Here is a 133024-nt window from a genome sequence, read left to right on the forward strand (position 1 = left end):
GAAATTGGGAGTAAGAAGTTAGTTCTAGAATAAATGTGACCATGCATTAATTCATCTCACTCACAAAAAACAGATTCAGTATTCCTCAAAATGAATAAAAACGGTAAAATTCAACTCAGAATATGACGCATATACTGATAATTAAATATGTTAAATAATACAAATATCCTTTATGCATTTAATATAATTTTATCAGCTAATGTTTTTGCTGCCGACCTTTAGTGATCCAATTCAACCATACTAATAATCACTTACTTTTTGATTACTATAAGATAATCTAACATTTGTTTTCCTTTTTTATTGCTGAAGAGTTAACATTTTTTTCTTCTGGGTCTACTGTACAGACGTGAATTTACTTTTCTCAAAGCCTGAGGCTTTTGGTGTGAAAAGGCTTTTACATTTGCCAAACATAGAACTTTTTATATTAAAAACAAACAGCAAGCCCTGCCCAGATTTTAAAAGTAAAGCAAAAGTAGCGTAACGCATTACTTTACATAGTAAGTAACTAAGTAACGCAATTTGTTAGTTTTTAGGGAGTAACTCAATTTTGTAATGCATTACTTTTAAAAGTAACTTGTGCCAAAAACACTTTTGAACATCACAAGGTTAGTCAGTTTTTAATGCTGAACGGTGAATGATTTTTGTATGTGCGAAAAAAGTGCACAAACACCTGCAGGTTTTTTAGAAAATGTTCACACATTAGAAAGGCATTAATGAAACCTTCTGCTGTTCAAAATGTCAAATCATCAAGTCCTCAATTTCCTTTATTTCTCTTTTTTCCTCCTTCCCAAACTAACTCAATAACATGTAACCTATAGCAGTTATACATACAAATCCTGATCATATGTGCACAAAGGTTGAACCAAATAAATAGAGAAAAATAAATGAGAAAACATGAAAATAAAAGCAGTTTCACACAATATTCCAAAATGATTTAATACAATTTTGTTGTCATTTCCAAGTCCGTGCTGTTACTCATTCTGTACATGTAATTTGATATTAATATACGTCATAGCCGTGTTCGTTTATTATTAAGCATATTTTTTTCTTTAGGCACTAAACGTTTGTGTATTTTAGATAGCATTGCTATGCTGAATATGTAAATTTACACAGTTAAACAATGTCTGGAGTAGTTCATTCTCTGAGAAGAAAGAAAATACTGGCAGCCTATAACGAAATCGATGCTGCCATTAATCATATTGCCTAAAAATATATATAACTCTAATTCTGTTAGTTTGGTACGTTTTAAATAAAGCAGACCAAAAAGAAAAGTCCCAGAAAAATCGGATTACACCGCCACCTGCTGTCGTTAAAATGCCAGTACAAAATTTGAGACGGTTGCTTGAAAGTGTTTGCTTATTGCACCAGTGAGTACACCTGAAATCTCACTCAGCACTGATGAAAAATAAGTGTAGTATTTTTTTAATTAAATTAGATGGATGCAAAAAAAAAAAGTCTTTGTTTTTCCACAAAAATGAATCTGAAGACGACTATTTTTGGCAGCACAGTTTATTAGTTTTCCATAGCATGTCACATTAGAATAAATGCCAGAATATGTATTTATATGCCTCTGAATTTGCTGTCAAACATAGATTTGTTTCTTTCAAGAACAATGATTCAAAATTCAAAAAAGCAGGCCAGCTGAAGGACTACAATGTGACCTGGTCAGTAAAATGATCTTCATGCTCATGTCTTTAATGTAACAAACATTTTTAATCCAAGCAAAAAAAAGATGAAATCTATTACGCATATTTTCTGGTTAATCTACTCTGATGCCCATACAGAACTGGATTATTCTTTTTCAATTCTGTGCCAAAGTCCCACCAGGAGAACCAAAGAAAAAAATAATTCTGAGTTTCCATCTCCCATCATATTTTCACAGTGTCCTCTTACACAGTCCTGCATTTTTCCTGGAGGAAAACTAAAGGGTTCCAGGCTGTCAGGTTCTTTCTAGAGACACTAACACACCGCATATACACACACACACTCATGTGCTATGACTCAGATAACAGAGCACTTAGTAGAAAGGCGTCGTCCAATACAGATCCTGCAGAGAGAGAGATTAAAATAGTCAAACTGTGAACAAAAGAGTAGCAAACATAAAGTCAGACTTTGAAAAAGTGAAAAAGTTTCTCACCCCAACCCAAGCATAAGGATGTGTGTCAAAACTAGGGAGGGCAGCAGTAACTTCAGCAAGTTTGTGTTAATATCCTTGTCATTTTTGTCTGTGTTTTTGCTGCACATTCTGTTCCGTTTTGGCCGTTTAATAATAAATGCTGTGGGTGGTACATTCTCTGGTCGGCTGGACCAGTTGCAGATCCTTGCAACAGCTTCAGCTTCCTGTTTGCTTTCTGCTACAACTTCCCCCTGGAACAGAAAGAGCAAAGATTCCAAATAAAATCTAAAGTTTTAGCTATCTAAGATGTAGATAAGTTTGTTGAGATTTAGAGAAATTCAGCATTACATCATTTGCTGTCCAATTGATCCTTTGCAGTGAATGGGTGCCATCAAAATGAGAGTCCAAACAGCTAATAAAAACATCACAATAATCCACAAACAATTCACACAACTCCAGTCCATCAAATAATGTGTTGTGAAGTGAAAAGCTGTGTGTTTGTAAGAAACAAATCTATCACTAAGGCATTTTAACTTTAGTTGATCACTTCTGGCCAAAATATGACTCAATAATAACACTTCCTTCAGTGAAAACATCCATCCTCAGTTGCTCAAATGCATTGTCATATTTGTTTTCGACTGTTTTCGCTTGTAAACAGTGCTTAAATTACACATATGTTTCTCCTGATTCAGACAAGATTGATAGAGGACTCACTTTTAGTCGAGAGCAACGTTTCTTACAAACACACAGGCTTTTGCTCTACAAGATGTTAAACGATGGATTACTTGTGGATTATTGTGATGTTTTAATTATATATTTGATATTCTCATTCTGACAGCACCCATTCACTGTACAAGGTGTAATGCTAAATTTCTCCAAATGTGTTTCTGATGAAGAAAATACAATACAAAATACAATATTTGTACTACTTAAAACCATTGTTCCTTCCTATCAGTGTTGTGGAAAGGTATTTTTATTTTAATAAATGCAAGCCTATGCAAGAAAAACATTTTTTATACCTGTGCAATGATGTGTGTGCTGAAGGAGGCTGCACTAATGAGTGGAGGTGTCTGGACACGTCGAGGACTAGGAGAAAATAAATCACAACAGGCATTATGATTAGAATGATCATACTCTCCCTTGTAAATGTCACGTAGTACACGTAGATCTTTCAAAGCGGTTTGTACACACCTGCTACAGTGAGAACTTGTCCGTGAACTACTGCTAGATTCCCGTTGTGCTTCCAGAAGCATTTTTTCCAGGTCTGTGATATCAGACAGAGCTGGTGTGTCTTCATTATGTTCACTACATGAATCAAAGTGGAGCTCTACCCATGAGTCTGGTGGGGAAAGGTACATCAGAGTATTTATAAACGCAGTTTAAGACTGTTGTAAGTGGTGAATGCTTGATTTGGTCTTTCAGATAAAACCCTACAACATCCACAAAAGCTTTATTAAACTTGGTGTAACAGAATCTGAACCAAAAAAAGAGTCCAAACTATAAATAAGTAGATGTTAGTCTATTAATCATAAAATATTGCTTTTTTTTAAAAAATGGGTTCGTTATAAATGTCTCTTGTCCTTTAACAAATATTTGTACCAACAAAAATAGAACAAATGTTTGTTTTAGCAAACAATTTGTTGACTTGGCAGTACGACCAGATTTGAATACAAAGTTCTGCTTTGTAGAGATTTATAAAAAAGAAAACTTGGTGTACATTGGTATAAAAACCTAGGAATGTGAATAAATAGTTGATTGTTACTATTAATGCTCTTATTGTTTTCGTTAGTTGTCGACGTTATTTAATCGAGAAAAGCGGATTGTATAACTCACCGTGCAGACTTTCTTCCGGAGATATAAGTTTTTGCGTTGACATCGCTGTTCCTTGGAATATCAATTACTTTTACAAATGTACTACGTCCTAAATTTAGTTTGTTTGTAAACAAAAGACAAAAAACTAAATGTTGCTCGCCCTGAGAAACACACGGGACAATAATCGCACTCCTGGAAAACACTGACGAAATCTTTTGTTTACAGACAGATACTGAGCTCTTATTGGTCAGTCCGTGGACCAATCATCTCAACCTACGTCGATCGATAGAACTCTGGCGCGAACACGGAGCTCTAGAATGTGTTTTTGAATAATGATACATTACACTAAAAGACAATATAATATACTGATGTTGTTGTACTTTCTCCCTCTCAAGATTCAAGTGGCTTTATTGGCATATTAATAAAAATTCTGATAGTAATAATAACAATGAAAAGAAAAAATAGTACACAATGATCTCTGTTATTTAAATGTGTAGTATTGATGGTCAGATTACTCACATCTGTAGCGGAGGTGTGTTTGTTTTTGTGAGGTCAGTGTGATTTTCTAGTGTAGGTGTCTTGAGGAAGTGTGTGTCTTGAGATTTCATTTGCAAACAGACATTCACAACAATTTTAAATCGCTTTTGTTGGACTATAAAATATATATAATTGTAAAATATACACTGCCGTTCAAAAGTTTAGGGTCAGAAAGATTTTTAAAGAAGACTTTTCTGCGTTAATTTGATTAAAAACACAGAAAAACAGTAATATTATGAAATATTATTGCAATTTAAAATAGTGGTTTTCTATTTTAATATACGCTGAATGTGCAGCATTCATTACTCTAGTCATTACCATAAAACGTTAAAAAGAACAGCATTTTTTAAAATAAATATCTATTTTGAATAAATGCTGTTCTTTTTAGTTTTTTATTCATCAAAGAATCCTGGCGAAAGTTCCATAGGTTCCAAAAAATAGTAAGCAGCACAACTGTTTTCAACATTGATAACAAATCAGCATATTAGAATGATTTCTGAAGGATCATGTGACACTGAAGACTGGAGTAATGATGCTGAAAATTCAGGGTTGTCATCACATGAATAAATTTAATTTGAAAGTGTATTAAAATAGAAAACCACTATTTTAAATTGCAATAATATTTCACAGTATTATTGTTTTTTCTGTATTTTTAATCAAATAAACGCAGCCTTGATGAGCAGAAATCTTACTGATCCCAGACTTTTGAATGACAGTGTATATTTAAGATTTATATTCTATTTTATAATCCAATAAAAATGATTCAAAGTTGCTGTAAATGGCTGTTTCCAACATTGATAATAAATCAGCACATTAAAATGATTTCTGAAGGATTGTGTGACACTGAAGACTGGAGTAATGATGCTGAAAATTCAGCTTTGCATCACAGAAACAAAATTACATTTTAAAGTATTTTTAATTAGAAAACTGTTTTTAATTAGAAAACTTATTGCATTAATATCTTGTAATATTACTTTTTTTCTATCAAACTTAAGAGACTTAAAAAAAAAAAAAAACATTCAAAACCTTACTGATCCCAAACTTTTGAACCGCAGTGTAAAATATAATGTTACTGGATGTTACAGTATACTGGACTGTAGTGACTTAGGTTTACTTGATTATTCGTGTATGTTTTTTCTTTTTATATAATAAAAATTACGTTAAAATGTAAGTGTCGAATATTATCAGACTTTTAAGAAACGTTTTACATCTATCAGTCATTATTGTTTTGCATTGCATAAACACATAGCCTGCTTTTTTAATTATTTAAATACTGTTTTAAAGTAGATTTCAATCAATAAAATTGATTTTTTTTCGGACTATTATTTCCATATGTCCATATTTCCACACGTCAGGCTTTACAGTCTTAATAAATAAAGTAACTATCATTAGTAATAATTGCCTTGAATGCCTTCGCCTGACAAATTCACATTTATTTTATTTTATTTTATATTTTTAATTCAGCTTATGCCATTTCTCTGCAAGAGTACGGCAGCGTCAACACCGCGACAACTTTAATCACGCGAGACTGTGGCGTCACATCCGGGAAAAGGTCGAAACGACGAGAGCTAGAGAGGCTACAAACGTAATAGCAACGGCGTTCTTTTCGCGAAAATAAACACGTTAATGGGATACTTAAACATCGTAATTCATCTGTTTTTCATATAAATATTATACTAGGAATATTTAAAGGTAAGACGCATGTTAAAAGATGATGCGGTTGTCTAGTGTTTGTAAATATAAACATGTCTTCTGTCGAGCGAGAGGCCTTGTGCTCCATTTATACATTACTCGCTGATGTTTAACTTGGTTCTAAACAAAGCTTTGTGAGACTCAGTGCTAATGCTGTATTAAATAAAGTAAACATATAATTACAATTAACAAACAAATAAATAAATGCATATGATTATAATAAAGTTAACATTGTTGCATCTAAGGGAGCATATTAAAACATAATTTAGCACCGATTCAATCTTTTTGTGGGGATCCTGTTTTGGAGAACTATAGGTTATGAATTTTGTAGTTGTGCAGTATAATTTATTAATGTTTATATATGATAAGAAAAGCTGGGTGTTTTGAGGTCTGCTTGTAATTGTCACCTGAAAAGTGTTGTTTGATTTTTCAGATGTCTGAAGAATTGGTAAAGCAGTTGAACAATTATAAAGCTCAGCTGCAGCAGGTGGAAGCAGCACTCTCTACAGATCCAGATAATGAAGATCTGCTTAAACTCCAGAAGGACCTCCAGGTTTGGGGCACAGTTATCTACTGCTTTTTATGAGGGTTTGCTATAGCCAAAGGATATGAATGTCTCTTTATACCTTTGCTGCTATAATGTTTTTAGTATTTGTTTGCATTGTTAAAACTTTCAGTGGTGTGCCGTGTTTTTCAGGGGTCCAGTTTTGTCACTTAGGTTGATGCCTGATAGCCTTTGACAAGATGAAAAGTACATTTCTAAGTAAGTATAATCATCATATCATTGCTGTTATGTGTCACTATAGGAGGTGATTGAGTTGACAAAAGACCTGTTGACATCACAGCCGGTGGAGGGTGCAACCAGCACCAAAACCTCAGAGACAGTCCCTCCCACTCGCAGCTGGAGGGTCGGAGACCATTGCATGGCCACCTGGACCCAGGATGGACAGTGAGTATCACACACAAACACACAGTGCTGGAGGTATATTGATTGATGGGATTGTGGTCGGCTGCATTTGGAGGAGGGATTTGTTAGTATATCCTTACTCACCTGCTTACAGTGCTGTGTGATTGGCAGGTTGTATGAAGCGGAAATTGAAGAGATTGACACTGAGAACGGAACGGCAGCCATCACCTTCGCGGGCTACGGCAATGCAGAGGTGTTGCCGCTTCATGTGCTCAAACCAGTGGAGGAGGGCAGGAGCAGAGAGGAGAAGGATGGAAAGCCCAAATCGAAGTAAGTAGATGTTAAGATGACTTTTAGATCTGTTTTGATGTAAAATCTATACAGTTGAACCCATCTTTATAGTGTATTGTATGAGTAAATAAGCACAGTCATTACAAAATTAAGATGTCAGTAAAGAAATAATTTTAATATGTATTCTATTTGATGGTTATGGTGTTTTTATTTATGTATGTTTTAGACATAGTTGTTCTGAGTTCCTTGTTTGTCCTGATCAGTTAAACTGCTCACTGTTCTTCAGAAAAATCCTTCAGGTCCCACAAATTCTTTGTTTTTTTTTTTTTTTTTAGCATTTTTGTGAATTTAAACCCTTTCGAGCAATGACTGTATGATTTAGAGATCCATCTTTTCACACTGAAGATGACTGAGGCACTCATATTCAACTATTACAAAAGGTTTGAATGCTCACTGATGCTGCAGAAGGAGAAACAACGCATCCAGGGGTGAAAACTTTTGAACAAGAGTGTACATTTTTCTCATTTTGCCGAGGTATCTTATTTTTTTTTTAAATGTAGTACTGCCCTTCAGAAGCTACAGAAGATACTTGCATGTTTCCCAGAGGACAAATAACTTAAGTTTATTCAAAATCAAAAAGGTTTCACCCCCTGGCTTAATGCATTGTTTCCTTCGGGAGCATCAGTGAGCGTTTGAACCTTCTGTAATAGTTGCATATGAGTAATAGTTGTACTTGGTGCAAAAAGATGGATCTCAAAATCATACAGTCATTGTTGGAAAGGGTTCAAATACACAAAAATGATGAAAAACCAAAGAATTTGTGGTATCTGAAGGATTTTTCTGAAAAACAGCAGGCAGTTTAACTGTTCAGGACAAACAAGGACTTAATGAACAAATATCACTAAACAAAAAAACAGCTGTGGATAATTCAGGTAACAACACAGTGTTAAGAATAAAGTTTATGTAAACTTTTGAACGGGGTCATTTTTATAAATTCAATTTTTTTTTTCTTGTGGACTATATGTAAATGTCTTTAATGTGAAATATTTTATTCAGGTCAGTACTAAGTAAAAAATAACATGCATTTTGTATGATCCTTCTTATTTTGGTAAAATAATTAACATTTTCTGAAAGGTGTATGTAAACTTTCGACTTAAACTGTATCCGTTTCAAAAGAAACACAAAACCTGTGCTAATTGAAAGAAAACAAGTTGAATCCAAGATTTGGTGGTAATGTAGCTAAATGAGAGATTTACTAACTATTTGTAAGAGGCCAGTCCCATAGACATGAACACATTTTAAGAGTTTGTGTTTGCATACGTCTAAATAATTGTTTTTTTTTTTTAAGTTTTTCTGCTGTGTGTTTTCTTTTAGGAAAGAGATGCTGGCAGAGCAGAGGGAATATAAGAAGAAAAAGGCCCAGAAAAAGGTGCAACGCATGAAGGAGCTGGAGCAGGAGAGAGAAGATCAGAAATCCAAATGGCAGCAGTTTAACAATAAAGCCTATTCAAAGAATAAAAAAGGACAGGTATGTATGAGAGAAGAAAAGCTGACTAATCCTGGTATGGTTTTCTTTCCTAACACTGCCATCATACTCATCTCGTATGATCATGTTCTCTAGGTGAAAAGGAGTATATTTGCATCTCCAGAGAGTGTGAATGGAAAGGTCGGCGTTGGCACGTGTGGTATCGCAGATAAACCCATGACCCAGTACAACGACACTTCAAAATATAACGTCAGGCACCTAATGCCCCAGTGATCTCCCTTGTCTGTGCCCATCTGTAATTACCCAACAAAAAAATGAATCGAACTGAAACCCACTTAGAAATCATAAACAAATCTAATTGGACATGAAATAACTATAGTAACATATTTCCCCTTCTGTTTTATTTCCAATAATAGTGGGTGTTTAGTCTGGATTTTGGAGCTGTTCTGTACAGAACGAGTCTCTGGATGTTGTAACTAATAAAACATCAGTTGTCAGTGAAGCACAGCTCCTGGTTAGTTTTATAGGTTTTCCTCATGCTCTCAGGACCAAGTCTCTGCATGAGGTGCTGAGGATGGGAACGCCGCTCTAGTTTTTATAATGTGTTGAACAAACATAAATGGAAAGCGCTGGCTTCCTTCATACAGTCGAGTTATGGAAGGTGTCGTTTATTAAGCAGTTTTTTGTTTCGCTCTCCACCTCTGTGTTTAATAAGCATTTGCTGCAGTCCATTTGTTGTTACATTTGCTTTTCAGTTTTGTATATTTACATATTTGAGAGAAATAAATGTTGATTTGTTGACATTTCTATAACAATTTGTGATTTATTGGCATATTTCTTCTTTATTCAAATAGATTGAATCTGTATTATTACTTTTTTTTTCTTTGTAAACTTAGCACATTTTTATTTCAGAAAGGTTACATTTACACATGACCATGAAACTGCAAACTACAAAAAGCAGTATTTGACCATGGAAGACACAAACGCCTGGTTAAGAACATGAAAACATCACTATTAACATAATTACAGCACACGTTTTTTGATTTAATTAACATATAGTGGTTATAGCCTTTTATATAATCGGTAAAACTATCAGTATAATAACAATCTGTTATCAACCACATTTCCATTTACAAACCAAGCAAATCAACATAGCATAATATCACACTGAATGGCTGTTTCCCATTTTAAAATGATTTTAATACTTTATATTCATATTACGCAGGAATTCAGTTGCACAGTCTTTCATACAATTCACTGTCACCTCATTAATTCAGCACACAACATCAATTCATCTACAAAACACCATGTAGAGCCATCAAAATATTTCTGATACTTCTCATATTCACTTTATTTAGTCTGCTGATATTGAGTGTGCATTTATGTACAGTTTATAAAAGTGTAGGAGGATATTCTTAGGCTATTTAGTTGTTGATATAGCTGTAGGAAAATGTGTTGTAATATTATATATTTAATATATGTTTAACAACGACACAGATCATTGCTTTGATGATAATATCCCTGTCTCTCCTAGTCATCGCATTTAACATTGGGCACTCCTGAAACTACATTACCCACAAGCCCCTGCACAGTCAAGTGTCTAACAGGAGTGTTTACTCAGTCCTTCTTAGATTCCTTTTCTTCTTCTATCTCCTTTTCTTCTTGCTCCTTCTCTTTTTCATTTTCTTTCTCCTTCTCCTTTTCCTTTTCTTTCTCCTTCTCTTTCTCCTCCTTCTCCTTTTCTTTTCTTTCTCTTTGTCTTTTCCTTTCTCTTTGTCTCTTTTCTCTTTCTTTTTCGTCATCCGCAGGAAGGAAGGTGTACGAAATTTCTTTTTTTTCTTTTTGGGTGACTGTGGCTGACTTTCAGAAGAACTGGTGACTGAAATGTTGTTGGCAACAGTGGTTGTTATGGAGACCTGCATCTCTTTCGTGATGCTGAGCTCTGTGACCTGTAGAGTGAGGTCATCATCCTGTGTCAGGTCATCGCCATCACTGCTCTGTAGCAGAGCTGAAAGACAATCTGAGAATGAGAGGAAGAGACCGTTCAGCATGAATAAATACGCTTTCCATTATTAGGATAGGGCAATATTTGGCCGCTATAAAGCTATTTGAAAAACTAGAACCTGAGGATGCAAAAAAAAATCTAAAATATTGAGAAAATTGTCCAAATGAAGTTCTTAGCAATGCATGTTACTAATCAAAAATTTTGATATATTCATGGTAGGAAATTTACAAAATATCTTCATGGAACATGATCTTTGCTTAATATCCTAATGATTTTTTGGATAAAAGAAAAATCGTTCATTTTGACCCATACAATGTATTTTTGGCTGTTGCTACAAATATACCTATGCTACGTAAGACTGGTTTTCTGGTCCAGGATCACATATACAGATTATATGAGAGAATCTATACCTCCTCTTTCAGGGCTCATGAGAGGTGAGATCGACAGTGACACAGTGGAGCCGTCATATGTAGTCATTTCACCATCTGTGAATTCCTCATCAGCTTCTGATTGAAGAGCTTATATGTCAAGAAAACATTTTTTAAGGAGGCAAAAAAAAAAAAAAAAAACTGGTTAAACTTGGAGGTAACGAAGTATTAACATCTCCCTGAGGTGCAATGTACTGGAAATACACTGGAGCTTACAGGAAACCGAATGGAATGGCAAACTAAATAATTATAAACACTACTGTTCAAGAGTTTGTGGATTTAACAAATCCAAATCGTTTTACACATATTTTGGACTATGGGGGGCGCCATTATTTTGATGATGTGAAATTGCACTTGATGAGCTACTGGCGCTACCTGTTGCTATTTTTTACGCAACACAACTTGGAATCTAAGATACTGATACGATGCCACATTGTGTGGCTTTTGGTTGTTATTTTTAGTCGAAGCATTACAAGAGAAGCGAAGCAAGTCCTCACTGCTTTCCTAGCAATTAGAAAAGGAGAAAAGAATGGGAAGATGCCTGTGGATGAATAAAACTTCCTAAAGACCTGCGTCTTTGTACTCTCCACTTTAGCTCTGATGCCTCTAAGGCTTTTAGTAGATCACAGCTACTGAAAGAGCTTACAAACAGTAGAGACAAGAAACACTAGATGACATCCTGGCAGGATGTAAACATGTTGACGCTTGTCATGACACCACAGCCACCGAAGGAGTTTCTCAGCGTGGATTTCACATAATATCCGAGAGCGTTTAGACTCCTTGTAGGGAACATTGATGGCATTTGGTTTAAGCCTATTTTCTTATATCCATCTCCACCTGTAAGCTCTTTCAGTAGCTGTAATATTAGTATTTTATTTGTGTTTGCGGTAAAATAGCAACAGGTGGCGCCAGTAGCTCACAGAGTGGAAACATTTTACATCATTGAAATAATGCTGGCCTCCACAGTAGTGTTGCATGATATACCGGTACTTAAGAAGTATCGGAATACCCTGCTTTTAAAAACGGTACGATTCCGCATTTTACTAGTACCGGTACTTTAAGAATACATTTTAATAAGAGCCATATTTCTGCGTGTCTGTGTTCAATAAATGAGTACATGAACACATGAACATAATCTCTAGAAATGCTCTGAGAGTCACTTCATGAGCATTTTACAGTTTCTTTTGAGGAAAACTATCGACATATAATGAAGACCCTAAAGGTCTTCACAGTAACTCGTCAAAATAAAAGTTCGGTTTACTTTACAGACAGAAATATATTAATATATTACTTAATGTAAAGACAGTACTACTACTAACAATAAAAATATTATTAAACAATGTTTAAGGAATATTTACTAGAATTTATTTACCAGAAAATTGTAAATACACAACACAAAAAAAAGGAAAATAAATAAATAGCCTATCATAAATGTATGCTTTATCAAATTATCCTTTATAAATTCATTAGACATGCTTTTGATTATTAAAATGTAATGAAACGATTGAAATAGAATACAGAAAATTAATGGAAAACAGAGATTCACAAACAAAACTGAATTTGAGAAAAATGATTAAATGAATTTTATAGGGCCTTGTAATTTCTGTTTCATGATTTCAATTAATTAGACATGCTTTTTGATAAATATATATTTTTAATGAAACCATTAAAATAGTATCAGTTCAGTAGTAGTATTGTGATAGTTTAGTCAGGTATCGTATTAAAGTGAACATATGGTATCGTGACAACACTACTCCATAGTGCAAAATATGTATAAACTGATACAAGTGCCATTCTGTGTCCTTGTATGTAAAATGTGCAAATACCTGACTGGCTGTTCTTATTCTCCACAGTTTGTGTGTATTCCTGTATCTCTGCCTCTGATTGGTCAAAAGGATTAGGTGGCAGAGCAGCTGTCTGCTCCTCATCCTCATAGATGAATGCCTGAAAACAATAGCAAAGGGACTGACTGACAATTGCATCTTAGTAATGTAATTGTTATGTTTTGCTATAACAGTGGTTTTCGACTTCAAACTGACCTGTTTCTGCCTCAGAGTAAAAGAATCAAAAAGGTAATGGTGAGGTAAAGTTTAAAATATAAAATAAAGTCACACTGTGAGATATAAAGTTAGTTTTACTCTGAAGAAGAAACAAAAAAGTGAGTAGAATTTAGCTTGTCGTGTGATTTCACCATCAAATCGCATGACATGAGACACTCCACAGAGATTATCCACTTTTTTTTCTTCAATGTGGAAGTAAGCCTATGGTTGAGACTTCCGGTTCATTATCCACTATTGGGAAATAATGAGAAGAATAACAACGTCCTGTAAATGGTAAAAATGTTTGCACTACAAACCTGAAACTGTGTTCATAATTAAGATAATACATTAAAATAACACAGTAACACACACCAATTTTCAATATCAAGCAGCAAAAAATGAGCTGTTTTGTACAGCTAAAAATAGCTGGATGTGGATGAGACCGGAAGCCACACACGTAAAAAATGTACAAATGGCCGCGCCCGCTCGAACGGGTAAAATAGGTGGATAGTACAGCTTTTTCTAAGCTGCTGATGTTTCATCTCATGTGAGTTTCCTCATTTTAAACATACCTTTCAAAAGTACTATTACACTAGGAAAGTTATGTCGTGTACTTAAAAGTATTTGATTGGTACATGAGTTTGTGTTGGATTTATTGGTGCAGTTACATACTGGTCCAGGAGTCTTGTCAATAACAATGTCTGCCAGCAGCTGAGACTTGGGTCCAGCTGTCATCAGATCTACTCTGTTCTGCTCCCGAATCTAAACCAGCACAAACAAAGCAGTGCTTTAGTGTACAGAACACAATCTGTGGACACAGGCTGTTCAGTCTGTATTTTCCTTCTCTCAGTTAAATATACCTTATTTCTTTTTTCCAGTACTTCACTGGGGTTAGTATTCAGTGGAACAAACTGGTTGGGGTCCTCAATCCTAATTGGGGTGTCCTTGCAGCTTCCTGACTCTTCTGACTTCATCCACTAAAAAGTAAGAGAATCATGAATTTCAGAAATATTAGTGAATATTAAACATTTACATAAAATGGGAGAAGTTCACTTCCAGAACAAAAATGTACAGATAATTTACTCGCTCCCTTGTCACCCAAGTTGTTCATGTCTTTCTTTCTTCAGTCATAAAGAAATTATGTTGTTATTAATTTCTCTCCATATAGTGGACTTTTATGGTGCCTGCAAGTTTAAACTTACAAAAGGCAGTTTAAATGCAGCTTCAAAGGGCTCTAAACGATCCCAGCTGAAGAAGAAGGGTCTTATCTAGTGAAACAATCAGTCATTTTCTAAAAAAAAGTACAATTTATATACTTTTTAATCTCAAAAGCTCATCTTGTAAAGCTCTGTGTGAACTCTGTGACAGTTAGGGTATGTCAAGCCCTTTGAAGCTGCATTTAAACTGCATTCTGGAAGTTCAAACTCACGGGCACCATAGAAGTCCACTATATGGACAGAAATCCTAAAACGTTTTCCCAAAATATAATTTCTTTAGGACTGAAGAAAGAAAGACTGACTTTATGGTTAAGTTAATAAGGTGAATTTATAGATAACATAAATGATCATATGCAAGGATACCATGGTTTTGGTCCGGGGGCTGCAGGTCCCGTTGATGGATTCTTCAGGTACGTTGACCTTTAAGTAGCTGTTTGGTGAGTTCAGCCATCGTATCCTCTCTCTGTCCCGCTTCTGTGCCAGAAAGTGCAACGGACTCTGTGGAAAGGTGTCCTTTTCCTCTAGTCCCACCCCTGTGACGGTCGCTGGGATCTCCACATCGTTGTGGTGTCGAGGTTTCTCTTTAACTACGGGATGCCGGTAAGTATAACCTGTTCTGTAACCCTAAAAACACAAGAGGTGGCATGTTAGCTAGCGCTATTGTTTTTTACTGCTAAATATTTAATAATACATGGTTAATGCTGTCAAAGAAATGCAGACACATCTGGTACGGATTAGCTCACAGGCCACTCACTAAGTTATCTAACATCCTCATAAGCGACTCGAATTCTGCCTCTCCAACCCTCCATCTGATCTGTCCGTCTGGCATTTGTCCACTGGGATTTTTTTTCGTAGGAGCGGTTTTAAGACTAGCTCTGTCTAACACGCACAGGTTGTCAACTCCACCCGCACATAACAGAGCGCTAACCTGAAAACAAACAAAGACAGAAAGACGAGATGATGTTGGATAACAGTTTAACCACTGGATAAACATACTGGCGGAGTTTAAAGGGATAGTCTCCCAAAAATGAAAATTGCCCCATGATTTACTCACCATCAAGCCTTCCTAGGTGTATATGACTTGATTCTTTCAGACGAACGCAATTTGAGCTATATTAAAAAAACAGTCCTGGCTCTTCCAAGCTTTATAATGGCAGTGGGTAGCGGTCAAGATTTTGGGGATTTGGGGGAGTTAATAAAGGCCTTCTGAATTGAAGCACTGCTTTTGTCTAAGACAAATATCCATATTTAAACTTTATAAACCATTTTAGCTTCCGCTAACTGTCCTACATGTGTTCATGTGATATTGGCGATTGAGATCGATTCACTTCAGAAGGCCTTTATTAAAGGGGTCATCAGATGCCCATTTTCCACAAGTTGATATGATTCTTTAGGGTCTTAATAAAAAGTCTATAATATGCAAATGAGCTCTGCTTGCCCCACCCCTCTCTTCTCTCTTCTGCTCTGAGAGATTGTTTACTTTAGCCACATTTAGCACGTTTAACTGCGGAAATTGCTAACTAGCACTAGTTATTAGGAAAGGTGATTGCAGAGACTCATAAAAAACAACCCTTATACTCACTTCTGCTGTAGGTGAAGCATAGACGCGTTTATGTAGATCGGGAGTCGCAATCCCTTCACAAACAAACGTAGTTCACTGCATCTTCAGCAGCTCAGATGTCGGGAGTAAATGACGACCACTATGTTCATTATTACATCCAGCAACACAACACCTCAATCACTCAATCTGAGATATTCTTGTCTAACTTACATCCCTGCTCCGGCATCGAAACAATGGAGGTTGGACTGTTATAGGTGATCTGAGGTAAGACACTCATGTCAATCAACTATCGTGGGAGCGGCCTCTGTGGGTGTGACGCCACACCGGCTCAGTTTGAAAAAGGGGATATTATTTTTACAGATTAATTAAAAACCACTGCATGGATTTTTACCATTACAGGGTACCACTACCCACTGCCATTATAAAGCTCATAAGAGCCAGGACATTTTTTTATTGTATTCGTCTGAAAGAAAAAAGTCATATACACCTAGGGTTGGCTTGAGGGTGAGTAAATAATGTGGTAATTATAATTTTTGGGTGAACTATCCCTTTAAACTGAGCTGGGATTATCTTTGATTCAAAAAAGAAAAAATTATTGACAGCTTGGCTGTCAACCCATTCCATTTTCTGTGTATTCCAGATTTAGTTTAATCCAGTACATTTATTCTGTTTTCATTTAGTGTATGTATTTGTAGTATTTTATTTATTCTCATACATGTGTATTCCAGTTGTAAATGTGTGTGTACCTGTATCTCACAAGCTTGATGGCTGTGATACAAATAATGAAAAGCTTCCTCTGTCGTCTCTCCAAATGCCAGTAAACCTTGATTCCTCAGTACCAAAACCTAAAAACAAGCAGAATTATTACATCAGCGTTGCGGATCCGCTGTAATGCATCAAAATATTACAATGAATATGATACTAAACGATATTATAACGACTGTAACTATACACATTTACAATACAAAAAACAACAAATATTAACACACGCACATTTTAACTTGGCAACCGTTAGGACCTGCTATTTTCCCTGCTTAAGCTCTGCCATGCTGTACTATAGTTAACTCCTAATGGTTGTCATGCCAACTGATAGCAGAATTCACAGACTGTCACCTTGGCAGTGGGACCAAGAGCTTTCTGAAGTTCCATCCTCTCCTGCTCGTTGGCTAAATCACCATGGTAGCTAAAATAAGACACCTCCCCCAGCAGCAAAGCTTCATGGGAAATGGGTAAGATGCCACATTTCATAGAAGAGACCTGCAGGATATACAGAAAGTTGCAACATGTGAATACTGCGTCTATGCCAATGGTTTTTCGGGGTCTTGGGACCACATATAAATATATATGTGACCCTGGACCACAAAGAGAGATTTATACATCTTACAAAGCTGAATAATTAAGCTTTCTATTGATGTATGGTTTGTTAGAACAGGACAATATTTGGCCAAGATACAACTATTTGAAAATCTGGAATCTGAGGGTGCAAAAAAATCTAAATATTGAGAAAATCGCCTTTAAAGTTGTTCAAATGAAGTTTTTAGCAATGCATATTACTAATCAAAAATTAAGTTTTAATATATTTACAGTAGGAAATTTACTAAAAAGTCTTCATGAAACATGATCTTTACTTAATATCCTAATGATTATTGGCATAAAAGAAAAATCGACAATTTTGATCCATACAATGTATTTTTGACTATTGCTACAAATGAAGAGTTCATTTGCAAAAAGAGTTTTTAACAATTTTCAAAAATCATGTTTTTTCATTGTGTATTCCAGTTAATCTCAAACTGCAGTTGTGTTATTTTGATATAAAGTAAAAATAACAAAAAAATTCAGCTAACTGACACAATAAAACACAATAAAAATATAATAAAATAACATAATAACATAATGTTTGTGTGTGTGTTTGTTTGTGTGTTGACACTCACGGCAGCTGTATTTGGTGTGTATGTATGTATAACACATTTGGCATCTGGTCGGGCAGAATACACTGCAGAATGTGGTTTGAATCCTAAAACATCCACAGGTAGTGTAGTGACTCCCTGATCAACGACCTCACCAATCAGATTCACCTTCACCTTTAAAAAACACACATTACAAGAAAAAATTGACATTTTTATATTCCCCTATTCTTCCACAGCATATATAATGATGTCATTATATTCAGTTTTAAATGTACAGGGTTTCCAACTTCATAATTCATGCTCAGGATGTGTGTGGGTGTGTGTACCAGACTAGCTGCTGTGGCCTCTGAGAACGCCAGTCCTTTAGGAAGAATGAGAATATGATCCTGTTCTTTGTTGATACGCAGCTGGAGAAAAAATAACAGAGAAAGAGTAAAAGGGAGCGAACGAAAGACAGGGAGAGAGTTTATCATAATACATTTTGGTATTAAACACTGGAAATTGGAAATGACTAGTTCTAAATATGTTGATTGCTTTTGTGCAACTGGTAGAAAGTAGAAAGAGTAGAAAGTAAGCTATTCATGTGAATGGTTTTTTGAGTTATGTTTGTAAAATTATATATAACACTTATTTCTTTTGAATATGTAACCCCGGACCACAAAACCAGTTGTAAGTAGCATGTGTATATTTGTAGCAATAGCCAACAATACATTGTATGGGTCAAAATTATTGATTTTTCTTTTATTAAAAATTATAAGGATATTAAGTAAAGATCATGTTCCATGAAGATATTTTGTATATTTCCTACTGTAAATATATCAAAATGTAATTTTTTATTATTTTCACCAAATATTGTCCTATCCAAATGGAAAGCTTATTTATTCAGCTTTTAGATGCTGTGTAAATCTCAATTTAAAAAACTGACCCTTATGACTGGTTTTGTGGTCCAGGGTTACATATAGAGAAGGTCTCTACACATAGACAAAGACTGTCACACCACTTTTTGAATTAATTTCTCCATGCTGGTCTAGTATTGTGGCATAATCTATTTAAGATAAATCCACAATTAAACCGCATCTTCCTTTTTAAGTGGGCGGCATTTGGCCAGAATAAGCTGAAATGAGGACCAAACTGTTATATGCCTTTCTAAACAGCCAAAAACAAAACATAAGAGTTTATTTTTACAAACTTGATGCAAACCATATTTATATGCATTTTTTTAAATGTAATATTTGAAAATGCATTTCAATCTGAATGGTAGATAACATTTCAAGATTTTTCATCAATCAGGATGCAAAATAAGTCTGAGGTCCTACATCAGGCATGTCCAAATTTGTTCCTGGAACAGAATTTAGCTCCAACCTTAATTAAACACACCTAAACTCGCTAATCAAGGTCTTTAGACTCGCTAGAGTCTTCCAGGCAAGTAAGTTTGATCTGGTTGGAACTAAAGTCTGTAGGACATTGGCCCTCCGACAGTGAATGTATTAGAATATACACTTTTAGAAAAAAGGTACAAAAGCTGTCACTGAGGTGGTACCTTTTTTATTAAAGGTATATATCAGTACCTCAGGTGTACATATTAGGAGAAGTTCACTTCCAGAACAAATATTTACAGATAATGCACTCACCCTGTTGTCATCCAAGATGTTCATGCCTTCGTAAAGAAATTATGTTTTTTGAGGAAAACATTTTAGGAATTATCTCCATATAGTGGACTTCAATGGTGCCTGCGAGTTTAAACGTCCAAAATGTAGTTTAAATGCAGCTTCAAAGTGCTCTGAACGATCCCAGACGAGAAATTAGGGTCTTATTTAGCGAAACAATCAGTTATTTTCAAAAAAAAAAAAAAAATTATATACTTTTTAACCTCAAATGCTTGTCTTGTCTAGCTCTGCGATGTGCATGCGAACTATGTGTAATCCAGGTCAATATAAGAGTTAAGAGTATGTTGAAAAACTCATTTTCTCCTCAAACTTTAAAATTGTCCTACATCGCTGTAGAAGTACCAAGAGTTTAAAAAGTGAAAATGCAAAAAAGGTCAAACTCCCTTTACAAAAAAAGTTGGAGGAGAAAATGAGATGGGAGTTTTTCGACCTACCCTAACTGTATTGACCCGGATTACACAGAGTTTGCATGTGCATCGCAGAGCTAGATAAGATGAGCATTTAAGGTTAAAACGTATATGCATTTTTATTTTTTTTTAGAAAATGACAGATTGTTTTGCTAGACAAGACCCTTCTTCCTCGGCTGGGATCATTTAGAGCCCTTTAAAGCTGCATTGAAACTGCATTTTGGACGTTTAAAACTCACCATTGACGTCCATTATATGGAGATAATTCCTGAAATGTTTTCCTCAATAAAAACATAATTTCTTTACAATTGAAGAAAGAAAGGCATTAACACTTTGGATGACAAGGGGGTGAGTACATTATCTGTAATTTTTTGTTCTGGAAGTGAACTTCTCCTTTAATACTGTTTAAAAGGGTAGAAGAATACTGCCCCAGTGACAGCTTTTGTACCTTTATTTCTGCAAATGTATGCATGAATGTGTAAAACAGTAATCCATTTGATGCTGCTGTAATTTGATGAGCATCATGGTAAGATGTCACTTTACAGTTTTCTGTCTATTCTTTCCACACTGGCAGCTATTCTCTTGTCTCTCTGCATTGTTCTGTCACTTAAGCCATTACTATGGTAACCAGTTTTGTTTGAACAAAAACATCTGATTTTATTACATGCAAAATGACAGTGAGCACAGTTAGTCCTAGTTCGGATTTGAAAAACAATTAGTGCAGCATGGCAAAAAGCTAAAGTGTGCAATAAATGCGAGTACTCACAGTTATATACGTATTTGGCAAGTGGGTATGTCCGTATAGGTCGAGCAGCCGGTACAAGCAGGCGAGTTTACAGCGGCCCTGCCTTTCAGCTTTAGAACAGTTGAACCACTCCACACCACACAGATCATTCACTGGACTAATTGACCCTGCACCTGGAAACACACACACAGCCAAAGAACAAAAATAAATATCTGCCTTTATCTGAGCTACTAGCTGATAACCATACAAAATTACATGCCTGCCATCTGTTGACTATGGTAACAACAAATAATCTTCAATGGGAATGTATAGTGTCAATAAAAAAGTGTTTGTGTGCACTCACTGCTGGGACTGTACACTCCAGTGTTGCTAATAGTATTGCTGATGATGAGGTTTGCAATCTGACCGAGAAGACCACTGGAGTTACTGCCTTTGGAGCACTGCTCCTTTACCATACACTCTAGCTCCTCCTTAAAGTCCTGCAACAAACACACACACACACACAAACACACTTTAACATGCTATTTTTCACTAAAATATACAGTTATAAAAAAATATTTAGACAGTTAGGCCACACTTCCCTGTTGAAAAAAACAGCATATGCTGGTTAGGTATGTTTTAGCTGGTTTAAGCTGGTCCTGAGCATCTAGCTCCTGCTCAGGACCAGCTTAAACCAGCTCAAACCAGCTGTCATGCTTCAAAACATACCTAACCAGCATATGCTGTTTTTTTCAACAGGGTTAAGAATGTGTTTCCAAACAAAACATTTCACAAAAAGACATTTGTTAAGGTTTTAAATTCTATAATAATAAATATACTGTTAATGTATTACATAAACTGACTTTTGCAGTCACTAAAAAGACTGGTTGGTGAAATGTAATTACAAGAAATACAAGAAAAGTAGTACTGAGAAAAGGTTTTGCATGAGCTGTTTGTACTATATTTTGGTGATTTATTAATATTTTATTTTATCTACACTACCATTCAAAAGTTTAGGGTCAGTAATATTTGTTCAGCAAAAAAATAGATTCAAATATATCAATGTTCTGATGCATCAAAGAATCATAATATAAAATGTAAAATATTAAACAGCACTGTTTTCAACATAGACGATAATAAGATATGTATCTTGAGGAATAAAATCATTATGTAATGAATAACTGACGATGGGCCGTTGAATTATTAGAAAATAATGCATGCCCGAGGTGGTGATTATTTTCTAATAATTCAACAGACCGGTGTCAATTATTCTGCATATACAATAGTTACCACACCAGACATTTCCCTGCAGAAAAAAAACAACAGAAATCATCACAGAAATTCTAATGTTTTCCACAACAAATACTATTACAAACATTACAAACAATCAACTTTTAACCATTAAAACCATTAAAAAATTTTGTGTTTTGGGACACATTTCTACTAATCAATTACTACTAATTTAAACTAGCACGTTCTCGCTATAACCAATAACGTTTTACAATCAGGGCGGTCTCGTCCTGAAACAACTTCATTCATCTGCATTCGCTCAAATAGAAAATATAACGGCCATAAAAATTGGTACAGTAAAAGATATTTAAAATTGGATTTCATTAGAATGTGTAGTAAGCCAAGCCACAGTATTAAATTTAAAATAAAATATCAGAAAAACAACGCTTTAAATCACTGCTATGGGAACAACGAAATTCTACCTTGCTTTACATTTTAAACACTTCAACATATTATAACAGAAAACTAAATGATTTTAAATAGCAATAATATGTCACAATATTACATTTTAGAGCAAATAAATGCAGCATCTGTGAGCATAAGAAACATCTTTTACATAAAAAAATATACCAAACCTAAACTTTTGAACAGTACTGTATATCCAGTAAAAATGTATTTTGTAAATTGTGTGACTTGTATTTTTCTCAAATATAGGACATTTCTGATTTGTTCATAGCCTGTTCTTTCATGGTACTAAATAATCACTGACAACAAAACAGGCTTTAAGAGAAAAGTTCAGCAAACAGAGCATCCAGTCATATGTTTCTTCGGTGTAAAATAGTTCAGAGAAGTTGACATGCCCTGTGGTAAGACAAGCTATACTTAATCTAATAATATTTTAAACAGCATTTTATGCTTTTTATAATTCCAATGCATGCTGCATGGCCTCAAGCATGAATATTTGTGACCCTGGACCGCAAAACCAGTCTTAAGTAGCATGGTTATATTTGTAGCAATAGCCCAAAATACATTATATGGGTCAAAATGATCGATATTAAGTAAAGATCATGTTCCATGAAGATATTTTGTAAAGTTCTTATCGTAAATATATCAAAACTTCATTTTTGATTAGTAATATGCATTGCTAAGAACTTCATTTGGACAACTTTAAAGGCAATTTTCTCAATATTTAGATTTCTTTGCATCCTCAGAATTCAGATTTTGAAATAGATGTATCTCGGCCAAATATTATCATATCCTAACAAACCATACATCAATGGAAAGCTTATTTAGTCTTTCAGATGTATAAATCTTATGACTGGTTTTGTGGTACAGAGTCACATTGGTACTTTAACATCACCAAAGGACCATTTGATATAATCCACTTTTGAAGAAAAAATTATTAAAATGATGAAAAAAAACATGCTGACCAGTTACAAAATAAGACGACATATGCTTTATGTACATTTTAAGTTGAACCTATGAACTTCAACCTCAAAGACACAGGGCTGCAAACCGTAAAAGATTTTTGCTGTGTATTTAGCCAAAACCAGAGCATGAACATTATGCAGTTTTGCCGATTATACAGTTTCAAATTTTGCATATTATTTGGATATGAAAAATAGATGACGCTATAATCAGATAAGAGACTGAGTTTCATCTAAGGCATCAGAAAATAAAAATCCATACAACATGATACGCAGAAATAACTTTGGGTTTTTTATTCATTTCACCCACTCCCAGCATTTCTGATGATCTGTGCATGGTTACTAATGGCAACGGATCTCCACTTGTTGGTTGTTATGCAATCAAACAAGCGTGGGCTCCTTTTAAAATGCAAAGGGAGGGAGAGAGAGAAAGAGCATGCGAATTCTCACTTTGGTGCGAGTGTGTGTGGGAGTGACGTCTTACTGGACTCTGCAGAATCTGTGTGACTCTCTTTCTCTGCTCCATCATGTTGAAGTCCTGCCTTAGGTCAGGTGACAGAGCGCTGCTCCTCAGGGCCTCGGGGGACTGGAGTTCTTCGGCGCTCTCGCTGTAGACCTTCTTCACATTTAGACTGGAGGGGGGGCGGATGCGTAAACCGCCCTCTTCATCGCCCGCACTCATCTCAACACGCTCACCCTCGCTCATACATAAACACAACACACAACCTTCTGCTTCAGAGAGAAAGAGAGAGAAATAGAGAGGGTGGGCTGAGTGTTTTTCTGATCCACTTCAAGCTGAGTTCACAATTGGTGCATGAATACAAAAAGGTCAGGGCACTTTGGATTACAAATGAATTGTCTAAACACACACATACAAATAAACACTCACACACCTGCATGTCTGCTCTCCAGCTGACATCCTATACAAGTCATGCATATCTGCACGCACCCCACAGAGAACAATTCACACCTTTAACACCCCTCTTTCCACCCTGATAGCCTGAAATCACCCCAGCACCCCCACCAGAAGTTTTATTTTGCACCTAAATTCATTTTGTACGTGTACAATTGTATTGACTCTGCCTTGAACCTATGTCTATGACCTATCTAAGCATATATAAGCAAACTAAAGCAACAGAACCCTCCCTTTTACGTCAGAAAAAAGTGTTTTTTACATAAAAATTCGCCTTGCGAATCTCCCCCATCGTTTTCTGCGCGTCAAAGCAATTTGCTGTGTCTCAAAACTTATTGAGCTGCCTACCTAGACAGTATTTACAGGTATTATTGGTGCGTGTGGCAATTTACGTCGTCACAGAAATTTTCGGGCATCAACAGAAGTACGCAAGCATTTAATGCTCAAAAACGCTGTTTAGGCAGGTAAGGTTTTAATGCACTAATAATGTTGTGTAGCTGATGCATTACATAACTAAACATGAAATTTAAGCTGAATACTAACTAACTTTGAATGCATTTAAAGCTCATTTATAATTTAAAAAGTCGCACAGTTCCTGCATTTTGCGTTCATCCATCTAAACAAGTCTATTAATAACATAAAGGAATGTATACTCACCTTTCTCGGTCTCAGCTTAAGTTTAATCCCAGAATTGCTGCAGGAAACATAATAACTAAAGAAATAAATCAGCTTCAGCCTGGATAACTAACAGCTGCACATCAGGCACATCCGAGTCTATTTTCCCTCAAGTCTCAGTTTCTTCTATCTAGAGCCGTAGGACTCTGTTGCGTATTACAGTCGTGAACGCGCGTGGATGTGTGAGGAGTGTTTTGCGTGGGAACTTTGTGAGAGGATCACATGACCAGTCCTGTCCGCCCACTATTCCCTTCGCCTTGGCAGGACCACCACGACCTCCCCGAGCCTTATCTTTCAAATACACTGATTTAGTTTATACAAACGCGAAGATACGAGCCAGATGTTACACATCAAACACACATTCATACAGCCCTGCTGAGGCTGGGTTGTTTGGCCACTTTATAGCAGTTTTACTCTTAAACATCTATAAATAATGAACAAGTATATATAATATAACTTAAGTGTATTTATGTCGCACATATAAACTGACCCTGAGGCTTTCGGTTTTATTTGTGGGTCTGTTTGAGTGTAAGCTTTTATTAAATGTTTAATTCGCCAACTATTGAATGGCCCACGTTATTACTTTTTTAAATAACAAATCATAAAAAGCACTAGGATTTTATCCTCCAACACACAAGTTGATTTAGCTCCAAACTCTCAGCGAGCACACTGACCTAACTCCCAAGACGGAATAAGAAAACAGTGAAGTTGTAAAGTTGTGTCTTTTTCATGATGTTACACTTTCAGCTACACACAAACACACTTTTTATAACACAGGGCAAACCTTATCTGTCAAAACGGCTCTGAACTTGAGTTTAGCCTCCTGGATCTGAAATCTCCCATGACTGGTTCTGTTCTTTTTCATCCACCATGCATTGTTCTCTCAGTGAATCATTTAACCCTGTACATGCCAACCCTCTGTTACCAACCTTCACCTTTATGAATGCAGATAATTACACTAATTACATCAGTACCTGAGCAAACAAATGATTAACAATGAGTCATTATTCTTCACATTATCCTGCACATGAGCACCTGCTTTTGTTTGATATATCCTAAGAGAATTTCCTCAGTTGCTACATTAAATTAGAATTTTGCATTAGTAAATTTAGAGTCCAGAGTCTCTGAAGATAATATTAGGTGTTAGAGAAGATATAAAAAAAACATATATAAGTTATTTTTCGTGACATTTTATTTTTTTATTCTGGGAATTATTTTTTAATTAGTGTTCAAATTCAATTATTCCATACATAAAAGTTTTTTTTTTTTGTCTAAGGGGATATGTTTACGGACAAAAATGTATGTGAAAAATGGGATTTTGCTTTTGTTATTGTTTTGAAAGAGTAGGCACTAATGTGATAGTTACATGTAAACTGAAGAGAATGTAATATGATTATACTTGTTTGAATTGCAAGAATACAATATAGCTGCAAGCCGTGATTATTGGGGTTAAAGCACTTTAATGCACTTAAGCACAAATGAAAAAAGACATTACACATTATTTAGCAAGCCTGTAACCACCTAAATTAATGATTAAAAATCATGTTTGGCAAATCCAGGAAATATATCATGGAAATATGATTTTTAATGTATTTTTAACATTTGAGACTGTTATAGCACCACATATAGTCTGATCTCCATAAAACTTTGCATGCTTGTTTAGAATCACCTCTTGCATGTGCTCACGTAGTTTAGTGAAGTTTTGAGTTTTTGTTTAGGATTTATAGGCCTTTGTTATAGCAAGAAGAAGAAGCAGTTATAGCTACCCAAAGGGTAAAGTTCAAGATTTTTTTTTATAATTATTTACCTAGAGAGTCCAGAGAATTGTACTGCAGTGTTTTTTTTTTTTTGAGATTTTTGAGATTATTTTGCAAACATACATATTATTTGGAATGAGGAGGTCTATAATCTGATATGAATATTGTGTGTATGTGTAAAAAAATCGTACAATATGCAATCGTTTACATTCTTGAAAAATGTGATATCAACCCCCCAATTGGCCAATTTCTTTAAAATTTCTCACAGACCTTTAGGGCCATAAATCAAACAGGCCCAGTAAGTTTTGTTCCGAACGACCTCTGTTAGCCTTGTTTAATAGGTGCTCAAACTTCATTGGCCAATGGCGGCCACGTTTTGACATACGCAAATGTCCTTGTAGACACTTAGGGCACTTTGGACACTGCATACCAATTTTCATGTTGATTAGACAAATGGTTGCGTAGTTATAGCCATGTTTTTTCCCTCTTAAAGTGCCACCAAGTTGCCAATTTTTTAGTGTGACCTCAGATTGAGCTCTTACATGATAAGTGTTGTGAGTTTGGTGAAGATGTCTTATACTGTTCTACAGTTATAGCCATTTTAGTAAAAGTGGCCCTGCCCCTTACAAATGTTTTGGCGTCCCTTTGTGACGGTGAGTCAAAAGTTCTATTTTTTTTTTGATAATTATTGGTTTCAGTCTGATTGGGCAAATCTAAAAATCCAAAGTAAAAATTTTGCAAGGGTGATGATCGAATTCCATTTTGTCCGTCGTGATCCAAGGATTCTAACGATATAAAACTTCTGAGTCTGCGACTAATGGTTTAGGAGTCATGAGTGATTTTGTACTTTTGATCGCTGTAGCGCCACCATCAGGCTGATTGGGACGAGCCTTGGCGATGTTATAGATGGTGTGAGTCTGTCCAAGTTTCAAGTCTCTACAACTTGTATTCTACAGCATCTTGCATTCTACAACAGCTCCTTTGGGATGATGTTGGAAAGAAAGATTAAGCTGACATTAAAGTCAGTCCCATGTGCATATCGTTCCACCTCTGACCTTGTGAAAATGGCGAATACAATTTAAGCACAACTATGTTGTGTTCCATTACACTCATGACATCTGTCCTAAGCTCTTGTTATCAGATTGGGATGCAGGTTCGTATACTTTGTGTTTATCATTTGTTAAACAGACCTGGAGGAGGGAGGCTTCTATGTCTCCGATTTTCCAAATATCACAGAACAGTATAAATAACTGAAGTGTACATTTAAAAAAAACAGAAAAAAGCAAGTAGAAAGTCTCATGTCTCAAGTTAGGCACATCTGGCCAATTTCCCACGAGGATCTTGCATAACTGCAGGGCTGTTTATTCTTGAGACATACACTCACATACACACAAACTGTTGACTCTAGTCTTCCCATTCAGCTCTGTTCAATTCAGATGATCTGTTTTGGAGATGGTTTTAATGTCATCGTCATATCTTATGACTGTAATTAAGCTCTGTTGGAACTGAAAATGACACTTTTTAATGTTGTTTTTGTGCTGTGGTTGAATAAATTGAATAAAGTCATGCATTACAAATCTTTGCATTTCAGTCTGTGGTGTGTTAGCTAATGCTTTTTTGGCAGGCGACATGATTGCTGGCATTTTAGTGGTTATTTGTATTGGTAGTTTCACCAGTTGTTTTTGTGTTGCTGCAGGCTTGCAGCTGACATGTTTGGTTGTAAAATGTTTTTTTTTCTTGGCATGTGATTCTGCACATGAGCAGCCTGTGACACATTTTAAGGCCGTGTGAAATCAAAATGGGTTTTGTGGCTCACATAAAATTGAGTTTCTGCATGCATCTTTGAGGTTTCGGCACTGCTGTAGTAATAACCATGCTGTATTGTTAGTGAATATTATGTGTGCATGTTGCTGCATACAGTGCAGTGAGCTTCTGCAGTGTCTCTCCCTTTACAATCTGCTCTCACCTCCGCCTACACTCACTCCATACAGCCTGACTCACTGTTCATGTATCAGAGATACAGAACAAGGGAGAGACAAAATACTAGAAAGAGAAATTTTGATGTATTTTGAAATCATATGGAGTGCAAGAGATCACCATATCTGCTTCTAATCTGTTTGCGTGTAAAAAAAGTAATGCTTTGTTCTTGCTCTCTTTTCCTCTATTGTCCATAGTCAAGTAATTCTCTTTCTTCTGAGAGTTATTAAAAATTCACACTGAGAATAAAAATTCTGACCTATAATCAGCTCCCGCTGCTTGCTGAATTGTTTTTATTGGCATATAAAATGAGTCTCCTCTCAGCATGTAGTCATGCTGTTCTCTGGTGGATGTTTGTTGAACTACAGAGAAATGAGAGACTGTTAATGTCTTAGAACTGTTGGACAAACTTAAAGGGGTAGTTCACAAAAAAAAAAAAAAAAAAGAAAATCTCTTGATGATTTTATTCGCGCTTCAGATCTGTACGTCTTTCTTCTACACTCTCAGAAAAAAGGTACAAAAGCTGTGCTTTAAGGTACCGCTGCAGTGACAGCTTTGGTAACTTTTTGCACCTTTTGTACCTGAGTTTGTGTATGCCAAAAAAAAATTAATGAATTAAAAAGACATATAAAATAAAATTAAATAAATAAACTTTGCTGTTTGAATCAGACATTCTGTATTTTTTTTTCTTAAAAATAAATAAATAATCAAAACACCAGTTTCTCAGTATGGAAGCATATGATAATTAGTATCCAATATTTCAAGTTGAATATTGCTACTCATACCATTTTTACCAGTCTATGGACCCCTAGGGGTCTGTAAAGGTACTGCAATGATACAAAACTTTTTAAGATATAAAGATGTATATCATTTTAATATTTTTATATTTTAACATACTTATATATAAAGATATGTAACAAAATTAACAAATAATTTAACAAAGAATTCATCATTTTATTACTTTATGAATTGAACCTAATTCTAAGTTTCTCTAAATTTGTTAATTTTATGTTTTCTAGATTAGCTAACATGCATTATGAAGGAAATTAACAGAGAACAACAATATAGTGAAAAATTTAAATTAACCACAATGTAATAAATACTGTAAAAAGTGTCTTTCATAGTTTATGGTACATAATAACACATAATAACAATTGTTTATGAATTAAACCTTATTGTAAAGTGTTACCACAAAAGTTTGAATAAACATTAACTCATGATCTGATAAGAAATTATAGCCTATAATGTAACAATGGTTTACTGAAAGTTATTAGAGAAAGAGAAAATAGCTTTTGTATTTTAGCAGTCCCTCTGGATCTGAAGCCCCAGGTCTGAGATAATCAATAGTAGAAGTTTGGTAAGTTCACTGAAAACAGTGTTATGGTAAAAATATGTTTTTGGAGAAAACATTATTCATGTAAGTCATATTCGAGACACTAGGTGGCAGTAGAGACTAAATCAATGCCGCAAGCTTTAATAAGGCCGTTATCGCTGGAGTGTTACAACATCTTCACTAATGAATACTATCTATTAATTATACTAGTCTGAATCGACGCTCATGAATATAATCATGTTTTTTCATGTCATATTATTACCATTTCAATGCTCAAACCTAAAACCCGGGCAGAATTAGAATAGTAAAGATTTAAAGATAATCACTTAGTGAGGTGTGAGAGTTCAGCTTGTTCAATTACCTCATGCCGTTGGCCTGCTCTTGAATCATCTGAACCCTGAAACCAACAAATGAAAGGAGGACACCGCCCGGGGCATCAAATCAATCTCTCCCGCTCTCTCTCCCTCTGTCCTGTTGTGAGTTACCTGAATAATATTAGTTACAGACAGCACCTTTGTCTATACTGCACAAACACACACACACACACACACACACACACACACAATCTGTATCCTACGATTAGCAGAAACCATTTAGCATATTTACATATTCATTAATACATCAATTAGCATAATGGAGGTTTTACTATCTTTGTGGTGACATTTGGCCCCCACAGTGTAGTCAAAACCAGACACACACAAACAATTATATTCACATACGCTATTTTATATCAAATGTGGAGTGTATGTGTGTGTGCATACTTTTAAGCATGTATTTGTGTGTCTGTGCTCATATCTCATAATAATTCAAGGCCGCTCTCCAACACTAGAACAAAAAGAATAAAACATCCTCCATCCACAGGAGGATCCGTCTCGCCCGATTCCCGTTCAGATTAATGTGACAGATGCCCTCCAATTGTTTGGAGCAGATTATTTACACCGTCCTTTTCAACTCCAAGTCCAAGTATAAATGTGTTTCGCTTGCCTGTGATGCTTTGACACATGCGATTAAATAGAGAGGGGTCAGAGGTCAAGGCTTGGGATTCATATACCTATCCACCTCAGCTCTTCGTTACAATAAATGATGGCTAATATAGGCTACATTCACACCAGTTACGTGGAATTTTCTCATCTCCAGCTTAAAAGTGACAACTGGAACAGTGCTCTAAAGGCCTGTTCAAGGAAGATAACTATAAGTATGAACTTTTAATAATCATTTTAATTTTATGAGAATGTTTTACACTGTAGTTATCATTATGGTTATTTTATGGGGGGAACAATCAACCCCAACATCAATGAAACGCATCATTTGATGTCATAAAATCAAAAAAAGAAAAGAAAAAGCATAATAGGTGGTTATTAACCAGGCATTTGCATAACAACTGTTACTTGTAGGCCTATTGTGGCTTTGTCTATTCATTACCCAAATTACACAGATTCATTTTGGCATTAGTGAAGTTGCTACAGAAACACATAATACCTAATTCAAACACATGAACAGTGCTGGGTTGTCATCTGTTAATTATGGTAATTACGACATGGGTGAATGCACCGTAAGTTTGCAAGTTATTATTACACGGCTTTCTGAAATGCTTGATTCTGACCGGTCAGTCGTGAAAATCTGATAAGGTCAGTATTCCCTAGCAATGACTCTTTTTCAATCCACCTTTTTCCTGAGCAACCGATGAGTGTCCCCATGATGGATTCTAACTTAGTTTGGGTGCTCTTGCATTTAGGTCTCCATAGAAATCCATGTTAAAATAGGAAAAAGATTGACTGTATTAATTAAACAGAAACTTCTTAAATATAACTTATTATAAAAATGTGCGCAGAGTTAAGCTGTCCCAGATAGCACACGTATGTCTGCAAGATGTCTGTTAAAGATCACTTGATCTGGAAAGCATCTGCTGTGTACAAACATCTGACAGACGTCTGTAAGATGTAAGTTTTACAGACATTCTAAATCATAAACACCTTAAAGACATCTAATAGACTTCTATGTTATTTGTTAAAACACCCCTCTTATCACACCGCAAACAACGTGCAGTAACCCAGCAGGCACACGACGTCATAAGACGCTGATATTTGGTTAAATTTCGGTTGTGACATCGGCTGACCAAAATTCTATGTAAATTCAACGTTTAATGTCAACGTTAAATTGATGTCCAATACCAGTGTCAGCTGACGTTGATATTTTGTTGTTTTTAGGTTGTGTAACCAAAATCCAACATTAAGTCAGCGTCAAATACTGATGTCAACACGATTTTCATTCTCAACCAAAATTCAACGTCTGTCCGACATCATGTCCAATGTCAACCTGACGTTATATAGACGTCCAGTGCCTGCTGGGAAGCAATAAAACTGTTTGCACTTCAAACCAGTGTGTTCATAATCAAGATAATACATTAAAATACGGTAAGACACACCAATTTGGACCTTTCTCACATTTCCGGGTTTCTCATAGCGGAAATCGTCATAGTTGAAATCCGCAGGGAATGGGAGAGTACCACAAATATATTTTTGCATTCCCATTTGCTTAAATATCAAAAGAAAAACTACACAATAGTGTTTTCACGACTTTCGGCATTAGAAACACCCTCGCATAGCGTTAACTAGGTTTTTTTTATAACTTGATTAAAAGGTGATATAATACAAAGTATAGTATTATAAATGTGCAAACCTATTTTTAAAAATCAAAATATAAAAAACTTTAAAGGATTTATGATGATGATGACCGTTGAAACGCGTCATCACAGGCTTGTGAAAAGCAAAACGAGCTGTACAGAAAATAGATGCGGATGAGTTAGACCGGAAGCCACACCCATAAAATTTACAAACAGCCACGCCTGCGTGAACGGCAAAATAAGGTGGATATGACCGTTTGTACGCTGTAATTGATTATAAAATAAAAAAAAACAGGTAAGATATTAAAAAGGTCTCTTCTCAAATCAATATTTATGTCACCGTCATTATTTCTGTCGTGAAAATACAGTGGGTACGGAAAGTATTCAGACCCCCTTAAATTTTTCACTCTTTGTTATATTGCAGCCATTTGCTAAACCATTTACATTCATTTTTTTTCCTCATTAATGTACACACAGCACCCCATATTGACAGAAAAACACGGAATTGTTGACATTTTTGCAGATTTATTAAAAAAGAAAAACTGAAATATCACATGGTCCTAAGTATTCAGACCCTTTGCTGTGACACTCATATATTTAACTCAGGTGCTGTCCATTTCTTCTGATCATCCTTGAGATGGTTCTACACCTTCATTTGAGTCCAGCTGTGGTCTCCATAATCCTTAAATGGAAGACGTTTGGGACGACCAGAACCCTTCCTAGAGCTGGCCGTCCGGCCAAACTGAGCTATCGGGGGAGAAGAGCCTTGGTGAGAGAGGTAAAGAAGAACCCAAGAGATGCAGTCAGGGGATGGGAGAAAGTTGTAGAAAGTCAACCACCACTGCAACCCTCCACCAGTCAGACTGGGCCGAAGGTTTACCTTCCAACAAGACAATGACCCTAAGCACACAGCTAAAATAACGAAGGAGTGGCTTCACAACAACTCCGTGACTGTTCTTGAATGGCCCAGCCAGAGCCCTGACCTAAACCCAATTGAGCATCTCTGGAGAGACCTAAAAATGGCTGTCTATCAAAGTTTACCATCCAACCTGACAGAACTGGAGAGGATCTGCAAGGAGGAATGGCAAGAGGATCCCCAAATCCAGGTGTGAAAAACTTGTTGCATCTTTCCCAAAAAGACTCATGGCTGTATTAGATCAAAAGGGTGCTTCTACTAAATACTGAGCAAAGGGTCTGAATACTTAGGACCATGTGATATTTCAGTTTTTCTTTTTTAATAAATCTGCAAAAATGTCAACAATTTTGTGTTTTTCTGTCAATATGGGGTGCTGTGTGTACATTAATGAGGAAAAAAAAATGAACTTAAATGATTTTAGCAAATGGCTGCAATATAACAAAGAGTGAAAAATTTAAGGGGGTCTGAATACTTTTCTGTACCCACTGTATGTATAATAGATGGTACTACTGTGTGTTATTTACTTAACGTCTGTTTGAACTTGTTAGGAAGGGCTTTTCTTTGCTGAGTCTTGGCTTTTGTGTTCAAAAGAAGAAGAATGATTTGGAACACGTGCAGGGTAAGTGATGCAATAATTTTAATTCGGGATAACAGTTATCTTTTAATAAGCTTTTATAATTGTTTACTTACGAGGCAAGTAGCTGTTTAAGTAGCAGGATAATGTACATTCAGCTGTTTGTTTTAGCAAAATAAACCCAGGATGATTTAAAGGGTTACTCCACCCCAAAATGAAAATTTTGCACGATAATGTTTTGGAGAGTATCCGCTGGACGCAAACTGCGTACGCCGGATACGCTATTTTCGTTCAAATCAAAACGTAAACATACGAAGAAAACATATACGTGTAGCGCGGCTGACACAGAACGGCGTACGTTGTTTGCGTTCAGCGGATACTCTCCAAAATGGCGCTAAACTGACGCAGAGGAGACGAACAGTTGAATAAAAAAGTTTTTTTTCTTTGCGTACAAAAAGAATTCTCGTCGTTTCCTAAAATTCAGATTGAACCACTGATGGCAGATGGAGTATTTTGACGATGCCTTTCATACTTTTCTGGGTCTTGACAGTAGTATTTACCTGGCAGTCAAGGGAACAGTCAAGAGCCTATCGGTTTTCATCCAAAATGTCTTAAATTGTGTTTCAAAGACGAACGAAGCTTTTATGCGTTTGGAACGACATGGGGGTAAGTGATTAATGACAAAATTTTCATTTTGGGGTGGAGTAACCCTTTAAGTGCTGGTCATCCTGTCGTTGTTTGTTTGCGATAACATCTGGCTGGATGTACATTAATCGCTTACATATACTTTTTGCCATATTTAGAAAAAAAGAACGCAAGTTCTAGTTGAGTCGTGGCGCCAACTTGTGGTCTGCGTGTATCTGTGACGTGTGATAGACGGGAAAGCATTCAGGTTGGTGACACAACTCACCTGTGCACATTTCAGCAGCAGAGCAACGAACGTAGCATATATGAAATTGATTATAAATGTTAAATAATGCTTGAATGATATTTTTCGACGTTAATAACTCAACATCTGCACTGAAAGAGTCATGTTTTGCTTGTTGTCTGGACTAGCCTGGTGTCTGCAACCTGGTTACTTTGCTGTAATACATCAAGCGTTCCGATTTAAATGGGTTAGTAGTTTATTCGAGCTCTAGGCACATTACGACTTCCACGACCTTACTGTAATTCTTGTTCTCTAGAAAACCGCAATTTTTTCATGCCCGCTCACTATATCCGCTGCCCTCAGCTGCACTGCCTTTAAACTAACATGTTTTCGTTTGTGAGTGTTTATGGATAACACAGTCTACTGGGGTTGGCAGCTCATTACTTCACATTGCAGTCATGACCCATAGCGTATTAGTCATATACGAATTGCAGCCGTTCAGAATGAGGGGGAAAGTGCCCTAAAGCGATGGAATGAGTAAATAGTGGTGTTGCTGACAACATGTGTACCAAACCGCTATTATAGTTTGACATCAGAAGAGGTGAATGACCTTACCGATGGCTATGATTGTGAATATGCAAGGGGAGGATGAGTGCATTGTTAACGAAGCTGGCAGGTTTGAATCAGTGCAGTACCTAAACACAGTTCGGATTCTGGCTTTGTCGCATGTGAACTGTGACCTGTTGGGAATATAGCGATTTTTTTATTGTTTACTTGGTTTTAATAAAAGAAATAGCCCAACTGCATAGTCCTGACGCCGTGTCCGTTTCTCACTTTTAGAGAAATCAGGATAAATTTTTGTTGGTGTCACTAGATGTCACTGCATGTTCATTTAACACCCCAAGTTTGATAGCACACAGTCAAACATAATTAAATGAGATTAAGTTGTAAACATGCTGCCCAACTCTATTAAAATTCCATTAGTTCTAACCATTAAAGAAAATACAAGCTTTTGGCCACTGGACAACACTGGCAAAAAGGATTGACTTTAGAAACTAGAAAATGATTTTCATACAACATATTTTCTGATGTAAAAAAAAAAGTTTAATTTTAGTTTGAATTAAAAAAAAAAAGACATTTAAAAATCTGGCTCATACATTTCTCAGACTAGATTTATATTACAAGCGATTCTTAATAGAAAACCTAAAATATTTTTAATTAGAGGTAGACGAAAGCAAAGCAATTACACTAGACAAATACACTACTGTTCAAAATTTTGGACTCAGTAAGATTAATACTTTCATTATGCATTAAATTCCTCAAAATGGACAGTAAAGACACTTATATTGATAAAAAAAGATTCCTGTTTCAAATAAGTGCTGTTCTTCTAAACTTCTGTATTCGAATGTATCACCATTTTCAAAAAAATATTTAGCAGCACGACTGTTTTCACCATTGATAATAATATGAAATGGTTTTCGAGCACAAAATCAGCATGTGTGACCCTGGACCACAAAACCAGACAATTGAAATTGAAATACATCATCTGTCGGATAAATAAGCTTTCCATTGATGTATGGTTTGTTAGGATAGGACAATATTTGGCTGAGATATACAACTATTTGAAAATCTGGAATCTGAAGGTGCAAAAAAATACAAATATTGAGAAAATCGCCTTTAAAGTTGTGCAAATGAAGTTCTTAGCAATGCGCATTACTAATCAAAAATTAGGTTTTGATATATTTATGGTAGGAAATTTATAAAATATCTGCATTGAACATGATCTTTACTTTGGCATAAAAGAAAAATGTAGAATTTTGACCCATACAATGTATTTTTGGTTATTGCTACAAATATACCCATGCTACTTATGACTGGTTTTGTGGTCCAGGGTCACATATTACAATATTTGAATGATCATGTGACACTAAAGATTGGAGAAATAGATGCTGAAAATTAATCTTTGGCATCAGAGGAATTTATTTATTTTAAATAAAAAAACAAATTGATATAGATGTGTCAAATACAATAAATTAATTTAGGAAAACTAGCCTTGAACGATCAGCCTCCTTTGCAAAAAGCTAGTGTAATCTGTCCTCCTTCTTCATAGATCCACTGATATTTTCCAGTTAATGATTTTTCAATGGGTCACTGAATCGGAACTGCAAAATTATTTCTTTTTGACAATTATTTCTTAAGTTCAAATAATAGTTTAATATAATATGTGGTTTCTTTTTTTAGGCATCAGTTATACAGTGGAGAGAATTCCGGTTGGATGCATCGTCTGCTGTCTGTAAGTAACTCAGTATTGTTATGCTATTGAAACTAATAATTATGCAGTGGAAAAAAAAGTAGCAGTTTGATTTTCACGCTTGCGTAGATGAAATTCGTCTAAATGAACACATGAAATGTACATCATTTTTCAGCACTAATTAAAGATGATTTATAGCAGCAGAATAAACAATGAGCAGATGTTAGTTTTACAGTTTGATGGCACTGAAGTGATTTAGGTTGGTAGTTAGTTGTCATTATTATTCAGTATAATTCCATCATAAGTCCACACTGTGGTGTGGGAGTCTGAAAGGTCTCAGTGGAGCGTTAACACACACATACACACGCACATGCAATCTCACTCATAGTATGTGTAATATATCAGTGGTGACAGGCTGAGAGAGATGTGTCTGCTTCTTTATTAGAATGTGTAATTGATTTACTGACCCTTGTATGGGCCATAAGACACCATCATTAGTCACAGAGTAGGAGTTAACACGCGTGCGTGAGGATATGCATCCGCAGTGATGCTCTGAACGCGTCTGTGTGTGAGTGGAACGGGTCCCTGTATAGGACGTTAGAGACAGTCATTAGTCAGGCCGGACTCCTCCTCAGCAGTGACACACTGGGGAGTCGGTAGAGAAATTCTGCACTAGCGAGGATGGATTCACCCCTCTGTGTCCCTGTGTACTGCACTTCTGTGTGTGAACCCGATCTGAGAACAGTGCTTTACTGCATTAATCACTGAGCCTTTTCACTTAGCGGACACTCAACATTAACCGCAGACTTAATAAAAACACTGGCGATAACGAGCTGCTTGATGTAATGGAAATGATGATAAAAGAGCACAAAGGGCGGCTGTTTATTTCCCAGGGTTCCTGGTCGGCCCTGATCGTTCTGAAGCACCTGTACCCAGAGGTGCTGATTTAAGTCTTTAAACTGTTTCCGGGTCAATAAACACACCCTGACTCACTTGACATCATTAGTAGTGCTTGCTAAAGAAGCACTGTTACAATTACTCAGATATTTTAGTTTCTAATATAAGTATGACTGTAATGAATGTAAACAAGTACTCATATCATCAGATGCAGCTTGTTGACAAGAGCATTTATTTATAATAGAAATCTTTTGTATTAACAAGCGTCTTTACTGTCACTTTTGATCAGTTTAAAGGGATAGTTCGCCCAAAAATGAAAATTACCTCATGATTTACTCACCCTCATGCCATGCTAGGTGTATATGACTTTCTTCTTTCAGACAAACACAATCAGAGTTATATTAAAAAATGTTCTGGCTCTTCCAAGCTTTGTAATGGCAGTGAATGGGTGTTGAGATTTCGAAGCAAAATAAAGTGCATCCATCCATCCTAAAAAGTACTCCACACGGCTCCGGGGTGTTAATAAAGGCCTTCTCAAGTGAATCGATGCGTTTGTAGGGCCCTTATTTTTTCCCAATTCTTTTTTTTTTTTTTTACAAATTCAATTCTGTTATAATGGATTCTGTTTTTTTCTGTTTTAATTTATCTCGACTCCTTGTTAATGGTTCAATTAAATTTTATTAATCATATATTTTATTATTATAAAATTCTGTTTTTTAGCATGTCTAAATATTTGACTGCATACTTAATTTAAGTTTATTTTTAAAATAGCCTTATGAAATGTTTTTTTTCCCCCTCAGAAATTCTGTGTTGTGTATTCTGTTGTGATTCTTAATAGAATGTGTTGTGTTTTTTCCCCACTTAATTCGACACTAAAAGTTTATTAAAAAATTAAAAGCTAAGAAAGTAGGAAGTTTAGGGTCTGTGGTATCTTTATTTTATCTTATTTGCAAAAGATTTTAATGCACTGCATTGCTGGCGCTTAAACTGACAGTAATCAAAAAAGCCCACAGACAGGTTATTGCTGACAGCATACCACATTCGGTAAGAGAAATGCAAAAATTACCATGATATTATCTGTCATAAATGTTATCAACGCTGTCAAAAACAGTAGCATTTAACACCAGTACACAGATCTGTAGAACATGTAGGTTACAGAATGAAATGAAATATGCAAACACTAGCCATGAAAAAGTCTATGTCAGTATAGCTGTTAAAATTTCACAAATCATGCTATAAAAAAAATCATAAGAGCACTAGACAAAGTTATAAGCTATATAGCATTAGCTATTAATAAAAACTTTAACTATAATATGTATTGTTGCATGCGCAATAAACAACTGATACAGTTATCCACCCCTAGCTATGGTAAAGTATTAACACATTTTAATGCAATAAATACAGTATGATTTAAAAATGATCATCCCTCCAAAACAGAGGAAACATCTTTCAGATCTACATGTCTGCCCCCCACCCTTCCCCGGACCTCACTAATTTTCAAAACCTGACTACGGCCATGTATGCTATAGTCTCACAAGAACACGTTTTGTTTACACCGTCTCCTCTTGGCTTATATTAAAATCCTCTGACATTTTTCTTTACAAATCCTTGTTTTGTGCTTCTAATTCATAACTGGTGTTTTATTTCACTTTCACCTCTGTGCTACCACGTTTGCTACCACACCTATGGCCTATGTCATCTGCTGTAACGCCACTCTCTTGTAGATGAGAGTTAGCAGAAGCTCGAGATTTTGGCTTTAAAAGTTTTTTAAGTTTTAAATATGGCTATTTTTCTTTAATGCATCACTTCACTTCAGAATGCCTTTATTAATGCTGCTGAGCTGTCTGGAGTACTTTTTATGATGGATGGATGCACTTTATTGAACTTGAATGGGTGAATCTCAACACCCATTCACTGCCATTATAACGCTCTGAAGAGCCAGGACATTTTTTAATGCAACTCCAAATGGTTTCGTCTGAAAGAAGAGTCATATACACCAAGACTGGCTTGTGGGTGAGTAAATCATGGGGTAATTTTCATTTTTGGGTGAACTATCCCTTTAATGCATCGTTGCTAAATAAAAGTAATTTATTTAAAAAAATGAATGTTAGTATACACTGATCTAGTTTTTCCTGCATTAATGCTTCACTTAAAAGATCCTAAAAAGTTATTAGTTATTTCTTTAGGACATACTGCAGTAAATTACATTAAGGATGTATTACAAAAAGTCATAACAAAATCACTGTTGGTCAGCTACTCTCATCCATTTTTCTTTATCTTTAACTTCACCTGGGAGTGTTTATAGATAACAGACTCTACAGGAGTTGGTAGCTATTTTTATTTATTTATTTTTTTTGCATTTCAGCAAATTACAAATGTAATATGACAGTATTACAAAACCACACTGGCCTTTTCACTGATGAGATTGCGTCTCTGTGAAAATGTGTTTGTGTGCATTTGAAAACTTGCTAAGCACAGTGACTTTTTTCCTTTGATGTGGCTGGCTATCATGTTCAAACATAATGCATAATCCAATGCATAATTTACAATGATGGCAAATACAATCACAATATATATTTTATTATTAACAACACTGATACACAGTGATTGGAAGATCAAACCAGTGCAGCATGAATATCAAATACAAAATGTGCACAGGGAACTGAAGCTGAATTATAGGCTGTTTGCACACACATTACACATTATGGCATCTCTTAGTATCTCTTAGTCAATATTTTTAATCTCTCCATTATAAATTCCAGATGAGAATCAAGCAAATCTCTAAACTCACAGGGATTATGCAAGTGAATATTAAGAGGAGCGTAAAGCAGATGAAATGATCTCAGGTATATGCTGTGTGAAAGTGTTACGGACGCATTTTCACTTTAATTGAAGATGTACTTGCTAATTTTGTTCTCATGAAAACAGTTTTAAACATAAGGAAATAAATAGCATGCTCTTGCAGTTAAAAACTTGCATGCTTTCTCACTTACATAGTCTAGAATCTCTCATAACAGTAAAATCTCTTAGGGATTTAACTGCATAAAATGTAAAAATGTAAATTACGCTTCATTGTCCATTAAAAATGGACATTAATGGAGATTAGTAATCTTGACACTGCACTAGATGCCTGGTAGTAAAAATTAGGATATGAATTCTGTAAGAACATGGAATCTCTAGATACGCAGATTAACAGCAATAAACGTGAAACATGGTCACATTAGCACAAAACAAATAAAATGTCATTCAGTAATGTCTGAGGGGAGAGGAGGTTCCTGCAAATATAAGCATAATCATTAGTTTGATATCACTAAGGACAACCATCTCGTTTAATATCCTTTAATGAAGCTCATAAAACAGAATGGCATTTCATAAAGTCTCACTATTGGAAGGTCACCATGGAAAAGGATATTTCCTATATCAGTCTCTGGCTTGGATTTTATCCAGATGGAAGGGGAGTTGGCATCTAAATTTGAAGCCTGGCAGTTATATTTGGTGTAAGTGAAGCGACTATATTTTACTTTATATATTTATGCTTAATATGTTAGATATATATAGTCAAAATTTCAGGCAACGCAAAGTCTCCTGCTGCTCTAATGATATGTTTTGACAACTCGGTGACAACATCTCATTTAATTTTTTTTATAAAGGTCATGAATAATGATTGTGCATGAAAAAAAAAACCTGAACACGATTGTTTTTCTAACAATTGCGCCAGTCAGAATGGCATTGAAGTGAAACGAGCCTGATGAATGTGTCATGTGTGAGGTGAACTCCATAAGTAATGACAGACGGAGGAGACGGAAGTACTCAAACCAAAACAGGCCTTTTTAATAATTCATCAGACATTAAATAATCCCTCTGACTTTATCAATGTTTCTCCATCTCTGAAAGCTCAGGATGACCTTTGGAAAATGTTAAATCTTTTTCGCACACGCCGATGATGAGTCTGGCAGGAAAGGTTGAAACCTAAACAGTCCGTCAGCTACAGGAAGTACACACAAGAAGTACTCACGCGCGTGCACACACATACTCGTACACTGACAGCCGAAGCTCAATCACTCTGACAAAGATTCATTTTTCAGACTTTATAACGTGACAGCTGTCTGTCTTTTCCCAGAAGTTATACGGAAGTTGAAATACATTAACTGCGGAAAGTCTGAAAATGGAATTTTATAGCAACGCTCCCTAGCTTGACGGTAGTAAAATAATAGCTTATTAATTTTTAGCTATCAATGTTCACACAGATCCATTAATGCACAAATAATTCTGGCAAAATGCGTTATTTATTTTTAGTTGAAGTTGAGCAGAGCGGGACATTTTTAATCAAACATTGCAAAACAAGTTTGCACAATAATGTGAAGTACAGTGTCATGGGACATGTAGTTTTACAATTTGCGTATGGTCTCATTAACTTGCAATTATGCCGGTCACATGCGAATATCGACTGAATTTAAAGTAGGCCCATCATAACAAAATGCAAAACACTTAGTGTAGGACGTGTGGTGAGACATCTGACTATTTTCTTTGCTTTACATTTAATTAGCAAATGAGATTCTAAAGAAAGCGTAACAGTCCTTGGAGGAAAAGCTCTGTGTGCTTTACCATAAAATCACTCAAGCTCTCATCCTACCCTACTCTCCCTTATCACATAAATATGACCACTAGGGCTCCCTGGAAGAGATAAAGCTAACTTTGTTTCATGCAGAGTGCTCTTTTGTCCATGTTACTCAACTTTAATCTTCAAATGCAACCATAGAAACTTTGAAAAATGCTTAGAGTCGTCTGCGGTTGTACATGTGTGCGAGAGAGACTGAGCGAGAGAGCTAAAATGATGAAAAATATGACATTCTAAAGGCTACTGTGGTGCAGGATATTTAGACAGCCTTTGTGCAGACCAGCAGCCTGCACATTTACTGCTGGATATTGAATAGATGCCTGTTTGCATTTCCTTTGTGTACCGAGTCTTTGAACAGCTTCAGCAGATCCTGGAGTCATAAAACCGTAACATACTGAAGACTTTTATTTATTTCCTGTTTTGTTCACCAGATGCACTCTCTGTGTCCTTCTCAAAGTACTGAAACATTTCGATTTGGTGTTTTCTGTCAAAGCTGGTGATTAATGAATTTGCTCCATGAATTATTTGTCTTGTCTTGTTAACTCTGGGTACACAACCATTCAAAAGTTTGGGAAACCATTCAATTTTTGTAAATAAGTATCTTATGCTCACCAAGACTGCATTTATCACTCTAAAAAATGCTGGGTTAAAAACAACCCAGCGCTGGGTGAAATATGGACAGACCCAGCAACTGGGTTGTTTTGACACTGCCGTTGAGTTTGAATGTTTAAACCAACCTTCTGGGTAGTTTTATTTAACTGAACTATTGTTTAAAAATGAATATATTTCTTGACTAAAACCTAGAATAGGTTGGAAATGAATGTTTATTAACAGGTTAAATAAAAGGTTGAATAAGTTATATATACCCAGCATTTTTAAAAGTGTAATAAGCAATTTAAAACATTTTTTTTTTTTTAAGATGCATTTTTTGGCATTTTTGCCTTTATTGTATAGGACAGATCAGATGGATGAGAGAGAGGGGGGCGGGATCGGGAAAGGTCCTTGAGTCGGGATTCGAACACGGGACGCCCGTAGCGCAAAGGTGCTATATGTTGGTGCACTGCCCACAAGGCTTTTGGCGCCGACTTATTGGGTTATTTTGAATATTTTTTACCCAGATGCTGGGTAGTTTTTCTATAACTAAGCTGCTGGGCCATTTTTAATGCTGGGTTATTTTTTCTATCCAATCGCTGGGTTGAGCTCGTCTCTGAGGAAACAACACAGCTGCTGAGTTGCAGTCAGAGTGTGGGCTTTTTACGTCCTCTACAGGAAAGAGCGGTTCTTGGCGCTGCTGATTTGGTGCACTTCTTCAGAGAAATAAAGGTTCATATACATTTTATTTCATTCATAAAGTCTTAACAGTGCTGTAAATTATATTATTTTATGCAAGGCAACATCATATTATTTTATGCAAGGCGACAAGGCTGCATCAGCATGATGGAAACGCCTTTTGCCTTGCATAACATAAAAAGACTTTATTCCTTATAATACTGAATTTAATTTAATTTGATGTTAAAATATGTTTTTTAATCACAGTTTGTTTATGGGCAGGTTATGGAGTCAGTCACAGCAACTTTCAGCTATGAGTGAAACGCAGCGTCTGAGGTTCGTAGTTCCTCCAGTGAACAGCAGCCCACCACCGGCTCAGATTTTGGCGACACACCAGCACAAGCATTAGCATTATTTTGGTAAAAAAACTACAGTGAATGGTTGAATACACTTAAATTAAATGCTATTTTTAAATGTTCTATTTTTTATTTCTATAATGCTTGTTAAATGAGTTTAAATGTATGTAATATTGTAAATTATGCTGTATTCACCCAAATAAATTCAATTTGTCTTATATTCAGTTTTGTCCATGGGTGTTCTTGCATAATAATAAATGTTAATCTTTTGAGTATTGATTGCTGTTGCCTCTATAATTCTCTGTGTGAGCCAATTTTAATCCAGCAATAATTTTTAAACAATAGTTGACTTAAATAAAACAACCCATGTTGGGTAAAAACATTTAACCAAACCAGCTGGGGCAAAATAACCAAGCATGTGTTCTATCCAATAGTTACTCAGAGCTGGGTTGCCAAATAACCCAAGTTGGGTTGTTTTTAAAGGGGTCCTATTATGCTTTTTCACTTTTTGAATTTTAGTCAGTGTATGTTTGGGCATAAAAAAGATCTACAAAGTTATTAATCTCAAAGTCCACTCTAAAAGGAGATATTTCGTTTTTAAAAAATTTCTTTTCAAGAACTACAACGAACGACTCCTTTGGACTACAGCGTTTGTTTTCCGTTTGTTATGATGTCACAACGCGGCCCATCCTGTAGCGAATCAAGGTGTTTTTATAAGAAAAATATCCATATTTAAAACATAAGAATCACTTTAATCTAGCTTGCACTAACTGCTTTGACTAGGGGCGTGGCAGTACTGAAACACTCTAAGCTGTTTGCCAATCACAACTTAGTAGGACAGCTAACCAATCACAACACATTTTCCTTTTTTGCTCTGACTGGCTGTTTCACAGTGTGGCTCATTTCAGTAGCTCACACAGCAGGAAGGAAACACAGGGAGGAAAATATATATTTAATCAGGGAGCCGCATTATATGCGTGAACGCATTTTATTTTCACTTTCGAGATTTGAAAATAAATCTGTATACTACAGTGGCAGTGCTTACCATCCATTTTACAAGATCAGATGTATGTCAGTGGTGCTCAGTATCTGTAAATCATTCGGCATCATCCTCAGTCATCTCTCCTTACACTCTTTATGTGGTAAGCGAAATCTTATGTACTGTAATGTAACAGGCTACCACTAGCAAGCTACTAACCACGCTTTAGTGGCTTGCGCTATTTTATTAGAACACGTTATTTGTTTTCCATGCCTTTCTGAATACAGACACCCATCCATCCCTGCACATCACATCCCCTGCACAGCCCGGAACATAATATTTATTTCCATGATCTGCCATTTTCATTATTGTCCTCACTTGTTTTTGGTATATGCAAATGTTGGGGACATAACTATTAATGATCCTGACTATAACGTCACAGTCGGTTATATTGGGATTGGCCTCTTTTTCAGTGGTCTTTTGCATGCATAAGGTTTACATAAGAAGGAGGAAACAGTGGTGTTTGAGCCTCACGGTATGTCATTTACATGTACAGAACTGTTATTATTCAACTATGCCACGGTAAATAGTTTTCCATTCTATGGCACCTTTAACCCAGCATTTTTTAGAGTGTAATAAATGTTGACTTATTGATTATTGCTGATGATTCTAGTAATTATGTGTCTGATTTTTAATTTACAACCTTATTTGGGTTCATTTTAAACCAGCCATTGTAATTTTTAAACAATAGTTGAAGGTTGGGTTAAACATTTAACCCGACCGCTAGGTCAAAACAACCCAGTCGCTTGGTTTTTCCATATTTCACAGCACTAGGTTGTATTTATTATGTATTATAGTGTATGACAAAAAACTGACACTAACAGTCATTTAAAATTGTAATAATATTTGAGAGTATTACTGTTTTTGGTAATACTTTACAATAAGGTTTATTAGTTAACATTAGTTAACTACCTTAGTTAACGTGAACTAAGAATGAACAATACTTCTACAGCATTTATTAATCTTAGTTAATGTTAATTTCAGCATTTACTAATGCAATATTAAAATAAAAATGATTGTAATAATGTAAGAAATAATTAAGAAATAACTGTAACACGCTTATTTGGCGCAGATGAAACATTTATTATTTTTGATCAATATCAAAACCAGTTGTGCTGCTTAATATTTTTGTGAAAACCTTTTTTTCAGAATTATTGGATGAATACGAAAGAACAAACAAAAACAGCATTTATTTGGGGGAAAAATAAACTTTTGATCAATTTAATTGCTGAACAAAAGTACTAATTTCTTATTAATATCGTTCTGTGTATTTCAAAAACGGACTAAATTAACCTTTTGCAGATATGCATATTTATAATTTTCACTGTTCGCTTCTAAAAACAATGGACCAAAATATGATGATTGATCTCTTCAGGTTTTTCTTCAATCAGATGCTTTCTAGAATAAGAATGATGCTCCCACTCATGCAAGCTGACAGTGACTGGCAAGTAGCAAATAATTCAACACAGGAAAGCAACTGAGAGAAAAAAGAAAATAGACCTGGAATGGTGCAAAATGCAGATTATGCTGAATCACACTGTTTACTTCCATTTCAGCAGAGAATCTTTTTTGTATCCTTTCATTTAACGTGATCCTATTAAAGATTTTTCAGTGTCACAGGTCATCTGCTGTGGGCTATTTACTGGAGGAATGAAAAGATGATAGGTGTTTGGAAATTGGCTTGAGAAACTGGGATACACAGGCCATTCAATTGTTACAGAAATGTCACACAAATCCATTGTAAAAAATCAGTGGGCAGTCACTAATGTAAAAATACATTTATTCAGATTAAAGTGACTTTCGGTTCACAGTCGAATATAAAACTGGCTGTCGGCTATTAGTAGCGATGAAACATGCGCTCCAAATGAGTATACTTGTAGGTATATAGTATCGTGAATACTAACCAAATTAAGAATATGTTGCCAACTTACAATAGTAATACACATTGCCAAGGCACAAATGGACACGTTCAGCAGATGAGACTTCTACACAGATGAAGGTACCAACCTCTATTTGTGCCATGTACATCTACTCGATCCTAAAACCATGCTCTGTATGACCTCTTAACATTGAGTCAGATGAGGTAAGCATCAATATAAACATACATAAAGCTATAAGCATATTTCAAATGATTAAATATTGATTTTTCTGTATGAAAGCGTAACATATATGATTTGGCAACTCTAAAAGTGAGCTGTTTTACAAATGTGAGGCAGTTAATCTTAATATATCTACAAGTTAACATGCAGAGAATGATCTCTTAGTTTTACAAAAGGAATTTGGTGCCCCTGCTTAGGAAGATTAGATCAGTGTCTCTAATCATCGTTTTAAGAAAGAACTGTATTGGGGTGAAAGAAACTACTCCTTGAGTGCTGATATAATATATAATTCTAGTTTTCAATAGAGATTTTGATTTCATTTACATTCTGTGATTAAAAATATCCTGATTACCACTTAAGGAATTGTTCATTTATAGAGCTCAAATGTAAAACACCACAATAATAAAAAGGCATAAGCACCACAATAACAGGAAAAGTTAAGGGAATAAAAGTATAATTATACATCTAATACAATTGATATCATAATCAAACCTTCCTTCATTATTTCAGACATTGGTGCAGTTGGGAATCTGTCTGGTCCTTTGTCGCTCTCCAACACCAAGGCCTCCTAAACACACACACACAGAAAAAGCAGAAAATCACTGTAATTGCAACCAACAGGCAAGGGCAACTCTGTGATCAATGCTTTCCACTTCAGTGTCATGGGATCAGTCCTTGATTACTGTGAATCAAAAAGTCCTGGGACACACAGAAGACAATCACCTTCTCTGACAGCAGAGTAATAAAAGTAGAATGAATGAATTGGGGTCCATCCACTGACCTCACGCTTACAAACATCAGATACACACAAAAACAAGCACATCTCTCTTCATGCTCCTTGAGCTCAAATTGCATCTTTATGAACATTAAAGATGACAGAAAAGGACTCCCCTTGTGAAAAAGAAGTGGGCTTAATTATAGTGAATGTGCAGTTCAAATCTTAAAATTATCATTTTCTTAAACTACTTGTAGGTAGTACATTAATAATGATATAAAAGGCCACTAAAGTGTACTTAAAGGGATAGTTCAACAAAAAATGAAAATTACCCCATGATTCAGTCACCCTTAAGCCATTCTAGGTGTTTATGACTTTCTTCTTTCAGATGAATACAATAGGAGTTATATTAAAAAAAATGTTTTGGCTCTTCCAAGCTTTATAATGACAGTGAATGGCTGTTGAGATTTTTAAGTCCAATTAAATGCATCCGTCCATCATAAAAAGTGCTTCACATGGCTCTGGGGGGTTAAAAAAAAGGCTTTCTGAAGCAAAGCGATGCATTTGTGTAAGAAAACTATCCTACATCATCTGCTGGAACGCCACTTTCAAGCTAGAGATTACGGTTTTTAAAGTTTTAAAAATGGAAATTTCTTACAAAAATGCATTGATTAGCTTCAGAAGGCCTTTATTAACGCTCTGGAGCCATGTGGAGTACTTTTTATAATGGGTGGTTGCACTCATTATGCTTCAAAATCTCAACACCCATTCACTTCCATTTTAAAGCTTGGAAGAGCCATCATTTTTAAATATAACTCCAGTTGTATTCGTCTGAAAGAAGAAAGTCATATACACCCAGGATGGCTTGAGGGTGAGTAAACCATGGGGTAATTTTCATTTCTGAGTGAACTATTCCTTTAAAGAGGCTACGTACATTTTAAATGTGACCCTAGACCACAAAACCAGTCATAAGTAGCACAGGGGTATTTGTAGAAATAGCCAAAAATACATTGTATGGGTCAAAATTATCGATTTTTCTTTTATGCCAAAAATCAATAAGGATGTTAAGTTAAGATCATGTTCCATTAAAATATTTTGTACATTTCCTACCGTAAATATATTAAAACTTAATTTTTTCAATATTTAGATTTTTTTGCACTCTCAAATCGGCCAAATATTGTCTTATCCTAACAAACCATACATCAGTGGAAATTTTATTTATTCAAATGATGTATTAATCTCAATTTTGAAAAACTGACCCTTCTAACTGGTTTTGTGTCCAAGGTCATAAATGGTTGTTTTAATCTTTTGTTATACTTTAAAGATGTAAACTTATTTTAGATAACTTATTAAAGCACATGTAACTATAATTTTACTGTAGTGTGGTATTTGATATTACATTTAAAGGTTAATATATTTGAAAGACAATTGCAATTTCATTTTCATTAAATGGGTCAAAAAAGCACTCTTAGGATTAACTAACTGCATTTAATGTACATTTAATCTAGATTTTCATGTAATAAACAACATGCAGTTAAGTGTTCAAGAACATTACATTATGTTCGTTTTAAAATACTGTGTTTCCATAAAAAGTATGCTTTTAGAAGTATAATAAAGTGTCCACAGCAGTTGTTAAGAAACTCACCAAGCAGACAGATTCAACACTCACACAAGAAAACCTAGCATAAATATTGTGTCTGGGTTAATCACTTTTCTCACCTGTGTTGTGAGCCTCCAGCTCTTTCTCCATCAGATCTCTGGGAGGTGGCAGATGGCTGAAGCTGTTGTGTGTTCCGGTGTTAGAGGGAAACGGTGTGTGTGTTGTGTGTGTGCTGCATGTTGTGAATGAAGTGGCTGTTGTACGCGTGCCGTTCTTCTCCTGTCCGACAGCGCTGATCATCTCAGGCTCCTTCTCATGGGTGTCCTCTGTCTCCACATGGATCCATGGGATTTTACTAGTGTTGTGAGAAAACAAAGGATAGATTTCTAGTTCAAGTAAACCAGATCAAGTTAAAACAGTCGCTAATGCCACTAAAAAGAAAGTGAGCATCATTTGTCAGCACTGGATGGTATTTCCAGGGCATATCAAAATGACAGTGTATAATTAGCCCAGATTTGTTGAACAGAACTGGGAAATTTGCAGAGGCAAGGCTTACCGTTTGAACTTGTAGATGAAGAGAATGGCCAATCCCACCAGACCCAGAGAAACTAGTAACAGCATGGCAGAGCCACTGGGGAGAACACTGGAGTCCACCAAAGGTGCTGCAGACAATGTTACACGGCATAATTCAATGTCTCGTCTCACAGTCTGTATATAAATAGTGTGCATGTATGCATCTGGCAGATGAGCCAAAGTGACTTACAGTGCATTCAAGGTAAACATTTTTTATCACTTGCTGTCCCTGGGAACCAAACCCATGACCTTGGCTTTCCTAGTGCCAAGCTTTTTTTTTTCCAGCTATAGGAAGGCAAATGCATTCAAAATGCTTTCTATGTGCTTTATAATCAATTGTATGTTCTTATAATAAATATAAAAAATAGTTATATGTTTTGAACAGGTATGAAGCCTATAATTCTGTATGCATATTTGACTGATAAAGCCTCATTATCATGGTCAGTACTTATTAAAAAAAAAACTGTATATAACTTTCAGTATAATTTCCAAAAATGACTGCCTTTGTGTCACAATGCACATATTAATTTGCTGGGAAAACTTTGCTAATTTTAATGAAATAACAGCAAGAACATCTTAGTTATTGATATAGTTATTGATATAGTAAAATTAATAATTACGATGCTTTATATTTCACATATTGTTTTTAAAGACTAATCATATTAAAAATGTATTAAACATGATACAGGTATATTTATTTCAATCATGAATGATTGTATTATGCTCATTAAAATAATTAATCTATCAATCTATAAAATAAGGTAAATATCAAGTTTAGAAATTTACCTGCTCTATCATTATTAAAATCTAAGCGATTTTTACTATAACTCTTAGTAACATAATTTTATTTATGAATAATAAAAAACTTCATGAATAAAAAGAATCATGAGCAAAATAAAAATGCTTCAATTATTATATCCTATAAACAAATTATTCTAAATCTTGTTCTTTTGTCAGAATGATCATTGATGAATAGAAATAAAGAAAAAAAGATATTACAGTAACATATAGTACTTTATATTACCAGATTATGTTATTTGTGTAACAACAGCTAACTGCAAAAACCAAAAGTCTGTCGACCACAAATGCCTTTGCTGTCTCTCAGAGCGTGTCTGATGTGTGAAAGGCATATCCATTTCAGTAATTCTAAAAACTGTCTCACTTGTTCACTGCACAGACACCCGCACAGACACCCACACACACACACACACACACACACTGCAGTCCATCCTTCAGCCCTTTGAGGGTTGACACATGATGATTGTGACCTTTCGGCAGAATGCAGGAGGCAATCTGAACCTTTTCCTGTTTGGAGCAATGAAGACAAATGGCTGTGTCTGAAAAGGGTAGAATTATATGTGGCAGAGAGACACTCTTTATGATCCTGTAATGTCATTTCCAACTCACTATATTGGTCATGCTCAGACAGGCTCCACATTATCAATATTAATCTCAAGTCCATGGTGGAGTATCTGTTCTCTAGGATTTCTAGCACCAAGAGAAGGTTGAGGGATTTGATGCAATGGATCGTCAGCAGAGTAATCATGTAGTGTACCTTACATAATCACAGAAGCATGAAGTCAACTCACATAACCACAGAGAGCACTGTAATTTACTACAACGATCTGGCAATTAAATGCAGAACAGAATGCGGTAGACAGTTAATGTAACTCAACCACAGACAACAGTGCCAAACAAGCCCAATAACCACAGACAGAAGCAGTGGAATGCATTTTGTGGTTGCATTTTGGGTCATCAGAGAACATGGACTGTCCTATTAAAATCAGAAATGAGTGTTCAGGTCTTACCCAGTGTGAGCTGAGACACAGAAACTGTGACCCGTGTGTCAGGCTTCAGATCAAACTGGATCAGGTTCTGATTTAAAGCGTTCATGAAGACCTCCGACATCTGAAACGGGAGAATGATAATGTTGAAAGTGATGATGAGAGATAGGAGAACTAACATAGTAAAGAGCTAAGGGGAAAAGCCTAGTTTTAGTCTATCGTATTATTATTAGGACTGTCAGTCGATTACATTTTTTAATGCAATTAATTACATGATGTGTTAATTAATTAATTTAATCGCAAAATAAATTTGACTGTGAAAATACCCACAAAAGATTATTTAAAGCTATTTTTGTGTTAAATGAGAAAGTAGCAAGTAGACATTACAAATTGTAGTTTTAGAAAGAAAATATTTTGTATGATTCAACATAAAATTTATTACACATAAACATTTAGGTTGCAACGGCCTAATGTAAACTATGGAACATAAAAGAAGATCATTTGAGAAACACCTTAGTATATTTTGTTCATATAATAAAAGTCATAGTAACCAAAGCAGCCTTGTTACCAACAGTCTTCAAAATCTTTCTTTTATGTTCCACAAAAGAAAGGTTTGAAACGAATTGTAATTACTGAATGAAGTAAATGACTCTCTTTATAAATGGGCCTTTGAATCACTGATTCACATGATTTGTTCAAAATGCTGATTCATTCAGAAACTAAACACTGCTGTGTTGCTCTGAGACGTGCAACAATTCTGTTATGGCTTCAAAAGTAATATGTTCTCTGCAAAATTGAGCAAAAACACATAATATTGTGTTTAAAATATTACACAATATCAACTTCTTATTTACTGAACTGTTGTATAAATTCACATGGTGATAGATCGGTACAAATTTAGCACTGGTGTCATATTGCTCTTGCTGCCTGTGTGATATTGTGGGATATGTGATATATATAAATATGAGACAAAACACATACAGGGGCATTTTTGCACCAATATCTTGAATTTTAGGGCATAACTGCAATTATGGAGTTGTTGCCCTGTATCATATCAGTCAGCTATATGAAATATAAGATGACATACAGGTCTGGGGGTAGGGCCAATGCGTGAACTGCATTAAAATATTTTAATCCCGTTATTTTTTTAAGAAATGATGGTTTTTGAGGAAAGCATTTCAGGATTTTTTTCCATATAATGGACTTCATTGGTGTCCCGATTTTGAACTTCCAAATGTAGTTTAAATGCAGCTTCAAAGGGCTCTAAATGATCCTAACCGCCTGTGCTACACAAACTTTTGTGCTTAAAAAGTATACAAATTTTATTTTTGGAAAAAAATGACTGCTCGTTTCGCTAGATGAGACCCTTCTTCCTCGGCTGGTGCTTTAAAGCTGCATTTAAACGACATTTTGGTAGTTCAAAATCGGGGCAAGTCCATTATATGGAGAAAAATCCTGAAATGGTTTCCTCAAAAACCATAATTTCTTTACGACTGAAGACAGAAAGACATGAACATCTTGGATGACAAGGGGGTCAGTAAATTATTTGTAAATTGTTGTTCTGGAAATGGACTTCTCCTTTAAAGGATCCGCCCCTTTAAAAAAGGTAGTTTTAGACAGAGGGTCAGAATGTGAGTTGAAAATAATATTTTTTCACATATTTATTTTTTGTGTAATAAATGTGTTAGAACATTATAGGTAAACCTCAAGGAACATATTTAAATAATAAAAAAAACATGTCATGACCCCTTTAATAAGTGTAAAAAAAATTCAGTTACTGAAATCATTTCAACATGTGGACATGCACTAACATTCAAGCATGCACTAACACTAACGAATTGAATGTTCAAAAGAGCAGCATTTATTTAAAACAAAAATGTTTTGTAACTTTATAAATTTTGCTACTGTCACTTTTAAGCAATTGAATGCGTCCTAACCTAAATTGTTAATAACAAATCACACTGACCCCAAACATTTCAACGGTAATCTATTAAATATTTATAAAGGCTGCAAAAAAGCTTTATTTGCATAACATTTGTGAATATGAATCTTTTGTAAGCCATTTACTTACTTCATTTTTCATTTCAGAAAGCTGTAGGTCATAATCCTACATAAACTGAGAATGCAATAAAAAAAATACTGGCAGTTTTAGCATAAATTTGAATTATTGTTGAGAACAAATTTAACTGGAGTTTTTATTTCTCTTTGTGGTTGCTGGGCATTACAATTCAGCCCATGACATTTTAAAAGTAAGTGCATGTATTTTTCAGCAGGTTTATTCGCTAGTAATAAAGCCTATTTTTATTGCCACTGTAATTTATTTAGCCATCAAAAAATCATAATAGGTTATTTTAACAAATTGTATCGATCATCAGACCTTGTCATTTGGGGGATCATAACAAAGCATTTTGTTTTAGTTTATGTGTGTGTGTGTGTGTGGTTCTCGCCTTGTCAAGCTGTTCTTCTGTGTGTGATCTGAATGCCGACCGGTTTGTCTCTGGTAGGATAAAGAGCTCAGCGGCAGTCGGAGATCCAGGAAACACAGAGACCAACAACTGGTCCTCAGGGAACCCGCAAACCTGGAGAAAAACACACACAGATCAACATGCATTTCTCATACGCTGCTAAACATTAAATGCAACAAATTTTATCAGCATGCAACATTCATGACGGAATCTAATTCATGCGTAAAAGCTAGTCAATCATTTCACGCCCGTTTGCACATTAATAATATCTCGGTTAATGTTTGCAAATCATAATAAGTCATTCCAGCAAATCTCAAGACGGTTGTAATATTTATGATATGATGTTGCGTAACCGCATCGAAAGCACTCTGTTCGAGTCGAAAATCCAGAGGTATTGGGAGACCATTATATTTGTGCTTCAGCGACTCATTGTAATAGAGTTCTGCAGAGCAGTTCTTTGTCTCTGTTCTTTAATTGGCTGACTGGCTTTAGAGTCTCTCCGTTGCCGCATCAATATTCACTCTGAACTCCTGTGATTCACTCTCGCCAGTAGCGCTACATTACCCTATCTCTCGCTCTCAGACTGAGGGGAAATCAGATGGATGCGCGAGAGCACGTAAAGCCTCTCAGCCAAACACGAACCTCGCCGGAGAGCCCAGAAAGAGCCATCAGGCTTTAAACCAGCAGCGTTTGAGAGAGAGGAAAGAGAATAGCTGAAGAGAGAGGAAGCGTGGTGAGCTATCAGCAGCCTTTCAAGAAATTTCATGAGTTCCTTTCAGCAGTTCACTGACATGAACAGAGCACTCCAACAGGAACTGATGATGGACTTTTAAGGTTGTATACCTGAGAGAGCGTTGCCCTGACAACACGCCCCACGTCCTGTCTCCATTCGGCAACGGACGGGTTGTGCTCTTCCAGGTTAGGAGAGAACGACAGCAGTAAAGAACGGAAGAAGTCTGGGAACCAGAGCATAAAGTTGCATTGCCAAAAATCCCTCTTAATTCCAAATATGTCTCTGCCAAACTAAAAATACCACATTCTGTATCTCAAAGAACACCACAGTGTTCGTAACAACAGGAGGTCTTCACCTTTGACAGTGATGATTTTCACATCCTGTAGGACTGTGCCTCCTGCCGACACCTGAACGGTGACAGAGTTCGGTCCTTCTCGTGTGAACGTGTGCGAAACACTTCCTTCCAGTGTGATCAGTGGCTGAAAACACACACATACGAGACGTTGGGTTCAGGATTAACTGCACAGGGAAACAGGAAAGCAAATCACAGCTCTGACTGATGTGTGAGTGGCAGAATCATTTATAGCAGAAACCAGTTACAGCCCTATATGGCCAAACTCCCGCTGTGTTTCACGGTTCACTTGTCATGTTTTTGATCTTAGGGCTTTTCGTAGATATATTGGTCTTAAGGATCTTCATGCTTTTTCCTGGTATTTCTTAACAAGCCGCTCTGTTCGTGAGATTCACTTGCAATTTACGCAGGGCTTGCTGATCTAATTTTTGTGGTGCTTTTGTTTTGTTCCTAGCACATGATGGGCATGTTGGGCAGGGGCACTAAAACAGCATTTGTAAATGACATTTTAGCATTAATATTCATTCAAAACAGTCATGCAGTTACATTTTGCTGCCTTGTTTTTCATAGAAATTTAAGTAGTGAATACAAAAAACGTTGTACTTTTAGTGTATAATGGGTTAAGCTCATGCATTTACTTCACTTAAATTATTTACGAGCATATTTTTTAATATTGCTAACACACTGGAGGGGTTGCTTTTTGCCTGGTCGTGCTCTTTGTTGTATATTATTACTTTATTAAACATTAAAAGCAACCACGGCTGGCTTATAAACAAACCTGGACTGCAAAACTGGGCAACATTTTAGTTGCTTTCAATGGGATTGTGTTGTTTGCATCACCCTAAAATAAAGTCAGAGTTGGAAATGTCTTGGAAAAAAAAAAAAAAAAAGTGTCTTTTTCTACAAATTTTGTTTGTATGTAGGCAAATTATTAAGAAGGGTCATATTAACATCTTCCTTGTAAATATATATATTTTTCTATTTTGTTAAAAAGTTTTCAGAGGTAAGTCAATAATAATTAAAATTTTAACAAAATTTCAAGTGTGATTTATGAGATTTGTTGTATTCTGAATCAAATTTTTCTTTGTAAAAGGCAAAATGTTGATCATACTGATTTCAAAGTTAAGGATTCATTATTTTGAATATACACTGGAGCAAACACTATTATAATATCTTAGTTGATGATTCAATATACTTTATTTTTGACAAAACATCCCATGTTTCGGTAGTGACTGCACATTTTTGGTAGTGACAGTAATGTTTTGGTACAGCGACCACATCACATTTTAACTCACATACTAAAACACTACTAAAACATACTAAAGTACTAAAAATTGGCATAACTACTAATATTTTGTTTATTCCCCTCAGATAAAGAATTATTTGTTTCCTTTTGTCACTACAGAAACAATGATGACATTTTTTGGTTGTGACTGTTTTGGTAGTGACAATTTTAGATATTTTTGAAGCTAGCTCAAAGATGCTAATCAGCACATGGGTAGCTAGCACAGTTCTGAACAGTTGTACACATAGAAACTAAATGTTATGGAATAACTCCCAAAAAAGTGTGCTTAATTGCAGAAAAAAAGTGTTTTTTTAGTGATGTTTTTTAGTGATTTACCTCAAAATAATGAGACCTATCTACTCATACCTTGTAGCTATGAGAGAGGGACACATGAATATTTCCTGATCATAAATTTAGGGATGTAGTTGAAACTGGTCTCAGCCAATGGACTAAAACATACACTGTTTCGGGAGTGACATGAAAAATGCGGAACACATTTTTCACATAAAGTTTCATGATTTACAAAGAAAATATAAATATATACTAAATATTTTTTGTAACTTCACTTTTTTTTTAAAAAAAAAATATAAAATAAATATATTGTTTAAGTTGAAAGTTTAGGGTTACACTGTAAAAAACAATTTGTTGAGTCAACTTAAAATAGTGTGTAACCTGGCTGCCTTAAAATTTTAAGTTCAGTCAACTCAAAAAAAGTTTATTCAACTTGAAATGTTAAATTATACTAAGTGACAACTTAGATATTTGAGTTGAATCAACACCTTACCCATCTGTTAAGTTTAGCAAACACAAATATCTAAGTTGTTACTTAGTACAACTTAACATTTCAAGTTGACTAAACTTATTTTAGTTGACTGAACTTAAAATTTTAAGGCAGCAGGGTAACCAATTATTTTAAGCTGACTCAGCAAATTGTGTTTTTTATTTTTTACAGTGTAGAGTTTGGGACAGCCACCTCCCAATTGAAAGTACCCAATAAATGATGATTTTATATATATTAAGCTTACTGATATTTTTAATATTATTGTGGGTTTCAACAGATAATAGAATGATCTTAGTAAACATCTACTGAATTCTTAAATGCTTTTTAAATTTGTTTTTTGGTTGTGGGACAGTTTGCACCAATTCTATATAATGGCCCATATATAGGAGGAAGGCACATAGGGTGAAAAGAGCAGATAATAATATTACAGTTATTTTACAGAGAGAATCTAAACAGGAAATTCGATTAGAAAACAAAGCTTCTATTCAAGTGAGTTTTTAAATGCCTTTAAACAGCTCAACCCTGTGGCAGGTTTCCAGCAGAAAAACGCTCTAGAACTTAGATGCATAGTCATTAAAAACTGCTCTGCCGCTTTTATGTGTTTCACCTCAGAAATGTTAAACAGACCAGAACTGAATGATCTCATAGTGTGATTAGGGACATAATTCAGTGATGTTTAAAAGCATCATAAAATAGTGATTCATACGCTGATAATAACGGTAGCTTAAATTCATCGTAATCCTGCATGACATGAAAGATCAGTATTATGATGTCAAAATGAAGTCTGATGATTGAGTTGAAACAAATGTAAAAACAAAATATGTTAGCAATATCAACAACATAGTTCGAAAGTGTGGGGTTGGTTAGATTTTGTAATGTTTTTGAAAAAAGTTTCCTATGCTTAACACTGCTGCATTTATTTGATCGAAAAAAGTATAATTGATAAATATTAAAAGATGTTTTTTTTTTATTTGAATATTTTTAAGAAATCATTTATATGATGCAAAGCTGAATTACTCCAGCAGCCATTACTCCAGTCCTCCATGTCACATGATCCTTTAGAAATTAATATAATATGCCGATTTGCTACATTTATTACTATTTTCATAGTTGAAAAAGCTTGTGTAGCTTAATTCAGTATGGAAACCACAATACATGATTATTTTATTCTTTCTTTGATTAACAAGTTAGAAATAACTGCACTTATTTGAAACATCTTGTAGCATTATTTGAAGAGTTCAGATGCAATAGCAGCTAAAAGCCATTTCGGTCAAAAATGAGATACTGAATGATACTGAGTGAATGCTCCTGACATGTCCATAAAATACTTTTACTTCAAATTTACTAAATTCCAGCCTCAGCCCAATCAGAAGTACCAGTAATTACATAGAAACCTATACAAAGTGGCCAGAAAGAAATGCTCATTTTAAAGAAATACGTCAGATTGATTTGGAGGCTTTTGCATCTGAACTCTTCATTTACAAAATATTTGTCCTTGTAGACTAAGTATCATTTGCTTTGAAAAATAAAACAATCATAGTGACCCCAAACATTTGAACGGCCCAATAAAATTCTACCTTATGACAAGCTATCTATAATTAAAATTCTATCTGGGCTTTTTGGCCAAATTGAGCTGGCAGCATTTTCCCCTTGTGTTTTCCCAGCTATGCCTATCATTCATCAAAAACTGTTTTGACAGAGTTAGAATTCATTTATTCTTTTTCTTTTGGAAGCAGGTGTTCATACTCCAAAGGGGAAAAACACACAATGTGTCAGTACACTCCCAACCAAAACGTGGCTTTGCTTTTTACTTATTTGACTATCTGAATCCATCCTAATAACAGGTTTACCAATCTGACCCTGGCAAACACAATATCTTTGGCAGAGCCCTTGAGGTCAAAAGTAATACTAGAATAGCTGCCTAACTGATCTGGGCCTTTGGGTCACATGTATAGATACTCAGCGTTTGAACCTCTGTGCTGTTATTGAACCACCAGTAGAAGGTAGCGGTCCTGGGTTGACTGGGCCACAGCACTGCTGTCAAGTTGGCCTCTTTTCCTCTGTTGACGACCACCGGTGCCGAAAGAAAGATACGCTCCACGGGACCTAACATGACACATCGGACGTGATATCTCATCAGACACAATATGAAGTCAATAACGATCACATTTAGTACTGAACACAACAGCAATTTCTTCTTCAACACATCCTTCATCGAGAACTGGTTCTGAAATAGATTGTCTAGATGTGCAGTCAGTGGCATAGAGGTAATTTAGCCTGACAGGAAAAGTTTTTTATACTGGTGACAGTGACTTCTTATAGAGAATTCAAATTCTTTGTAATATATGTGTGTGCTCATGTACATACTGGTGATGTGCAGATAGAGCGAGCTGCTGTCAGACCCCTGACTGTTCTGAGCACGTGCGGTGACCCTGAATATCCCAGCGACCCTGTACGTGTGTGTGATGCTGTCACCAAGGCGACTTATGTTGGAGTATGACACCGAGATGCCATCTCCAAAGTCCACATGGAGACTTGTAGACAGTGAGTCACCCTACAGAAAAAAGGCAAAAAAGACAGATATATTCTATGGTTTTGCATGTAAAGGCTTTGAGATAGAAAGAAAAACTGGTTCTCAAACTTTGGTTTACAGATGGCTAAATACATAAAATGATCATTTTAACAATGAATTACTGTTAACATCAATTTTCTACCTGATCTTATGATGAAAACGTACCTGTGGGAACTTTATCACAAGATGCGAAATACGTACCAATAAGTACATATCGCTGCAGTTTCCAACAGAAATGAACACTAGAGGTGATAAAACAACGAGCACTTGTAATCGTTTTCGTACACAGTTTTGATTACAGCTCCATATGTTTCGCTTTCCGGACATAACAAGCTTTCTCGGTAGCTCAACCGGCACGGAATTGGAAGCGGAATCCTTGGGTACAAATCCCGTGAAAAACATGACTCATGATGAAAGAGTGGAAAGGTGAGAGATCGAAAAATAAGCTGAAAAAGCATGCTTTTGATTGCGTTTTTACATCACATTGATACAGGTGGGACGTTATTTTAAAATATCATGGAGCATTATGATATTTATGATATTTATGATATTATAGTGTCACTCAATGGACATTTCAAATCAGAACTGCGGTGACACGTACAAAACAAACGTCACATAAAACATACCATATGTACGTTCCGGGGGGAAAAAAACGAACACTCTTTTAGCAACAGACATATAAATATATATATATATATAAACAAGTAATAAAGAAATACTTAATAAATTAACCCAAGTACTCTAATCAAAATTGTTGTCAACAACAATTTTGTCAGTTGTCAATAACAATAGACTGTTTCAAATTTTATCTAAATTATGCATATAAAAACAGGAGCTCATAGAGCTTGAATATTATGACAAAAACCATTATTGTAGATTATTGATCTTTATATTGTAATAATGATTACTAATCGATTTAGAAAATAATATTAAACGTTTTTGTTTCGTTTTGGGCACATCACATTCTGGCTTCACAGATGAACATGTCAGACCATGATGTTAGCCAAGTCTAGCACAAAACTTTATGCAAAAACTTCTGCTATAATCACTGAAGCTATGAAATTGACATTTTATTTACACCGTATCTGCACTGTGTTGTTTATGATGAGGGAATTTGCAAGCGTACGCATTCAACAACATCTCCGGTGTTTTTAGCGCTGACTAATCTCAGCACCTCTGATTGGCCAATGGATTCCTAAGTTCAACAGAAACGCGTTTGATTGGTTATGAGGCTCAACTCTGCACAAAACAGTGCGAATCTGATGCAAAGCCCTCATTTATTTTCAACCCTGACATGCATTCATTGTGGTACTCTTGTGAACATGCGTCAAAGACTGACACGGAAGAGAAGAAATTGCTGAAAAAAGTCATTATTTTTGTTTTCTTTGCGCACACCAAGTATTCTCGTAGCTTCATAAAATTAAGGTTGAACCACTGATGTCATATGGACGATTTTATCAATATTCTTACTACCTTTCTGGGCCTTAAATGTGGTAGTTGCGTTGCTGTCTATTCAGGGTCAGAAAGCTCTTGGATTTCATTAAAAATATCTTAAAAGTCTTGCGGGTTTCGGAATGGCACGAGAGTAAGTAAATAATGACCGAATTTTCATTTTTGGGAGAACTATCCCTTTAATGCATTCTTGTTGTATTCACTAAATAAAAATCTTACTGACCCCAAACTTCTGAAGGGTAGTATATGCAAGTGAGTTAGAAAGAAAGCAGCAGCCTAGCAAAATTATGGATTGGTGGCACAAGGCAAGATTTTCTTTGACAAGGACAAAGAATAAGCCCCTCTTATGAGATTTAGGGTTTTGGTGGTTTACTTTCAGTGTTGGTCTGCCATCTTGAAAAGTTTGAGAACCACAAATCTAAAGCACAACACCTTGTTATATGAATGAATTTGTATGTGTCTCTGCACCTGCTGACTCACATTTTGCAATGCTACTCTGAAGGTGATGTTGGTTCCCAGTACAGCAGTGAGCTGAGAGTTGACGGTGCTCAGCTGTAGGCCACTGGGTGCTATGGGTTTACACTGTTGCATTCTGGGACTCAGTGTATCCTTCAGACCCTCTCTACAGTTATTCAACAGCACTTTCCTGTACCTGCACCAACATGCACAAAGACTTTAGAAAACACCTTCTATTACCAGCAGAGACACAAAAATAGATATGTATTTAATACACAAACAGTCAAAAACTCTTATGAAGGCTGTCACAAAGAGTCTCATATGGATCTGTGTACCCATGAGCGTGTGTTACCCTGTGCTGTTGCGGTAGCGCTGTCCATGGCTGCAGGTGTGTGCTGGTAAACTGACATCATACCAAAATGCAGGTGCACATTTTCCACTAGCCTGTCTCTCAAATCCATAATCACTGCAGGGAAAATGATAAAAACACATCAATTATTCAGTTTGGTTAAGCTCCCTTCTATGATGCAATAGCAGTCTATTGAGAGAGCTGGCTTTGGATATATGCTGCATAGACTGCACTTTACATACACTATAAAATAAAGGTTTTTCAGTGGTTTTCTCACATACCTTAGGATCAGCTAAAACCACTTTTTATATTTTCACTGTATTGTTCTTGTGCTGGCTACATGAAATGTTCCCACGCTTTCTGACAAATATATTTCTATGCTTTTTCCTTGACCTTTCCAGTCGTTTGCTGTAAGGACTCGCTGAAAAAAATAGTTTTACAGAGATTGCACTTACATAAGTAACTTACAGCCTACAAAATATTTTAGAACCAAGCATTTATTTAAATTATTTGAAAATACATTAAAAGTGCAACACATCTATTGCCATATATCTATTGAGTACGTCAGCAGTTAAAAATCACCACAGTGTTATTTTAGTATTATTTATATAACATGTATTAATATTTTGCTTCTGTTTGTATATTTTCAATTTTCACTTCAATTTTAGTTTTAGTTATGTGCTTTTGTCATTCTTTTTTTTAGTATTTCAGTTTAAGTTCTAATTTATTTTATTTCAGTTTTTGTAATTTTGTAGTCATTTTTATACTTAAAACTCAACTTTTATTTCAGTAACATTTCTAATTTCAGTTCTGTTTTACATTAAATTTATTTTTATTTACATTTATTTAAATTTATTTCAATTAACGAAAATTATTTTTAATAGTTTTTGTCACCAAAAACAACTAGGACTTGCAATCAGACTGCCAAGTCTTTGGTTTTAACTGAAGCTATTAAAGTAAATGAAGTGTAGAAAATGGGAAAAGTTTTACGATCAAAGGCGAAGCAGTTTTCAACAGCAAAAGTCTTATTCATACCTGAAAAGGAACCCTGATGAGCAAACATTTTAGCAGCACAGTAGCCTTAAGTTGTGATTGGTTAGTGCATTTACAAGGTATAAACTGCTGAAGGGGATCAGATCAGGGCTAAACTCAGTAACACCAGCTCCTTTAGGCTAATCAGATCACTGCCACATTTATCATCCATTTAAATATTCATTACTTATTCATTTGGAGATAATTAATCATTTGACATTATGCTAATTTTGCGCGCCTCTCATTCATACGTGTAATTTGCCTAAGAGCAGACGACTCTAATGGAGCCTGTGTGGGGTACAAGGGAGATTTATGTCGTCGTTATGATCAGCGCAGGAGTGTGTCTCCGTGTGCATCGGGGTGGGCTTGTAAAGACGTCTCCATCAGTACAGCGCTATGATTACGACAGACTGATGTAAAACCAGGTTTTTACCTTGCCACCTCAAGAGGAAGCTAATTTAATGTAGCGACTGCCACAGTATCATAAACTGTGCTGAAAAAAAATGGAAGGGAAAAACCTTGTTTTTTACATTCAAATGCCGCTTAATTAATCTGTATAATTGGTTGGATCCCTGCAGCTTTTGTTCTCTGCATGCAACGCTGAGTCCTTTGATCCACAAGAGTTACTGTCACTCATTTCCTCCATTGGAAAAGCAGCTGCTCTGCGTTTCCGTGTGTGTGCACGTATGCGTATGCGTGCGTGTGACTCACCACTCAAAGTCGTAGAGGGTGCAGATGCAGGGCTCAGCTGAAACAACTCGAGAATATTCCCGACCCAGAGTGCAGTGTGTGCCAGGCTTTCTCTTCATATACACCTGTCTCTCTCCCATCACACACACCTCGCCCTGCAATGCACATAAAAACCTAGTTAACTAACTATACTGTAAAAAAAAACACAATTTGTTGAGTCAACTTAAAATAATTTGTTACCCTGCTGCCTTTAAATTTTACGTTCAGTCAACTCCAATAAGTTAGTCAACTTGAAATGTTAAGTTGTACTAAGTGACAATTTAGATATTTGAGTGGACTAAATTAAAAATTTAGTTGGTTAAACTTAAAAGCTGCCTTTGTTACCCAGCTGCCTTAGAATTTTAAGTTGAATCAACTCAAATATCTAAAGTTGTCACTTAGTACAACTTAACATTTCAAGTTGACTAAAATTTTTACAGTGTAGCAGTCAAAGTCACCAAACATTTCTAGTTTCCATTAGGGCTTTTAGGTTTACTACTTTCAGGTTTACGTTATAATGCAACTATTTCAGTTAACAAAAATGATTTTTAAAGAGCAGGTCATGTGGGTTTTTGAAAAATACCTTGTTTACAGTTTGTAATGTAGCTATCCTTCAATGTAAACAGTCTGCAAAGTTGTTAATCAAAAACGTGCATTATACATAAAGATATTGTCCTTTAAAAGAATGAGTCGACTCAGAATCGCCTTAACGAGCCATCATATTTTCGAATCTTCTGCCTGTTACCGATCTACATCATGTTCAGAAGACGCTGCGTTTCCATGATACCACAGCAATACAATTCAAACCTTTTGTTGTTGTGCTCGTGTGCTACTTCTGTAAACTTGGCTTTTATCTTCTTTGGCTTCTAATCTTCTTTATTTGGACTAACAAGCATTTCCGAGCCCAGGGTTGCCAGGTTTTCACAAGAGAACCCACCCAATTGCTACTCACCAGCCCAATTGCATTTCGAGGGGTTCCCCAGTAAAAATTGTGTTCCGGAGGGTAAAATACACGTTTTTTGGCGGGGTTCCCCTGGTACAGTTCACATTCCTGGGTATAAATATAGCATTGTTGGGGTCGCTTCAACCCCCATTAAAAATCAAGTTTAAAAAAAAACTTTTTGTTGGCATTCCAGGGGCTAAATATGACGTTATTGGGGTCGCTTCAACCTGCGACATCAAAAACAACCATGGACTTGGCAACACAGATAGTAGCACTCGCTAACTTGCTCAAGTACTCCTCTCTGTGCCAATCACAACAGGCTTGGCCAGCTGACCAATCAGAGCAGAGTATGCTTATGGAAGGGAGGGGTGTACAGACATTCGCTCAGAACTGCTTGAACAAATCATTTCGAAATCATTGACAAATGACTATGTATAAATGTATATTCTGAGAAAATTACAATGTTTTCTGACCTTAGATGCATTTAAACCTGTTGTAGGGGACTCCAAAACAATATTAGGACACTTTAAAAAGCATATGACCTGTTCTTTAATAGTTTTATTTAGCAATAACAATGCTTGATTGGAATCTGGTGGTCAAACTTTTTTTTTTTTTTTTAATTAAAGCGTTTTTTAAATATAATGTAGAAAATTGTCTCTGTGTGAATGAATGACAGACACGCAGTTTCATTCACTACACACATACTGAAGCAAGCGTGACTTGAGAGTCACTTCATGTGCATTTTTAAGTTTTAAAACTATAATATCTTAAACAAACAGAAACTAAAAGGTCTTCACAGCAACCCGTCAAAATAAATGTTTGGTTTAACTTGAAGAAACTGTGGCAAAATTACTTAACGTAATGATCGCACTACTACTAATAAAATTATTATTAAAACATTTTTTTTGTGTGGAATATTTACTAGAAGAAAATATTTACCAGAATTTATTTACCACAAAAAATGTAATTACACAACACAGTGAAAAAAACAAAAATATATATATATATATATATATATATATATATATATATACACATAATACATGATTAAATTAATACTTAATAAATAAATAAATAAAATAATAATAATACTTAATATTATCAATCTTTATAAAATCAATTAATTAGATATGCTTGATTATTTAAATTTAAAGAAACCATTAAAATGGACTCCAGAAATTAATGTAAAACACAGAATTTTGTAAAAATAAAACTGAATTTGAGAAAAAATGAATTTGAGACTTCATAGACTCTTAAAATTTTAACTTTTGTTAAACTTTTAACAAATTGTTGTTAAATTGTATACATTTCATGATTTCAATTAATTAGACATGCTTTTTGATTTTTTATTTTACCATTAAAACAGAGTCTAGAAAAGTTCAAATGAAAAAAATGGAAATGTTATTTGGAAAACAAAAGTTGGGAAAAAATAAAACACATTTCATAGGGCTCTAGAAGTTCAAATATATACCTATATATGTATATATATTTACAAATGCACAGGAAGCAGGGTTCCCAGGTCTGTGAAACAAAAACCAGCCCAATAGCTATTCAGAACTAGCCCAATCACATTTTTCCTACAGTTTTCTCGCTCCGTTGGGGGTCTCTGAAATAGCTTTTGCTTTAACCAGCGGAATAAAAAAACAACCCATGGCAACAGTGTAAAAGTAGCCCAATTCTGCAGAAGCAGTGACAAGAAGTCAAGCATGGACATGTTACCCCCCGAAAAAAAACGCAGTTTTCTAGTTACTTCTGCTTAGCTGAGGATAGCTACAGTAGTTAGTACGAATTTTTAGAAAACATATTGTGCTTCCCAGGAAATAGATTTGACATGCAATAGATGCTGACTCTGAAACTCCGTAAAACCACAAGTGAGAGTCAAGGCTGATGGACAACATGTCACCAATATTATGCGCCGGTATCTGTTGCAAAAATCCATTACGACTCCATTAATTTCCATTCTGCTTGGGCATGTTACCCCAGAGGTGAAAATAATCTCCCGTGCCACCCTAATTACTAGCGAATTCAGTGCCAAAAGAAACTCACGTTGAATGTTGAGTGAGTGAATTAGTGCTTTGCTGTTGAGACCGAACAGTAAGGCGTGCTGATAAATGTGAGGTGACAACCTTGTTATGCAGGTGCCACGTCTGAAAGTCTCCGTCTGTGCATTTCCGCCCAAACAGGGAGCTGTAGTCAATCTTTATCAGCTGCCAGTCAGAGTGGTAACTAAAGTGCCCGAAGAATCTACGAGGAAAGAGATGCTTAAGCACAACAGGGTCCGTTTACTTTTACATTCTTTACAATTGCTAATGAATCAGAGAGAACACATTTTCCTATGGCAAATCCGTAAAGGGCTAATGAGAAGGAAGTGTCAGTGCTATCAGTACAAGCAAGTGTGAGGATCATAGTCCAGGCATGCAGACATGCGAATGAAAAGATTTAATCTGATAATAATGATCCCAGTACGTGAAGGTTCATTACTGACACCTCCTGGACCATTTGGATTAGTGTGGCTGAGAAGACGAGGTGAAATAATTCTTACGTAATGATGCGATTCTCGGTCTCTGGAGTCATCAAAACCCCGTCGACAAACAGGGGCGTAGACGAAAAGCTGAGTTTGTCCCACTGCCGGCCTTCATCCAAACTAATCCTAGACACACATACATTTCACAAATCATTTCACTGGCAGAGCACATTAGGTTCAGATTCTGATTAATACACTGCACGGTGCACATTTGACAAAGACATAAAAATAGAAGATGCATTTGTTCAGTCATCTGAGAATATTTAGCGGATCCACAAAAACAAGTCATTGTGGAGTCTCTGCATTAACATTTAATGTGGGCTACATCTGCATAATTACATTAAAATCAAATCTAATATATGCTCATTGAGAAATATCAAGACAAAATTATTCACCATACCCCACTTGTGTTTACGTTGTTCTCTAATCATTATTAGCATGTAAAATGCATATTATGTCTCATTACACATGCAGTCTATTTTGCATTTCATTGTTCTTTTTATGCTGCATCTCTTTATTCTACTTTATTTCTGTCCTTTGCATTATTTTTATTGGTAAGTGGTTCGTCAGTTTTGTTTTTTAGATCTTGTTCTTTCTATGAACATCTTATATTTTAAAGCACTTGTGTTCTTGTGTATTTGGAGTCCTCCTGTTTGCCTTGTTCTGTGAGCTTTGAATGTTTAACCTGAACTTGCTGGATAGTCATAGTCGTGTTTTTTGGGAATCTTCATTTATATTAAGCTAATTTCAGCATAATTTGGTTATTTTGTCTTAATTGCTTTATGTAACCAACTGCAAGTCTGCAGAATTCTGCATAAATCCCATTAAATCAGCACACATTAAGTACACAGATTCTGTCTGGATATTGGTATGCTTATAATACTATACAAAATCTATCGTATATCTAAAGTATGTTGTTGTTTTTTAAGAAATTAATACTTATTCAGCAAGAATGCAATAAATTGATCAACAGTGACAGTAAAGTCATTTATTATGTTACAGAAGATTTTTTTTTCCCAAATAAATGCTGTTTATTCTATTCTATACTATTTTGTTCTATTCTATTAGTTATTTAATTTAGGTATTTATTCTATTATATTAGTTGTTTAATCCTAAAAATGGTTCAGAAAAATGTACACAAAAAACAGTATAATTTAACATCAATTTATTAAAAGTAAATTTTTAATTAATTTTCTGGATTCCATTTTAATGGTTTCACTAAATTTTAATATTCAAAAGCATATTTTTTTATAAAGAATTAATTTATTGTTATTGAATTTATTATTTCTTCTTTTTTCTCAGAAATACTGTGTTATGCATTTACATTTTTGGTAAATAAATTCTGGCAAATATTTTTTTCTCTGTTAAATATTTCTTTAAAAAAATTCTTAAATCAAGAAGGATTTTCTAGAGAAGCAGAAATCATTTCCTTTTTTTCAGAAAAAAGAAGTCAAAATTAATTATCTGCCAGTGGGGTAAGCAAAATAATCTTGCTTTCTGCTTGAAAATATTTTATTTTGCTAATAAGCAAAAAAAATGTTGACTACTTTTTTCTGAAAACAGGATAATAATTTTTGCTTGTCTAGAAAATCCTTCTTGATTTAAGAATTTTTAAGACAGCGTGCTGTGAAGACCTTTATGTTTCTGTTTGTAGGCCTATATGATATGACAACAGTCCTTCTCAAAAGAAACATGCAGGATTCATATTTAAATTGTATTTTTGCGACTTAATATTCACAGACACTAGTCCATATCACATTTTTGTACAGACCTACTTTTGATTTATTCATCCAAAATTTGGCAAATTTTGTGATATTATGTTTTATATAGTAAATTACATTTTTATGACTGGAATCTACAATTCTGCCCACGTTTTACGCATCGCTGAAATCATAGGACCTTTATTAGAATATTTCTGAAGGATCGTGTGTGTTTTCTGAGGTTTCACATTTACAATTTAAAATATGTTAAAACAGAAAACTCTTATTTTACACAGTATATTTTACAATATTACTGTTTTTACTTTATTTTGATCAAATAAAGGCAGCCTTGGTGAGCATATGAGACTTCTTTTAAAAACATTAAAAATCTATAAACCAACCACAAACTTCTGAATGGTAGTGTACATCTTCACAATGCTTTTAAACGCTTACTGTTCTCTATATTATTGTTTCTAACAGACAGAACAGTCTCTTCATGGCGTCTTTTCATGTAGAAAGGAAAGATTTTCTGGTTTGGTGTTTCTGTTGTTGTAGATATGGGTCAAAGTCACCCGAGCTGACGGCTGAACACCCGCACACACATCTGACTTCTGTTCTAACAGCAACCCACAGGAGGATACAAATTATCTTCCGCAGCCTAATTGATCCTGACAACGTTTCAGAGCTTAGCACATCAAAGCCGCGAGTGTGACGTGGCAGGAACAACATGTGAACGGAAGCCCACCGAATCCCACCTCTGCTTCAAACCTTAACCCCCCCAACATGAGCATAAAAGCCCTGGCAAACACAGCCACCTGCACTACAAAGCTATGACAGACACTTTCGCTGAAAGGATTCCAAATGTTTGATATGATAAGACCTATTGCCTGCTGTTTATATCTGCCAGTCCTCATATCAAAGCTGACGCTTAAGCATGAGGGAACTTCAAAAACTTAGGCTGAATAAAAAATATCCAAAAAGTTAGAGATATACTGCAATGAACTTAAACATACATAATCTCTCTAGTGTTCGGTCTTACCTTTATTTTTATAGCACTTTATACAACAGAGATTGCTTCAAAGCAGCTTCATAATATTAAAAAGGAAAGTAAGCAAATCCATGATGCAAAAATGAGGTCAATCCAAATTCTGCTATAAAGCAGCTGTAAAAAGACAAATGTCATTATTCAGCTCCATTAATTTTAGTGTTAATTCAGTTCAGATCAATAACTGTGTAAAAGTTCAATTTAAGTGTAGTGTACTGCAGTAATGTAGCTATTCAGCTTGAGTCTGTAAATATTGATTTACTTAAATTCAGTAACTGTCGCCGTTGCAAGATGCATCAATTATGAACATCAGTTCCATCAAATCTACACTGACCAAAATGATAAACGCAACACTTTTGTTTTTGCCCCCATTTTTCATGAGCTGAACTCAAAGATCTAAGACTTTTTCTATGTACACAAAAGGCCTATTTCTCTCAATTATTGTTCACAAATCTGTCTAAATCTGTGTTAGTGAGCATTTCTCCTTTGCTGAGTTAATCCATCCACCTCACAGGGTGGCATATCAAGATGCTGATTAGGCGGCATGATTATTGCACAGGTGTGCCTTAGGCTGGTCACAATAAAAGGCCACTCTAAAATGTGCAGTTTTATCACACAGCACAACGCCACAAATGTCGCAAGTTTTGAGGGAGCATGCAGTTGGCATGCTGACTGCAGAAATGTCCACCAGAGCTGTTGCCTGTGAATGGAATGCTCATTTCTCTACCATAAGCCGTCTCCAAAGGCGTTTCAGAGAATTTGTCAGTACATCCAACCGGCCTCACAACCGCAGACCACGTGTAACCACACCAGCCAGGACCTCCACATCCAGCATCTTCACCACCAAGATCGCCTGAGACCAGCCACCAGGACAGCTGCTGCAACAATCGGTTTGCATAACCAAAGAATTTCTGCATAAACTGTCAGAAACCATCTCAGGGAAGCTCATCTGCATGTTTGTCATCCTCATCGGGATCTCGACCTGACTGCAGTTTGTCGTCGTAACAGACTTGAGTGGGCAAATGCTCACATTCGATGGCGTCTGGCACTTTGGAGAGGTGTTCTCTTCACGGATGAATCCCGGTTTTCACTGTACAGGGCAGATGGCAGACAGCGTGTATGGCATCGTGTGGGTGAGCGGTTTGCTGATGTCAACGTTGTGGATCAGGTGGCCCATGGTGGCTGTGGGGTTATGGTATGGGCAGACATATGTTATAGACAACGAACACAGGTGCATTTTATTGATGGCATTTTAAATGCACAGCGATACCGTGACGAGATCCTGAGGCCCATTGTTGTGCCATTCATCCACGACCATCACCTCATGTTGCAGCATGATAATGCGCAGCCCCGTGTTGCAAGGATCTGTACACAATTCCTAGAAGCTGAAAACATCCCAGTTCTTGCATGGCCAGCATACTCACCAGACATGTCACTCATTGAACATGTTTGGGATGCTCTGGATCGGCGTATACGACAGCGTGTTCCAGTTCCTGCAAATATCCAGCAGCTTCGCACAGCCATTGAAGAGGAGTGGACCAACATTCTACAGGCCACAATCAACAACCTGATCAACTCTATGCAAAGGAGATGTCTTGCACTGCGTGAGGCAAATGGTGGTCACACCAGCAGATTTGTGAACAATATTTGAGAGAAATAAGCCTTTTGTGTATATATAAAAAGTCTTAGTTTTTGAGTTCAGCTTATGAAAAATAGGGGCAGAAACAAAAATGTTGTGGTAATAATTTTGGTCAGTGTATACTATGTTTGTATATGAAGAGTTCAGATGCAAAAGCCTCTAAATCCATCTGATGTATTTCTTTAAAATTAGCATTTCTTTTTGGCTACTTTGTATAGGTTTCTATGCAAGTACTGGTACTTCTGATTGGGTTGAGGCTGGAATTTAGCGAGTTTGAAGTAAAAGTATTTGATAGATGTATACTATGTATCAGGAGCATTCACTCAGTATTACTATCTCATTTTTGACTGAGATGGCTTTTAGCTGGTTTTTGCATCTTTTAAACCACAAGAAAACAAGCCAAAGGGAACACAAATGGCAAAGTGACAGAAATGATGAAAAAAATCTTGGAATAAACCAGGCTTAGTCAGGGGACTAATTCTTCTCTGGCCTAAATGAATGAACACTATGTAATATTGATTACAAGCTGCATCACAAATCAGATTTGCAGATTGATGTTATTCAATAAAATTTGTAAGACATTTATGAATATGTTTTAGGGGAAACTGTATTTTGTCTTACCATAAATGACGTGTTGGTACAGCAGATTGCGTAACAGCTAATAAAGCCCCTCCATGGTCCAAAAACCAGACGCTGTGCTCCTCCTCAAAAATCTAAAGACAGGTTTACAGAGTCAAAAAACCTACAAGGTACTTAGGTATTCTGTCTCTTTGTATTTAGTTTCAGTTTGTTTGAGTGGTAATCAGGGATAGGGTGCTTGTAATCTTAAGACTACACTACAGTCTATAATTAAAGGGATAGTTCACCCAAAATTCTTTTGTTAATTACTCACCCTCATGTCATTTCAAACCCGTAATACCTTAGTTCATCTTCAGAACACGAATTAAGATATTTTTGGTGAAATCCAAGAGCTTTCTCACCCCACAACTACCACAATCAAGGCCCAGAAAGGTAGTAAGGAGATGTAAAGTTGTTATTTTTTAATGATGTCCTTACTAACTTTGTGGGCCTTGAATGTGTCAGTTGTGTTGCTGTCTATACAAGGTCAGAAAGCTTTCGGATTTCATCAAAAATATCTTAATTTGTGTTCTAAAGATGAACAAATGTCTTTCAAGTTTTAGAACATCATGAATGTGAATAATTATTGAGAGAATTTTAATTTTTGGGTGAACTATCCATTTAAGGAGATGACTGTGAACAGTTAAGTGGTTTACCTGTCTCCATGTGTTGCCGGCATCAGAGGAGATGAACATCCCTGTATTAGCAAAGGAAAGCTCTGGCCCAACGTTACCTGACAGAGAAAATACTGGTGGATGAGATTTGATTCTATTGCAGTTTATTACAATACAGTAAAACAGAAAATAGAAAAAAAAATGGACAAAACAAAACAAAAAACTATGAAAAAGAGATTTGTGCTACTAAGAATATTTGGATAATTGCTTATGCACACACAAGCAAGAACATAAACACATTTATAGATCTATAATGCACTACAAAGGCAAAACTATTGAATTTTGATCGTTGAACTGTAAGATTTTTAATGTTTTTTAAAGTCAGTTCTGCTCACCAAGCCTGCATTTATTTGATCCAAAGTACAGCAAAAATGGTAACATTTTGAAATATTTTTACTATTTAAAGCAACTGTTTTCTATTTAAATACATTTTAAAATATAATTTATTCCTGTGATCAAAGCTACATTTTTAGCATCATTACTCCAGTTTTCTGTGACATGATCCTTCAGAATTCATTCTAATATGTTGATTTGCTTTTCAATAAACATTTTATTATTAATATTATTATTATTATTAGCAGCAGCAGCAGCAGCAATATATAAACAAGTTGAGCACATTTTTTCTTTTTTTTGAGCAGCAAATCAGAATATTAGAACGATTTCTGAAGGATCATGTGACTGAATTAATGATGCTAAAAATTCATCTTAGAAATCACAGGAATAAATTACATTTCAAAATATTTTAAAATAACAAACAGTTATTTTAAATAGTAAAAATATTTCAAAATGTTACTGTTTTTGCTGTACTTTGGATCAAATAAATGCAGGCTTGGTGAGCAGAAGAGACTTCTTTAAAAAACAATAAAAATCTTACTGTTCAAAAACTTTTGACTGGTAGTGTAGATGATTCAAATCTGTCTTTCTCAATGCATCACATTAAGTGTGACATTGTAAAAAATAGTTTTCTTTAGTAGCTGTTTAAATCATTTTCTTTTATACCGTCACAGATTTTAATATTAAAACTATAGTAAAAAAAGAACAGTTCACAAGTCCTTTAATACAAAATTATAAAACAATCATTATAATCTTTCATAATACCCCTTATAATGATTTTGGACCATTCTTTAGACAGCAAAATTAAATGATAAAATTTGGAACTTTGTATAATAAGAAATTAAAATAAGAAATTTTGCAGCCCCCATATAGGGTCCTTGGAATAATTAAGGATGTCCAGTTTAAAAACACCTGGTCAGCAAGACCTGATTTTAGTCATTTAGGTTAACACAATAATTTAGCTACATTTGCCACTGCACAGCAGTGTGATTTTAAATCTATAATTTCCTGCTAAATTCCTGGTGCATATTGTCTGGTGGTTGTGAGTGCCCTCAAAGACCACAGTCATCATGGCGCCTGATGAGGAACGTTTGGTAAAGTGGCTGTCAGTGACAAAAAAACATATTTTTCAAATCCTATATTTATACACTCTGAGCATGGGAAAGTGATTGCGGAACAGCTGTCGGACATGACAGGCAATTATGAATGTGGAAGACACCGGTCATATTTTCTGCGTGCTCTGCATGGCTAACTTTTTGAGCGAGCATCTATCTAGTCACATGCAGGAAGCTATTTGGGCTTGAGTTTTGAAGATAACTTTATAATGAATCTGACAAGCAGAAGAACAGAGTGAAATGAGTTTTTGTTCCAATCATGCCAAACTCTGCTGCTGAAAAACAAAGATGTAACAACTTGAAAGCCATGATTTGGCCACTCAAACTCCATCTGCATTTAAAAGCATGCACATTTATACCCATTTTTCATTCTAATTTAGCAGAAGCTCCTGAGGGACTCGAGATGCCACAAGCATAAAACAATAAAAGAAGTGGCACAGTTACACACACACACACACCTGTGGCCACTATAATCCCCGGAGCAGAGTGTTTGGTGGAGATGGTGTCAGGTGTGTAGGGGTTTTCAGACATCTGCAGGTGAAGGTGCAGGGAGCACGACGGCTGAAAATTAGAACATTACACAGTAATAAATTATATTTCACTACATTTCCATCTATCTACATAATCTCCCCTGCATCAACCGACTGTAGCATCAGCTTTCAAAAACCGTGAAAATGAATCCGCTTCGGCTCTCTGCGCTTTTGTCCGTATTTTTAGTATCCCTTACAATTAGTGTGACCCAGTTTTTTGTAAACGCAAAATCAAATCTTTGATTTCCAAGCTTTAGAAAATCATAATTACGCCAATTAGAATTCAGTGTCAATACAGTGTCAAAAATCAGTACAGTTAAATGCAATCAACCACCTAGTGATTCAAAACATATTTTATATGCAAGCAGCAAACTTTTGTTTTTTGTGCACAAGCGTCTGAATTCTCATACCTGCGGTTGTTTAAAGTTGGTAATAAGTCCCAAAATACCCAATGCACAGGGACTAGAAATAAAAACTTGTTTCATCTTGTCTTTCTAAAGAATGACAACATGTGTGCAAACTCAGAACCCACTGTTGCTTGGTGCAGCAGGAAAAAAAGGTAATTAAGACTTTCTGAGATCTACTGATAAATGGACTCCAGTTGTTCAATGTATGTCTTAATTGAAATCACCAATCTTCCAGAACAGTGTAAAACATCAGTGAAAGTCATTACAAAGATACAGAGAAGGTAGTGTGTCTTAATCAAACCATCAGAAAGCACTGAATTCAGAGCTATTGTTTGGTAGCTGGCAGTTCACCCTCATTGCACTGAGACTAAAGGAGTTCCTCTCGGCAGGGCTCCACTGTAAAAATGCATCAAACGAAAACAAAGTATATATATATTTATATATTTATGCAAAGTAGTATATCACCTAGGTTTATGTTGGTGATCTATGCCTTTTTTTGGCGACATCTTCATGTTTAGTAGAACATGTGTATCTGGATGTATTGAGTCTAGTGGTTCTCACCAGGTTGCAGTTGATGTCATGTCCTGTGGTGTCTTTTGCCGGAGGCTGAAGTAAGCTCCATGTCTGGCCTTTGTTGTAGGTGATGTACGTTCTCATCTGTGCGTCTTCTTTCTTGTTTGCTATGATCAGTCCGCTGACACCTGCCACCTTTACAGCACAGGACAAAAATGACTGAGCTCAGATAATTGAATTTTCATTTTTTCTTTGTTCAAAATAATAATAATAACCGGCAAAATACCGGAACCACAGGTGAGAACCCATGAAAAGCATTATAGTGGGTTTGCACTTACATTACGGTTTATTCAGTTACCCAGATACACGGTCATATTGGAGATACTTGGATATAAACAACAACACTTGATTGCACGGTTAATGTACTACTGAATATGTTATTCTGTTAATGCTGTCTAAACCACGGAAAAAAACGTGTGGAAGCTGCTAAATTATATAGAGGAGGACTTAGTAATCAGGAAAGGGCACAATATTTTGACAAACCAAAGTTAATAGGTGGTATAGATACGCACAAGCAGTATCAATTACGATTTTAGCCTAATATTTCACCTACCTGACCGGAAATGATGAAAACAAAAACCACAAACACCTTTTGTTCTTCAGTTTTTTTGCACTCTTTTCCTTGAGTTGTTATAACTTTTGTCAGTCTATAGTACTCCAAATGTTTTTCCTGGTCCGATTGATTAGTACAGCCCAAAACATGACAATAATTGACCATTTTCAGCAGCAATAATCAGCTAAATTTGCAAGTTCTGTTCAGTTCAGTGGCATTGTTTACATTCAGTGCTGCCAATAATAAGGTCGATTGTTGACGCATCGTGAAAATACTCTATTTGACCATCACCATCCAGAGGTGGATACGTATTAATCTTGCATTAATGTGTGTATTACATTTTACTATTGTATATACACTGACATTATTTATTTTATTGAAAGCAGCCATGCTAAAAAAAAAATACAACTACCACTACAATACAATACACTCTTCGCTGATTGGCTTGCGAAAGAACACGTCATGCAAATTTTCCACTTGAGTTGCAATTTTTCAACTATCTGAAGATGCGATAGAGGCAAATATCGTGCATTCGTGGCAAACACATTTCACGTAGATCACATCATTGCATTGATTTTGTATGTAATCTACTCGTGCAAATAATTAAATTTGCGTTTGGTGTGAACACCATTTAAAAATCAAAAAGCATAGTGGTATTGTGAATTCACAAAGCTTGGGATTCAGTTAAATAAATATATGCGCTGTAGGTTTAATATGCGCTTTATATGCGTGTAGGTTACTTGCATCTCAGAGCAGCTCCGTTCACAATGCTGCTCCACACAAACAATTATCAATTTTATATGCGTGGACCATCTCAAACTCAGTCTCTACATATGCTGTGATATGATATGCGAGTCATACATATGTGAGTTGCTTATAACGTTAATGTAGGAACAATGTATACTATTCCATCAGATTTATGAGATAAATCATTTATTAACATACACCACAGAAGAATATATCATCTTTCTAAATATGCTAATTGTTCATTGCGACTTCAAAATTTCTATCATAAAGAAGTGGCCAAATATTAAAGATTAAGTGGACATTTGAATTAAATGTTATTTATTAGGTCTATTTTTATTACCACAAAAAAAATAAATAAAATTACTTTGATTAATCATCAGAATAATCTACCGTTTACTCAATTACAAAAATAATTAGTGACTAAATAATAATAATAATATTTTTGTACTGTTAGGATGACTATTATTACACAAGTATTATCAGTACTTTTGTATTATCAGTACTTTTTTTTTTACTATTAGAGACACTACTCTGTTTTTTGCAGTGATGAAAAGGAGGAGAACGAAAGGGTATCAGGTTCTACATTATTGCAGATAAGCCTCGCTTCTCTTTGCATTTTTGCTTACACTTCAGTTTCTGTATGTTTTGAGTTGTTCTCATTATCAGATTTTCGTCTTCTCTTTGTATTCATAGTGTTTAATGGCATAACTTCAAACACTGCTGTTTTGTGCTGCATCGCAATGTTCCCTGTTCTACTTTCAAAAATTCCTGGAGAAAGCCAAGCTAATTATGGAAGTTTTCCTAATTGCACACAATATGCATTTGTGAACATTCAAGATGGTCAACTTCTTAAACTTAGTTGGCAAAAACATCATATTCGCAGACCTTGTAGACATCCACAATGAGGTTTCCCGCGAGGCCGCGGGAGGTACGGAGGTTTGGGAGCGAGCGGGTGAAGTAGACTCCAGGTGTGTCAGAGATGTACAGACTGTAGGTGTCATTTTCGTTCCACTCCTGCACTGCTGCCAGCACTTGCCCCTCATCTGTACTGACAATGTGCATGTCCTGCACAGAGAACAGCTGTTAGGGCCGCATACATTTTATCTGACAACTTATTTGTGACAGCTAGTGCTGTGTCATGTATCTTACTTTGGGTAGACAGTATTTAGGGAGCTGTATGGTCCTGAAGGGCCCTCGCTGATAGGACACAAAGTATGTAGTTCTTCCTGCTGTGGTTAGCTGACAAACACACACAGAAAGTCAGAGAAAACACAGTTACAAGGATTTACAACAGATCAGCACTTCACACCAGTCAGAACCCATGTTTGCTTGTCTTTTATAGAGGGGACTTATTTTTTATTTAGTTCATGATTCGATTTTTTTAGTGTTTCAGAACGGCTTGATTCATAGTAAATGCCGTGATCTCTATCTCTAAATGTGCTGTGAGCATTTGGGTACACAGTTTGTGCCATTCACATCATTTCTAACATTTTTGTGGACAGATAATTACAGCATTTCACTAGATGTGTAATGAAACACATTTGTAAACCTGTTTTCACCAAAACTGCAGTTTCCACCAAAATAAAAGCCAGAGGGTTTTCCAGCATCTTTTGCATATTTGAACCCTTTCCAGCAGTGACTATATGATTTTGAGATCCATCTTTTCACACTGAGGACAACTGAGGGAGCCAAACACAACTATTAAAAAAGGTTCAAACATTCACTGATGCTCCAGAAGCCACGATGCATTAAGAGCCAGGGGGTGAAAACTTTTGAACAGGATGAAGATGTCCAAATTTTTCTTATTTTGTTGAAATATCATTTTTTCCCATTAGTACTGCCCTTCAGAAGAAACAGAAGATACTTGCATGTTTCCAGGAAGACAAATTAAGTACAATTTACCTTGATCTTCAAATATTATTCAAAATATATTCAAAAAGTTTTCACCCCCCAGCTCTTAATGCGTCATGTTTCCTTCTGGAGCATCAGTAAAAGTTTGAACCTTTTTTTAATAGTTTTGAAGGGTGTTATTTTATCTTGTGGACTATATGTAAACATCTTTTATGTAAAATATCTTACTTAATATCTTACTTAAAAATAACATGCATTTTGTATGATCTCTCTTATTTTGTTAAAATTATTCACTATTTCATAAATTCTCCAAGAGGTTCTTAAACTTTTGCATGCCACTGTACAATCGCAATATCTAGTTCCTTCAGTTCAACATCACAAAAATCCAAAAAAGCATTTGGGTTGGAAACTATTGTTTTGGTCAGACCGAAATAGAATATTTAAAGTGCAATGTAAACGTATTGAATGTTAGCAAAATCTGACCCACACACTTGCGCATGTTGTACACACTCTTATCGAGTAGATTGTAGCTATTAGGCTGTAAACATAGTGCATTAAAGCTCTAATGCCTCGATTGATCCAGTGTCAATAGAGCTTGGATGTCCAAAGAATGAGGCTGTGTGTGTAAGTGTGTGTCCCCACTTTTACAGGGTGAGGATGGCACTACACTGTGTTTTTCCTGCGAGAGGTGTGGGGTGTCAGACAGTCTCTTGTTCCTGTGCTTTTTGAATCAATAACCTCATTATTCTCTGTCAACTCAAATCCAACAGCTTCAAGCAACAAAAGTCAAAAGAAAGTCGCTTGTATTGACAGAGGAGGGTCCAGGTTTGGGATTCTCACTCAAAACCGTGTCCTGTCCTCCCCTGGCCCGCTGTTAAAGATGGAGAGGCTGGTTTCAATGGTTATCACTCACTTACACGCCACTGACAGAGATAAAAGGAGAGCTATAAAAAGAGTCAGAGATTACCGTGACACACACACGCACACACTTTTTGGTATCACATACACTTATGTGCTTTATGTAACACACACACATATGTACCTGTAAGAAGATGTATTGGTCCTGCACTACGAGCGAGTTGGTGTCAATTCGGCCGCTGAATGGATACTGCCTACCCTCCTCAGAACACTTTTGTGCTCGGCAGGTAATATACTGCATTTCTGTGAGACACACACACAAATTTATCAACACAGGATACGCTTGTGCACAAGAACGCCTTGATCTACACCAAACAAAAAACAGATGATCAATATCTCTCACTCTCGCCGACACACACACACCCACACAACAAACACAATCTAGAACCTACACACAAACTTCCCACACATCTCTATGTCTAGCCAAATTAATCTGTGCTCTCCATTATCAGTCTCTCTACTAGCTATCCATCCTCACTCAGAAGGGAGAGAAAGAGGGGAGAAAGCAAAGAGAAAAAGAAAATAAGAGTCCAACAAAGAATCAACAGAACTTTTTTTAAATTGGTTTTAGGGTTCCTATGCAGTAAAAAGAAGACAGAGTATGCCTCATTTAGTTTTTTACAAAAGAAAATTAAGAATTAAAAAAAAAAAATTCATGGCAGCTGTTAAGTAATTGTCAAACATGACTCAGTAAATTAAAGGTGGACTTTTTTATAATGCAAAACGCAGGTTATAAGCATTTTAGGTTTCTTCTCGCTTTATTTTTAGCTCAGTACTGCATAGCCTTAAGGACCTTTGCAAAAATAAAAAATATACAGACTTTTATGTGGACACCATTAAACTTAGCATATAGGACAATGCACACTGTTGTGCCATCAGTCTATTTCGCAGTGTGGTTTCTTGTCCGCCACAGAGTACGCATTAAAGAGGCCTTGAAATATGACATACTGCCCTAACAAAAGCCAAATTTTGAACACTTTTTTATAGACCCTTGAACTTGGCAAATAGTACAATGTACACGTTATGCCATCAAGCCATTTTGTCTCATGATTTCTCCACCACCACAGAGGATGTGTTAAATTGTACATTAGGCCTTGATATTAGAGGTACTATCATAAGGAAAGCCAAATTTTGAGCAAATAGATGTCTATTCATTCATGTGCATCCATGCTCTTGTTTCTTCATAGCAAGATGGCACTGGTGCACAAAGGAAATTAGTTATATAAAACTAAAAATTGTAATGCATAAGCATGCAAAAAAATCCCATGTGCATGTGAATAGTTTCTCAAGGGGACAAAAAAAAGTTGTCATGCAAAATTTTGTGCATGCAAAATTTATTGTAGGGGCTATGTATGTTATGGAAGCCTATTTTCACCACTGAATAAAAAATTAAAAAATGTTATTGCACTTTTTATCTCACAATTCTGACTTTTTTCTCAGAATTGCATGATATAAACTTGCCATTGTGAGTTATTGCAAGATAGTTCTGTGAAATAAAGTCGCAATTCTAAAAAATAAAGTCGCAATTACAAGATATAAACATAATTCTTACTTTTTCCTCACAATTGCAATTGTTTGTTTGTTTTTAGAATAATGAGATATAAACTTAAAATTAGTTATAAAGTCCAATTTTGAGGGAAAAAAAGACTATGTTCTCAGAACTGCAAGTATATATCTCACAATTCAGAGAAAAAAAGTCAATTGTGAGATATAAACTCGTAATTCTGACTTTTTTCAGAATCATCTCGCAATTTTGTCTTTATAACTAGCAATTGCAAGTTTATATCATGCAATTCTGAGAAAAAAGTAAAAATTTCTAAGTTTGTATAATGCAATTCTTAGAAAAAAGTCAGAATTGCGTGATGTAATTGTGAGATAAAAAAGTTGCAATTACCTTTTTTATCTTTTATTCAGTGGCGGAAATAGGCTTTTTATAGTGTGTTGTTACTTCGAGAAAATTGATGAAAAAAAAACACGCTAAGAAAATAAATATATTTACAAATGACTGTAATATATAGAAAATATAAAGCTGAAAATAATGCTGTATGAATTATTCATGTTAAATATAGTCTGAAAATCTACTGAGAGGTTTGGAAATTTGAGTCTGGAAAAGTATGGAATTTTGAAATGGAAAATTTGTAGGATCCCTGATGGTAACACTAAACAACATAAGTAACTATTTTAAATAATTTTTGTTATATGTTTTAAGATCAAATCTAAGGAAGGAGTTCTTTTTACATGACATTAATGGATACTGGGTTTAGAAATTGAACTTTAAAGGACAACTTTTATGCCCCTTTTTACAAGATGTAATTTAAGTCTCAGGTGTCCCCAGAATGTATCTGTGAAGTTTAAGCTCAAAATACCCCACAGATCATATATTATATCATTTTTAAAATGCCCATTTTGAGTGGAAGCAGAAACACGCTGTTTTCATGCATGTCTCTTTAAATGCAAATGAACTGCTGCTCCCCACCCCCTTTTTCAGAATAAAACTCTGCCTTTACAGCTTGTACCTCACATACTCTGCCAAAAAAACATCTGTTTGATTATTATGTCTATCACACTGATATTATGTACTAGTTTATACTAATATCCGAAGCACTCGTACAGAAAGTGGCTGTCACACGGCATGTGAGTACAAAACTAAGTTCTCTTTCATGTCTTGTTGCACTTAATCTGTCAAATACACACAAGTTTATGTTAAAAGCACAAAAGAGTTACAAAAACAATTGTGAAGGTAAACAGCTGGGAAAGAAATTGCATGTTTACATTAGATCTGTGTGCCAGCAGAGTAATAAGGCTGGGACTCTAAATAGTGTTCTGTGCTCATCTGTGCAGCCAATGACTAAACAGTTAGCATGCTTTGCTCAAACTTTTGTTATGGCGTTAGAACTGCTACACCATTGTGGAAAACAATGATGGCACAGTATATTATAAGTATATTTTTGTTTTCTAGAATTCATTTTAGGTAAATACCCGGTGTTCTTTTTGTTTTCTGTTTCATAAAATATCCTTTTACTGTTCCAGTGTGAGAAACCACTGCAGTGCATGAGTGAACTGTCCAAATGAATCAAACTGAATCATGAACAGTTTCAGGCAAACCCATTTGACTGATTAAATCAAAAGAGCGATTTATTTGCAAATCTGGCATCACTCGCTCTGATTCTAAACAGCTGATAGAAAACATAAGTCATATGAGGATTTATAAATAATGTTCTACAGGGGCACAGTGGTATTTTACTGTTAAAAGGGTCTAGAGACACCCTTTGAAATGCAGTTAACTAAATTCCTCTTCCTGTCATTCCAATTCAACTTCCTTCAGGGTGTGGATATTTTGCAGCTCATGAATCAAAAAGGAGCCAATTCTTCAATTCAGAATTTTGCCCAACTCTGAATCCACATGCCTGCTCTACTGTGAAGGCATGGATAGATAGATGGCCTATTAAATTTCTTCTTTTTAACAGATTGAAAGAACAGGTTCAAATCCTTCTTTTAGAAGGGGTTTGATTATTACCGCCTGAAAACTGAAGAAGCTTTTGCCACCTTCTCCATTTGCCTGCTTCAAATTTAATTTGGTGTAACCACTGCATCACTCATAACACATTTAAATGTATTATTGTTGTTAGACTGTCCGTAGCTCAGGGCCTGTTGTGTTGTGTCAGGCTCATATCAGTAGAGTTTAATGCACAACACTGTCCCACAAGGATAAAACATAAGCGCAACAGTCTGCCAGAACGAAGCCAGAACCATTTACTATTGAATTTACTGTTGTCCACAATTCATCTGTTCATTTTTCACTGCGACACAGGGAAAAAAAAAAAAAAAAAGCATAGGAGGCTGGGGACAAGGTAAGAAAGACAGGGCGAGTGCACTAGGAGGGGAGGAAGAGAGAAAGTGAAAAAGCAGGAGAAAGAAAGACAAAGAGCAAAAGAGGGAAAAGAGACTAACGTCCACTGTCAGTTCGAGCCTCGATGTGCACCAGGTCTGCCTCTTTATCCAGACCACTCAGCGCCCTGAAAATGAAAAAAAGAAAAAGACAGAAAACAAAAAAGAACAGAAGAGAGGAAAACAATCAGGAAGGGCTCCAGTGGAGAGGAGATGAAGAAGGAAGGAAAGAGAAGGAGGTGCCAGCAGGGGACGGACGGATGAGTACGGTAATAGCATGAGAGTGATGGAGTGATGGAAGAGAAGAGGGGAAGGATGGAGGGGTAGTGATGGACAGCATAATTCCACTGCTCCAGTAGGAGACAGTCTGTCTCCAGTGAATCCTTATTGTTGCTCTGATAGCAATTAATCACACACACACAAACACACAGAGCTCACTCCCACAAACCATTCTCCATCGCATACACACTTTCATTTCGTACCTATTTTCACCTGTGACGCACATCATATCCTCTTTCTGAGGTTTTTAATCATCCCAACGTCTTGTCTTTTGTCATCCATATTTTCTTCTGAGACAGTTTGAACACAGTCGCAATCTGATATTAAGTCGTTCTTACAATCCAAAATTAAACCTTTCAGTAAAAATCTGATATTTCACCTCTACAGAGCCCTAGTTTGATATTGAGCCACATTTACACTCTCAATCTGAGATTAATATTAATCTCGGTCTGAATTCGAACATCTCTGTCATTGCATGTCTGATATTAAATCTCTTCTTCTAAACTTTCTATCAGTTCTGGCAATAAAATCCCCTTAACATGCGTCTTTCTTGAGATCACAATGTAATTTTTTTGTCATCTCGACATGGACGTTTTTACACGATCTTGACTTGAAAATGACATGTTGCTCACCATTTCTACGGTCAGCTGCAAACTGCAGAAAACCCGGGCCCTCGAGTTGGCAGGCAATGAAATTAAAGATAAAGTTGTAGCCCCAATCTCAAATGTCAGACTGTGATTTGGAAGTGGTCCATCACTGACAGTCATTGAGATATATCAGCTGGAGTGAGCTCCTGATGAAAGTAAAACCAATTTGCTCAACTACAATGCAGCGTTACTATATATGTTTTTGAAAATATGAGTTTAGTATGATTTTTAAAAAAAGAAATTAAAGCGTTTATTATAATGCGAGGATGCATTAAATTGATCAAAAGTGACATTTATAATATTGGAAAAGATTTATATTTATTTACCAAAGAATCCTAAGAAAAAAGTTTTTTTTTTTTTTTCAAATGTTTCAAAACATTTTAGAATGATTTCTGAACGATTATGTGACACTGAAGACTGGAGTAATGATGCTGAAAATTCAGCTTTGCATCATAAATGACATTTTAAAATACATAAATATAGAAAATAGCTATTCTAAATTGTAATATTTTACATTTTTTAACATTAGAACAATAGTGTGTGCTTGAAAATGCCATCTGTTACTTCCAGAGACAAACATGATGAAATATTTTTTAAAAAATAAATGTTTTGTTAAGTCAAGAAAATTAAGTAAAAAAGGTTTTACAACAAGGTTTAATTCTTTAAAGGAGAAGTCCACTTCCAGAACAACAATTTACAAATACATTACTCACCCCCTTGTCATCCAAGATGTTCATGTCTTTCTGTGACATGACTGTCTGTGATGTGACTCAAGGAGAACGAGTCGTCTCCGAGAGTGATTCGTTCATTCACGCATGTGCAACATCCTATTAGGTTCTGTACTGGAATATGTTCACCTGTTTCGAGTCTTCAGGTTTTTCAAGTCGTTCGTACATCTTATGTCTCGAAGACTCAAGAGATGAACTAATCAATTCTTTTTCCGGCTCACACTGCATTGGTTGAGCGTACGGGGCTGTCACGTGATGAACAAACGACTCAAACCCGAAAAACTTGTCAGATAAGAGGTGAGGTGAGCTAATCATAGACTAAAGACCCAGGTAAACAATGAATTAATCTCTTCTGTTTTTTATAGCATTTTAGTTTTGTCTTGTTTGTAGTGTGATCAACGTTTGTGTAAGCAGTAGATGTGTTAGGGAAGTAACACGTAACATTTTTATTATATTTTGCTGAAATGAACAAAATGACTCAAAAAAAGATTGGTTAATTTTGCTGAACGAGACTCAAAGGTTCGAGTTGGTAAAATGATCCGAACTTCCCATCAGTACTACGAATCACATCTAAGTTCATCGTCTGTGTACTCCGGCTAAAAAAAAAGTAGAGTATGGCAAAAAACTCCATCTTATTTTCTCCTACAACTTCAGAATAGTCCGACATCGTTGTACCTTTTTGTTTGTAAACAGCATTTGACTTACTTGCACTTTCTTCTTTCTTTGCACGTTCGCTTTGTAAACACTGGGTCTGTAGTTCCGCCTACGTTCGGCGTGAACTTTCGACATGATTCAATACGTAGCGTCGTGAACGCGCATCCCAGAACCTGTGCTACACAAGCTTTTGTGCTTAAAAAGTATACAAATTTTTATTTTTCCAAAAAAATGACTGATCGTTTTGTTCGATAATACCCTTCTTCCTCGGAGAGCCCTTTGAAGCTGCATTTAAACTACATTTTGGAAGTTCAAAATTTGGGCACCAATCAAGTACATTATATGAAGAAAAATCCTGAAATGTTTTCCTGAATTTCTTTACGACTGAAGACAGAAAGTCATAAACATCTTGGATGACAAGGGGGTGAGTAAATTATTTGTGAATTGTTGTTCTGGAAGTGGACTTCTCCTTTAACATAAATTATTGCATTAGGTATAACAAAGTAACAACCTGATTATTGATACCAGATAATTATTAATTTATAAATATAATTTACTTGAACCTAAAATGCCAAAAAAGTAAAAGTATGCGTAGAAATGAACAGTAATCAAGATTAACAAATGCTGTAAATGTTTTGTTAGTCCATGACACATAATGCAGTATCTAGTGTAAGCATTGCAAGGAAAGAAATTGTTGAATAAAGTCGTTAGTTTTTTTTTTTTTTTTTTTTTTTTTTGCACATAAAAAGTATAAAAAGTAATAACTTCATACCATTACGATTGAACCACTGATGTCACATGGACTATTTTAACAATGTCCTTACTACCTCTTCTGATCCTTGCAGGGCCAGAAAGCTCTCGGATTTCATGAAAAATTCCTTAATTTGTGTTCCGAAGATGAACAAAGGTCTTACGGGTTTGGAACGACATGAGGGTGAGTAATTAATGACAGACTTTTCATTTTTGGTTGAACTATCCCTTTAAAGCACTTGTCAAAATCTCAGTCTGAAAATAACCCCTCTTTCAAATATCTGTCTGAGATTCAACATCTCTCTCAATCCCATACAGACATTAAACTCAGACTTGGATAATTGAAGGAGGGGGTTAAACATTCCTCTCAAACCCATACTGATACTGAGACCTATTATAGTCTGAGGTTAAACTTTTCCATTTTTCCTTTTCTGTAGTCACCAAACCCTACACAGCAGGGCTTCGGTGACACAAACACAATCAGAACAGCGTATGTATGTGTGTCGCAGTACAAAGCAGCAAAAAAAAGATGTATTATATATTTTTTGAAAGGATGTAGAGAAATGTGTGTGTGCATAGGGACTTAAACCCAGGGGTGAAGACATGTTGTTGGTTGTCTCCACAGCTCATCGAGCATGTGACAGGCAACCAGTTATTTTGACTATTCCTCACACAAACACACAAACTCACACTGAAGGGATTAAAATATAAAACCTGATCAAAATTCCACACATACACTAATATGAAGCGCAGGGGAGAGAGGAAGTGATATGACAGCGAGATAGATGGAGGTAGATAGAGAAAGAGAGAAGGGAAAGAGACATACAAAGTGTGTATATGTAAGTTTATCAGTGTATTGGATGTAGAGAGTGGGTTTAATATTGGATTAATTTTCAGCGTGTGATTCTGTGTGTGCGCATGCAGGTATATTCTTGCAGTCAGATTAATTTTCAGTGTGAAATTGCACTGTAGGCGTGTTATATGAGATTGATGATCAGTAAAAAAATTACTCTGCCTGTGCGTGTGTGTGTGTGAGAGAGTCGTACCAGTAGAATCGCCCCGGAGTTACTCTCTCATGAACGAGAATCCACTTTTTACCAAAGTCCACCGAGCTATAAAGCTGCAGTCCAAAGAGAAATAGACACATTCACTGTAAGATCCCTAACTACAGCCAACAAAGGTAATTATCTTGCTCACACTTAATTATCCACATTATCTGCTTTTAATTGTTCAGTAGAAGTAGAAACCCTTGTGGTGTGCAAGTGTGTGTGCGTTTGTGTGTGTGTGTGTGTACCTACCCTCTGATCATGGCTATAGGCCAGTATCCAATTCTCCTGAGTCGGGTGAAACAGAAGACTCATGATATAGAAGTTAATATTGAACTTTTGAAAAGTGGCTCCTTCATCAGAACTGATAAGTAAACTACTCTCCACCTCCGGATCAGATAAAATCAGGATCTGAGGACGAGGAAGAATTATATTAGCTTGATATTTTCTATCCGACAGTTTTATAAGTCCATATCTCTGTTGCATTTGCACACACTCACCTTCCTCTTATTGGTCGGACAGACGTACAGATAGCTCAGCATTGTTCTGATCATCACTTTGTCTGTCAGCTTCTCGTATGTCGTCCCAAAATCTACTGACCTACGAATACACACAAAGGTCACTGATGTGATACCTATATTTTTTATCTATTAATTTCTTTTAAATAAGAAAACACTTTACATTGGTTAACATTATTTTAAGGTATAGTTCACTCAAAAATGAAAATTCTGTCATTAATCACTCACGTTCAATCACTCACGTTGTCGTTCCAAACCCGTTAAACCTTCGTTTATCTTTGGAAAACAAATTAAGATATTTTTGATGAAATTCGAGAGCCTTCTGACCCTGCATAGACAGCAATACGTTCTATGCAGGGTCAGAAAGCTTTCTGATTTCATTAAAAATATATTTTTGTTCTGAAGATGAGCGAAGGTCTTACGGGTTTAGAACATGAGGGTGAGCAATTAATGACAAAATTTTCATTTTTGGTTGAACTCTGATTTAAGTTGAATCCCTTTAACATGAATTAACAAAGAAATATACTTCTAAATCATTTATTAATCCTAGTTAATGTAAATTTCGACATTTATTGATATTGATATGGTGCCCCGAGTTTGAACTTCCAAAATGCAGTTTAAATACGGCTTCAACAAGTAATGGAACCTTCTTCATACAATGACTTGAATACACCTCTTCTATGATTTAATTTTTTACGTGTGACTCCTCCAAAACTATGACATTCATAGGTTAGTAATTTGTTTTGTTTGTAATGTTTGTAATGGTTGAAAACATCTTGAAAAAAAAAATTTCCCACAAACTTTGTATGTATTCAAATTGTATAATATCCAAGGTACACATTTCTAGTAATTGTGAAGTTAATTCTAATATTGAATTTTCAGAAAGTTTTGGAATATTTGTCCTCTCCCCAAATTTGTCACTGATGATTTTATATATATTAAGCTTACTGATATTTTAAATATTATTGTGGGTTCCAATAGATAGAAGAAGGATCTTAGTACCAATTCTGTAGAATGGCCCGTATATGAACATATGCCAAAATAATAATTTGGTCCAGTACAATGTACACTGATACAAGAAACATGTACAAGAAAAATGTCACCTGATGATTACACCACATGAGTCATTACACATACATTTTAAAATGGCATAGAAGTTTTTCAAAACAATGTGAAAGCAATAAAAAGCATATTTCTAGGCGCCTGAAACATCTTCAGATTTTCCTTGTAAGATGTTTCCTTTTCTTTATTGTGGAAAGCCGTGTGTCATTGACCCACAGAAACATTTGATTTCAAACAAAGCACAAACCAAAGTGAAAACAAAAAAGAAGAGCTGAGGATTTTTTAAGGCATTCGGCTTGTCCTAACCGAGTGTGAGACTGCATCATTTAATTTTCCTGTCTTCACTGAAAGTGCAAAAGCGACAAAAGAGCCATTAAGAACATATGTTGTGTTGAATATACTATACAGCTACTGTATATGGATAAGATTTTGGACCGGTTCGATTTCACAAACTGCTACCCGGAATGACAGAATCAGAAACCAAATCCCTTGTTGCCATCACAGCCGGTTAGGAAAAACCCCAAATAATATGGACATGTGGACACGGTCTTTTGGCTTTTTATTAGACAGGCACAATAAAGGGTGACAGGAAGCATCATGGGCCATGTTAGAACCCGCATCCTCCACACGAGCACCGTAACTCGACGTGTCAGGAGCACAGCGTGCCGCATCTGCGGCGAAGCTGAGATTTTTCATTGGCGTAATTAACCGAAGCTGTTGTGTATGCGTACGTCTCCGTTCCATCGGAACTCATTAACAGCGTCTCTTCTCCAGCAGGTACGACAGCCGACAGGAGAGTCTGCCGTACTCTTACAAGTATAATAACGCTAATGGTTTTAGGCCAGACAGTTACGCGGTGCGGTGCTGGAGAAACACACGTGTATGTGTCGTCTGAAGCATTATCTCCTCGAGTGCTCGTCTCTGAATGCGCTGAGAGTGCTCATACTCTGACACTTTTACCATCGGATACAATTACACGGCCGTTCTGAGCTGTTGAGGTTATTTGGGTTGTGTAAGCTGTAGTGGCACAGGTGAAGAGGAAGATGGTTCTCTGAGCGCCCTCGAACGGCGCTGAGTGCCTGCCCTAAAAAGCTCCTCTGACGTTTCTGGTCCGGTCAGCCTCCCTCTCCATCTCTCTCCTGTGCTCTGTACTCAAGAGGACATTACTTCTCCTCTCAGGACAAATATGCCTGGGTACGCGTGTGCGATTTAACAATCGCATGGGCAGGCTGGATACTTTTTAAAGCATGTATCTTTATTTTAAAACACAGGAGAGTGTGATTAACTAGCTCCTCTGAATGAGCCGTGATTTGTCTTCATATTTTTTTTCTCCTTTTATGCCGCCAACAGCAACATTCATTAATCATTCATACTGTTATTACCGACATCATTTACTACAGCCTGCAAGCTGAGCTTTAACATTCACCTCTTTTAATAACACGACGCCACATTCCTCCCCCCGCTACTGTCTCTCTCTCTCCTTCTTCCATTCACTCTCTCTTTGTTCCTCCTTCTCTCCCATTCCTCTACTTTCCTCTTCCTCATTTCCTGTTTATGCCATTTCTGTTTGTGGAAGTTTGATAATGGCTTTCTGTTTTTTCTCTTTGTAAACCTCCCCAGCTCACCTCCCTCTCTGAGTGACACACACCAGGAGAGGAAATCTCATCAGGGCTTGCAGCCAAAAAGAAATTAAACAAAGCCTTCCTTCAAGGTGATTGCAGTGTGTATGTGTGTGAGCGCGTGTGAGCGTTTGTGTCTATGCGCGCGTTTGCAGTGATGGCATGTTGATAAAGGATGATGTCATATTACATATCTCCCAAAACATATCAAGTAGTCTGTTTAATTACTGCAACATTGTTTTCATTATTATTTTAATTAAAATGGACAAAAGTCCATCTACCTATCAGCTGTACTGATGATGATCATGTTGTGCTTGTGGCAACAATTACTCTGTAGTTCAGTTCCTTTTACATTCTGGTGTTATTTATACAGTTTTTGTGTAAGTCACAACTTTAATAAGTGGTAAAAATCAAGCACAAAACTATAATAGAGTAAATGAAAGCAATTCAATTTAAGATGTAGGGAGGTGGTTATATTCCTACAAAGGCGTTTTAGTGCCATGTTAAAAAATAAAAAAATCTAAAATTACGAGATGGAAGCGGAATATTTTGGGAACAAAGTCAAAATATTTTGAGAAGAAAGTCGAAATGTTTCAAGAATAAAGTTGAAATTACAAGAATAAAATTGAATTTTTCGAGAATAAAGTCAAAATGTTTCAAGAATAAAGTTGAAATTACGAGAATAAAGTCTAAATGTTTTAAGAATAAAGTCGAAATAATTCAAGGATAAAGTTGAAATTATGAGAATAAAATAAAAATGTTTTGAGAATAAAGTAAAAATAATGAGAATAAAGTTTACATTTTTCGAGAATAAAGTTGAAATGTTTCAAGAATAAACTGAAAATTACAAGAATGAAGTCAAAAGTTTTCAAGAATAAAATCGAAATTACGAGAAAAATGTTTTAAAAAATGCCAGTCAAAATGCCTCGAGAATAAAGTTGAAATTATGAGAACAGTCTAAATGTTTTGAGAATAAAGTCGAAATTACGAGAATAAAGTCTAAATGTTTTGAGAATAAAGTCGAAATTACGAGGATTTAAGTCGAAATGTTTCAAGAATAAACTTGAAATTACGAGAATAAAGTCTAAATGTTTTGAGAATAAAATTGAAATTACAAGAATAAAGTCTAAATGTTTTAAAAATGCCAGTCAAAATGCCTCGAGAATAAAGTTGAAATTATGAGAATAGTCTAAATGTTTTGAAAATAAAGTCTAAATATTTTAAGAATAAAGTCGAAATTACGAGAATAAAGTCAAAATTACGAGAATAAAGTCTAAATGTTTCGAGAATAAAGTTGAAATGTTTCGAAATGTTAAAAAAAAAAAGTTGAAATTACAAGAATAAAGTCTAAATGTTTTGAGAATAAAGTCAAAATTACGAGAATAAAGTCGAAATGTTTCAAGAATAAACTTGAAATTATGAGAATAAGGTCAAAGGTTTTGAGAATAAAGTTAAAATTGTGAGAATAAAGTCTAAATGTTTTGAGAATAAAGTTGAAATTACGAGAATTAAATCTTAGCAATTAAAGTTAATAATATTTTGAGATTATAGCCTGTGCATGCAAATGGCCCGGATTGGGAGTACCTGGCAAGAAGTTGCCAGGCCCCCGGAATGTATTTAAATATATGTGGGATTATTAGCAGAAACCATACCTTGTGTTATACTCACAGGGACAGTATGCTTAGAAATAATATCATAATAATCATGTCTTCGATTGCATTCATTATTTGTAGTGCGACAGCCACCCAATAATAGCAATAAGCTTTGTGCTTTTGGTACTTTCAATATAACACAAAGTCTCAGCTTTCAAAATCTGTCAGTTTTATAGCAAATTGATTACAATGAGACATTCGTTTCATTAAATTATAGCCTACTGTCGTCTGTGGCGTCCAGTCTTTCGTTCCTCACATGTATTTAAATAAAAACACTTTGACTTTATTCTTGTAATTTTGACTTTATTCTTGAAACATTTAGAGTTTATTCTCATGATTTTGACTTTATTCTCAAAATATTTCCTGGCTCTTCCAAGCTTTATAATGGCAGTGAATGGGTGTTGAAATCTTGTTAAGTGATGACAATGCGTCCATCGAACTCACCAACGAACGCTGTTTCTGGGTCCAAACCCCAACTCATTTCACTTGAGAATACTATCTAAGCAGCCATTTATGAGCATGGTTTAATCATATTTAAGCTAAACGTTTTCAGATTTACGGTGTACACTACCGTCTTCGTGCTCACAGCGTCCCAAACACAAATAATTTTTATTTATTTATATTTATATTTTCATTGTCTGGCTATCTGGGATTTCGGTATGGAGTTAAAGGGTAGGATTATAATTTTTTGGTAGTATTATATAACATTGTGAGTGTATAATTAGTGCCATTTGTTGTTTTCTGGAATCATCTGACAGAGCGTTTGGACCCGGAAGTCACGGAAGAGGTGACGCTTGACGTCAGACTTAAAGGAGAAGTCCACTTCCAAAACAAAGATTCACATGTAATGAACTCACCCCCTTGTCATCCAAGATGTTCATGTCTTTCTTTCTTCAGTCATAAAGAAACTATGTTTTTTGAGGAAAACATTTCAGCATTTTTCTCCATATAATGGACTGATATGGTGCCCCGATTTTGAACTTTGTTTTGGAAGTGGACTTCTCCTTTAACAAGCGAATAAAGTGCTTTCTTCAATCATAAAAAGTGCTCCACACAGCTGGAACACCACTCTCTCAATGAATGCATGGACGCCAGTTAGCAGAAGCTAGAGATTACGGTTTATTCAGTTTGAAATATGGATATTTTTCTTACGCAGAAGGCCTTTATTAACCCCCAGAGCCGTGTGGAGTACTTTTTATGATGGATGGATGCACTTTATTGGAATTAATATCAACAGCCTTTCACTGACATAATAAAGCTGGGAAGAGCCAAGATATTTTTTAATATAACTCAGATTGTATTCGTCTGAAAGAAGAAAGTAATATATACCTAGCATGGCTTAAGGGTGAGTAATCATGGTGTAATTTTCATTTTTGGGTGAGCTGTCACTTTAAGGACAAAAATTGTCAATTCCATTGCGTTCTTAACAGGTCTGAACAGTGCAGTACAGAAGCATAAAAGTAAAGGAACTATGCTAGTTCAGACAGAACCAGTTAGCCATTAAAAAATTGAGGGTCTAGGGTTTTTAAATTTCATTAAAGGTACTTTAATCGCAGTGAACTGTAGAATTCACTGGGAGCCATTTTAATGGATAAAATAGTTTGGAAATGCTCAAGTGAGAAACGCCCCAGTTGAGCAGGGAATTTTTAAACAGCCCCTTTCAGACAGCCAGAGAGAAATGCACCGCAGCAGTCTAATCTGAAACTTAAAAAAGCATACTAAAGTACGACGAGCTTCTCAGCAACTTGTAAAAAGCCAGAAAAAAGTGTTTTGTGAATAGTGAGGGTTTATAAATGAGTAAATGATTGTTCTCTGTGATGTGAAGTCGAAATTAATGGGGGAAAAATTCTGAAAGTGAGGTGACAGAATGTACAGTCAGTGCTTTCTTTCTCTATGTACAAGCCTGGCTTACACAGCTACCTTGCAATTCTTTTCTTTCCATTGTCTGCACACTATGACAGAGAGAGAGAGAGAGCTAGGTCATGGTACAGAGCGTCCCAGGAGAAGACAGGGATTAAGTACTTCACCCCGGGGCATATCAGCAATGGTCAGTGAAAGTGCTTCCGAGCAGAATTTCATACCAGATCTTTGCCATTCATATAGTCCGGTGTACTTGCCACTAACGCACTTGTGGCTAATGTAAGAATGTGTGTTGATTTGTAATGGGCTGGAAGCGTAATACTAATACCACAGCATTATCAGATCATTTCATTCAGGCTGGTTCAGCAGTGCTGCAACAGTTAGAAGGTTCACATCAGTTACTGTTGGAAGAATGCAAGTTTTATGTCTCTGCCCTTTTCCTAGCACTGTTACAAAATAGTCCCTGTGCTCTCACTATAAAATATTGAGTAAAAAATATTGAGTCCGTAACACACACCCAAGAGGAACGGCAAACTTTACATACAGAAGGCGTCCAACAGAGGATTCTGTATTTACAGGAATTTATGATGAGCTGCCCTTTGTGAAAAAGAAGTGAGCTAATTCTATTGAACCTGCACTTGTAGTGTACTTCAAATCTTAGAAGAATATATATTTAAAAACTGTATGTTTTTTGACATGAACTTGATGTTAATGTCTTTCTTTCTTCAATCAGTTTTTGAGAAAAACGTTCCAGGATTTTTCTCCATATAGTGGACTTCAGTGGTGGCCAATGGGTTAAAGGTCCAAATTGCAGTTTCAGTGTAGCTTCAAAGGGCTCTACACAATCCCAGTCAAGGAATAAGTGTCTTAACTAGCGAAACGATCTGTCATTTTCTAAACAAAATTTTGAAAAGTTAGTTTGTGGTTAGCTCTTCATCGGAGTACTTCAGTTTTCACTTAGGGTGAAAAACTCAATTTAATTTTCTCATCCAACTTCAAAGTCATCCGAAGTCATTGTGTTTCCTTTTTTGTAAAGGCTATTTGACTTTCTTTGCACGTTTGCTTTGTAAACACTGGATCGGTACTTTCGTCTACATCACACGTAATGCGTGAGGTCGAACTAGTGCAAGATGAGCATTTGTGGTTAAAATATATAAATTTGTATTTTTTTTTTTGAAAATTATTGATCACTTCAATAGGTAAGACCCTTATTCCTCAGCTGGGATCGTGTAGAGCCCTTTGAAGCACTGAAACTGCAATTTGGACCTTCAACCCCTTTTGGGAAGTCCACTATATGGAGAAAAATCCTGGAATGTTTTCCTCAAAAACCTTAATTTCCTTAATTTCTTTTCGACTGAAGAAAGAAAGACATGAACATTTTTAACTGACCGTATTGAACTGAGTTCACACAGACTTTGACAAGAAGAGCGTTTGAGGTTAAAAAAATATAAATTGTCAATTTGATTCAAAACGACCAATCGTTTTGCTTGATAAGACCCTTATTCCTCAGCTGGGATAGTTTAGAGCTATTTGAAGCTGCATTTAAACTACGTTTTGGAAGTTCAAACTTGGGGACACCATTGAAGTCGACTATATGGAGAAAAATCCTGAAATGTTTTCCTCAAGAAACATAATTTCTTATCGACTGAAGAAAGAAAGACACAAACGTCTTAGATGACAAGGGGGTGAGTAAATTATCTGTAAATTTTTGTTCTGGAAGTGAACTTCTTTAAATCATTACTTTTCATTTGTCATGATAAACTTTAATAATAATTTTTCATGCTCTAAAGAAGTTCATTCCACTTGATGTGTTAACTAACATACTAAAGCACATGTAAAGTACTTGATTATAATTATATACAGTTTTACTATATAATAATTGTAATATAGTGTTTTATTTGATATTATGCTTAATGATAATGTATATTTTAGTTTACCATAAATGTTTATCAGTACATTCGGCAACAGATGTTAACCATATTTCAAGGACAATCAGAGTAATTATATGTACTTATATCCTACTTCAGTGGTTAAAAAAGCACTTTAAGTCAAACTTATTGCATTAAGGATTAGTTCAGACAAGACGAGCGTTTGAGGTTAAAAAATATATAAATTGTCATTTTAGAGCCCTTTGAAGCTGCATTTAACCTGCATTTTGGAAGTTCAAATTTGGGGGCACCATAGAAATCCATTACATGCAGGGAAATCCTGAAATGTTTTCCTCAAAAAACATAATTACTTTACGACTGAAGAAAGAAAGACATAAACATCTTTGATGACAAGGAGGTGAGTACATTGTCTGTAAATTTTTGTTCTGGAAGTGAACTAATACTTCAATATAAATTAGAAGTAATGAACACAATGGTTAAACAAAATCAAAAACCCCAACCTTTTAGACAAAAATCCAAAAAAAGAGAACGTATTTTCACCCTGTTAAAAGTATGCTAAAGTGTAGTTTGTTTTCACAAGGGTTACCAGAGCACTGACGCTCAAAAGACTTGTAATAATCTCAGAGTTTTCTAACAGAAGTAGGTTTACCTCCATAGCGAACTCTCCGTCACGGTTCCCAGGTTAAAGTCGAACAGTTTTGTCAAAATCAGGATCACCTAAAAGAAAAACACGCAGACATTTAACAAATCACCCAGCAATCTCCATTTACACATTTCCCCAGCTACAGCGCTCTTAATGTGCTACGCTAAATGATAAAATGTCTGTCAGGCAGCCTCACAGTGATGGATGAGAGTAAATATCAGGTGTGAATTTTATTATCTTGAGATGACAGCAGAATAAGAGGCAATGCACTCAGAGCCAGGACAGCCTGATGGAGGTAATGATGATCAGGGGAAGAGAAGAGAAGAGAGAGAGAGAGAGAGGGAGAGAAAAAAAAAGAAGATGCTGTACACATATACGCTAAAACACAAACACGCTCAAGCTGTCAAATGTCACGGCGAAACGTGGCAGGTAAAATGCTTTGCTCTTCCCACCTGACAAAACATTCTGAGCACACGCTCATAAACAACAGTGAACAAACGAGCATCTGTCTTTCCACTGTGAGTTTTTACTACAAAAAAGAGAAAGAGATAGAGAGAGACTTTGAATCAAAAGCAGACAGTAAGTGGTCCCTTTGCGACCGTGTCTGTGTGAGAACACAGTCTTCAGTATCGCGTCCACACACTAATGAATATTAGTCTAAAAGGTCCAATATTTCATTTCACACTCCATGATTGTTCCCTAATGAGAGTTCAGTCAACAGCAGTATTGTCATTAACCTAAAAGAAAATCGAGTAATAATTCACAAAACGGATGCGGATGCAAACACAGCCGTTATAGGAAAACCCATTCCAGCCTATCGGCGAGTCTCTGACTTCGCACCGCGATACGGGGTCTCGTGTTTGCGTACGCGTGTGTGCGCAACCTTCACTCCTCACGGCCCCACCTGTGACGGGACGTTTTCATCTGAGGTTAATTAACCAATCATAAGAGGACAAACTATTAGCATATCCAAATACAGCATATCTGAAAGAGCAGGACCCCAGTCAAACTCACTCAGCTTCCTGAACCAGCAAAACCACCGTGATACTAGAACTAATTACATCTCCTGAAAGAGCGAAAGAGAGAGAGAGAGACCGGTGTCCATGGGGCTGAAAATGAATATTAATATCAAAGTCGAGGTTTCTATTGTCCGTTTCTATGAGGTCAATAATATGTGCGGCGATGTTATGCAGATTTAATTACATTTGCATATGAATGGTGGGTTTGATCAGTTCATGTTCAAGCTAAGATCAGATTCAGTTTAAACATGAATGACTTACTGTCATATTACAGTCAATACGCTGAGGTCTGTTCAGTCTCTTTATTCTTCTAACCTCGAATACATGAAAAAGCTTCGCCGTTACATTCATCTTTTTTGTTCTTCTACCTTTTGTTCTCTCTGAAATAAATGTTTCATTACATGCGAAACATGTCAACATTGTTGGAGACTCAACATTCCTGTCTTTCTCAGCTAGAGCCGCTATGTCATAAAATACGTATTACACGCTGAATCCTACAACATTTCCATTTCCATAATTCCCATATCTATTTCATTTACTTTATTGCATTTGCCCATGAAATATGATTATCCAAATTGCAGCTTATAGTGCTGTGTATGGCCATTTTGTTGTGCTCTGTGTGATACCATGGAAACAACTCCTGCTAAGACCAATCAGTATCCACTGAAGGCTGCTCACTTGACAGTGACAACAAGTAGCAGTGAAATCAAAAACAATAACCGGAGTAGGAACAGATGGTACAGTGCTACAAACATAGCGGATGTTTCTTCCAGAGGAAGCTGAAAATACTTTTTCCGCTTTTGTGCAAGAACTATTGTTTTAGGAACTGTTTTTTTTTTTTTTGCTGGACACATGCATATGAGCGTTTAAAAACACCAGGATTGATTAAAAGTGTACGGGATGTGAGTATATTTAATTTTGCACAAAAAACATCAGGTGTACATAGTAAAAAAGGTACAAATTACTGTTTTGATCTAAATATAAACCAGTCTTTGCCTTTAAATTGGCTACAAAAGCCATTTTTAAAGGTTCATGAAACCCCAGACTACTTTTTTTGAGATTTGAGCAGAGGTGTTTGTGTTGCACATCGTATATGACAATGTTAGCATCCAATGTTAATGGATCGAGGGAGACTGTTTTGGTTTGCTTTGTAAGTAGAATTCGGCACAAACGCGATTCATTCATAAGGTGAGTGTATTAGCAGTTTTACAACTCAACGAATCAAAAGGATTATAAATGCCGCAAAATAAGCCTTAAAAGTTAATATAGGTGCAACAGCACGTTCATATATACACTACCGTTCAAAAGTTTGGGGTCAGTACATTTTTATTGTTTCTTTCTTTCTTTTTTTTTTTTTTTTTAAGAAATTAATACTTTTATTCACCAAGGATGTATTAAGTTAATAATTAAAAGTTTATTAAAAGTTAATAATAAATAATTTACATTGTTATAAAATATTTATATTTTGAATAAACATTGTACTTTTTAAACTTGTTATTCATGAAAGAATCCTGAAAAAAAAAAAAAATCACAGGTTCCAAAAAATATTTGGCAGCACAACTGTTGATATTATCCAACATTGATCATTCTAATAATAAATCCGCATATTAGAATGATTTCTGAAGGATCATGTGACACTTAAGACTGGAGTAACAGCTGATAAAAATTCAGCTTTTCATCACAGGAATAAATTCTATTTTAAAGTATGTTAAAATAAAAAACATTATTTTATATTGTAAAAACATTTTTGCAATATTACTTTTTTTCTATATTTTTAATCAAATAAATGCAGCCTTGATGAGCATAAGAGACTTCTTTAAAGACTATTACAAGTCTTACTGACCCCAAACTTTTGAACGGTAGTGTATGTTTTCAATGCAGAGTGCAAATGGCTGTGCATTTATTTGTGTTGTTAACTTTGAGCGAAATCGCCCCTCTTCCCCCTCCGCTCCGCAGCGCACCACGCCCACTTTTGCAGCATTTTTCAAAACTATGGTGAGAACTAACCAGTGCTGAAACAGGGGGGGGTTTCATGACCCTTTAACATTAAAATGACATAAAGGTGTCTACTGAACCTTTATTCTGGGGACTGATATTTAAAAATGTTAGAATGTAATTAAATATGTGATTAAACTATAATAATTCAGAAAATTAAAAAATTTACATACACTGTGTTTCAGCCATATTCAATAAGATCCCAAATTGATTCTGTTTAAGTCATTTCCATTTAGCCAAAGTAATATATGCCCAGTGGCTTGAATAACAATGTCTTATTTTATTAGTCTTTTTAATCATAATTAAATCAGTACAGAATCTGTGCCTGCAGAATTCCACAGAAACCTACGCAGAATTTTTTTTTTCAGAATTACAACATACAGATTGGATGCTCATTTATTAAAGACTCTGGCTAATTTGATGATGCTTTCAGAAACTAATAAAAGTACAGTGCTCTAAGCACATTTAACATATTTTGATTGATATAAACTCATCAGAAGTACAAAAAACATGAAAAAAATTAGCAGATTTCTACATGCTTAATATTCTAAGTATTCATAGTAAGTGCCTTTTTGCACGAATGAGCATAAAAAAATGTTTGATTAATTTTTTCACATTGATTGCTTTTTTTCAAGTGACTACCCTACTAAAATTATTCTGTTTTATTTATGTTGTTGTGGACCATGACATTTTGAAGACGACTCAAGGCTATTCTCAAAGAGGACCATAAGCCTTTTAAAATCCACTCATGGGAAATCATGATACACTTGTAAACTTTAGCTTTTAAGCTACAACTTTTTAAAAATGAAATAATATATAGACTGGGACAGGTTGACATTTTAAATCAATTTGTTGACTGAAAGGCTTACCTTCTCCATCTTTCTTTTGAAGCCATTATAGAATGTAGTATTTTTCCAAGAGAAGAATAAGGCCTGTGATGTTTTCTAGTTTTCTAGCCACGGAACATAAATGACACCACTCTTGTCTTAACTACATGCAGCTTGAACTGCTGAGGAGTATTGTTGCATCAATATCAAAATTTTGGCTTCAGTAAAATTCCAGCCTCCGGCACCTCAACTAAATCAACATCTTATGCAACAAATAAACAGCCTCTGGCAAAAATGAAATGAAACTACTGTATGATTGTCAAATAGGCCTAGTATCAATAATTCATGATTAACACATTAACACATCCATTTCCTTAATAATGAAATGCATATGAAAAAAAAAGTAGATTTCTGCAACAATTCTACAGTTTCTCAAAATGCACAGGAAATGCACTTTCTGAACCAATGCAAAACTGCAATGAGTAAACAGAACAATTTTGCATATGGAATAGTTCACCCAAAAATAAAAAATTAGTTATTCATCATGTTGATCCAAAGCCATAACACCTTCTTTCATCTCTGGAACACAAATTACGATATTTTGAATGAAATCCAAGAGCTTTCTGACCCTTCATAGACAGCAATGAAACAGACACATTCAAGGCCCAGTAAGGTAGTAAGGACATTGTTAAAATCGTCCATGTGTCATCAGTGGTTCAACCGTAATTTTATGAAGCTATGAGAATACTTTTTGTACACAAAGAAAATAAAAATAATGACTTCAACGTATGAGCATTCTGACATATAATGTCCATCTTTTTTAGTTTAGCAAGGACTGTTTTATGAACAGAAGGGATCTTCCTCTGATTGGTAAACAAGACTGCATCAGAACATGCATGCATTGTGGTACTGTCGTGAATGTGTACCAAAGACTGACATGGAAGATAGGAAATAGTTAAATAACGTTGTTATTTTTGTTTTCTTTGCACACAAAAGATATTCTCGTTATAAATAAACTGCGTTACTAACGGCATTACTTTTTTCAGTAACGAGTAATCAAACGAATTACCATTTCCCCTGTTACAACGCCGTTCCCATTACTGACAATAAAATGCAGTGTTACTATAATTGAGCTCACTGAAGTGTCTTTTCAGAGTAGGCTCTCTCAGCCATAGGACCTGCGCATTGCGTTCTTTTTCTGAGGTAAATTCTGGCTTATTCCTCTCAGTGTGTCTTCTTCCAGAAATGTAAAGTACCCAAGATGAACTTGATGAATATTCACATTTGTTTACAGAGGTGATGTGGGCATTTACCTACATGTCTGCGCGTCTAAAGTGAATGTTTAAAATTTGAAAAGAAGAACTGCTTGTGGGTGTGATTACATTAGAAATAATAAGTTTAGACCAGTGTTGCCAAGTCTGCAGTTTTCCTGCAGAACTGTTGCTTGCAGGTTGTTTTTCATGTCCACAGGTTGAAGCGACCCCAATAACGTTATATTTAGCCCCTGGAATGTGCACTGTACCAGGGGAACCCCTCCAAAAAAACGTGTATTTTACCCCCGAAAGGCAATTTTTACTGGGAAACCCCCTTGAAACATGATTAGACTAGTTTTGAGTAGCAATTTGGCGGATTTTGTTCTGAAAACCTGGCAACACTGGTTTAGACAGGAAAAACTGAACCTTGCGTTGGTATTATGTGTGTTACTTAATCAGAGAATATTTGTTTTCGACATGACTTAATTTAAAAGTAGACATTTTTTAAGCTTTCAGTCTTTCTGTACATATTTCTCATGTCTGTGAGCGAGGTATTCACTGAGATTCAGGTTGTTTTATTTGCGTGTCTGTGAAGAGAGATGACAGAGACCGAGACGACAGAGAGCGCACCCTGTTTATTTTCTTTACAAAAGCAGATTGTTTTGTTGTTATTATGACTATACATAAATAATAGTAGACTTTGCCGTTTCAAATGATATAACGTCATGTTTAGCCCCTGGAAGGTGTCTCTCACATTGTCCCACAGCAACCTTAAAATAGTGTAGATTAGTGTACAGTGTCTTTTTCATTTAACATTGGTGGTATCCAAGTCATTTGACATATTTTTTTTTTTAACACAGTAACACAGTAGTTACTTTCCCTGTTAATTAGTTACTTTTATAATGATGTTATAATGATCATGCCCAACCTTGCTAATGTCACGTGTTGTTGGGAGGAGAAACTCGAAGGAGCCAGGAGATCAAATAAACACCATTTTAATAAATCCAAAAGTGTTAACAAGACAAAAACAACCACGTAATACAACAGTGACAGGACAAAGAAACTGAGGAAACGTAGGGCTATAAATACTAAACAAACAAGGACTAATGAGGACAATAAACAAGAACCAGGTGCAGGGAATAATCAATTAACTTAACAAGGAAAGGAACATGACCAAATAAGGAAAACAGGAACTAAGAAGTAACATAGATGTGACAGCTGATGTCACTTGGACTAATTTAATGATCTCCTTCTTACCTTTCTGGGGCTTGAACACGGTATTTCTGCTGCTGTCTGTGCAGGGTCAGAAAGCTCTTGGATTTCATCAAAAATTTCTTAATTTGTGTTCCAAAGATGAACGAGGGCTTTACGGGTTTGGAACGACATAAGGGTGAGTATTTATCATTTTTGGGTTAACTATCCTTAATGTTTTTACAATAATACAATATTCATTGAGCGTTTATGACAAATCCCACTATTTATATATATATTTTTTTTAAAGTACAGAACAAACAGCTATAATGTCAATAGATAAATGTGTTAAAAAACATAACACATTTAATGAATCTCACACATCAACACATTCACTTTTATGCTTCACATCACAATGCCTGAAATGCCACTCTATGCTAAAGCACAGAATGTTATTGACTAGGCCAAGTAACGGCATTTGCCAAATTACTTTTTTTAGTGCCGGTATACTAATCAGCCCTATGGAGAGTAAAACAGACTAGAGGCTCATGATTCCCCAGCAGGTTGTCTTGAGGCAAAAATAACCTATAGCAAAACCACACGCGTACCTGAGCGCATCCAACGGCAATCTGGAACCGCATTCGCAAACAATCAAGGAAACACGAAGACCCATTTTAAGTGGTAATTTTACTGCAAATGATGAAGCTCATAATTAAAACTGTTTCCGAAACCCCGCACAACAAAATCACATTAACACGGGTAGGTGATTAAAAAGTCTATATGTTCTGTGTCAGTTTTCGGTCAGAGACTTTGTTTTCAAACACTCAGTTGAATTCAATTAAAATGGTGAAATGAAATGGAACTACCTGCACATTGTTCCACTGGCATTCCTACAGCACAGTGCAGTCAGAGTAAAGCACTGAACGTTCTACAGAACCCAAAGAACAACACCGAATTCTCCATTGCAATACTACTTCTATGAAAGCAGAGAAACACGTTCATTGTGATTCTGCTCTCAAAGGAGTCATGCAGCACATTGTGACTTTTGTTTCTCTCTGGTGGACTTCGCAGCTCATATCTCAGTGTTTCTGGCACTAATTTGTTTCTGTGTACTGTAATACACCCCCCGAGTTAGCGCCACACTGAAATTTATGCTCACAATTTGAATAAAATACAAAGGACGGAGGAATCCTTATTCTCTCATAAATCCAGTGATCATGAACAGACTGGGCATAATATATCAGTTTAACTCTAGTGGAATTGAAACAATCAGTTTCGATGTGTGCTTGGAGTGTGTGGAATATTAATCCAACATTCCTCAATTCTTCATTTTCCTCTGTCTTTTCATTCCCTTTTATAGTGTTTTCTCCACAATCTGTCTTCTAGTGCTCTCTGAGTATCATGTTTAGACGCTGCCGTATGAATCAATAAACCTCAAGGCATTAAAATATGTTACAAAATGAAGAGAGGGGATGGGATGAAAAAGTAGAATTGATTTTTAAAGTGGTTTATTTTAATAAAATACAGCTGTATTATCATATGCTTCGCATGTCTGAATAGTATAATGAGGTAGGGCAAAAGCGGATGTTGAATGGAAAGGCTGCATTCGCAGTATCATAAATTCAACGGTGGTAATCAAATCTTAGATACATTTGTGCTACTATATTTGCTTGTTTGTGTCCGGTGGTTTATTTGGGGCTGTAGGGTATCATACCGATTTACACTCTAATGATAAACTCTCTGCGTTTTGTGTCTGCAAGTATGTCAGAGTTCTCACAGCATGATTTGAACTGCAGACACTCATAGCATGAAATAAAGTTTATAATACACACAATAGATGAATTTCAAGAATGAATTTGTGCTTTGGGGCTAGATGCGTTTTCTCATCAGTCAAATAAGCAAAAGATGTGCGCTCTCACACACATACACACACCTAGAAAAGGAGAATACTTATTCATATTTATGTTTTATTAATGCTCACTGCTTTGCCTTAGGAAAATCCACAAATCATCGCATTGCTCGATTCTGCCTCGCTGAAAATTTTCAATCATTTTCACACACTTCTGGATCTTATTTTGTGTTTATTCACCAGAAAGCCTGGAGGCCACACAGGGCCATAATAAAAACTCTGTACATTACCCAGCTCTTTAAACATAATCCTCAAGTACACATCTGCATATGAAACATGTGTGAATATAAATGACCTTCGTACGCTTCGCTCTGAGACGATCCCCAGTTAGAGCTCAAGCAGGTGCACATATGCGCACACATTCGCACGCAACACACATATACACGCTGTGCATAAAGTTTCTGCTGAGAGCAGCAGCCTTCATAACACTGCCAACAGCTGGGAGCTTTATTTTACTGCATGATATAAAAAGAAACCTTCATGTAAGCATACACATAAACACACACATATAAATCTTGACGTGTAACCAAACTTAGACATTTTGTGCATATTTTGAGCTACTTGTTTTTTGCCATATGGATTTGTGTTGTATTCTTATGCTTTTTTCACTTTTTCTTTTGTTTATTTTGATTCTGTCTCTAGCTTCTCTACACTTTAGAGAACTGGGCATCAATTTCAGACTTCTGGTTGAAAAACTGTTCCATGCTCCATTTTTCTGACGAATCACTGGCACATGAGCTTCTGCCAACATACATTCACAAACAAATCATAAAGACATCAGCACTTTGGGTGCTTGTTTTTTTTGCTTTTCTCTGCCAGACTTCTGACAATATCCTCTTGAAACTAATTTTTGAGAATGGTCTCACTTGAAATAAATGTTTATAATAGCCAAATATAAAATCTGAAAATGTTAAAGTGTCGGAATACATATTTTTACAATACCACAGGGAGGTCTTTACAAGTATACATGTACGATTTAGCATGATAAATGAGTACATGTCTTCCTGATGGCTTCATCTTGCTCTATGTAATGATTATATGCATTTAAAATGCTTTGTTTCCACCTAAAGAAATATTCTGGATAACTGTGACATTCTGTGGATTACCACAGAAATTAATTTAGACTTTTAGAGATTTTTTCAGAGATTTGTTTCTCAGTTAAAAAAGCAAAAAACAAATACCCTTATATATTTATATCTATGTGACATACAGCATTGGAATTTGATTTAGAACACTAACTATATACAATTCATCATGCTGTTTTTAAAATAAATTACAAGTATAAGTGCTTTACACGGATAGTTCACCCAAAAATGAAAAGTACCTCATCATTTACTTTCCCTTAAGCCATCCTGGGTGTATATGACTTTCTTCTTTCAGACAAATACAAACGGAGTTAATTTTTTTTTAAAAATCTGGCTCTTCCAAGCTTTATAATGGCAGTGAATGGGTGTTGAGATTTTGAAGTCCAATGAAGTGCATATATTCATCATAAAAAGTGCTTCACACAGCTCTAGAGGGTTAATAAAGGGGAAAAGCCAGAGGAAAGCGGAAAACAAAAGACCGATCATGAATTAGAAGTACAAAATAAATATTTCTAAAGACAAATGTTGGAGAATTTTGATAAAAGCCAAGAGGAATCTGGTTTTCCTTTGCTGTAAACAAAACTTGGTTCTCAGAAGATTAGCATATTCTCACTAGAGTTTACACTACGCCTACGTCCTGCGTCATCCGCTGGAATGTACAACAGATAGCAAAAGCTAGAGATTATGGTTTATAAAGTTTTAAATACGGATATTTTTCTTACAAAAATGCATTGATTCACTTCAAAAGGCCTTTATTAACCACTGGAGCACATTTTATGATGGGTGGATGCACTTTATTGGACTTCAAAATCTCAACACCCATTCACTGCCATTATAAAGCTTGGAAGAGCCAGGACATGTTTTAATATAACTTTGAATGTATTTGCCTGAAAGAAGAAAGTCATTTACAACTATTATGGCTTTAGAGTTAGTAAATCATGAGGTAATTTTCATTTTTGGGTGAACTATCCCTTTAACAAGGATACATGCTTCACCTTAATAGAATGACCCCACCGAAGTGCATTACTAAACACACTAATTTTGTTTTCCTTAAAATATGAGGGACAACTCAAATCATTATTTTCTTAAAACAATGCTATTTTAGTCCTGCTGGGTTTTATTGGTGCCAGGCATTTTCTGGGATGTTTTACACAGGATTGAATAAACAGCTTCAGACTAATGCCTTTGGGGACCAGGTGCGTACATGTAATGTATGGGTGTATCTGTATGTCAGAAAAAGAGGAGTAAATAGAACCTACCTTTAAAGAAGGAAGCCTTTTCTCCTTCAGAAAATCAATGTGCTTTCAGTGTTTCTTTGTCTATAAGAATAGGACTGTCTGTCTGAGTCCAGGTCGCCTCAAAGACAATAAAACCTCTGAAGTACCTGGTGAGATACAGATCTCAACTATTCACCCAGAGAAAGCCAGTGCTGTACCCCCACACAAGTAGGCGGTGCTGTCTGTACTGTAAACGTTTTGGTGACTAAAAAAATCAAAAGTAAACACTAATAACATTGCCAGATGAACCAAACCTGACGTATGAGTCTACTGTGGATAATTTCAGTGGCATGCGAAAGTTTGGGCACCCCATGCAGAATCTGTGAAAATGTGAATAATTTTAACAAAATAAGAGAGATCATACAAAATACATGTTATTTTTTATTTAGTACTGACCTGAGTAAGATATTTTGCATAAAAGATGTTTACATATAGTCCACAAGACAAAAAAAAGCTGAAATTATTAAAGAACCCCCTTCAAAAGTTTGGGAACCCTTGGTTCTCAATACTGTGTGGAGTTACTTGATCTACGACTTTTTTTTTGTTTCGTGATGGTTGTTAATGAGTCCCTTGTTTCTGAACACTTAAACTGAGCACTGTTCTTTAGAAAAATCCTCCAGGTCCTGCAGATTCTTCAGTTTTCCAGCATCTTTTGCATATTTGAACCCTTTCCAGCAGTGACTGTATGATTTTGAGATCCATCTTTTCACACTGAGGACAACTGAGGGACTTAAACACAACTATTAAAAAAGGCTCAAACATTCACTGATGTTACAGAAGGAAACACGATGTATTAAGAGCCAGGAGGTGAAAACGTTTTGAATTTGATGACCAACATAAACTTGTACCTAATTTGTCTTCCAGGAAACATGCAAGTATCTTCTGTTGCTTCCGAAGAGCAGTACTAATGGGGAAAAAATGATATTTCAACAAAATAAGAAAAATGTAGACATCTTTTCAAAAGTTTTCACCCCCCAGCTCTTAATGCATCGTGTTTCCTTCTGGAGGGGTGGGGTATTTTAAATAATTGTAGCTTTTTTTGTTGTTGTTTTCTTGTGGACTATATGTAACATCTTTTATATAAAATTTCTTACTCAGGACAGTATTAAATAAAAAAATAAAAATCACATGCATTTTGTATGATCTTTCTTATTTTGCTAAAATTATTCACATTTTTACAGATTCTGCAAGGGGTTCCCAAACTTTCGCATACCACTGTAAATTACAACTATGATATTAAACTATGGTGTTGTAGAGTTGTTCTGTATTACATTAAAAGTTCAATACTAATAATACAAACATAAAGCAAGAGATTTCATCCAAACTGTGTTCTAAACTTACATGAACTAGTGAACCCATGAGTGCACGGTAGAAGGAAACTAAAGCTAAGCTTTTCATATTTTAAAGGCCTAAGTTGAACATTATGGCTTATTATTGTAATGCTCCTAATTGTGGACCAATGACACATTTAATCAAGTGAAATTATTTCTTTTATGGAAAATCAAGGGAAACTGCACCCCCTAATGGTTGTGTAAACTAGTTTAATAGAGCCTAAATGTAATGTTCAACTATACAGCATTTTTTTTTAAAGAAAGATAGACCATTTATTTTAGAAACTGAAAGACGCTCGCAGCATATCATGTGAAGAATGAGCAAAAACAAATGTGAAGAAAAAAAGCTTTGCTTTTTGCCTTTGAACTAAAACAATAGATGTTAAAAGTATTAGATGAACAATGAGCTGTTTAGCTCTCTGAAAAACCTGCTGTGAGATTATTGGCCCATATAAAGCGGTAAATATTCATGGCCCTTCACCACACAATGTTAAACAGAGGTGTTAGTCATTTTTAAAAGGATGTAGCCTTTTAGAGGAGATTTATTTTTCAGACCTGCCACAGAACATTAGCACAAGCTGTCACTAGGGTTAAAGGGCTAGAAATATGAGCGAAAGTTTTGCCATGGAGGTAAAAATAGATTGAACTAAGCTGCCATCCGAACAAAGTCAAAATAAAGAGAGTCAGATTAAAGCAAAAAGGTTGCATCATTAACATGAAAGACACTCGAGGGTTTTAACTTTGACTTGAACGTATCTCTGCTCCCTACAAACACAGATTCAGTGATGTCACTTCCTTTCTGTGGCAGAACTGGGTTATAATAGCGTGCTCTCTAAATTTCGCGTGACCTCTATGTTAGGCTATTTTATTTTGATCTGACTTCCTTTGTTTCTTGTTCCCTGGCTTCCTTTGCTCCTTTCTATGTCTTTCACTGCGGTTCTCTAGAGTCTGGATACCCACTCGACCTCCGCTGCCTCTGCCTTTAATTAAAAAGACAGAGAGACAAGCTGGCTCTCTACAGACCAATAATTAGACACACACACAGGTCTCAAAGACATTCACAGGCATACATGCACATCAGTGCCAAACACACATACACACACTCTCTCTAAAGACCAATGACAAATGCTCTCATCTCCCATCTCCAGGTCACTTCTGACACTTGCTCTCTACATCCCTGGAAAGTGTACAATAACCACAATTAATCTGCATGCTCATTAATATTCAGCACTGTGACAAAGCATGGATAGCAGCTCATAATGAATAAATCCGTCACCGCGAATCCCATTGGAAGGAAAAACAGGTCACTGGCCTGCATATATTTGAATGTGAAGGGCACATGGCCGCTTTCATATATCTTACTATTATTGAGTATGTTTTATTACTGAGAAATACAGTGGCCTCAAAAATATTCGGACACTGAAGTTACTGCTTTATATAAAAAAGATTATTTTAATTTTAATTTTCAATTTTTGCATTTATTATAAAGAAATATATACACTTTAGGCAAAACATTTCACAAAAAGAAGTTTGTTAAATAAAACAACAAATATATAATTCAAAAGGAAGACAGGAAGTAAATGGACACCTTCTAGTGTAACATGACAGTTAATGTGATAAACTACACCTGCAAGACTCCACTGTAAATTTGAGAGGAACTGACTTCCCACATCTGTGACATTTTATTATGATGGTCCCTTTGAGAAATTCTGTTGACTGTAAATAATTTTGCAACTTTATGTCAACTGACTATCATTAGTAGAGTATTAGTTGAGTGTTAGGGTTAGTAGAATAAGTTGACATGTACTGGCAAAGTAACTAGTAGTCAGTAGAATATTTCTTAGCAAATATTAAGTAGTTTAATAATACTCTAATGACAGGTAGATAGTTACCAGAATGTAAGTGGACCATCAAAATACAATGTCACTTATAAATCCACTAAAATTGACCTTCAGGAGCACATTAAAATATAACTCAGTAGTATATGAAATATTTTAAATTAGTTAAAATATTTATTTTCTACAGGTTCAAGTGAATGTATCTAAATCTATTATCATGCACTATATAGTAGTCAACATTTGAAGTGGATCAAAAAAAGTTAATCAAAGTTGTCCTAAGACAAGAACGGGTATTGTTTTGGTTTTAGGACAACTTTGATGAAACGCTTTGATCCACTTCAAATGTTGACTAGTGTATTCTTATTTTTACTGTTACTTTAATGCATTTTGTGATTTTGATTATATAATCATCAAGTGTTTAAATAAAACTCAGAGGATGCCAGAAAAATGCAAGTATGTGGAGATGTGTCCTGTCAGCACATATTACTTCATATGGAAAAAGAAATCATAAATCTTACATGTGCTACATACATCTCCATCAGTCTTTATAATCCTGTAGTATTAGTATTGCAGAACTATTAATATAAAAGACAGGATGCATGGACATGATTTATTACCAATGGGTTGCTCATGTTCACATTGATAGATGAAAAAAGGGAAGGAAATTAAGCATAAACAGCTTAAATGACATCTAATAGTACACGGTATTACTAGATGTTATTTAAAGGCATAGTTCACCTAAAAATGAAAATTACCCCTTGATTTATTTACCCTCAAGCCATCCTAGCTGCATATGACTTTTTTTTTTTTTTTTTTTTTTTTTTAGATGAATACAGTTGGAGTTATATTAAAAATGTTCTGGCTCCACCAAGCTTTATAATGGGAGTAAATGGGTGTTGAGATTTTAAAGTACAATAAAGTTCCATTATAAAAAGTACTCCACACCGCTCCGGGGGCGGTTAATAAAGGCCTTCTGAAGTGAATTAATGAAATGTACGAAAAATATCCATATTTAAAATTTTATTGACTGTAATCCCAATAGGACATATTTCTTCTAATAACTCAGATTGTCCATCTGCAAAATGTTAATTATTTTACCAAAATAAGAGGGATCATACAAAATGCATGTTATTTTACAATAAGTCCACAAGAGAAAATAATAATTGGATTTATAAAAATGACTCTTCAAAAGTTTACATACACTTGATTTTTAATACTGTGTTGTTACCGGAGTGATAGTTTTTTTTTCCTGCTTAGTGATAGTTGTTCTTGAGACCCTTGTTTGTCCTGAACAGTTAAACTGCCTGCAGTTCTTCAGAAAAATCCTTCAGGTCCCACAAATTCTTTGGTTTTTCAGTATTTGTGTGTATTTGAACCCTTTCCAACAATGAATGTATGATTCTGAGATATGAAACACTCACTGATGCTTCAAAAGAAAATACAATGCATTAAGACCTGGGGAGTGAAAACTTTTTGAATTTGAAAATTAAGCTAAATTTAAATAATTTTGTCCTTTGGGAAATATGTAAGTATATTCTGTAGCTTCTGAAGGGCAGTACTAAATGAAAAATATTATATTTAGGCAAAATATGAAAAATGTACACATCTTTCATTTTTCATGTGAAAAAATTTGGTAAAATAATTAACATTTTGCAGATTCTGCAAGGTGTATGAAAACTTTTGACCTCAACTGTATTTGTCTGAAAGAAGAAAGTCATATACACCTGATGGCTTGAGGGTGAATAAATCATGGAGTAATTTTCATCCCTTTCATCCTTTCTTTTTATTCTTATTTTTCTAGTTCTGGTTGTACATTTTTTTTTTTTTTTTTTTTTTTATTTGTCTGGATGTTATTGGGATTTTGGTTGTACAGTAATGGCCTGCCACAGATGTCATGGCTATAGAAAGTTACAGAAAGACCAAGGACATGAGTTTTTCAGTGAGTTTTTCCCAACTTGCTATTGGTTAAAGTTTTTACTGGTCAACCTTCTAATTCAAAGGAGAAATATTTACTGTTATACAAAAAAAGTAAACTACTGTACACACTGAAACGACTGAATTGGCACAAAGTGTTCTACTGCAGTTCCCTTTTACAGAAGTGACAGTCAGAAACTTGAACTTGACTGAACTTACTATCTTTGCCACGTTTGTGAGTTTCAGCAAATATATGAGTGATGGAGCTTTGGAAATATGCACATACAGCAGGATAACCTAAAAAGAAGATCAGGAATATAAAAAGAAGTCTAATTATTTAGGTTTAAAAATGACTTTAAGCAACCACCACTAGATTTGTATATGTAATCCTCTAATATAAGATTGCTAAGCTTAACAACAACATTTTTTACAATGACAAGAGAAAGAGTTTTTTAATTCCAGATATTTATAATCCCCGGCTGTGGAAATGCTGAAAGTAGGGCTGTTTGTTTCACTTTCCCTCCACTTTGTACATAAATCTCTTTGCTGAGCAAATGACAAATTATTTCAGTTTCAAACTTATATTGGTACTAGATATTCTTATACTTTGAGAATAGCTGTGTCTCATAAATCATATGATTTTAAAATGATTAGTTAGTGGCACAATACATGAATCTGTAAAACGCAGAGTTTAACAAAATATATTCACATTGCTCTGGTAGATTCTAATAATGATTATGAGATTTCAGGGTTTGAGAGAATAAATCCTGAGGTTATGCAAGCAGCTCTGCACATTAGGAGACAAATTATAGAAGACAGAATGAGCATAGATTCACTTGTTCATATCATTATTAAGAGCAAAGCAGGTAAACGGATATGACTCGCTGTCCATAACGGAGGGACCGAAGCTTTAAAATCCATCTCTACACTACTTTAGCAAGTTTTTGGAAGTTAGTTATTGTATAGCTAATATCAGAAATACAGGTTGATGTCACAGAAGGTAACTACTCTACTTTAAATTACATGAACTTTAGAGAACTTCATTTTTGTATTAAAGCATACCTTGCTGAAACTTTTTACATCTTTCATCATCTTTGAACAAATGACAGAAAAAGGAACAAAGGAACAAAAAGATAACTATATGCACTCCTGTTCAAACATCTGAGGTCAGTATTATTTTATTTTAGGAAATTAATACTTTTATTCAGCATTAATCGATTAAAAGTGACAGTAAAGTCAATGTTACAAAAGATTTTGATGTCATTCAAATAAATGCTGTTCCTTTGAACTTTCTATTCATCAAAGAATTAAAAAAAAAATTCTATCACAGTTTCTTCAAAAATACTGTGCATCAGCACCAAATCAGCATATTAAAAAGATTTCTAAAAAAATCACGTGACACTGAAGACCGGAGTAAATTCAAAATGAAAATTCACCTGAGGTCACGGGAATAAATTAAAATTCAAAAGAGACTATAATAGAAAAGTTATTTTAAAATCACAATAGTTTCACTGTAATCCTAATTTTTGAACACTAGCATTTTTTGTTACAAGCATTCACAAACAGTATATAATTTTTTTTTTATTGTTTTTGTGTATGAGTGGGTAGCTGTTAACCTTTGATTTATTTGCTCCATCGTAATGTTCTCTATATTTTTTAAACTGTTGAAAAACATTTTAAGATGCATACTCTTTGAATAAAACTCACTTTCTTCTAAGAAACTTTTTTTAAAAAGTCAAAACTAAAACATTGGCATCCTCTCAAACTGCCCTAATATCGAAAGTCCTTTAAAACTAACCAGGCTTGATGTGTCCCCGAGTCAGAGTGTTTACTGCTACAGGCTCAGCCACTCTGCTGCCCTGAGATAGAGAGGACGCGCGCACACACACACACACACACACACACACACACACACACAAATGAACATACACTCACACACACACACACACACACACACAACCACTTTGGCTGTCACTCTAGAGTGAAACTGTTGGAGGATGTGTAGACATTTGGATGGACAGCCAAACTCTTCAAGGACATCCCTCATGCTCTCCGCAGGCCATGAATACCCACACGAACACATGCGCACACACCCTTGAAAGTTTCACATGAACGCACGCACAAGCCCACACTTGGACGTACTTGACTGCCATCTTCCTGTAGGGCATCAACAGAGCATCAACATGAAACCCGAGCGCAACAGACAGGCAAACAAAATAAACCCAGCGCAACCTATGATTGTACAGCCATAATCTGCGATTCTCTCACAGCAGGTCGGAGGGTTTTTTAGAACGCTAAAAATCACTGCTCGATCACAATCAAACTCCCGTGGAGCGACTTCCCCTGGAGATGTGCTTCCTTAGCCGCATTTGCATAAGATCTGTTTTGTCTAGACAACAAAATACACAGACCCCACCTTCACAATGATTTCTCGCTCGGCGGGGGCTCCTCTCAGAGAAAATGTCATCGTGGACTTTGGAGGGCAAACTATGGATCAGGACCCAAGGGCAAGCGTAGCAGGGGCCGCAAAATGATTCTCTTGCATTTCCATCATCTTTATGGATTTTCATTGATTGTTTTTACAATTGAGAAAGCAGCCAAACAGCCTCTCCATTGCCGTGAATCAAAAGTGAAAGCTTTCAGCTTTCAGTGACATTAGGCCTAAGAGAGTATGCTTTCAGCAGAACACACAGTTTCTTGCTCTCTCTCTCTCTCACACACACGCACTCACTGTGCTTCAGGAAAACTGCTGAACGCTACGGATCAATTTGGTCGCTAAAGCCACTAACATCAAAACAGCAAATGCTTCAAACATGCAAACGTTACTCTATTTGAAAGGCGAACAGCATGAGCCAAACGAGTGTCATCATAACTTAAACTGTAGATGCGTTTCAGTTGGTAGGGTCACTAAGTAATGTTCACTTCTCTTTACTTATCTACTGTTAAAGTTCACTTAACTTGACAAAATACATTAATTCGCAACACTTTGTACACCCATCACAAACTAACAAAACTTCAATCAAATCACTAAACAGAGAAATAAATATTGTCTAATATAAAATTTTGCTGAATAATGTAGTTACATTAAAATTGAAATAAATCTGTTGCATCATATACACTAATAAAAGCAACTACGTATTTTACAGTTTACGAAACCTTTCTGAGTCTCAAAAACTAAGAAATGTAATGTGATTTCATAGTGATGAAATGTTAAGGATTTGTGAGTTCTCAGAATGCATTACATTACATAAGATTATTGTTTTGCTGTTTTCTGACTTTTGTTGTTATTATTAGTCACTTGATGTGTTGTGACGTAAAGAGTTTAATTTTTACATTTCTCGATTGTTGCCACACTCTAAAAAATGCTGGGTTATTTTTTTTTAACCCAAATGCTGGGTTCAGCCTGTTGGGTCATTTTATTGGGTTATTTTGTATATATTTTTTACCCAGTTGCTGGGTAGTTTTTCTGTACTCTAAAAAAAATACTGGGTTCAAGCTTGTTGTGTCATTTTATTGGGTTATTTTGTATATTTTTTTACCCAGTTGCTGGGTAGTTTTTCTGTACTCTAAAAAATACTGGGTTCAAGCTTGTTGGGTCATTTTATTGGGTTATTTATTTATTTCTTTTTACCCAGGTGCTGGGTAGTTTTTCTGGATTTCTGTAACTCAGCTGCTTTGCTATTTTTACTGTAAATACAAATGATAAACCCCCATACCTACCCAGCGCTGGGTCATTGTAAACCAGTGTTGGGTAGTCTGTGCTAAACCAGTTAAATCTGGACACATTTGCCAGCGGTCGTTCTGATATATGCAATAAATATGTATTCTGTTACATGCAATAAAGTTACCGTACGCTCCACTGACTACAATAGGAGCACTATTGATAGTGTGCCATTGCAGCTGTGATCGTGCTACGCATCTGACAGGCAAGATGGCACGAGGTAAAGCTGTTTTTAATGTAAGTCCTAAAACTTTTACTGAATGTTTTTCAAGATTTTATGATTGTAAAAACTTGACATTGAATAAAAAACATAGTCTGCAAAATGTTCTTGTCCTGTATGTATAAAACAGATTTTTGAGTACATTTTTATTATTTCAAATGAAAAACCTTCAATAGGTTGGCTGACCCAGCACTGTCAAAAATAAATAAATAAATAAAAACAACCCAGCAAATGGATTAATGTATAAAACCCAAAAAGCTGGGTCAAAACAACCCAGCATGTGTTCTGTCCAATATTTACCCAGCGCTGCGTTGCCAAGTAACCCAGAAATGGTTGTTTTTAACCCAGCATTTTTAGAGTGCACTTCTGTCTCAAGTGTTGAGGCTTACAGTGTGTTCAGACATTAAAAGCTATATCCTAGATATGATTTAACACATTAAGTGTTCTAGAAGACTACATACATGGCTATAAAAAATGTATTGTGTTACTAATTGAAAACTTGGTGGCTAGATGAGTTATTTTGCATTAGGGAATTAACTAATTCAAACTGACAAAAAGTAATATTATTTACAATTATTAGGCAAAAGAGAATTCATCTAAAAATGAAAATTCTATCATTAATTACTCACCCTCATGCTGTTCCAAACCTGTAAGACCTTTAATCTTCTTTGGAACATAAATGAAGATATTTTTGATGAAATCCGAGAGCTTTCTGACCTTGCACAGACAGCAACTGATGTCATATGGACTATTTTAACAATGTCCTTACTGCTTTTCTGGGCCTTGAACATGTCAGTTGCGTTGCTGTTCATGCGGGTTCAGAAGGCTCTCAGATTTCATCAAAAATATCTTAATTTGTTCTGTACAGGTTTGGAACAACATGTTCTTGCTGCCTATTAATTTGTGGTCTGTCAAATGCTTGAGCAGAGAATGAGTGCACTTTTTAGAGACACTTCATGAGGGTAATTAATGACAGAAATTTCATTTTTTGATGACCTGTCCTTTTAAGATGGCATAATAACCTATAAAGTCCACTTCTCAGGGCATGTACATTTGAATGGAACACATTGTCTCTAATTCTTCCGTGATGTCATCACACACACATGCACGGCTGCAACACGCTCTCTATGAGTCCTTTGAGTGTAGCTGTATGCTGGTATCTGCCTACTCTACAGGTATCTGTCCATCTGCTCTCACCTTCTGGAGCAAACAAGGGTATTTAAGACAGGCTGCACTATAATAACAGTAAAAATTAGCATCATTATTATTGCCTATGCATCTTAGTACATAAATAGAACTCATATGTGTGCGTGTCAGTGATTGAGCGAGGTACAACAGAGGTGCGAAAGGCCAGACATTAGCTTTATCACTTGTGTGGTAATAAGACAGAGTGTCTACAGGAAGCAACGGGAAAGGTTTCACATTTGATGAAAACTGGCATGACAGAGGGCTTCATTTGTTGCTTGCCGCTGAGAGGCTACCGGTGTCATATCTTCTCGTGCTAACATCATTTCCTAAACGGATCTTTTGAAAATACCATATGGGCCTCATTTTTCATTCAACGTCATGATTGTGTGCAACGCTCTTTTTAATGTGTTATTGAGTGTTATTCTTTAAACTGTTTGGTGCTTCATTAAGTATAGCAGTGTCAAATGTATCAAATCAATACAGTGAATGTGCAATGCAATAGATGTGTGTAAGCCAAGGTGAGATAGAGACACACAGGCAGAAAGAGTTTGAGCGGATGCTATCTGTTCTCTGACGTTCGTTTGCATCTGTGGCATCGCAAAACATCACTCATGCGGTTTGGTAAAAGATACATCGATGGCATCAGCAGCACTGCAGAAACGCGCACGCACACATAAATTCTGCAGGTATTACCCTGCCAATCTAAAAGTCTGCTGACAGAGTCAGTCATTTATATTTCAGATGAGGCACAGAAATTGTGAAGGAAAAGGAATGAGTTCGGGTTACAAAAAAAACAGGCGTCATTCACACTCAAAACACGGCAGCATATGGAGAAATACAAACAGAGCACCCTGGGCGCCAGAGATGTAGATATCTAGCAGATGCAGCAAGTCGATTATTGATGAAAGAAATTGATTGTTTTTAAAGTAAAGTGGTGCAGGCAGATAATTGACTGTCATATTAAAGTAATATCAATTCATTCTTCTGTACCGTGCACTGAACTGTGTTCGAATTGGCAGGTTCTACTGAAACATCTGCATCCCATAACAGATGCCTTAATGAAGTATGCATCAAACCACAGGTGATGGAAAATGAGACTAAAGCTCTGTCCTGCGCCTCCATACTTCATCCACCATATTGACATTGTCTATCTTTTGACTACAGTTGCAAAATAATATGTTAAATATGAACAATTTAACCTCAAAAAACAACTTTCTTAGCAAAAGAAAGTTTTGCATCACAATTCCTAGCCATTTTTTTCTACTTCAGCTGCCGTGGCCTTGTGGGACAGAAAAGTGTCCGTAGGCTGCACACTTCATTATCTCAGCAGATGCAGTAGGTCATCCGGGTATTGCTTGCCTACAGTTTCATAAATACTACATATTCTGATATCCTTTTTTTTATTTTATTTTTATTTTTTGCATAGTGTGTAGGCACAAACATAAATACACATATTCAGATATGGGTGCAAACTTGAGTTATGAAACACTTGAAACAAGAATTCTTGTATGAAATGTGTTGCTCATAAAATAGATACAATATAAGATGCACAGTAACAAAACTCCAAAGTCTTTTAGCAATCTTTGCATATAAAACTTAAAATCTACCATATAAATAAGGAGTTTAAGAGACATTTCAGAGAAAGTTGAATATGAGCGCAATAGTGACGAAAACTGAAAGACCATTATGATAACACATACTTTAAAATTATCAAAAATAAATCATTGTATGTGTGTTAAATGAGAATCATTTATGAAAATAGACATTCATTAAATAGTGGTTTTCATTTATGGATTATGTTCTTGCTGCCTATTAATTTGTGGTCTGTCAAATGCTTGAGCAGAGAATGTGTGCACTTTTTTAGAGACACTTCATAAATATAAAGATTCTTTTGTTTTTGCTTTAAAGAAACAAAAACGGTGACGCACGCGTGCGCGCACTGGTTTTACAGCTGCCGCGCACCAGTCCTGCGTGTGAACAGCTTCCAAAATATCAAAGCCATCCCGATACAAAACAGAAGATAAAACGACCAACTTGTTCCGTTTTAAAATTGCAAACGTATATATTAACCATTAGTAAAGTATGAATACATTGGATAAAGTTGACACTCACGCTGCTGTTGTGTCCGGACCACAGCACCATGGCCTGATTATGAGCCGCATCTCCGGACAACGCAAAGGTGGACGTGATCAGGTGTGGCTCATTCTGCCTCGGGCTCTTCCCGGTACCGTCAACTCCTCCGGTACGCCTGAACTCAAACCGAGAACCGGACGCGCTGTCAGACAGACTGCGCTTTTCTCTCCTGTCCACTTTGGTTTCCACTGGAGACCACGTTGGATAAACTTTTCCGTCTTTTTCTCCAGCTGGGCTCGTCCGTTCCGCTCTGGGTATGTGAGCGTTCTGCAGTTTCTGTCTCCGGGACACGAAAGGAGACTTTTTGTGCGCTTCGGGAGAAAGTTGAGCTCCATCAAGTCTCCATTTCCAGTTTTTATCAGTACTGCCGTCCTTTGCGCTTCCAAAATCACGGCTGACAACAGCTGTTGGCTTTGCGTGCGCTTCATTCCGGCGTATTGGTGCGAAACACGAGGCGCAAGTGATATCTGCGCTCGCTGGGAGCGGTAACAGAGCGCAGAGACAAAACAGTGTCCAGTACGTCCAGCTCGACTCGAACCCCAAGACATCCTTCATCTTAATCATCCTCCCTCTCATTTTTGTCTTTCAGACCCTACCAAGTCCGCGTAAGTTCCTTTAAAATCCCAACATAAATACCTAAAATAACTTTTCGCCACGGTGGTGACGTTGGGGGGGATACCTGTATAATGGTGAATGTGTCTGATGTGCGGGTTCGGTCGGTTCTGAGCGGGGTGTAGTTACCGGAGGGGTGGAGCCGCTGAGTGACACGCTCTCACTCACTCACTCCGGCTTGGATCGAGCTCGGGAGCAGAGTGTGTGACAGGTGCGCACACGGGGTATAGCGATGGCCCCGAGGGTATCCGCGAGCAGAGACATCTGGAGCAGTCGAGACTGCATCTTTTCATATTAATATGTAAGCAGGAAAACAGATAACCTCGCTTGCCGACACATCAGTGAGAGACAGATTTTAAATGCAGAAATGATAACCGCTGATAAGTCTTAATTTAAAGAAGAAATGAGTTTAATAGTGACTGACGCTGCTTAAAGACTCTACCCATTTTCATTCTAAATATGTTGAACATATATTGTAGAGAATCAGTATGCAGTACATTACTGGCAGTTCACATCTGTATCAGTCTCAAAAACCTGAATAAGAAATACCATAAAAGCATGTAAAAGTGGTTCACATGAGTTGTTTTGAGGCTGTATGAATATTAAAATTGAGATTGTTATTCCCATATACTCTAGCTATCTAATTTCACTATCAATTCTGCAGTTGCTTTGAAAACGCATGATAAGCAACCGCGTTCGGCGTAAATGGTGTCAAAGATAGCAAGGTGGATTGACATGGAATCTTTTAAATCTAAATGCGGATACAAATGAGATTTTACAGCGTCAGTGGAGGGAAGAATTTTTAACAGCTTAGATTGTAGTTTGTTTATTCTCACACAAAGCTATAGAAATTGTGGGGTGATTTGGAGTGTCTCAATCAGCTCACACTCAGCATTTACACAATGCACCTAAATATAAACAGTTCACTATTTTTTGTGAAATTTTGCTTGCTTAATGCACTCGCTTAGAAATATTACGTTTTCTCAAACTGACAGAAAATAATAACAGAAGATTTGACAAAGAAGATTCTTTATAAACAAAACATACCAGAAAGATATTGCTCTGGGATGGTGTGTTATACCACAATATGTGACCCTGGACCACAAAACCAGTCTTAAGTAGCGCGGGTATATTGTAGCAATAGCCAAAAATGCATTGCACGGGTCAAAATTATCGATTTTTCTTTTATGCTATGTTCCATGAAGATATTTTGTAAATTTCCTACCGTAAATATATCAGAACTTAATTTATGATTAGTAATATGCATTGCTAGAAACTTCATTTGGATTTTTTTTTTTTTGCATGCTGAGATTTCAGATTTTCAAATAGTTGACCAAATATTGTCCTATCCTAATAAACCATAATGGAAAGCTTATTTATTTAGCTTACAAAAAATTGACCCTTATGACTGGTTTTGTGGTCCAGGGTCACATATTGTTCATAAATACAAGTGATGATTTAATGTGTGACTGCATAATTGTTTTGCAGGAAACTGAGTCATCTGTGCCCCAATGTCAAAACGCGTGCTAGTGCCCACATTCATGTTTAAAATGGATTAACTGACAGTGTAAGGTTATAAGAAGCAGAATGAGTTACATCAGAATATATAGTAGTGTGTAGTGTTAAGTAGTTTTATGCTCATTATGAAAACTCTTGGGAGTATGAAAAAGATTCTTCAGAAATTCTACTTTTGTGTTTTGCTGAATAAATAACACCATACAGGTTTGTATAGAAGCCAGTTTCTGCCTCAGATTAAAAAAAAAAAAAAGATCAGATAAAGTTAATAATAAGAAAGAAAGCTATTGTGAGAAATAAATTCGCAATTGTGTGACATAATGTCACAACTGTGATAAATAAGGTCGCTATTGTGAGACCTTATTTGTTTCCTCAGTGAAAGTCTGGCTTCCGAACACTTTAAGAAAAGAAGTACTGATAATTTTCTGTCTAGGGCATTATCTGTTAAATTTACAGACATTTCCTTTAACCCTAAAATTTAACACAATGCAATGTGCAATTCAAAACAGAGTTAAAACACCTGTGAAAAATCAATACAGAAAATTCCTTCATATTAACACAGTACACCAGGCTCAATTTTTATGGCCTTTTCCTGCACTGTATGTTCGAATGACTCCAGAGTAAGTAAATAATGACAGAATTTTCATTTTCCATGAGCTATCCTTTTAATTTCAAAGTTAAAACCTAAAAATAAGAGATTTAGTATTGAACCATTCCAAGACACAATTTATATATAAGGTAAAAGCATCTAGATTCTCTGTATAAACATCCTAATCATCTGTAGTGTACTGCAATTTGGAAAAGATTAAAAAAAAAGGAAAGCAAGCATGAAGAGATTTGCATTTATGATTAATTTAAAACAACCTGTCGATTGCATGATTAGAGAGAGACACAGACATTAAGAGAGAGAGGGAGAGGGCAAGAGATGTCTTTCCTCTCCTTTGGGAAGGAAGTAGCGTGTGTTTGAAGCAGGAGGGGGTGAGGACAACTCTTTATGCAGCAGAGTTAAAATATGCACAATTACAACTGGCTCTCTGTATGAAATGGAACACTTTCATACGCGGACACACACACACACACACATCTATAAACATGCATGTTCAGCCTGATATAAGGAATGTCAGAAATATCTGGTCTCCTTTTTTCACCACGATTAAGGTGATCTGGAAATTATCCTAGCTCTGTCCGTCACAGAAAACCCAAAGGATTTACGCAAGCACCACAGATATCTTTATTTTCCAGCACTTTCAGCTGACCTCTAACCCTTGCTAACAGCTAGAATGATTTATTGAACTGTGTTGCAGTCACTGTCTTAACTCATCAGCTGACCTACCTGTTAAATTGACCTGATTTATTAGCGCATTCAGGTTGAATAAACACTTTATGCAATATGCAGTGTTACTAAATGTGTGATGCTCATTATCTGAATAAAAGTTTTTTGTTTTTTCAACAGTTCTTAAAAGATAGTTCACCCTATCCAAAAATGAAAATTCTGTCATCATTTACTTACCCTCATGTCTTTTTGCATTTGTTCTGCTAAACTGAAAAGAAGATATTTTGAAGAATGTTACAGTAACAGTTTTTATTCCCATTTACTTAAATAGAGGGTTTTCACGGCACGTCATCAATTAGCCGTATTGGCACTGAACCGAACTTTGCTGATTATTGCTGCTGAAAACGGTCAATTATTAATTTTATTCAATAGGCCGGACTGGGAAAAACATTTGGAGTACTATAGACTGCCAAAAGTTGTAACATAAATGAACATCAGAAGGTTTCAACTGCGGAAAGATTTCAATACTTACAGTATCTCACAAAAGTGAGTACACCCCTCACATTTCAGCAATCATTTTAGTATATCTTCTCAAGGGACAATACTATAGAAATGAAACTTGGATATATTTTAGCGTAGTCAATATGCAGCTTATACAAGTGTATATTTACTGTCCCCTAAAAATAACTCAACATACAGCCATTATTGTCAAAACAGCTGGCAACAAAAGTGAGTACACCCTAAGTAAACTTGTCAAAACCATGTCCAAAGTGTCAGTATTTTGTGTTAGCGCCATTGTTATCTAGCTCTGCCTTAATCATTCTGGGAATGGAATTCATCAGAGCTGCACAGGTTGTTGCTGGGATCCTCTTCAAATCCTCTTTAATGACATCATGGAGCTGCTGGATGTTAGACACATGGTGTTTCTCCACCTTCCGCTTAAGGATGCCCCATAGGTGCTCAATAGGATTCACCTGCACCTTCCTTAGCAAGGCAACTGTCATCTTGGTGGTGTGTTTATCATGTTGGAAACTGCCGTTCGGCTCAGTTTCTGAAGGGAAGGCATCATGTTCTGCTTCAGAAATGTACAGTCCATAATGGAATCCATGTTTCCCTCAATGAACCGCAGCTCCCCAGTACCAGCAGCACTCATATAGCCCCAGACCATGATGCTACCACCACCATGCTTGACTGTAGGACAGACACAGTTTTCTTGGTACTCCTCACCAGGGCATCACCACACATGCTGGACACCATCTGAGCCCAAGTTTATCTTAGTCTCATCAGACCATAGGACATGGTTCCAGTAATTCATGCTCTTGACAGGTTGTCTTCAGCAAACTGTTTGCGGGCTTTCTTGTAAGCCAGGATCAGAAGAGGCTTCCTTCTCGGATGACACCAATGCAAACCGACTTGTTGCAGTGTGCTGCGTATGGTCTGAGCACTGACAAGTGGACCTTCTACTTCTGCAGCTTCTAAAGCAATGCTGCCAGCACTCATGCATCTGTTTTTTGAAGCCAGGTTCTGCACCTGACGCACAGAATGAGCACTCAACTTCGTTGATCGACTCTTGCGAGACCAATTCCGAATGGAACCCGTCTTGGAAAACCTCTGTATGACCCAGGCCACAATACCGTAACTCAGTTTCAGGTTGTTACTGAACCTCTTATAGCCTAGGTCATCTTTGTGGAGAGCAACAATTCTAATTCTCAAATCTTCAGAGAGTTCTTTGCCATGAGGTGCCTTGTTGAACATCCAGTGGTTAGTATGAGAGAATTGTACTCAAAGCACCAAATTTTAACTGCTCTAATACAAGATACACATCTTTGCATAGTCCTGTCAAGCAGACAAAAACACGAACATGATGAATAGGACATGTGGCTTTGCATGGTTAAATGACATAGTGCTGTTATCACTTAGGGTGTACTCACTTTTGTTGCCAGCTATTTTGACAATAATGGCTGTATGTTGAGTTATTTTCAGGGGACAGTAGATATGGGGGGGGGATGTTATTCTACTCTTCTGTCTGGTTTGTTTGTTGGACAGAATGGCAGATTAGGCATTATCATTGGCCAGCTTCGCTGTAAATCAAACTCCCTGTGAAGGGTCAATGGTTCTATCTATCTATCTATCTATCTATCTATCTATCTATCTATCTATCTATCTATCTATCTATCTATCTGTCCATCTGTCTATCTACCTATCTATCTATCCATCCATCCATCCAAACTATAAGCTTTTCACAGATGTGAAGAGGAATGGTACTGTGTATTCACTGCATGTGAGTTTTCAATATGATTACCACCCTGTTTCACCATCTGAATGCAATTGATATGACTGTGTACCTCTCAACAAAGACAATCATCTGTCAAAAAAAAAAAAAAAAAAAAAACTAAATCTTTTAAATGCACTAAAGGTGTGTCATTTTACATGAATAATTGCAGCATCAGCTTTTTCAATGGGATTCCTTCCCCTTGTTGTGTTCATAAATCATTTGTATGTGTTTTGAAAGGAAGCTTTTCTTGGCGGAATGCCTGGTGTGGTCGCAATGTGAAGGTGACTGACGGGAATGGTTTGCATGTATTGGATAATTGGCATTTCACTAATCACTTATTGCTGTGTCAATGCTTTGTCAGATTTTCTGACAGTTTCAAGGGTAATAAATCAATAACCTCTTCCTTTGTGACATTTTTACTTTAGGGCAGACTCTGTCAGGATTTCCCTATGATTTCAGTCTTGAATACTCCTCTGGTTCACAATGGTATGACTTCAAAAAAACAAAAAAAACAAATAAACATGTGGCTCATGACTCATAGTCCACTCACATCCCTAGTATATCACGCTTCTGTCATACTCAAACACAAACAGACTCAGTCTTCTCTGCAGCTTACGATATACTGCTGCAAAATATAGACACTTAATGTCACGTTCTTCAGACTGACGTATGTTCATGCACATTCAAACACATGTGTGTGCAAAGACTCGCAGCCTCCAGGCACTGTCCCATTTGTAGTGTTCTCAGTCCATGCAGGAGCTTGTTAGCTCTGACACTCTGGTATGAGATCTGACAGACACTGAAATGGCCTCCTCCTGCACACACACACACACACACACACACTTATGCAGACATGTGAAAGAGAGTGCTGCAGAGCTTTTATCACTGCAGTTGCCATTGTGTGTAGTGGAAAACACACACGCACACACATATATAAGCATACTTTCATTGGTCCTAGTGGATGGGTTTCTCTGTTGCGCAGAACAGTCAACTGAGAGAAAGAGAGAAAGACCAGAAACTGACATAATGAAGCAGCTACACTCACACTGGTTGGATTTATTTAAAAAATGAACAAAGGAAAGGGGGAGAAGAGCAATGAAATTCCTGACTGTCCTGAAACGGAATAATCCATATTAGATTAATTGTTTTTACGAAGACAATGTTCTTTTGTTCATTACGGCTCATTATCTGTGCGCTTTTTTTTCTCTCTTCATTATGGCTCATTATCTGGGCAATGTTCACAGTCAGAACAAATCTCCGGATTTCAAAAACAATTCAAAAACATTCTTAAACTACTGACGTGATGCATTTTTAAACCGCAGAGCCTGGATGTTGGTAAACACATGGGCTCCAACAAGGTCAGCAAAGGTGTACCCTGATCAACAAAAGCCTTTGTTGTTGCAGAACTGAAAATAGCGTGTCAGTGGCAACATTATAGACTGAACTTTTAAAAGCATTTTCTCTTGGCTGTTATGGTAGGGCTCAAGTGAAAGTCTGAAGCTTAAAGTGTTAGTTCACCCACCTGTCATTATTTACTCACCCTCATGTCATTCGAGCTGTAGGACTTTTTTCTTCTGTGGTGCACAACAAAAGTTTTGACAAATGTTCATGCAATTCTTTACCATACAATGGGGACGGATGCTATCAAGCCCTAAAATGCATGGTAAAAGTCTCAAAGTACGTCTATGCAACTCACATGCTATCTTTTCAAGCCATATGTGACCCTGGACCACAAAACCAGTCATAAGTAGTGCAAGTATATTTGTAGCAATAGCCAACAATACATTGTATGGGTCAAAATTAATGTTTTTTCTTTTATGCCAAAAATCATTAGAATATTAATTAAAGATCGTGTTCCATGTAGATATTTTGTAAATTTTCTACTGTAGATATATCAAAACTTAATTTTCGATTAGTAATATGCATGGCTAAGAACTTCATTTGAACGACTTTAAAGGCAATTTTCTTCATATTTTGATTTTTTTTGCACCCTCAGATTCTAGATTTTCAAATAGTTGTATCTCAACTAAATATCTCTCTATCCTAACAAACCAAACATCAATGGAAAGCTTATTAAGCTAGATGATGTATAAATCTCAGTTTTCAAAAATCTGACGCTTAAGTTTTGTTGTCCAGGGTCACATATGATATTTGTGTGATGAACAGACAGAAATGAACAACATTATTTGCTTAAAATATTACACCCTGACACAGTTTGATGTCAGTAATGCTCATGCGTCTTGTAACCAGTTGTTGTGTGACATGTTTTAATATGCTGCGAGAGATTTTCAGTGAATAATGATTTAAATAATAAATCAAAAAGCCATTCACAAAGCTTCAGAAGATGAGTCGGTTTGAACATGCTTCCTAACATCTTGTTTTTTCGGTTCCACAGAAAAAACACATGTAGGGTTTGGAATTACATGAGGGTGAGTAAATGATGACTGGAATGTTATTTTTGGGTGAACTATTCCTTTAAATTGGAATCATTCATTTATGCAAAAGCATTTATAAATTGGACCAATGTATAAGGCAGTGGTGTGTGGTGATGTTCTGAAATGAGGAGGCAAAGTCCTTTTCTTTTTTCTTAAATCAAATGTAAATTGTCATGTCCCAGTCAGATTTTCTTTGTTAAATAAAATTACTTACGCAATCAGAAAAATATATTATATTTTTACATTAACAATGTAATCAATATTATATTTATTAAAGCCAAGAATGAATCTCAAAACACACAAGTTAGTGTGTTTAAGCATTTTATATTTATTCCAAAAATAATAACTCAAGACAGTAACAATTTAAACAACATATTTTATTTGTGAATTTTTCAGATCATCATTCATTAAAGCTCAGTAAATATTGGTCACAGACACTTTGAATTTTACTAAGCTGATTACTCACTAAAAATCCCCACAGATCATGTTTTAATGCTGTTTTGTGTTTTTTTAAGGGGGGACATTTCAGGATTTTTCTCCATATAATGGACTGATATGGTTCCCCGAGTTTGAACTTCCAAAATGTAGCTTAAATGCGGCTTCAGTTTTTCGACATACCCTACTGTCTTGAGCCAGAATACTCAGAGTTCAGGGAGAGCAAGACAAGACGAGCGTTTGACATTAAAAATATATTAATTGTATCATTTTTATGAAAACAACCAATCATTTCGCTAGATAAGACCCTTCTTCCTCGGCTGGGATCGTTTACAACCGCATTTGGGGTTGTTTGAAGCCACATTTAAACTGCATTTTGGAAGTTCAAACTCGGGGCACCATATCAATCTACTATATGGAGAAAAATCCTGAAATGTTTTCCTCAAAAAACATAATTTCTTTACGACTGAAGAAAGAAAGACATGAACATCTTGGATAACAAGGGGGTGAGTACATTATCTGTAAATTGTTGTTCTGGAAGTGGACTTCTTTAAGTCTTATTTTGACATAATGAAGTGGTTATATATAAGTGCGTGAGTTGTTTATGTAACTTATTAAATTAGTCTTCCTATTAACGCCTAATTATATTGTTCATTTAGGCTTATTTGCGAATGCCCAACACACACAAACACAAGAGGCGGGATTTATCTCATGAACCAATTACAGCCGAACATACCCAGTCATATCCAATCATATCGCGATGGAGGCATTGCCTCCTCTCATGTGACTTTCCCCTATTCACTACATTTTTATTTTTTTATTTTTTTTTTACCCCCAGTAGTGATGGGAAGTTCAGATCATTTTACTGACTCAGACCTTTAAGTCTTGTTCAGCAAAATGAACAAATCTTTTTTCGAGTCATTTCGTTCATTTTAGCAAAATATAATTATTACGTGTTACTTCCCTAACACATCTACTGCTTATACCAGCGTTGATCACACTACAAACAAGACAAAACTATAATGCTATAAGAAACAGAAAAGATTAATTATTTGTTTACCTGGGTCTTTAGTCTATGATTAGCTCATCTCACAGCCCTATAAGCTCAACCAATGCAGTCTGAGCCGGAAAAAGAATTGATTAGTTCATCTCTCGAGTCTTTGGGCTCGAGTCATTCGTTCATCATGTGACAGCCCCATAAGCTTAAACAATGCAGTTTGAGCCGGAAAAAGAATTGATTAGTTCATCTCTCGAGTCTTGGGGTTCAAGTCGTTCTTTATCTATGCAGTCTGAGCCGGAACGAGAATTGAGACTGGCTCCAAAAGGGAGTCAATCCCATAGACTCCCCATGTTAAAATGCCCAACTTTACAGCAGAAAAAAATATGTTTACAGCCTGGTACAAAAAGTGGTTTTGGTCTGTATAGCTAATTTTGCCCTTCATGTCAACTGTGAGGGGGGTGAATTTAGAACTCATCCGTTTAAATTATATTGAGCCTTAAAGTTCTGCATAATTTAGGGGGCGTGGCCACTTGGCCGCTGCTGTCACCACCGTCGCGCTAGGCGGGCGTGGTTTCAGCAACCAGCTCCACCCACATCCCGCCTCTTTGCCCATTTTCGATTATCCGGGAGTGACGTGCAGTGACACGATTCCAAGATGGCGAGGGCCGACTCCCGCCCACTAAGATCTTCAAAAATGCTCTTCAGAAACCTACGGGTGACGTCACGGACACTACGTCAATATTTTTTACAGTATATGCTGAAGACTCGAAACAGGTGAACTAATTACAGCACAGAACCTAATAGGATGTTGCGCATGCGTGACTGAACTAATCACTCCCCGAGACGAATTGTTCGTCCCAAGTCACATTAAGAATTCGTTCAAAATGAACGAATTGTTGAACGACCTATCACTAACCCCCACCAAACTCACCATGTTTAGGAGGTCTGTTAAAACTCAATGGCCTCAGAGGAGGAAAGAGAGAAGTGGACTCCCGCTGTAACTTTACCTGCAGGTGTCGCTGTTGGACGGTATTTCTTTAGAAAAACGAGCGATTTATACCATTTATAATGTTGCATTTTGTTGCGTTGTTTTATTTTTGTACTACAATTTTTTTTCTCATCCAGTATTTCTCATCCCTTTCTCTTCTTGGACGAAACGCCCCTGGCATAAGGTCACAAAGCAGTAGTGAAAACACCAGACATAAAGCAAATTACTGCAAAAGATATTTTGGAACAGCTGTAATGTGTAAAAGTCAAACTGATTCGAAACAACATGATGGTGAGTAAATGATGACAGATTTTTCATTTTTGCTGAACTATCCCATTGAATTGCTTTAGCTGCACATTATGAGGAGGAAAAAGTTGAGAAGTGTTCTAAGAGAGTCTGTCAAATAGCAAGGCTGGAGGTTTTATGTACAATTTTGCTCTTCGAAAATCACAGGAACTGCATCAAGTGCTCAAAAAATAAATATAAAAATAAAATCACAATCAAGTATTTCATCTGAAGTGCTTAAGATGAAGATGTTCTGAATAGCAGCCTAGTACAAATTACTCAGACAATGTAATCAATTTCATTCTGATGTTTCCCCGATGGTTAGAGGTCAGGTCACCAGAAAAGCAAAAGATGCTTCATTTACACATTGTTTTGATTGCCTTATCGACCCTTCGTCATGGCAGTTATGTGATTGATGAATAAAATGTTTGTTTTATTACATAACAGAATTATAATCAACAGGATTAGGAATACGAGTAACTCATTGGTACCTCTAACAATAAATCTTCTGTGAAACTCGCTAAATATGAAAACAGTGACACACATCTTCAGGGCAATAAACACAATCAGTCTGAGACCAAACTATCAGTTACAATTACGCTGGCAAATTAACCATTAATGAATAATGAAGACCACTGCACACAAGATGTGGTTTGTCTTTAATGGGGTTTTGGAATCATTCTCTGTGTGTTTTAATGTTGACTCTCTTTCTCTCCCTCGTTCCTTTTCCTCGCTCTCCAATTACCGCTGCAGCTTCGCCATTCAAAATCTTAATCAGAGAGCAGCCTATTCATTTATATACGGGCATCCATGCATATTAGCAATACAAACACATGCAGACACACAAATATTCACAGGTCTTTATGGCTCTGCTGAGTGCATTTGTTTATTGCCACTGGAAAGCAAACACCATCTGTTAATGAACAAACTCTCTGACCCACTTAGTTTCATTCACACTCTAGTCTTACACATGCACATGCTCCAGACAGATAGAAGTTCATAAGTGTCCCTTTTGAGACAGATAAGAATGCTATTCTTTAGATACATAGAATAAACTGAATCGGTTTGTGCCGTCTAATGTTTTTTCAAGGCACGGCATGAATCAATACTATCAGATTGACTTTGGCTCTTTGGGAAAACAAATCAATAAATAAGTTGTTTTCTATATGAGCACCTTAATAGACATAAATCAAAAGAAGAGCCTATGAGATGTGCAATGGATTAAAAGAGAGTCAGAGAGAGTGATATCTAGCTTTCTGTTATTGAAAGGCTAAAACAATATGTGTAAGAACCATTCGTCTATATTTACACCATAACCATACATTCAAATAATGACAAGAAGGGGGAAAAGGGGGTTTATAAGATGCAGTGTGCCTTAGGTTATATTGTATTTACTCAACAATT

The 133024-nt window shown here is 35.9% G+C and overlaps 4 protein-coding genes across 5 annotated transcripts; 1 reads left to right on the forward strand and 3 right to left on the reverse strand.

Annotated features, from left to right (window-relative positions):
- Window positions 1-1493: 1493 nt before the first annotated feature.
- bnip4 (BCL2 interacting protein 4) lies at window positions 1494-4156 on the reverse strand. The gene is made up of 5 exons (XM_051132533.1): window positions 3950-4156; window positions 3308-3455; window positions 3136-3202; window positions 2138-2367; window positions 1494-2047 (listed from the first exon to the last, which is right to left on the reverse strand). The coding sequence occupies exons 1-5, from the start codon at window positions 3990-3992 to the stop codon at window positions 2002-2004; spliced, it is 534 nt and encodes a 177-aa protein (XP_050988490.1). The 5' UTR covers window positions 3993-4156; the 3' UTR covers window positions 1494-2001.
- A 1832-nt stretch (window positions 4157-5988) lies between these two features.
- On the forward strand, window positions 5989-9644 carry smndc1 (survival motor neuron domain containing 1). Its single transcript, XM_051133512.1, has 6 exons — window positions 5989-6157; window positions 6591-6710; window positions 6964-7106; window positions 7236-7394; window positions 8730-8883; window positions 8977-9644. Exons 2-6 carry the CDS (start codon window positions 6591-6593, stop codon window positions 9112-9114), a joined length of 714 nt encoding a protein of 237 aa, XP_050989469.1. The 5' UTR covers window positions 5989-6157; the 3' UTR covers window positions 9115-9644.
- Window positions 9645-9685: 41 nt separating this feature from the next.
- On the reverse strand, window positions 9686-25244 carry add3b (adducin 3 (gamma) b). Its single transcript, XM_051133510.1, is given in 16 exon segments — window positions 9686-10583; window positions 10586-10861; window positions 11257-11364; window positions 13101-13218; window positions 13986-14075; window positions 14174-14290; window positions 14894-15154; window positions 15285-15458; window positions 16838-16936; window positions 17205-17348; window positions 18023-18172; window positions 18325-18405; window positions 20839-20990; window positions 21161-21296; window positions 23938-24182; window positions 25024-25244. Coding segments are annotated over 15 exon segments (2253 nt in total). The 5' UTR covers window positions 24160-24182; window positions 25024-25244; the 3' UTR covers window positions 9686-10458.
- A 22038-nt stretch (window positions 25245-47282) lies between these two features.
- sorcs3b (sortilin related VPS10 domain containing receptor 3b) lies at window positions 47283-121594 on the reverse strand. Of its 2 annotated transcripts, none has more exons than XM_051133857.1 (27): window positions 120782-121594; window positions 97908-97975; window positions 89159-89258; window positions 88911-89069; window positions 88659-88732; window positions 84624-84682; window positions 80791-80909; window positions 79047-79136; window positions 78783-78962; window positions 76586-76732; window positions 75546-75648; window positions 73622-73698; window positions 72969-73060; window positions 67982-68089; window positions 67566-67683; window positions 64479-64612; window positions 62739-62852; window positions 62411-62582; window positions 60274-60460; window positions 59879-60012; window positions 55844-55967; window positions 55599-55711; window positions 54738-54869; window positions 52315-52414; window positions 50490-50595; window positions 50053-50288; window positions 47283-48186 (listed from the first exon to the last, which is right to left on the reverse strand). In XM_051133857.1, exons 1-27 carry the CDS (start codon window positions 121376-121378, stop codon window positions 48125-48127), a joined length of 3705 nt encoding a protein of 1234 aa, XP_050989814.1. In that variant the 5' UTR covers window positions 121379-121594; the 3' UTR covers window positions 47283-48124. The 2 variants fall into 2 exon arrangements, with proteins under 2 accessions (XP_050989814.1, XP_050989813.1); XM_051133856.1 differs by having other exon boundaries at window positions 84618-84682; window positions 120782-121593.
- Window positions 121595-133024: the final 11430 nt, after the last annotated feature.

This window comes from Labeo rohita, chromosome 17 (genome assembly GCF_022985175.1).
Source record: "Labeo rohita strain BAU-BD-2019 chromosome 17, IGBB_LRoh.1.0, whole genome shotgun sequence".
In the NCBI taxonomy this organism is placed as follows: domain Eukaryota; kingdom Metazoa; phylum Chordata; class Actinopteri; order Cypriniformes; family Cyprinidae; genus Labeo; species Labeo rohita.

Excerpts from the sequence above, each read along its gene's own strand:
- smndc1 (XM_051133512.1), top strand. The coding sequence starts at position 6,591 with ATGTCTGAAGAATTGGTAAAGCAGTTGAACAATTATAAAGCTCAGCTG. Across the intron at positions 7,107-7,235 it reads ACCTGGACCCAGGATGGACA|GTTGTATGAAGCGGAAATTG; the intron begins GTGAGTATCACA and ends TGTGATTGGCAG. Across the intron at positions 7,395-8,729 it reads GATGGAAAGCCCAAATCGAA|GAAAGAGATGCTGGCAGAGC; the intron begins GTAAGTAGATGT and ends GTTTTCTTTTAG.
- sorcs3b (XM_051133856.1), bottom strand. The coding sequence starts at position 121,378 with ATGAGAGGGAGGATGATTAAGATGAAGGATGTCTTGGGGTTCGAGTCG. Across the intron at positions 67,684-67,981 it reads ACCGAGAATCGCATCATTAC|ATTCTTCGGGCACTTTAGTT; the intron begins GTAAGAATTATT and ends CTTTCCTCGTAG. Across the intron at positions 64,613-67,565 it reads CGTGGCACCTGCATAACAAG|GGCGAGGTGTGTGTGATGGG; the intron begins GTTGTCACCTCA and ends TGTGCATTGCAG.
- bnip4 (XM_051132533.1), bottom strand. The coding sequence starts at position 3,992 with ATGTCAACGCAAAAACTTATATCTCCGGAAGAAAGTCTGCACG. Across the intron at positions 2,368-3,135 it reads GCACACACATCATTGCACAG|GGGGAAGTTGTAGCAGAAAG; the intron begins GTATAAAAAATG and ends TTTCTGTTCCAG. Across the intron at positions 2,048-2,137 it reads ATCCTTATGCTTGGGTTGGG|GATCTGTATTGGACGACGCC; the intron begins GTGAGAAACTTT and ends CTCTCTCTGCAG.